This window comes from Drosophila melanogaster, chromosome 3L, assembly GCF_000001215.4.
Source record: "Drosophila melanogaster chromosome 3L".
Taxonomy (NCBI): Eukaryota; Metazoa; Arthropoda; class Insecta; order Diptera; family Drosophilidae; genus Drosophila; species Drosophila melanogaster.
Window position 1 is genome coordinate 27,804,958 of NT_037436.4, and position 144,179 is coordinate 27,949,136.

The window sequence follows — 144,179 nt, forward strand, 5'->3', positions numbered from 1 at the left end:
GCTGCCGGTCCCACATTTGGAGATAGAAGTCTTAGTGGCTGCGTCGCCAAGGCGGTCTGTATTGTTTTTCGCCAAACTTTTGACAACGCGTGAAACTTACAGTGGCTTCATCGATCGCAGAAAGATTTACAACTGCTTGCATCAGGAGCACCCACCGCGTGCAGCGGAAAGTTGGGCTTGTCCTCTTCTGCTGCCGACAGATCGCAGGTCAACACCACCCCACCCCCCCCCCCCCTACCACCGGAGTTGGTGTTCTTTTTTTTCTACTCTTCATCGCCGCACGCAGGAAGCAGATCGCCGTGCATCCATTTTATGCACAAGTCAACTTGGTGTCTTCTCCATCCGTGCGCATTCCAAGAATATTTGTGCACAACACCAGCCCCAGGCTGCTGGCCTTGTCGCTGCGTATGCTGCGAACCTGAAGCAGCCGCAACACGAATGATATTCATATTTCATATTTCGTGTCCAGTCTTAAGTATCTTTACAATAGTTTTTCATATTTGTGTTAAATTTACCTAAAAATATTTACTTATAAATTTCTACGATTCTAATTTAGCTTAACTTGTGGGAGATCTGACAAGTATATATATGTGATTTTCCCGATTTATATTAATACCTACAGCAAATCATCAACAGTCATCAGGCCTGCTGACATCGATGGAAAGTGCGTGAGTACGGAACAAAAATAATAAAAACAGACAAGCATACATATAAAAAGTCAGATAATCCTCAATAGTGTGCTTAAAATACCTTGCCTTAATTAATCATATATCTAGATCTCTTAATTTAAAGAAGTTTAAAGTTTAAATATACATTAATCATACATAATTCTAACGTAAAGTAAGCCAAACAAACAAAAGCATTAATGTAAACTTAAATACCAGTATTTGCATTCCTATCTTGATTATTTTTCCTTTATTTTATCGTTGGTAAGCAAAATTACTCAATAAGAGATTACCTTAACGTAAATAACGTAATTTTCAGTTTAAGGATTAGGTTTAGGAAAATGTATCGGAATATTATCTTTATCTTCAATTATATGGGGTCCAAAATGAACTAATCTGATGTCTTGTTGGGCACCAAAGGGTATGTAAAGCAGTGGTTGTATTAGGGTGGAGTCCGAATGGATTTCACAGGTAGGGTGGGTATAGAATAAGGCCAATAACATCTGGGCCTCATCTTCAATAGGTACACTTTCTTGTCCGCTTCTTAACCGTTTGGTTATCGTTTTTTTTAATATACCGTATCTCTGTCTACAGTATTGTAGCTGTGACACTCTTGTTCATCTCAACACAAAACCCACGCCCAATTTCCCTGAGCATGCCGGTAAAAATAGTAGACAGAGTGTGTTGGGGTGGACAACGCTCTATGAGTGTGTTCGTTACAGTTATAATTGGCGCCCAAACGTTGGACAGCCCGATGCCTGATTAGGCACTTGTCGTTTGACAACCGAGCTTCCCGTTAATAAACAATCCATCCACTCTTAGTTTCAGTTAGGTATTTCATATTCCGTCCTGGAATTTATGATCTCGGGAGAGTTCCGGAGCCATACCGGAGGAAATGTTATGCTTTTATATGTTTTTTTTCTATCAGTTCGGTAATAATCGGACATTATTGTTAAAAAAAAGAACATTCTAATTTGAGTAATTGGTTCTTAGGAATTATAGTTCTGATTTAAAGTCGGTTCTATACCAGGATTTCACTATTCAAAAATTACCTCCTTATCATTTAGGATCGAGATTTTTCTAGCTGGATAGATTCGGCTAGTTACTCTTCTAAGTGGTAAGAGTTCATAAATAAATGAATGACATTTATCTTACAACTCTGTATACACACCCCGTTAGCTTTTCGTACCTGTTAAATTATACAACCTACTGCTTTGCTACTCAGGGTAAGACCCGCAGGTATTATTTATAATTTATAATATATAATTTGTTTATTGAAATCGATACTTTTGTTTTTCGGGATTGCGGGTCCGAGCTTTGAACGTGGGAACGTGACGATGAGGGCTTAAGCAAGGAATTGTTTAAATTAGGGGACGGATGTTTAGTCTACCAGTGGGTAACTTATCTAGAATTGGGGTTTTTTCCATTCTCGAGGATCATATAACAATCTTATTCTTATCTGGTATCTGTTGGGTACATCCGGAGTAGTGTATGTTGTATTGGTATTAGTGTATTAGTGTATTAGTATGTAGGCATGTGCTTAAGTCTTAGGGACTTGTGGATATGTCTCTATATATATGTATGTATTAGGTCACTTAGTCAAAGATAAGATATAAATATATGCTATTGTTAGGACTTATTGGTTTCCGAATATGAAAGAAAAAGTTGTTAGCATCGCACAGGGAAACGTGCCGTTTGAGATAATACACATCGATCATTATGGACCGGTAGATAACGGTAGAACAAAGAAATATATGTTTGTAATAATAGACGGATTCACTAAATATGTTAGTTTATAGGCAACAAAGACAACGAACACAAACGAAGTGATTCTAGCTTTAAAGGACTATTTTATATTATTTAGCAGGCCGAGCAGGTCAGATATTTAATATTAAACATATAAAGATATCGACAGGTTCACCACAGGCCAATGGACAGGTAGAAAGAGTCAATAGAATATTAGGCCTATGATAGCTGAATGGACAGATATTGAAAAGGGATTGCATTGTGATGTAGTAGAAGTGAAGTGAAGACGTAGAATTTTCTCTAACTAATACTGTGAGGAGTCTAAATACTCCCCACAAATCTCGTGCAGGGGAGTGGCTTAGCAACAGCGACGATGCAGGAAAAGTCAAGGGCAGTCACGGCAAAAGGTGATTTTTGGACCGTGGACCCCGTCAAAGCGGAGACCGTGAATTAACGGTAACGCGTTTGACCTTGGACTTGTGGGAGTCGAGCCAAATGGCAACCTTATATGTGCTACCGCACTTATTTGGTAACGAACCATTTTAGCCAAATTCAAATCCTGGCAAAATTGAATATTGCCCTATAAAAATACCACAAATTTCCCGAGTAGGATTATAGCAAGCTACGGTCACATATGATTTGCATACTTCCGTTCTCTTTTCGTGAAGGCGTGATCGAGTGCAGTTTAACTTTATGCAAAATCCATGATTAAAAATCCACGAGCATCGTGTGGTTTGGATAATAGTTTTTCAAGGCAAATACTGCCAAGTGATAGTTTCCTTTAACTGTGTCGCTGCCGGTCCCACATTTGGAGATAGAAGTCTTAGTGGCTGCGTCGCCAAGGCGGTCTGTATTGTTTTTCGCCAAACTTTTGACAACGCGTGAAACTTACTGTGGCTTCATCGATCGCAGAAAGATTTACAACTGCTTGCATCAGGAGCACCCACCGCGTGCAGCGGAAAGCTGGGCTTGTCCTCTTCTGCTGCCGACAGATCGCAGGTCAAACCCCCCCCCCCCCCCCACAGAGTTGGCGTTCTTTTTTTTCTACTCTTCATCGCCGCACGCAGGAAGCAGATCGCCGTGCATCCATTTTATGCACAAGTCAACTTGGTGTCTTCTCCATCCGTGCGCATTCCAAGAATATTTGTGCACAACACCAGCCCCAGGCTGCTGGCCTTGTCGCTGCGTATGCTGCGAACCTGAAGCAGCCGCAACACGAATGATATTCATATTTCATATTTCGTGTCCAGTCTTAAGTATCTTTACAATAGTTTTTCATATTTGTGTTAAATTTACCTAAAAATATTTACTTACAAATTTCTACGATTCTAATTTAGCTTAACTTGTGGGAGATCTGACAAGTATATATATGTGATTTTCCCGATTTATATTAATACCTACAGCAAATCATCAACAGTCATCAGGCCTGCTGACATCGATGGAAAGTGCGTGAGTACGGAACAAAAATAATAAAAACAGACAAGCATACATATAAAAAGTCAGATAATCCTCAATAGTGTGCTTAAAATACCTTGCCTTAATTAATCATATATCTAGATCTCTTAATTTAAAGAAGTTTAAAGTTTAAATATACATTAATCATACATAATTCTAACGTAAAGTAAGCCAAACAAACAAAAGCATTAATGTAAACTTAAATACCAGTATTTGCATTCCTATCTTGATTATTTTTCCTTTATTTTATCGTTGATAAGCAAAATTACTCAATAAGAGATTACCTTAACGTAAATAACGTAATTTTCAGTTTAAGGATTAGGTTTAGGAAAATGTATCGGAATATTATCTTTATCTTCAATTATATGGGGTCCAAAATGAACTAATCTGATGTCTTGTTGGGCACCAAAGGGTATGTAAAGCAGTGGTTGTATTAGGGTGGAGTCCGAATGGATTTCACAGGTAGGGTGGGTATAGAATAAGGCCAATAACATCTGGGCCTCATCTTCAATAGGTACACTTTCTTGTCCGCTTCTTAACCGTTTGGTTATCGTTTTTTTTAATATACCGTATCTCTGTCTACAGTATTGTAGCTGTGACACTCTTGTTCATCTCAACACAAAACCCACGCCCATTTTCCCTGAGCATGCCGGTAAAAATAGTAGACAGAGTGTGTTGGGGTGGACAACGCTCTATGAGTGTGTTCGTTACAGTTATAATTGGCGCCCAAACGTTGGACAGCCCGATGCCTGATTAGGCACTTGTCGTTTGACAACCGAGCTTCCCGTTAATAAACAATCCATCCACTCTTAGTTTCAGTTAGGTATTTCATATTCCGTCCTGGAATTTATGATCTCGGGAGAGTTCCGGAGCCATACCGGAGGAAATGTTATGCTTTTATATGTTTTTTTTCTATCAGTTCGGTAATAATCGGACATTATTGTTAAAAAAAAGAACATTCTAATTTGAGTAATTGGTTCTTAGGAATTATAGTTCTGATTTAAAGTCGGTTCTATACCAGGATTTCACTATTCAAAAATTACCTCCTTATCATTTAGGATCGAGATTTTTCTAGCTGGATAGATTCGGCTAGTTACTCTTCTAAGTGGTAAGAGTTCATAAATAAATGAATGACATTTATCTTACAACTCTGTATACACACCCCGTTAGCTTTTCGTACCTGTTAAATTATACAACCTACTGCTTTGCTACTCAGGGTAAGACCCGCAGGTATTATTTATAATTTATAATATATAATTTGTTTATTGAAATCGATACTTTTGTTTTTCGGGATTGCGGGTCCGAGCTTTGAACGTGGGAACGTGACGATGAGGGCTTAAGCAAGGAATTGTTTAAATTAGGGGACGGATGTTTAGTCTACCAGTGGGTAACTTATCTAGAATTGGGGTTTTTTCCATTCTCGAGGATCATATAACAATCTTATTCTTATCTGGTATCTGTTGGGTACATCCGGAGTAGTGTATGTTGTATTGGTATTAGTGTATTAGTGTATTAGTATGTAGGCATGTGCTTAAGTCTTAGGGACTTGTGGATATGTCACTATATATATGTATGTATTAGGTCACTTAGTCAAAGATAAGATATAAATATATGCTATTGTTAGGACTTATTGGTTTCCGAATATGAAAGAAAAAGTTGTTAGCATCGCACAGGGAAACGTGCCGTTTGAGATAATACACATCGATCATTATGGACCGGTAGATAACGGTAGAACAAAGAAATATATGTTTGTAATAATAGACGGATTCACTAAATATGTTAGTTTATAGGCAACAAAGACAACGAACACAAACGAAGTGATTCTAGCTTTAAAGGACTATTTTATATTATTTAGCAGGCCGAGCAGGTCAGATATTTAATATTAAACATATAAAGATATCGACAGGTTCACCACAGGCCAATGGACAGGTAGAAAGAGTCAATAGAATATTAGGCCTATGATAGCTGAATGGACAGATATTGAAAAGGGATTGCATTGTGATGTAGTAGAAGTGAAGTGAAGACGTAGAATTTTCTCTAACTAATACTGTGAGGAGTCTAAATACTCCCCACAAATCTCGTGCAGGGGAGTGGCTTAGCAACAGCGACGATGCAGGAAAAGTCAAGGGCAGTCACGGCAAAAGGTGATTTTTGGACCGTGGACCCCGTCAAAGCGGAGACCGTGAATTAATGGTAACGCGTTTGACCTTGGACTTGTGGGAGTCGAGCCAAATGGCACCCTTATATGTGCTACCGCACTTATTTGGTAACGAACCATTTTAGCCAAATTCAAATCCTGGCAAAATTGAATATTGCCCTATAAAAATACCACAAAATTCCCGAGTAGGATTATAGCAAGCTACGGTCACATATGATTTGCATACTTCCGTTCTCTTTTCGTGAAGGCGTGATCGAGTGCAGTTTAACTTTATGCAAAATCCATGATTAAAAATCCACGAGCATCGTGTGGTTTGGATAATAGTTTTTCAAGGCAAATACTGCCAAGTGATAGTTTCCTTTAACTGCGTCGCTGCCGGTCCCACATTTGGAGATAGAAGTCTTAGTGGCTGCGTCGCCAAGGCGGTCTGTATTGTTTTTCGCCAAACTTTTGACAACGCGTGAAACTTACAGTGGCTTCATCGATCGCAGAAAGATTTACAACTGCTTGCATCAGGAGCACCCACCGCGTGCAGCGGAAAGTTGGGCTTGTCCTCTTCTGCTGCCGACAGATCGCAGGTCAACACCACCCCACCCCCCCCCCCCCTACCACCGGAGTTGGTGTTCTTTTTTTTCTACTCTTCATCGCCGCACGCAGGAAGCAGATCGCCGTGCATCCATTTTATGCACAAGTCAACTTGGTGTCTTCTCCATCCGTGCGCATTCCAAGAATATTTGTGCACAACACCAGCCCCAGGCTGCTGGCCTTGTCGCTGCGTATGCTGCGAACCTGAAGCAGCCGCAACACGAATGATATTCATATTTCATATTTCGTGTCCAGTCTTAAGTATCTTTACAATAGTTTTTCATATTTGTGTTAAATTTACCTAAAAATATTTACTTATAAATTTCTACGATTCTAATTTAGCTTAACTTGTGGGAGATCTGACAAGTATATATATGTGATTTTCCCGATTTATATTAATACCTACAGCAAATCATCAACAGTCATCAGGCCTGCTGACATCGATGGAAAGTGCGTGAGTACGGAACAAAAATAATAAAAACAGACAAGCATACATATAAAAAGTCAGATAATCCTCAATAGTGTGCTTAAAATACCTTGCCTTAATTAATCATATATCTAGATCTCTTAATTTAAAGAAGTTTAAAGTTTAAATATACATTAATCATACATAATTCTAACGTAAAGTAAGCCAAACAAACAAAAGCATTAATGTAAACTTAAATACCAGTATTTGCATTCCTATCTTGATTATTTTTCCTTTATTTTATCGTTGGTAAGCAAAATTACTCAATAAGAGATTACCTTAACGTAAATAACGTAATTTTCAGTTTAAGGATTAGGTTTAGGAAAATGTATCGGAATATTATCTTTATCTTCAATTATATGGGGTCCAAAATGAACTAATCTGATGTCTTGTTGGGCACCAAAGGGTATGTAAAGCAGTGGTTGTATTAGGGTGGAGTCCGAATGGATTTCACAGGTAGGGTGGGTATAGAATAAGGCCAATAACATCTGGGCCTCATCTTCAATAGGTACACTTTCTTGTCCGCTTCTTAACCGTTTGGTTATCGTTTTTTTTAATATACCGTATCTCTGTCTACAGTATTGTAGCTGTGACACTCTTGTTCATCTCAACACAAAACCCACGCCCAATTTCCCTGAGCATGCCGGTAAAAATAGTAGACAGAGTGTGTTGGGGTGGACAACGCTCTATGAGTGTGTTCGTTACAGTTATAATTGGCGCCCAAACGTTGGACAGCCCGATGCCTGATTAGGCACTTGTCGTTTGACAACCGAGCTTCCCGTTAATAAACAATCCATCCACTCTTAGTTTCAGTTAGGTATTTCATATTCCGTCCTGGAATTTATGATCTCGGGAGAGTTCCGGAGCCATACCGGAGGAAATGTTATGCTTTTATATGTTTTTTTTCTATCAGTTCGGTAATAATCGGACATTATTGTTAAAAAAAAGAACATTCTAATTTGAGTAATTGGTTCTTAGGAATTATAGTTCTGATTTAAAGTCGGTTCTATACCAGGATTTCACTATTCAAAAATTACCTCCTTATCATTTAGGATCGAGATTTTTCTAGCTGGATAGATTCGGCTAGTTACTCTTCTAAGTGGTAAGAGTTCATAAATAAATGAATGACATTTATCTTACAACTCTGTATACAAATTAATATAAGTGTGGGGTGCTGCAGAGGGGATCCCTCGCCGCAGTCACTGGGTCACTGGTGGTCAAGGTAAGTGTGAAGAGCCGTAGAGGGGATCTCTCGCCGCTGTCACTGGTATGTTGTCGGTTGGCTGATTATCTTCAGGTGCTCCTCGTACGGGAGTAGGAGGTAGTAAGTTCACTTGAAGAGTTACGCTGATTATGTTGGGAAGATGACTGTCTTCCTTTTGGCTTCTGGCCTAGGGACTCAGATAGCTATGGTAATTTATAATGATAACGACAGTTGCCGGAGTAAGCTTTATGAGCGATTGCTCTTTATTCTTTGAATATCCAAAACGAACTGACTATAAGCTAACAAAGGGAAAAACATCATAGCGGCCTCTGCCAATGCGCAGAGCTTCTGCCGGCTATGCATGAGCTTCCGGCCAAATGCTTGGTCAGCAATTTGACCGGTGCTGGTGTGCGGACGATCAGTCCGGTTAACTTAGTTAACTATTCCCTCCTCAAGATTAAGGCCGCCCTCGGCTGACCCTATTTGGGCGAGAACTTCCTTCAGTTGGGCTGTAGATTTCTTGGCCCTAGTGGTTCGCTGCCAGGTTAAACCGATGCAGATAAGAGCGCAGAAAATTGCTCCCGCAACTAGCGCTATCTGACTTAGTCGGTATCCGTCGACGTCCTTCTCGAAGTTCCTGATTTGCTCCAAGTTCTTTTCACTTAAACGGTGAAGGTATGGGAGGCTCAGGACCTCGTGTTTCATCGAGATATTAAGGACTGGGGAATTAGCCACTCCCGGCGCCCTATTCTGGACCATGTCATGATTAAAGAAGACGGTCTCGTTGACCATGGCACTCTCAATGAATGTTATGAGGTGCGTGCCTCTAATGTGGATGGCCGTTCCATTGTCCACACGCACGAGTGCTGGTCTATCATTGATGACGATTATTCCTTCGTCGACGTAGGTGATCGGATGTAGATCACTCTGCTGTGCGTCGCAATGTGCTACGACCCCAGCGTGGAGCTCCTGCGCACACGAGCTCACTGAAGATAACTGGCAAAATGTTGCCCCTGGTGTTATGGAGCAATTCTTTACTGTGCGTATTTCTCTGTTGCACTCTGCTACCACATTATCTTTCAGCCTTAACACCGTATCGTGGTGTACCACTGGAAGGATAGTGACTTTGTTGCACGCCATGATAATCTTGGGGAATTTAATAATAAAGTGTAAGATGTTAAGGGATTGTAGGACTTTTACAGACGCAACGGACAAAATCTCCCTTATGGGGGTGTTGGTGGGCTCCTCGCCCCAAACACTCTCCAGATCTGCGTGGTCCAAGAAGTTTGGACTCACTACGTTAATTTTAGCGAGGGTTATAGTGAGCATTAAGTTTTGCAATTCCATTACAATGATTCTGTTGCGAGTAGAAAGCGTTTCATACAGGTGACCTGTATCAATCTGAGCGCTTTTGGAAATTTTTAAAAGTTTATTTATGGTATCAGTGAGTTCGTTAATTCGAATTTGTGTTTTGGTGTTTATTTCGATTTGGCTATTGTGTGCATCAACAAGCCGCGCTTCAGTGAACTTGACTTTCTCGAAGTCTTCCGCGTCAGGTGTCCCTGCGACAACCTTTAACGCAGTTCCCAAGAAGTCTAGGCTCCTTGCCACTCTGTGATGGATGCTCAAAGAATCAAGCATGTCACGGAGGTGAGCGATATCAACGCTCAGGAGCTTCTTCATATGGGACTGGGGGAACATATCGAGCATGCTGTCGGTTTCGTCAATTACCCGCCTATACTCGGAGAGGTTAGCCGAGTGTCTGACATAGGCGAATTCCTCCCAGACTAAGACTTTACCGTCAATGACGGGTGTTCACACATGAACACGAATATATTTAAAGACTTACAATTTTGGGCTCCGTTCATATCTTATGTAAATGAATCGAGAGCGATAAATTATATTTAGGATTTTGTTATCTAAGGCGACATGGGTGCATTGCTCAAAAACATGTAATTTAAGTGCACACTACATGAGTCAGTCACTTGAGATCGTTCCCCGCCTCCTAAAATAGTCCCTTAGTGGGAGACCACAGATAAGGTCCTCGCCGCTCAAGATAGGCAGATGTGCCCGAGCGTGGGACCTCGATAAGGCGGGGACTATTTACTTAGGCCTCTGCGTAGGCCATTTACTTTAAGATGCGATTCTCATGTCACCTATTTAAACCGAAGATATTTCCAAATAAAATCAGTTTTCTTACAAAAACTCAACGAGTAAAGTCTTCTTATTTGGGATTTTACATTTGGTCAATCGAGCCTTTAATCGACTCTGCAGTTTCCCCCTACCAAAGGTAAGGAACTCAGAGAAAGGCCAGCTCCTTTAAGCATCTTACAGCTAAAGGTAGCAAAAATAAGTGACTCTTGTTTCCCCCTACCAAAGGTAAGGAACAGAGTATAAATATAAAAAGCAAAAGATACAAAAGAATCTTTTATGTTTTAAAACAAGCACCTTATAGTCTATAGCTAAAGGTTGCTTTGTGTACCATTATAAATTGTGGTAAGGCGTGCTTGAGGCCATACATCAGCAATTGTGAAATTAAAAAGTGCATAACAAAAGTGCCTTATAAATGCTCTAATAGCATTAAATCAGCTCATAAATAGAGTGCAGTGTATATGCCATAAGAGCATAAATTAAATAAAAAGTGCCTGAAAACAGTGCCTTATAAATGCTCTAATAGCATTAAATCAGCTCATAAATAGAGTGCAGTGTATATGCCAAAAGAGCATAAATGCCGAAATAAATGGCTAAAAAACAAAAAATCTGACTGGACTACAAAAATAATAAAACGTGCCAAAAAAAAAAAAAAAAAAAAAAAAATCATCTTTAAACATCGACGGAGCCTTAAAGAAGAGAAGGAAGTCAAATTCAAAGGAGCCTCTACCAGCAGCAGAAGCAGCAACAACAGCAACAGCAGCAGCAACAACAACGACATCAGCTAAGTCAAAACAAGAATTTTCTGTTTATCCAAACACACATATATATATAAATACATATAAAATACATATACACGTACTATATATATTAAGAAATTACAAAAAATTTTCAAAATGATGTCAGAAAAGACTATTCAATTCCTTAAGAAGCAGTCCGAAATTATTTTGGAAATTAGAAAGTTGGAAGTAAAACCAACATTAACAGATGTAGAAATTCTAAAATTAAATGAGCTTCAAAAATGTTTCATTGCTAATCATAGCAATTTGTTAAAGATCGGCGTTGTCGATCATGAATATTTTAACGCGAAGCAGTATGATTTAATAATGATGGTGTTAGAAAAAATTAAAAATAAAAATGAAAAAATTAAGGGCGAGTCGGTAGAAAACACTTTCCCTAAATCAAACACTGTCCCTAAATCAAACCCTCCCCCTACATTAAACCTTGAAATGCGTGGTCACCCTGAAAAAGAGGGTATAGCACAAAACAACGCTTTAAAAGTAGAGCAGGCATTTCGTAATAATGTTGGCCAATTTCGAGTATATCTAGAAGATACGTCTAAACTAATAGACAGTAGTCCAGATTTCCTTAAAATAAGGAAAAATAAAATTGAATTTTTATGGCATAAAATAGATAACCTGATTGAACAGGTGAATAGTCATTTTGAGAGTTCGCTATTCGAAGAAGAAATTAGCGAACTTGAATTTGACAAACAAAATATTCTTACAGCCATTAATAGTCGACTCAGTGGCACAATAAATAAAGCTGAAATGTCGACGGTTGTTAAGGCGGAGGAGTTACCAACCCTGCCTAAAATACAGATTCCCACCTTCTTTGGTGATTCCAAAGAATGGGATCTTTTTAATGAACTCTTTACAGAGCTCATACATGTGAGAGAGGATCTCAGTCCTTCTCTCAAATTTAATTATCTAAAGTCAGCATTAAAAGGAGAAGCCAGAAATGTGGTTACTCATTTACTGCTCGGCTCTGGAGAAAATTATGAAGCCACTTGGGAGTTTTTGACCAAGCGATATGAGAATAAAAGAAACATATTCTCAGATCATATGAATAGGCTTATGGATATGCCAAATTTAAATTTAGAATCCAATAAGCAAATAAAGACATTTATTGACACGATTAACGAGTCAATTTATATTATAAAATTAAAGGCACAATTACCAGAAGATGTGGATGCAATTTTCGCTCACATAATTCTTCGGAAATTCAATAAAGAATCACTCAATTTATATGAAAGCCATGTTAAAAAGACAAAAGAAATACAGGCACTTTCTGATGTCATGGACTTTTTAGAGCAAAGGCTCAATTCTATATCATCATTCTCACAGGAAGTAAAACCTGTAAAGAAAATGATTAATAATAACAAGAATAAAAATTATAGTGACAATTGTGCATATTGCAAACTACCAGGGCATTATTTAATTCAATGCCATAAATTTAAAATAATGAATCCAGCAGAACGGTCTGACTGGGTAAGAAAAAATGGGATTTGCCTAAGATGTCTGAGGCATCCGTTTGGTAAAAAATGTATAAGCGAGCAGCTTTGTTCGACTTGTCGTAAACCTCACCACACGTTACTTCACTTTGCAGGTCATAATCCAGAAAAAGTGAATACGTGTAGAACAACAGGTCAAGCCTTGTTGGCCACGGCCTTGATTCAAGTAAAGTCGAGGTATGGAGGCTTTGAACAATTAAGAGCATTGATTGATAGTGGCTCTCAAAGCACAATTATTTCAGAAGAGTCTGCACAGATTCTAAAATTGAAAAAATTTCGGTCTCATACTGAAATAAGTGGAGTATCTTCCACAGGAACGTGCATCTCCAAGCACAAAGCGGTTATTTCGATAAGAAATTCTCCGAAAAATTTAGAAATTGAAGCAATTATTCTCCCAAAACTTATGAAGGCACTTCCAGTCAACACGATTAATGTTGATCAGAAAAAATGGAAGAACTTTAAATTAGCCGACCCCGATTTTAATAAACCGGGTCGCATTGATTTAATCATTGGAGCAGACGTATATACTCACATTCTGCAAAATGGAGTTATAAAAATAGACGGTCTCCTTGGGCAAAAAACTGATTTCGGGTGGATAGTTTCTGGATGTAAAAAATCCAAAGGAAAAGAAACCATTGTAGCCACAACAATAGAAATAAAAGAGTTAGATCGCTACTGGGAAGTGGAAGAAGAAGAAAAAGATGATATCGAGTCTGAAATCTGTGAAAATAAATTTATCAAAACGACAAAAAAAGATTCAGATGGGCGATACATTGTGTCAATTCCATTCAAGGAGGATGTCACCTTAGGAGATTCAAAGAAACAAGCGATAGCTCGTTACATGAATCTGGAGAAAAAACTAAAAAGAAATGAAAAACTTAAGGTTGACTACACTAAATTCATGAATGAATACATGGATTTAGGACACATGATTGAAGTGAGTGATGAAGGCAAATATTTTTTACCGCACCAGGCAGTGATTAGAGATTCAAGCCTTACGACCAAATTGAGAGTAGTTTTTGATGCTTCAGCAAAAACTACGAATAACAAAAGTTTGAACGACATAATGTGGGTTGGGCCACGAGTTCAAAAAGATATTTTTGACATTATTATTAAATGGAGAAAATGGGAATTTGTTGTTTCGGCAGACATTGAAAAGATGTACCGACAAATTAAAATAGATAATAATGATCAAAAATATCAATATATTTTATGGAGAAATTCTCCAAAAGAAAAAATTAAAACATATAAATTAACCACAGTCACTTACGGAACTGCATCTGCACCATATTTGGCTACCAGGGTTCTGGTAGATATTGCAGATAAATGTAAAAACCAAGTTATTAGTGCAATAATTAGGAATGATTTCTATATGGATGACCTAATGACTGGAGCTGATTCGGTAGAAGAAGCTAATAAATTAATAACATTAATTCCCCATGAATTGCAGAAAGTTGGATTCAACTTAAGGAAATGGATTTCCAACAATTCCAAAATATTAACCACTGTGGAGGACACAGGGGACAATAAGGTTCTCAATATTATCGAAAATGAATGTGTTAAAACTTTAGGACTAAAATGGGAACCTCAAAAGGATTTATTTAAGTTCAGCGTAAATTGTAATGATGAATCAAAAAATATAAATAAGCGCGTTGTGTTATCAACGCTAGCAAAAATATTTGATCCGTTAGGATGGTTGGCACCAGTCACGGTTTCAGGAAAACTTTTTATTCAAAAACTTTGGATAAATAAAAGTGAATGGGATCAGGAATTATCCATAAAAGATAAAAATTATTGGGAAAAATATAAAGAAAATTTATTATTGTTAGAGAATATTCGAATCCCAAGGTGGATTAATTCAAACAGTTCTTCAGTCATTCAGATTCACGGATTTGCGGACGCCTCCGAAAAAGCATATGCTGCAGTAGTCTATGCTAAAGTAGGACCTCATGTTAATATAATAGCTAGCAAAAGTAGAGTCAACCCTATAAAAAATAGGAAGACAATTCCCAAACTCGAGCTGTGTGCAGCTCACCTGCTTAGTGAATTAATCCAAAGACTAAAAGGATCAATTGACAATATAATGGAGATCTATGCTTGGAGTGATTCCACGATTACCTTAGCATGGATTAACAGTGGTCAAAGTAAGATCAAATTTATAAAAAGAAGAACGGATGACATTCGGAAATTAAAAAATACTGAATGGAATCATGTTAAGTCAGAGGATAATCCAGCAGATTTAGCATCCAGGGGAGTGGATTCTAACCAGTTGATCAACTGTGATTTTTGGTGGAAAGGTCCGAAATGGCTAGCAGACCCAAAAGAACTTTGGCCTCGGCAGCAGTCTGTAGAAGAACCTGTCTTAATAAATACGGTATTAAATGACAAAATAGATGATCCTATTTACGAATTAATAGAAAGGTATTCCAGTATAGAAAAACTTATACGTATAATAGCATACATAAATAGATTCGTGCAGATGAAAACAAGAAATAAAGCCTATTCATCAATTATTTCAGTAAAGGAGATAAGAATAGCGGAAACAGTTGTTATTAAGAAACAACAAGAATACCAGTTTAGGCAAGAGATAAAGTGCCTTAAAATCAAAAAGGAAATCAAGACAAATAATAAAATATTGTCATTGAATCCATTTTTGGACAAGGATGGGGTTCTAAGAGTTGGAGGAAGATTGCAAAATTCCAATGCAGAATTTAATGTTAAACATCCAATCATTTTAGAAAAATGCCACCTAACAAGCTTATTAATAAAAAATGCTCATAAGGAAACATTGCATGGAGGGATAAACCTAATGCGAAACTATATCCAAAGAAAGTATTGGATTTTCGGGTTGAAAAATTCGTTGAAAAAGTATTTAAGAGAATGTGTAACGTGTGCAAGGTATAAACAAAATACAGCTCAGCAAATAATGGGTAACTTGCCAAAATATAGAGTGACGATGACATTCCCGTTTCTTAATACTGGAATAGATTACGCAGGTCCTTATTATGTTAAATGTTCAAAAAATCGTGGCCAAAAAACATTTAAAGGATACGTTGCTGTATTCGTTTGCATGGCCACCAAAGCCATACACTTAGAAATGGTAAGCGATCTAACTTCAGACGCATTTTTAGCAGCACTCAGAAGATTTATTGCTAGACGGGGAAAATGTTCCAATATCTATTCAGACAACGGAACAAATTTTGTAGGAGCTGCAAGAAAATTAGATCAAGAGTTATTTAATGCAATACAAGAAAATATAACGATTGCAGCGCAGCTTGAAAAGGACAGGATTGATTGGCATTTTATTCCCCCGGCAGGACCTCACTTCGGAGGTATTTGGGAAGCTGGAGTTAAGTCAATGAAATACCATTTAAAGCGTATAATCGGCGACACTATTTTGACTTACGAAGAAATGTCAACTCTTTTATGTCAAATAGAAGCATGCTTAAATTCAAGGCCATTATACACTATAGTTAGTGAGAAGGACCAACAAGAAGTTTTAACACCAGGTCATTTTTTAATTGGAAGACCACCTTTAGAAATAGTCGAACCAATGGAAGATGAAAAAATCGGAAATTTGGATAGGTGGAGACTTATCCAAAAAATGAAGAAAGATTTCTGGGTTAAGTGGAAAAGTGAATATTTGCATACGCTCCAGCAAAGGAATAAATGGAAAAAGGAAATTCCTAATATAGAAGAAGGGCAAATAGTTTTATTAAAGGATGAGAATTGTCATCCTGCAAGATGGCCTTTAGGAAAGGTGGAAAAGGTGCATAAGGGGAATGATGATAAGGTCCGAGTGGCTAAAGTAAAGATGCAGGAAGGATATATCACTAGACCCATTACTAAAATTTGTCCCTTGGAAGGAATAAAGTCTGTTGACAAAAATGAGGCTGACCAAGAGCCAAAAAGACGAACTAGAGCGACATCGGGAATGTCCAAGATCGGAATCATTATGGCAATGTTGTTGTTTGTGTTAAGTTGTCAAGTTTCTAGCGCATTACCTAAAGATATAGCACCAAGATATTCTATAGACAAAATAAATAAAACCTCAGCAATATATCTAGACCCGCTAGGAGATGTTGAGATTGTGAGTACTTCTTGGAATTTGGTTATCTATTATAAAATGGATCCATATTTTAAAATGTTAACAAAGGGTAATGCGCTTATACAAAGTATGAGGAAAGTTTGCGAAAGACTTCATAGCTTTGAAGAGCAATGTAGTCTAGTCTTAGATAATATGCAAAGTCAGTTATCGGAACTTGAAGAAAACAATAAATTGTTTATGATACAGTCTAGATCTAGAAGCAAGCGTGCTCCTTTCGAATTTATGGGTTCCTTGTATCATATTTTATTTGGTATAATGGATGAAGATGATAGAGAGCAATTAGAAGAAAATATGAAGAATTTGTTAGATAACCAGAACAACCTTGATAAACTAATTCAAAAACAAACATCTGTGGTTGATTCAACTTCTAATCTATTAAAGAGAACAACAGAAGATGTTAACTCCAATTTTAGAAGTATGCAAATAAGAATTGAGAACATGACAGAAGTTCTTAAAGAAAATTATTATGTTTATAAGGAATCAATAAAATTCTTTATGATTACGAAACAGCTACACTCATTGATTGAAGAAGGCGAAAAAATTCAAGCAGGCATTATAAGCCTGTTGATTGATATTAATCACGGTAGGCTAAATACAAATATTCTCAGGCCAAATCAGCTTAAAAAAGAAATTGCCAAAATTCAGCAGAGTCTTTCGGAGAACCTAGTAATTCCAGGAAAACGGTCAGGTACGGAACTTAAGGAGGTGTATACACTGTTAACAGCCAGGGGTTTATTCATCGACGATAAATTGATCATTAGTGCAAAAGTGCCTCTGTTTAGCAGGCATCCATCCAAATTGTTCAGGCTTATTCCGGTGCCAATTCGAAATGAAGATCGGATAATAATGGTGCATACAACGTCCGAATATTTAATTTATAATTTTGAGATAGATTCCTATCACATAATGACGGAAGCCACATTAAATCAATGTCAGAAATGGCAACTAAATAAGAGAATATGCAAAGGAAGTTGGCCCTGGAATTCAGCGAATGATAATGCATGTGAGATTCAGCCTCTAAAGCCAGATAAAGCGGCGAACTGCATCTATAAAACAGTAGTCGACTCTAAAAGTTACTGGGTAGAGTTAGAAAAGAAAAGTAGTTGGTTGTTTAAGGTTCCTGCGAATTCAAAAGTCCGTCTGCAATGTACTGGCTCTCAAATTGAATTGTTTGATTTGCCTCAGCAAGGAGTTTTAAGCATTGCGCCATATTGTACGGCAAGAACCGACGATAAAATTCTAGTTGCCCACCATAACATTCAGTCCGAAAGTGAAGAATTATTATCAACACCTTATATAGGAGAAGTTAGTGAAGCGCCGAAGATTATTTGGGATCCGCTGAAACTATCAATATTAAATCATACTGAGGAATTTGAACGATTGAATAATGAAATTAAATTTATGAAAGAGAACCATCAAAAATTGAAAGATTTACATTTCCATCATATTTCCGGACATGCTGGATTAATTATTGCTTTAATACTAATGATAGTATTAATAATATATTTCATACGGAAATGTGCTGTGCAACAAAGAATGCAAGCAATAACCTTTGCAGGTCCGTTGCCAGTACTATAAATATCAATAGTAAATAAACAATAAAATAATATAACAAATAAAAATATACAGTCCACTATATCGTTGTTTAATAGAAAATGTACTTCTACATAGAAAAAGCAAAATGTTTAAAATAAGTTAATTGAGTACAAATTGTTGAATTAAAAATAATATAAACCATAATTGTAATCCAATAAAATTAAAAGCCAGAAAAACTAGGCCCATTGAAATCTTAGTTGCAAAATAAATGAACATATATCAAATAAATACAGTCCACTACTGTTATAAATGCAACTAATATACTAATGTACATCTCAGCTTGCTGGCCCTTTGGCAGAATGTTCACACATGAACACGAATATATTTAAAGACTTACAATTTTGGGCTCCGTTCATATCTTATGTAAATGAATCGAGAGCGATAAATTATATTTAGGATTTTGTTATCTAAGGCGACATGGGTGCATTGCTCAAAAACATGTAATTTAAGTGCACACTACATGAGTCAGTCACTTGAGATCGTTCCCCGCCTCCTAAAATAGTCCCTTAGTGGGAGACCACAGATAAGGTCCTCGCCGCTCAAGATAGGCAGATGTGCCCGAGCGTGGGACCTCGATAAGGCGGGGACTATTTACTTAGGCCTCTGCGTAGGCCATTTACTTTAAGATGCGATTCTCATGTCACCTATTTAAACCGAAGATATTTCCAAATAAAATCAGTTTTCTTACAAAAACTCAACGAGTAAAGTCTTCTTATTTGGGATTTTACAACGGGAATGTAATTCGCTCGGGAATAGTCAGTAATGTGGGCCGATGTCGTGGCCAGGAAACAAAGAAGAAGGGTTGGGAGCGACCTGTAACGTGTGTGATAAATTATTACTTGTTCGGAATGGAGTTGCCCACCACCAATAATAGCGAAAATATATAAAAAATATGCCAAGTGGCTAAAAATAAAAAACTTATGCCAAGCGGCTATAAAAACAATGAAAAAACTTATGCCGAGTGGCTACAAATTGGAAGAATAAAAGTGTGCCTCCGAGGGAGCCGCGGCTAGGCTCTGCTTGGGTCACTTGAGGTTGTCTTTATGGACCACCCTCCCTTTAATAAGGACTGTGGTCCCCAAGTCTGCCTCGATGGTCTTCTCCTCACATAAAGGAGTAAGTTTGTTGCCTAATCGTCTGTTTGACTTTACTAGGACTTTGTCGCCGACCTGGAACACTCTGTTCTGCCGAGAAGCGTTCTCTCGTTTTCTTGTCAAAATCTGGGCGTTTTTGATTTTTTCTTGGACATCGGTATGTGGATCGTCCGGATCTGCCCGCATGACTTCGGCCGGTTTTTTATTGATGACAGAGTGGATGGACTCGTTATATCTGGCTGTGGCCAGCAAGACCAATTCCACTGTGTCACTTATGCCTTTGTCGATTTTTAGGCATCTGGCGAGCTCAATTAACGTGCTGTGGAATCGTTCCACCTGTCCGTTTGAGACGCTATGTAGGGGCGGTGCATTCGAAATGCTGACGCCAAAATGGTTTTCCAGCATAGCCACTATTGTCTGCGATTTCAATGATGGTTCATTGTCGCAGTAGATGGTTTTGGCTTTGGGGAAAACATTCATAAGTTGTAAAAGGGGTGCTTTCAAATCCTCTATGGTTCTAGACAGAATCGGCTGTACCATGGCGAATTTAGAAAACTTGTCAACACAGGTGAGAAAGTATTTTTTATCCGTTGAGAAAATATCGATGTGCAATATTTCTCCTACGTGGGTCGGGACTGGTGTCTCACCGAGCTCCTGCTTCTTCGGATGTCTGTCATACTTCGCCTTTGCGCAAGTTTTGCAATTGGCTGCTATTTCGCTCGCCAATTTGGTCATTTTCGGGAAGTAGTACTCGGAGAGTACTTGTTTCACGTTTTCTTGGGCCGACCTGTGAGCTCTGTTGTGCTCGACGGTGAGGATTTCTTTTCTCTCCTGCATCGCGAAGATGTCGGTGACCCTATTCTTACAATGCCAGAATTTCGTGGCTGGAAATTGTCGAACTACGTCGTCCTGGATTAGCGCCAGCGTGTGAAGATCACAGTGGAAGGCGTTTACACCATTAGGGATAATGATGTTGGCGAGTTCCTCCAGCAAAGCTTGTTTGCACGAGAAATTGATCGAGTGCCGCCTCTTATTCCCAAATAATATAAAAGTGCGTTTCCAATGGGAGCGCGCCTCTTCCAAAATTATCTGGTTCTGGAAGCAATTCACGGGTTTGTCCGTGGACTCGATCGTGTGCGTAAGCGAAAGTTCGCTGTGAATCGTGGCCGCGCACGACTCCGGTTCTTGCTCTTCAACAACGTTGAGTTGTTGTCTCGAGAGGGCATCTGCAACGAGGTTGTTTTTCCCAGGCTTGTAAAAAATTCGTGCGCCGGACTCGTCGATGCGTGCTTTCCATCTCTTAATTTTGGCGTTCGGATTGGACTCCGATACCGCGAACGTCAGAGGTTGGTGATCGGTAAAGATGTTTATCTCTTTAACCGCATACAGGTAGTGCCGCAACTTAGCCAGTGCCCAGACTATGGCTAACAGCTCCCTTTCGTTGGTAGCATAGTTAACCTCTCTGTCAGACAATGTCCTTGAGATCATTGTAATGGGACGTCCCTCTTGGGACAGCACTGCGCCAATGCCGTAGGCCGAAGCGTCTGTCGTTAGATCAAACGCTTTTTTGTAATCAGGGTATCTCAGGATGACGTCCTCAGACGCCAGGATATTGCGTAGCTTTTCGAAGGCACGTTGTTGCGCTTCGGAAAATTCTACCTGGATACTCCTGGACCTGTGTCGGCTAACACTACCGTTCTCGCCCTTCAATATGTCTGAAATGGGCCTAGCTATTGATGCGAAGTCTTTGATAAAGCAACGATAATAGCTGGCTAAGCCCAAGAATGACCTTACCTCAAATACGTTTTTGGGTTCCGGAAATTCCTTTATGGCCTTAACCTTTTCTGGGTCAGTCGCCGCCCCATTGTTGGTGACGATGAACCCCAGGAAGCTCACGCTTTTCTTAAAAAAACGTGACTTTTCCGCCGATATTCTCATGTTAGCATCGTACAGGCTCTTCAGAACCCAATCTACATGCTTGACATGGGCGTTTTCATCTTCCGAAAAGATGATGACGTCATCGACGTAAACGTAGCAGAACTTTCCGATCTGCTCTCGCAGAATATCGTCAATTGTTCTTTGGAAGATGCTTGCAGCATTCCTGAGTCCGAATGGCAGCCTTCGGAACTCATACTTCCCTCCGTTTACTGCGAACGATGTCTTTTCACGGTCGCGTTCTGCGAGCGTGATTTGGTGGTAGCCAGACTTCAGATCGAGGGTCGTGAAGTATTTGGCCTTGCCGAGATTCCCCAATATCATAGAGATATTTGGCATGGGGTATCTGTCTGGTACCGTCCTTTCGTTAAGTTTTCGAAAGTCCAGCACCAAGCGCATTTTTTTATTGCCCGCATCGTCAGTGCCCTTTTTGTCTACGACCCATATTGGGTTATTGTAGGGGGACTTTGACTTTTGGATTATGCCATTTTTAAGCAGTTCCTGAATTTCGCCGTTGACGAAGTCAGCTGCTCCCATGGGATATGGGTATAACTTGGCATAAATGGGCTCCTCATCAACCGTCCGGATGGTGGCTACCACCGACGTATTGTAAGGAAGAGCCTCATTAGGATCAGCAAAAGCTTTTTTCCTATTCCCGAGCATTTTTAAAAAAGCACCCTTAATTAAGGGCGGTGCGTCCGAGCAATCTACTTTGGTGAAATTGACATCGGGGCAAGTATGAAAGTCAATTTGCTCTGCTCCGGAGCCCCATTTGAGCTTGCCGGAAGCTAGGCAAAGCGACGCGCCGGCCTGTTTTAACAGGTCTAGGCCAACAATCGCGTCAAAGGAGGTCAAGTCTGGTAATAAAAAAAAGGTAGCTTTAAGATTAAAAATGGACACAAAACATTTCTTAGTTATTGTAGTCACACCATGAATCGAATGGATTGTAAATGGGGACTGCACCGGGCGGACGCCTTAAATGGTCGGATAAAATTTTTTGCCGCGCCCGTATCAACCAGTAGTTTCATGTCGATCCCCGCTACTCTTCGTCTGATGACGGGTAGCAGGGACTTTCCCCTAAAAAATTAATGGTATCCGAGTCATACTCTAGGATGGAATCGTCGTCGACTTTAGCTGCTGCACTGGAGGCTGCGGTGTTATAAACCTTGTCCGAATCATCAGAGGCCTGGGCAACATGGTTGACCCTTTGCCTTTTTGGTGGGACCGAACGGCCAGACGCGGCCGGCTTCGATTTCGGGTAAGCCGGGGCGTGAGATGGCTGCATCCTGGACAACGACGGGTCAACGTCCATGGGTTCTGGCGTGTTCTCTCGGGCCATTCGGTCGCTACGTGGAGCGGAGTGCACCTGTGCTCTATGCTGCTTAGTAAAGTGCGGGTTCTTCCCAGCACTTCCCTGCGAGCCGGCTTGTGGGGGGGCCCGTTGGCGCTCCTGCACTTTGGGATATTGCTTGTGGTCCCTATCCTCTTGGCTTCGTGCAAATGAAGTTGCAAAAGTGTACCGCTCATGATTGGACTCTACTTCTTGCGCCAGGGCGAGCGCTGACGGCATGTCCTTAGGCTTTGCCGCGAATAGCACGTCTGTGAGGTTGCGCCTGAGCCCCGAGACAAAAACTCTCAAAGCATCATCTCGGAACTTCTCACACAGCACCGTTGCTGCCGACGCTTCATAAGACATAGTCGCCTTATTGGTGAGTAAGGTGAGTTTTTTCTCGACCTCATCATAATACTGGAGGAGCGTCAGGCTTCCCTGTCTGAGGGTGCCTAGCTCCTGCTCGATAACGTGTATCGGGCGTTTGTCACTATACGTGAAATCGAGGCGACTTATGATCGCATCGAAATTCAGTATAGTCCCAAAGGACGACAGAACTGCATCAGCAGGGCCTTTAACTTTGCTCCTGATGATGACCACAGCTTGATAGTGCCGCGAACTATCCTCATATTTCCTGAACATATGGTAAGCGGCATTTGCCGCTTGCCGCCAGGAGACGTATGTCTCCTGTGTCCCCATAAAGTCTGGAAGACATTTAACGGCATCCAATGTTTCCCCACAAGGGACCAGTCCGGTGATTTCTACTGGTCTGTAAACCTTGATTGGGGGAGCTTCTGCCCGGGCAGGGGCAATCTGTATGGCCGCGACCTGGCCGGCCAGATCTTGAATTGTTTTACGCAAGTCAGCCTCCCTGCGTTGACTCTCTAAGGCTTGCTCTTGTAATGCCCTTATGAGAGCTTTAATTTGTTCCGTTTCGAGAGACATTTTATATGCAGTGAATGCGTTAGTTGGGGTGTTTTTACGTACAGAGTTTTCTGTCGAATCGTCGCTTTCGGACTCTGAGTCGCTAGCGCACTTTTTAGAATTCCTATATTGTCGGAATGACTCGCTCATGGGTAGCTATGTATGTGAATACTCAGGCCGTTGTGCCCGTGGGGCCAAACAGTACGGCAAGGGGGTCGCGGGGGCTGAGTCGCCGCTTTGAAGGCATTGGACGAAGACTCAACGAGCAGAGCCACTGCCTAGCTAAGTAACGATAAGGTGAAGGGCCTGCGGGGAGCGGGTCTCCAATAAGGCAAACAAATATACAAAGACAAAAATTGCCACAGCAAAGACAAAGAGATAAATAAAAGGCACAAAATTGTCACAGCAATGCATGCGCCAGTATCGGGTAGCGAAGTGGAGTGGGTCAAAAACAACAAAGCTTGAAAGGGCTGTGAAGCCAATGTAGCGAATTAAATTTCGAATGAAACGACAGTGTCCCGCGGATGTGCGAAGGCGGAACGAAATGCACACAATATGGATTGCAAAGTCAACCACAAATCAAAATTCGATATTTAAACTTCATAACAGTAACATAATTTTAATTCGCAACACATATAAACGTTTATTGTAGTGGAAATGCCGATTTTCTTAATTTATTTATGTAACTCGCACAAATATTTTAAATATTTTAAAATTCTAGACGCAGTTTGGAGTAGTGTTTAAGTTGAGAATCCCACTTACATGATTCAGGGTAGTGGTGTGGGTTCCTGGAGTTGGGTGCCAATTAATATAAGTGTGGGGTGCTGCAGAGGGGATCCCTCGCCGCAGTCACTGGGTCACTGGTGGTCAAGGTAAGTGTGAAGAGCCGTAGAGGGGATCTCTCGCCGCTGTCACTGGTATGTTGTCGGTTGGCTGATTATCTTCAGGTGCTCCTCGTACGGGAGTAGGAGGTAGTAAGTTCACTTGAAGAGTTACGCTGATTATGTTGGGAAGATGACTGTCTTCCTTTTGGCTTCTGGCCTAGGGACTCAGATAGCTATGGTAATTTATAATGATAACGACAGTTGCCGGAGTAAGCTTTATGAGCGATTGCTCTTTATTCTTTGAATATCCAAAACGAACTGACTATAAGCTAACAAAGGGAAAAACATCATAGCGGCCTCTGCCAATGCGCAGAGCTTCTGCCGGCTATGCATGAGCTTCCGGCCAAATGCTTGGTCAGCAATTTGACCGGTGCTGGTGTGCGGACGATCAGTCCGGTTAACTTAGTTAACTTACACACCCCGTTAGCTTTTCGTACCTGTTAAATTATACAACCTACTGCTTTGCTACTCAGGGTAAGACCCGCAGGTATTATTTTTGGTCGCTTAACTTTTATCTTTTTGTCGCTTAGCGTTGGATCTTAGCGCGTACTCATTATCTTTTTTCGCTTATCTTTGATCGTTGGATCTTACCGCTTATTTTTCTTGTTCTAACGAGAGGAATTGTTAGACTTTATATATTCTTCTAGAAGCTTCGAAAATGATGATGCGAAGTAATGAAAATTTAGTTGACGTAGATACGGATGCGTCGGTGACATGCACCATCTGCAACGGGCCAGTACGTAATCTGGATTTGGTTGAAACCCGTTGTAAACATTCTTTTCACAAACATTGCCTTGACAATTACCTTAAGAACCATGACAAATGCCCCATATGTGTCAGGCCATGATCTCAATCCGAGTTAGGATCTCTTTGTCAACTAAATCTCAAGGTAACAGGATGATGACCCGTTCAGGTTCTTGGAATACAGCCAAACAACATGAGAAGTCTGATCCAAATTCCCAACAGGAAATTTGTAGCGGGGATAGTTCAGATTCCAGAGTTGTGACAGAAGACCGTGTTCAGCAAATAGTCCAAAGTTCAATGCAGGCCTTTCAAGCAAGCATGCTACAATCAGTGACAGAACAAATCACTATGGCGTTCACTCAATTGAATAAATCCACATTTGTAAATAATGGACAGAGTGAGCTGCAGCAAGACATACAAAATAATTTCGGTCGAGAAGCTCCCGAAATAAACTCAGAAAGAAATAACAATTCACATGTTAGGACTTCACCAGACTTTCGTAGCGATCGAAGTGATCTTTCTTTGGATAGACCTGATAGGATTTCCAATATTATATCAAATTGGCGTATTAAATTCAGCGGTTCAGCCAACGACATTGCCATTGAGGATTTTATTTACCGCGTAAATTGTCTCACTTCGCAAAGCCTGAACGGAAACTTCGAACTTTTTTCCCATTTCGCTAATTTACTGTTTGCAGGACCGGCCTTAGCATTTTATTGGCGTGTTCACAGATCGGTGGATAACATGAATTGGAACGTGTTATGCAGGCGTTTAAAGGAAAGATATCAAGATCAGAGATCTGATCGTGAAATTAAAATTGCTATGCGTCGCCGTAAACAGGGTAGCACAGAAAATTTTGATGATTTTTTGGATGCAATGCTTTCCATTGCAGATTCCCTTAGTGAACCAATGCAGGACAGTGAGATTACTGTAGAAGTTCGTCATAATCTCAAACCGGAGATCAAGCACGAATTACTGCACATAGACACCCCAAACTTAGCAACATTGCGTAGGGAATGTCATCGTCACGAAGATTTCTTTCGAAGCACCCGGACAAAGCCAATCCAACGTCCGAACACAAGCAAGCGTTTTGTTAACGCAATCCTGCATGAAGATGATTCCGAAGATCAGTCTGAGGAAGAACAGGATGTCGAGGACGAGATTTGAGTCGTTAGGACTTCTGAGAAAATTAAGTGCTGGAACTGCGATGAATCAGGTCACGGTTACCAGAATTGCCTTAAGACACGCCGTATTTTTTGTTATGGTTGCGGAACACCGGAGGTGTATAAACCCAACTGCGCAAAATGTAAATCGACATCGGAAAACTCTCAGCAGGGCATTCGTTATGCGAATAAAACGAATGTCCGCCGTTAGCCTTGAAAATACAAACTGAACCAAATTCTGTGGCAAATGATGTTCATTCCATTCTGCCCTCAACTCAACCTGACGTAACATTATCCCAAACTTTTAATCCATATCATTTGCAAGTGCTGGAGTATGCAAATCGTAAATTGCAAATATTTGGGGAAAATTCACTTCATAATCGAAAACACCGATCATCACGGCGAATTCGTAAGTTTTGGATTCGTAAACGATCATTCAACCGTTTTACGATTTCATCAATTGTTCAAAATAAGAACGATATTCGACCTTTCACACACATTGACATATTTGGTCAATCGCATTTAGCTCTCCTAGACAGTGGCGCCAACAAAAACGTTATAGGTGGTGAGCTAGCACAACAATTAATATCAAGCAAGCCATTTAATAAATTTAAATCGGTTGTGCGAACTGCTGATGGCCAAACGCAAAATGTTGCAGGCACTATACAAATTCCCTTGATTTACAACTTTGTTGATAATAACTTCGAATTCTTAATAGTCCCTTCCATAAAGCAAAGCGGAATGGATTTCTGGTATACGTTTGGAATTTCTATTAAGCAAACAGTTTTGATCAACGAAATCAACTTTGAACCCGAAGACTCTACTCGCGTACGATTGTCTGATTCACAAAAATTAAAATTGCAGAAAGTAATAGACTTTTTCCCATCGTTCGTGAACGAGGGCTTAGGATTGACTAACCTGATAGAGCACAATATCGATACATCCAATGCGAAACCAATCAAACAACGATTTTATCCACTTTCGCCTGCTAAAGAAAAACTTTTGTGCATAGAAATCGATCGCATGTTTAAGATGGATGTCATTGAAGAGGCACCTTCATGCCTTGGTCATCTCCAGTGGTTACATTGCATATCAAACCAGGCAAGGTGCGATTTTGTCTCGATGCAAGAAAATTAAATGCAGTCACAGTAAAGGACGCTTACCCAATCCCAATTATGGATGGACTGCTAAGTCGTCTTCCATCGGTACATTGCATTTCCAAAATTGACCTCAAAGATGCCTTTTGGCAGATCTGTTTAGATCAAGAATCCCGTGCCAAGACTGCTTTCACCGTTCCAAATAGGCCCCTTTATCAGTTCAAGAGAATGCCTTTTGGATTGTCAAACGCTCCACAAACCATGTGCCGTTTGATGGATTTCGTTATACCCTATCAATTAAAATCGCATGTATTAGTCTACCTCGACGATTTGCTGGTTTTGTCAAACAATTTCGAAGACCATCTTTTGCATTTGTCCGAAGTAGCCACCCAATTGCGTAAAGCTGGATTGACAATTAATGTCCAGAAAAGTCAGTTCTGCCTGAAAACAGTAGACTATCTCGGTTACCTGGTGGGCGAAGGCACACTACAAGTAAATCTGAACAAAATCGCTGCAGTGAGAGAGTTGTTACGTGGCAAATCCTTCAGTTGGAACGATCTTGCTCAAGAAGCTTTTGATGACAAACCATTTATTGCAGCAGTGTGATGCTTCACTACATGGAGTGGGTGCAGTTCTAGCTCAATGTGATGATTCCGGTTGTGAACGTCCGATAGCATTCATGTCTAAGAAGCTGAATAAAGCCCAACATAATTATACAGTTACAGAACTCGAATGCATGGCTGTAGTTCTGGCAATTAAGAAGTTCAGAATGTACATCGACGGTCATAGCTTCAAAGTAGTCACCGACCACTCAAGTCTTCGATGGCTAATGAACCAATCAGATTTAAGCGGGAGATTGGCAAGATGGGCTATCAAACTTCAGGGTTATTCCTTCGAAATCGAGCATCGCAAGAAACAGAACAGAAACTGTGGTTGCGGATGCTTTGTCTCGATCGTTCGAGGATGTTTACGATATTGCTGCAATAGACCTTGAAGTCCATTCCGAAATTGATTTATCTTCCAGTGCATTTCAATCGGAAAAGTACTCTGCTCTCAGAGATAAATTAGTGTCTCAAAAATTACCTGATTTTCAAGTCAGTGATGACTATATTTATCATCGGGCAACATTCCCCAATTGTACTGACGTTTCACCAGACGATTGCTGGAAATTGCTTGTACCTGAGTCGTTGCGTCATAGCGTAATGAGTTCGGCTCATGATCAACCAACATCTGCACATTGTGGAATGGCTAAATGCTTAGAGCGTATTAGACGGCGTTTTTACTGGCCAAACATGGTTATCAACGTTCGTGATTACATTCGAAATTGCGAGACGTGTCAGACCACTAAATATCCCAATCGTTCTTTAAAACCACCAATGGGAGCACAAGTGCAAAGCGATACAATTTTTCAAAGACTTTATCTTGATTTTATCGGCCCATTTCCCAGATCGAAATCCGGCAACATTGGTATACTGATTATTCTGAATCACTTTTCCAAATTTACCTTTTTAAAAGCTGTGAAAAAGTTCAACAATAAAGTGATCATCAGTATATTGCGGGATGAAATATTTTCATGCTTTGGGTGTACCCGAAACAGTCGTGAGTGACAACGGAACTCATTTTAAAAGCCGTGATTTCTCTGACATTCTTTCGAAATATGGCGTTCGTCATATGTTTACTGGTGCATATGCTCCACTATCCAACGGAGCTGAGAGAGTTAACCGTTCTATAAACGCTGCTTTAAGAGCTTACATTCGCTCTGACCATCGCGAATGGGACGTGTTCCTCAGTAGCATCAACTGTTCTCTTCGTAACTCGATTCACCAATCTATTGGTATATCGCCTTATCAGGTTGTTTTCGGTAAACACATGATATCCCACGGTAATGACTACAAACTGTTGCGCAAACTTAATTTACTCACAGAAGGTGACGTAAAATTATCAAGAACTGACGAATTTCAAAGAATTCGCTCCAACATTGCCAAACATTTGAATAAGGCTTATGAGACAAACCAAAAGTCTTACAATCTCCGAGCACGACCTCGATCTTTTGAGGTTGGTCAAGAAGTTGTTAAAAGAAATTTCGTTTTAAGTAATGCAGCGAATAATTTTAACGCGAAACTCGCTCCTGTCGGTGTTAAGGCCCGAGTCAAAGAAAGGATTGGTCAATCAATATATCTCTTAGAGGACATGAACGGCAAGGAAATTGGTAGATTTGGGAGGACATTTGGTAATTGCTTTTGACTCCTTTTTCAGTTTTTATTGTTAGTCACAGGGACTAAAAATCAAATCTGTGGTTGTGGGAGTCGAGCCAAATGGCAACCTTATATGTGCTACCGCACTTATTTGGTAACGAACCATTTTAGCCAAATTCAAATCCTAGCAAAATTGAATATTGCCCTATAAAAATACCACAAATTTCCCGAGTAGGATTATAGCAAGCTACGGTCACATATGATTTGCATACTTCCGTTCTCTTTTCGTGAAGGCGTGATCGAGTGCAGTTTAACTTTATGCAAAATCCATGATTAAAAATCCACGAGCATCGTGTGGTTTGGATAATAGTTTTTCAAGGCAAATACTGCCAAGTGATAGTTTCCTTTAACTGCGTCGCTGCCGGTCCCACATTTGGAGATAGAAGTCTTAGTGGCTGCGTCGCCAAGGCGGTCTGTATTGTTTTTCGCCAAACTTTTGACAACGCGTGAAACTTACAGTGGCTTCATCGATCGCAGAAAGATTTACAACTGCTTGCATCAGGAGCACCCACCGCGTGCAGCGGAAAGCTAGGCTTGTCCTCTTCTGCTGCACAAGTCAACTTGGTGTCTTCTTCATCCGTGCGCATTCCAAGAATATTTTTGCACAACACGAGCCCCAGGCTGCTGGCCTTGTCGCTGCGTATGCTGCGAACCTGAAGCAGACGCAACACGAATGATCGTGTCCAGTCTTAAGTATCTTTAGAATAGTTTTTCATATTTGTGTTAAATTTACCTAAAAATATTTACTTATAAATTTTTACGATTCTAATTTAGCTTAACTTGTGGGAGATCTGACAAGTATATGTCGCAGCGTTGACATTTTCTTGAGCCTGATCTCCCATGTTGGCAATTAAACTATTTGAGTGAAGCAAATTCCAACCGGCGTGCGCGAACGTCTGTATGCAACTGATCGTATTTTCTACGCATCGATCTATCCTTTACACACGCTAGCTGGACTACACTAGGCGACAGCGCGACAACGCCGTCGCCTCACTCGTAACGGTACTAATTCTAAGATTGACCTCTCAATATACCGAACTCATTGCCCAGCTGCGTCTTGCAAGCACAGTGGTCAAACCATGTTAATAATATGACAGACACGTACAGTGGTCAGAATACATCCGTAATGCGACACGGCCTTCCTGACATGATACACGTCCTCGTGTGTTGTCTTAAATCTACCACATAAGTGGTAATGCTTCAGGATTCCAAGGCTCTCTGGATATGTATCCATATCCATAAGAATGTTTTCCATTTATTCTATTTCTGATTCAAATTTTATCCTTATCATAACATGACTCAATTATTTAAATTTTCGTAACATAGCTTAAATTTAATAAATCATACCATTCGTGTAATTCCTTTAACACATTTTTCTCTTAATCTTTTAAATCAAACAAATTTTGTAGTTCCTTTTACAAATAACAAACTTATCTTTAGTGTAGTTCCTTTTACACATAATAAACTTATCTTTAGTGTAGTTCCTTTTACACATAATTAACTTACATTTTGTGTAGTTCCTTTTACACATACTGAACTTATATTTTGTGTAGTTCCTTTTACACAAACTGAACTTATATTTTGTGTAGTTCCTTTTACACAAACTGAACTTATATTTTGTGTAGGTTCTTTTACACAAACTGAATTATATTTTGTGTAGTTCCTTTTGCACAAACTGAACTTATATTTTGTGTAGTTCCTTTTACACAAATGACCCCCGCCATAACAAGTCTCTTCTGCTATGGTGCGGTCTTCAGTTTCTCTATTGGGCAACAGGCACAACTCCCATCGTGCTGTCCCTGTCTTTACATAACTCATCGTGTATCTGATTATTTGGAATTGCTCTTAAACATTCATGAGAATACTTATATGTTCGTTTACATGTTAAAGATTTTAGCGTATATCTATCTCCATCCAATACTTCAATTATCTCAAATGGCCCTTTAAATTTAGGATCGAGTTTAATTTGATGACGTTCTTCGTTTTTGAGCAAAACGTGATCACCCACTTTGAAATGTACTATCTTAGCCTTATTTTTATCAAACCTTTTTTTGTCGTATTCTGCTTGAGTTTTCATGTTCTTTTTAGCCTCCTTTCTCAAATTTTCTTTGTCTACCTCATCATCGTTATCTTCGTTTAGCGGCAACAAGCCAAAAGGTCGAGCTTCTTTACCAATCAATAATTCCAAAGGGCTGAACTTAGTCACACGATTAGTCGTGCAATTCATTGCTAGCTGCACTTCAGCCAACGCATCCTGCCATGATCTCTGACTAGACTCGACAGCCGTTAGCATACCTTTCAGGGTACTCATGACCTGACCGTTTGCTCTACTTGCACCCGTAGCAATTAAATGTAGATTAATTTTTTCAGAGGAGCAAAAATCGCGAAAGCTTTTACTTGCGAAACTACGTCCTTGATCTGCTATAATTCGAGTTTGGTAAACCAAACAAGGACACGGCTGATTTTACAGCCTTAATGCAGCTATCAGAATCTACATTTAGTGTGTGATGAAAATAAACAAACTTGGTGAAGGCATCTATAAGGACGATGACATATTCCTTCAAATCATTTTTGCCACTCAATTTGCCTGTGATGTCAATATGTATATGTATGCACTTTTCCCGCTAGTGGCTTAGAAACTTTACATGTAATGCAATTTTCTACGAATCTACGCACATATGTAGGCATATTTTCCAACCAGTAATAACAATAGACTTTGTCCAGCGTCTTTTCCCATCCAAGATGCATAATGGATTCATGGACGTGATTTATGACGGCCCATCGAAAACCCCTTGGTATTACCGGCAAACATTTGGTCTTACTATTTCGCTGAATTTTTCTATGAAGTATTCCCTTTCGCAATTCATATGTTTTATCCAGATTTCCTGGGAACTCATTATTTTTTAACTTTACAATTATATCTTGTATCTCAGTATCTCGCTGTTGTTCTGAAACCAACCAGTTATCAGATACCTCGGTCAAATTGATTCTTAACTCTGAAATCTTATTCATACCTTTCTGTTGTTCAAGCACTGGATTTCGAGAGAGAAAATCCACATGCGCCATTCGCTCGCCTTTTCTATACTCTATTTCGAAATCAAATGCCTGTAAAAACGCCCACCATCTATGCACCCTCGGTGTTAAATCTTGTTTTGTACGGCTGGCCTTTAAAGAATTACAGTCAGTATATACTACAAATTTACGTCCCTGCAAATAATACCGGAAGTGTTTTATAGCATTTAACACTGCTAACGTCTCCAGTTCGTATGAATGGTATTTAGATTCGGCGGGAGACGTACACTTACTGTAATACTCTACAACATGAGGTTTATTGTCAATTTTATGTAACAGGATCGCTCCATACCCAATACAACTTGCATTAGTATGCAGCTCTATTTGGTATTACGGATCGAATATGATTAAAACTGGCGTCTGGGTCAATATAGTTATTATTTTTATTCGGACCTGTTCATGCACTGGTAACCAAACAAAGTCAGTGTTTTTCTTAGATGTGAGAAGATACAGAGGTTTAAGTGTTTGGGAGAAATTTAACACAAATTGACGAAAGTATGTGGCTAAACCAATGAATTGTCTTAGCTGTGAGACATTTTGGGGTGATGGTAATGCTTTTAAAGCTTGAATTTTTCGTGAATTTGGCCTGACTTCTCCGTTGCTTATTTCAAATCCGAGATACTCTATTTTTGTGGTGAGAAAGGAACACTTAGTGACATTAAATGAAAATCCAGCCTTACTTAATGTCTCCAACACTCTCTGCAATCTAACTAGCGCATCTTCTTTGCTTTCTGCTATTATGAGAACATCATCAATATACACAATTGCATAAGTGTAGGCTAAATCTCCTAGGGCCTTCATTATAGCCCGCTGGAAAACAGATGGTGCGTTTTTCAAACCAAACGGCATTGTCAAGAACTCGTATTGACCCTCTGGCGTTACAAACGCTGTTCGTTCAATTGAGTCCTCATGGACTGGAATTTGATAAAAGCCGCTTGCCATATCTATGCGCGAAAAATATTTAGCACCCCGAAGCCTAGCAATTTGGTCTGAGATGAGGGGCAATGGATACTTGTCAGCCACTGTATTTTCATTTAGCATGCGATAGTCCACACACAGTCGATCGGTGCCATTCTTTTTTTTTTGACTAGCATCATGGGACTAGCGAAAGGTTAACAGCTTGGCCGAATAATCTTAGCTTTTAGTAATTCATCAACTTTACCCCGCACTTTGCTTTTCTCTTCTTCACTAAGCCTATATGGCCGCCGTTGTACTGTCTTTTGCTGATCTATTAATCTAATTTCCAACTGCCCTGTGGTGACCCTAGTCTTTGGTATTCCATCAATAAACCAATCTGAAAAACATTTTAAAATTTTTTTCAAGGCTGTCTTATCAAGATCATGATTTGATTCTATTACTTCTTCATAATTGATAGTTACTAACGATTCTACTCTTTTGGTTGTGTAAATTTGAAATTTGTCAGCGTCCATGGTTACGCCAAAGCCCTGGCCTAAAATTTCACGACCAATTAGTACGTCATATTTCAAATACTTATCCATAATAACATGTAGCAAAATCTCAAAATAACATTGATCAATATTTATATTACATAATAGTTGTTGAGTGCTACATATTGAATCATTACATATGCCGTTCAATTTTGCAATATTATTAATTCTTTTGCCACTAAATTTATCGGCGACGCTTTCCTTAACCAAGGAACATTCAGCGCCAGAGTCGAAGCAAAATGGAACAGACTCACCGGTTGAACTTCTTACTATTCAACACGTTTCTCGGTTACTTGATTTTTTCCTCGTGATCGTCCTTTTGGGCAGGCGGATGCGAAGTGCCCAAGCTCGTCGCATTTGAAACACTTGACTGTTGATTGGTCTTTTGATCCTTGCGTTGAACTTCCGCTGTGACTTCTTCCTTGATTTTGTGACCTCTGCCGAGCACGACATTCAGCATATTTATGTCCAGTCTTCCCACAATAATTGCATTTCACTTGAGAGAGATACTTAGGCTTTTTACGCTCCGGGCCTGTTGTAGATGCGTCGTCATCAAGGTTCCGTTTTTTAAAAGTGTGCGCTTGTAGTTGTTGTTGCATGTCATTTCGAGTTTTAATATTGTTTGTAAAAACCCAGCGCGACAATTTGTCAATTTGTGCCATGTGAGCCAGAGTAAGTGAAACCGCCATTTCCTCCAGATCAATAGATTTAAATTTGGACATAAGTAAGGTGACGATTCGGCTTCCATATTCGGTGTAACTTTCTCCAGACTTTGGTCGCCCGTTCAAAATTTTCATCAGTGTGGCAGCAGACGTTTCGATGCCAACGAAGCGTTGAACGAAGAGTTCTTTAAATTGTGGCCATGTGATGCCAGCAAAGCATATTTGGGACAGCCATTGTGATGCACTTCCCTCTAGCGCCTTACTTAAAGTTATCATCAGGCTGCTACCTTCGGGCGTTTTGTCAGCAAAAATGAGATCCACTGTTGTACACCAAGCTGAGGCATCTGCACCAGCTCCCTCAGGATGAAACTTTGGGAGAATTATATGTTTTCCCTTTTCATCAGTTGCCGATGCCTTTGGTGTCTGCATATTTTTGATGATCTCCATTAGGTTGTTGTTTTGCACTTGTAAAGCTGCCAGGTATGCATCGGTGATATTTGTAGGCAAAGCAGATCCCACTTCTGATGTCGCAGCGTTGACATTTTCTTGAGCCTGATCTCCCATGTTGGCAATTAAACTATTTGAGTGAAGCGAATTCCAACCGGCGTGCGCGAACGTCTGTATGCAACTGATCGTATTTTCTACGCATCGATCTATCCTTTACACACGCTAGCTGGACTACACTAGGCGACAGCGCGACAACGCCGTCGCCTCACTCGTAACGGTACTAATTCTAAGAATGACCTCTCAATATACCGAACTCATTGCCCAGCTGCGTCTTGCAAGCACAGTGGTCAAACCATGTTAATAATATGACAGACACGTACAGTGGTCAGAATACATCCGTAATGCCACATATATATATGTGATTTTCCCGATTTATATTAATACCTACAGCAAATCATCAACAGTCATCAATCCTGCTGACATCGATGGAAAGTGCGTGAGTACGGAACAAAAATAATAAAAACACACAAGCATACATATAAAAAGTCAGATATTCCTCAATAGTGTGCTTAAAATACCTTGCCTTAATTAATCATATATCTAGATCTCTTAATTTAAAGAAGTTTAAAGTTTAAATATACATTAATCATACATAATTCTAACGTAAAGTAAGCCAAACAAACAAAAGCATTAATGTAAACTTAAATACCAGTATTTGCATTCCTATCTTGATTATTTTTCCTTTATTTTATCGTTGATAAGCAAAATTACTCAATAAGAGATTACCTTAACGTAAATAACGTAATTTTCAGTTTAAGGATTAGGTTTAGGAAAATGTATCGGGGTCCAATTATATGGGGTCCATAATGAACTAATCTGATGTCTTGTTGGGCACCAAAGGGTATGTAAAGCAGTGGTTGTATTAGGGTGGAGTCCGAATGGATTTCACAGGTAGGGTGGGTATAGAATAAGGCCAATAACATCTGGGCCTCATCTTCAATAGGTACACTTTCTTGTCCGCTTCTTAACCGTTTGGTTATCGTTTTTTTTTTTTAATCTACCGTATCTCTGTCTACAGTATTGTAGCTGTGACACTCTTGTTCATCTCAACACAAAACCCACGCCCATTTTCCCTGAGCATGCCGGTAAAAATAGTGACAGAGTGTGTTGGGGAGGACAACGCTCTATGAGTGTGTTCGTTACAGTTATAGACTCAAGCGGGCCAAAGGCACAGAGGTTGATCGGTAACGGTGCGTGCACACAGAGATCGCACCGTGAACTAATGGTACAACTGTTGGACTTTGTAACCGAGCGGGCCGTGTGCAGTCAGTGGTCGGTAAAAGTGGTCCCAGGGCTAGCGTTGCCTCGCCCGTGGACGATACACCCTGCCCCATAACATCCTTATCCCGGTCGGACCGGCACGTCGTCCGTTGTCAAGGAGTACACAGGACAACGAAGGCAAGGCGTTGCAGGAGAAACGCCGCAGGAGCAGCGCGATCACCGGGGGAGTCAGTCGTGAAACAATATAATAGACCCACTATAATTAGAACCATCTTCTCTTCCTTGGTCGGGCAAACACAAAAATCGTAAATTTGGTGGGGCGAACGCACAAACTCTCTGAGCTAGCCGTTGCAATTCGTAGCGAGCAGAGATAGAAAAATCAATTCGTTACAATACCAAACAAAGAAGTGTAGCGCATTCTCCCAGCAAGCTGATGTTTGGAATTGAACAAAATGATAAAGTTGTTGATGAATTAACCCAAAAATTAGAAGAGTTAAATTGTGTTTACAGAGTTAAAAGAAATTATGAGAAAAGGATCGGAATCGCAATTAAAAGCACAGAGGGATAATAAAAAAAAATAATAATAAGAAATAAGAAAGTAGGTAGTACAAAGTATGAGATTATATTATGGTTAAGAATTTCGATAGTACAGGAGGAGTTGCTGGAAAGCTAATTCCTAAACATAAGGGTTCATAAGTAATAGAGAAGGTTAAATTATAGGCTTTTAATTAAAGATGTTAAAGGTTTTCAATTGGCACGAAATCCATATCATGGTGTCTGGAGTAGTCAAAATATTGAACATTGGATAGGGAGTAGAAAATGAATTTGTATAATTAAGGATAAGAAAATAGTAGAAATTAAACAAATAGGCACTAAGAAGTGCTAAAGTCGAACGCTAAAGCTGAACAATTATTATTATATTTTATACAAAAGTTGGTTGTAAAATTTGTCATAGATTTATATATTTTCTTTATTTTTATTTATTTTTAAGAAACACAAATATATTATTCCGATCCTTCATTGTCGAGTCCTGAATATTTATTAGATGATTGCAAAACCTAAAATAAAATTAAACAAACAATTAGGAAAACATATTATTAAAGTTCAAAAGTAAATTTTATTTCTTTATTTGTCAGGAAATAACCATTTCCGCAAGATTAATTACTAAGAAAGTTGTTTTCTGTGTCAAAGGCTGTCTTTTAAACGCATATTGTAAGCGTCTGCTGAAAATTTTGCCTTCTTCGAAAAGAAATGTTAATTAAAGGATTGAATATTTTTATTGGAAATGGAAGATACAATCACCGTTATTAGGGTGCTCTGTAAATCGTTTCTTGACTGATTTGTATCAGGCTGCTTTATTATTTAGATTTAAGAACTAGCCCGCCTCCGAAGGTATCATATTGTTTGAATTTTCGAACTGAGAGTAAGAGATGCACCCTTATTAGTTTTTAATTATATTCATGCCAACATTTTAAACATTCTTTATTTATAAAGCCTTAAAATCACAATTTAATAACAAAACGAGAGAGAATGCTATTGTCGAGTGCCCCGACTATCAGATACCCGTTACTCAGCTAGGGTGAATGCGAAGGCAAAATGTCATAATTTTTGTGGGATATCGATAGATATCGGGGAATAAAATGAGAAAAAATTTAAAAATTGTTTTAAAGTGTAGGCGTGACTGGTTTGGCGGCTTTGGGGCGTTAGAGTGTGGAAAATTTTTTTTTGGCAAATCTATAGACATTTTTAAGACTAATTAAAATATGAAAACAATCTCCAAAAATTACTCGAAAACGTGGTTGTGGCAGTTATGCGGTTTGTGGTCGTGGCAACATGGGTCAGCAAACTTGCGCCCCGTCTATGTCTCTAGAATCTATATGCTGAATTGCAACCTTTTAGCTTTTATAGTTCCTGAGATCTCGACGTTCATACGGACAGACGGACATGGCTAGATCGACTCGGCTATTAATTCTGATCAAGAATATATTTACTTTATGTGGTCGATAACTCTTTCTTCTGCCTGCTTCATACATTCCAACGAATATAGTCCAGCCCCTCTCGAATTTTTGTTCATTAGACCCTTTGTTCATATGCCCTTCACTTTACAAGTTCATAGACTTTAAATCTAGTTATTTTTGATCAATTGGCACCATGTAAAAAATTCTTGTTTTGCATTGCCCTAACGATATAATTAGTTAAATATATTCTATAGAAATAGTAATAGCCGAATCTCTATGTACATATCACAAAATAAATTTCAAAAATGACGTTATATTGGAAAAATTGTCATTTGAGTATTCAGCTTGCGACGTGTAATTGTCTGACATTGTCAAGTAGACATCGATTCGTAGGTGCTTTTGAGCGCACGTCGTCCTCTAAGAAATCAAATTTGCATTAAACAGGTCGCATATTTGTATTTATTTTATAAATATTAACTTTTAGCTATGTATGTTTGTATTATTTTTATGAAATATATTTTTTAAATGTATTTTCTGTTTAAGAACATACATTTTCCTAAAAAAGACAATAAATAAAAAAAAATAACTTAACAAAGTAATGATAACAATTCCAGATCCAGATTTATTTTAATTATAAGTTGAAATATTGATGAACTGTTCAAGTTTTGCAGTCACCAAAAAAAGTAGCTGCATTGTGCAAAACCAATGCTTGTATGGCCGTTACACATCTTGGTATTCTAATGTCTTTGGTCTGACAGTATGTTATATTTATGATCAAAAAGGGTTATGTTTAAAACACAACAAAATAAGAACATATTTTACTTACAAGATCATTCTGGGAAGTTTTCTTCGACACAGAACGGTCATTGCGACAATCTCGTTTGCTCTCTCCGTTCGCATTAGGTTTTTCTCTCAAAAGTTCCGGCCTATAAGAAAAAGTTATAACAGTTATTAAGTAATTACTTCTCAACAAATAGAAACATCTTCTTCAATTGGGGGACAAAAATAAGAAAGAATTCTATAGTCGAGTTCCCTGACTATCGGATACCCTTTAGTTAGTGTGAATGCGAAGGCAAAATTTCTTCATTTTTCTGGGATATCGATAGATTTTGGGAAATAAAATGAGAAAAGGTTCGAAAATTCTTCCCAAGTGTGGGAGTGTGGCCAGTTCGGCGGCTTTAGGGCGTTAGAGTGGGCGTTGCAAAACGTTTTTTGGCAAATCGATAAAAATTACAAGTTTAATAAAATTGTAAAAAATGCAAATCGATTGCAAATATACAGAAATTTACAAGAATAATTAAATTATCAAAGAATATCCAAAAATTGTTCCACAATTATGTGTCAGTTTTAAGCGGTTTTAGAGCGTTAGAGTAGGCGTGGCAAAAAGCTTTTTTTTTTGCAAATCGATAAAAAGTTTACAAAACTAAAAAAAAATGTGTCAAAATTCAACACATTTATAAAAAGCATTGGCAGTTTTTCCCGGTTTGTGAGTGTGTGGGTGGCAACATGGGTCAGCAAACTTGCGCTGCGTCTTTGTTTCTAGAATCCGTATGCTGAATCTCAAGCTTCTAGCTTTTATAGTTCCTGAGATCTCGACGTTCATACGGAAACGCTTCCTTCTGCCTGTTACATACTTTTAAACGAATATACTCTACCCTTTCACTGTTACCCTGTTACTCTACGAGTAACGCCCCCAAACCCTCCAAAACTGCCGCGCCCATTTTTTTGAAAAATGTTTTCATAATTTTTCATATTTTTATGTTTTTCATATTTGTAACGATTTGCCACACCCACACTTATAAAATTTTTTATATTATTCTTTTTTTAATCCCTAATGTCTATCGATAAGCCAGAAAAATTATGACATTTCGCGTTGTCATTTGCACAAACTGAATAACGAGTATCTCTCTCTTGCTTTTTCTTATAAATATGTATTTTTTAAACTTGTTATTAAATGTATTTTATTACTATTTGTGACTATTATATAGAGTTCTACCAAAGACATTAGAACAACAAGATGCGTAACGGCTATACTTTGGTTTTGCACTTTTTTGGTGAAAAATTGCCTTTTCACCGCTCGCGTAAAACTGTGAGCGTAAGATATCTAAAAATAGAGTTTGCTTGCATCTGTGAGCAAAAACAATAAACGAAAACGTGTATATATGTGCGAACTTGTGCGAGAAGATTTTCGGACAAAAATTAATTTTGATCCAAGAAACGAATTTACATATTTGAAGTTTTACCCAATTTCGTTGCAAACGTTACTGTGAGCAGTACCTTTTACAGCATTAATATCAAGTTAACCAATATATCAACTTATAAATAAAATTAAGTTGTGATCTGTAATTTTTGTTAAAAGCTAATATATATACATATTAATATGTTTAAAGCAAAATTGATTTCTTAAGACACATGTAAGACATGTCTACTCTAATTTTTTTCATGTCGCAATCCTAATACTCAAATGACAATTATTCAAATTATTCAATTATTCAAACATATTTGAAATTTATTTTGTGATATTATGTACATAGTTTCGGCTATTACTATTTCCAAGCTGTATTCAAATAATAATATCGTTAAGGCAATGCAAAACAACAATTTTTTACATAGAACATTCGAGAGAGCCTGGATCAACCTCTATAGGCAGCTTTTATAAAATCGTGTGCAAAAAAATCGTATGGCGTTACGCATCTTGTGTCTTTGGTTGCTTTGCTAATATTTTCTCAAAATAATTTATTTGTCATATCAAAATTGATTTTGGCTTAAAAATCTCCTTGCACAAGTATGCGCACATTCACACTTTTATGACTATGTTCTTAACTAACTTAAGCAGCTGCGTTCAAATTTTAGATATTTATGTTTTCTTCTTTGCGTGAGCGGAGAGGGCAAGCCATTTTTACCGCCGCCAAATGCCGTTATGCATCTTGTTACACGAATGTCTTTGCTTCGGCTGCCTTCCGGAGGCCGATGTTCAGACTGCGAGGCATTTGTTCATTTCGACCCAATAGCGTGGAGCCCGATTTTTAGTCCAAACATGTCGGAGCGGCACGACGATCCGAACGACGCCGAACCCTAAGCCTGGGACATCTTCTAAATAGGCCTTCTCCCATTCGAATATTGTCGGTGCTCTCGGACCAAGTTAACTAACTTTAAATCACTGGTGACAATGATTAATTTTATAGTGTATACTATTATTATTGCTATTTTTCTTTTTTCATTATTGCATCATTTTGTGCGGCCGCGCTCCTCATTTGGTTAAAAAAGGGTGTTTGTATGCGAAAAAGTGTATAGGGGGCGAAAAATTTGATATCAGAACTTTAATATGTTAAAGGTGCGATCGTCACTAGTATTTTCTTCACTTTGCTCCCGCTTTCTCGCTTTATCGCAACTAGCTTCGCTCTCACTCTCACTAAAAATGCGTGCAGTGGTTTATCGCTCGTTCTCGCCCAATATAATCGCTTCGATAATATAATAAAAGCGAAGTCTCGCGCACACTCTGCCGTCTGCCTAAAATATATTTGCAGCAGTAAGAGCAAAAGAAAAAGTCGATAGAATCCACTGGAATAGTCCCTACATACAAATCAAATAAAATTTTTTTAATATGTGCACTTTTTAAGCTTTTTTTCAAGACTACAATGTTTTGATTCAAACTAAATGCTTAAAATAATTTGTTTTGATATTCTTTCCTCATAATTTTTGTTTGTAGTAAATAACAACATTTATGTATATATATATATTTATACCTGTTAAACTGGCCTCGGGCATGATTCAATCTATGGATTTCCTCGTCCCGCTGTTTTTCACCTGAAAAAAAACTGACAATGTTACTCCTTGTTCTTATTTTTTTTGGCAATGTGATTAAATAAATGTTAAAAATTCCAAACATTAATAACATTCCATAAATCTTTTTGTATACACGTTACTTGTGAGTAAAAGGGCACACTAGATTTATTGAAATGTAAGGTAGATATGTATAAACTATACACATGTCTACATGTTTACATATTTAAACGCTTCCCTACACATGTATAAACTATATACATAAATAAATATATAAAAAAGCTAACACACAGCACTTGCTTTCCCCTCCCAACCACGATCGATACCACCTCTGAGGCTGCGGTCATTGACAGGTTATAGACAGCTCAACGACTCCGGAGATCTGCAGCGTAGCGCTGACGAAGTAGCGAGCGAGACAGGCAGTCGAATTTCGGCAGCGGACCGGAGCTAACATTTAAATCGAAACCTTTGTATTTAATTATAGGAAATAAAACTCGCTGAGAATCTGACCCAGTCGAAGCATTCATTTTTAATACAATCAAATCTCAAAGAATGCAGGTAGTAGCTTAGTTCATAAAAATAGCAGTGCTTGGGACCTGCGAGTTTAAGATAAAAAAAATCCTATGATTTTAAGTTTTAATGGTTTAAGTTTTTTTATATCATTAGGTATTTAATTTCAAACATTTCATAAAATGTTTCAATTTTATTTCTTCAATAGTTTTGAAAATATAGATTAAAACAACAAAAACAAAGCCAGCACAACCTTACACCTACGCAGCATGAAGTCCACAAGGTCCTGGCAACGTTTGGGGGAATTTTCGCCCATGCATCCTGCACAACTTGCCAAAGCTGAACCTTGGACGTCGGGGAATTCTTAAATCGGAAGATGGTGCTGGCCACTGTATTGCATCTATTCTATTTTGGGTGAACCTATTCTTAGCCGATTGGCTATTCTGCGTTTCGGATCATTATCCTGTTGGAATGTCTATTTTATGCCCTTATTATTATTATATTCAAAATGTGACAGTAAGGCATCACTAAGAATATTTACATATGCGTTTTGCTCTATAATACCATAAATCAAAGGTCATCAGTGGGTGTTTTGGGTGGTACTCCGTGTTTGGAAGTCGGCAGATATACTGCAGTGAACTAGTTCCACCAAATAGCACTATTTTTGACCCATCAGTCCAAAGGATATTACGGCATTTGGAGACTGGCCAGTTGCGACGCCTTGGGCTAATTAGGGCCACCTTTCGTGGACTCCTCGCACTTAAATTTTGATTAAGTAGTCGTCTCCGAATTGTAACGTCACTGATTCCCAAGTTTAGCTCAGACTTTATGTCCCTAGAAGATGCAAAAGGATAGACTTTGCTGTAACGAACTATGCGTCGATCCTCTATATCTGTGGTTTTACGTTTGGTACCACGGTTTTCGGGTTTCCATTTATATTTAATGGCATTGGATACCATGGCAGAACATTTAAGGGTTTTTTAATGTCCTTATATGTTTTTCCTTCGTTTCTTAGCATACGAATTAACATTCTGTTCTCCTCGGAGCAGTGCTGTCCTCTACCCACTAAAATATGAGTTTTTTTAACTTTTTTTTAATTTATTGCCCTTTTAAATATACGAATTCACTTTACCACGAAACCGCTCGAAAGTAACCGGTTACTGAAAATACTTGAAAGTTTCCACACTCCTTTGCCATTTTTCCGCGCGGCGCTTGGAAATTCGTAAAGATAACGCGGCGGAGTGTTTGGGGAAAATGGCGCAACCGCCGCTGGATCAAAACTTTTACCATCATCCGCTGCCCCACACGCACACACATCCGCATCCGCACTCCCATCCGCATCCGCACTCGCATCCGCACCCACATCACCAACATCCGCAGCTTCAGTTGCCGCCACAATTCCGAAATCCCTTCGATCTGGTGAGTTCCCATCGCAGCAGAGAAGGGCTCTTGTCCCAGGAAAGCTACAGTACAGATTCCCTATGGTGAACAAACAACCAGTGCGATCACTGATGACCATAAACATTTATTGAGCCGCAGCAAATGTGTTTCTAGAACATAAGGCGAAATCTTCCATTATCTTGTTTGTGACTTTAAAAGTATCGTAGCAGAATCTAAATAACAATTGATATTATTAATCGTTACAGTTAGTATAGTATATAATTGTATATGAATTGTGGGGCAACATGTTATTAGTGATTTGCCGAAATGTTCTAAAAGGTGTTTCATTGAAATGGACGAATGTTAAACCTGTTGCACTCACACCGACAATCAGTAATGTCTATTTTTCAAAAGCCACATCTATGGCCACTGGGTATACATTATTGACTTTATACACTTCATACAATATATTTTCAAAAACTAGCATTGTTGTCCTGCATGATGATTAGTGAAAGTAATATTGCAAGCTTCGGTCCCCGAAACGAATCGTCCTTTCACGTTTTTATATAAAGACAGTGTACCCCTTGATTCTTTGAAGCTTTTCGATGAGCGAACGGGAGCGATAAACTACAACTACATACGTCCGTATCTGCCCAACCAGATGCCCAAGCCAGGTGAGCTCAAAGCGAACAAAGTCAGCCATCGCCTTATCAGATGTCTTTCCCTCAGAGGAGCTGCCCGACTCTCTGGTGATGCGGCGACCACGTCGCACCCGCACCACTTTTACCAGCTCTCAAATAGCAGAGCTGGAGCAGCACTTTCTGCAGGGACGATACCTCATAGCCCCCCGACTTGCGGATCTGTCAGCGAAACTAGCCCTGGGCACAGCCCAGGTGAAGATATGGTTTAAGAACCGTCGGCGTCGTCACAAGATCCAATCGGATCAGCACAAGGACCAGTCCTACGAGGGGATGCCTCTCTCGCCGGGTATGAAACAGAGCGATGGCGATCCCCCCAGCTTGCAGACTCTTAGCTTGGGTGGAGGAGCCACGCCCAACGCTTTGACTCCGTCACCCACGCCCTCAACGCCCACTGCACACATGACGGAGCACTACAGCGAGTCATTCAACGCCTACTACAACTACAATGGAGGCCACAATCACGCCCAGGCCAATCGTCACATGCACATGCAGTATCCTTCCGGAGGGGGCCCAGGACCTGGGTCGACCAATGTCAATGGCGGCCAGTTCTTCCAGCAGCAGCAGGTCCATCATCACCAGCAGCAACTGCACCACCAGGGCAACCAGGTGCCGCACCAGATGCAGCAGCAGCAACAGCAGGCTCAGCAGCAGCAATACCATCACTTTGACTTCCAGCAAAAGCAAAAAAAATTAAAATGAAATGAAATAAAATGAAATGTACGTTGGTCAAAACCAGACACTACTATTCTTATGAACAGCCTAAAAGTTGTGATTTTACTCAAGAATGTAAATAAAAAAGTAAAGTAAATAAAAAAGTATCAAAAAAAAAAAAAAACATCGCGAAAGCCCTTTGACTTGGATTATAACTCCAATTCCCTCAAAATTCTGTCAAACTCAAAACGAGGAACTAGAAAACTAAATACAAATACAAAACATTAAGTCCAAAGGCAACTAGCATTTAAAACCAACATATAAAATTCTGCAAAAGTTAAGTTAAACAAACGTAGTATAAACGTATATAAAAAGGTGAAAATAAAATTATAACATTAAAAAAATATATAATTTCTAAGACAATAAAAATCTACAATAACAATGGCACAACCAATTATTGCCGCGCTCCAAATCGTGGCGCTGAACGAAGCCATCAGCAGCTAAAAGACATAATGTAATTTAAGGGTGCTCTGGAAACCCTCTAGATCTTCATAAGCAGAGTGGACTACGTGATTTTACTCTACCAAACTAACGATTTGCGACAACAGAGTATTATCAAAAGCAACTTGTCCGGATACGTAACACTATCCTTGGGACTTCCGATCCACATCTAAGAATACTAACTTCTCGATTAGAAAACGACTAAGACCGTTGGACAGTGGACAAACCAAAATCTCTATTGACGAATTGAGATTTCAAGACGCACACGATTGCGAAGAATTTCCACCCAGTTATTATAAACAACAGGTACAACCCGTCCAAATGGACGACGAGTTTTTCTAATAATTACCCAATAATATATACATTAAAAAAATAACACAGTTACCCTTTTTGACAGAACATTCAAGTTAATTACTTCAGAACCAGGATCCGAAATTTGTATATTGAAATGAAACCAGAACCAATTAAAAACTCAGTCCAGGATTATATAGAAAAAATAGTTTTTTTTTTTTTTCGATTAGATCGCCTAGATAAGGAGGACTTTTTAAAGTTTAAAGGTTCATTAAATAAATTTTAAAATCTTCAATATAAGGAAGGAGATAACTCCCCAATTTATTAAAGACAGCACCCACGAGCTCAAACGCACGAAATTGAAATGGAATTAGGGAAAGTTATTCGCTATACAACAGTGATACCTGGCTAGGACCAAAAATGATGCTTCTGGAAAAATTAAGTATAGAGTAGTAATTAATTATAGAAAACTAAATAAAATAACTACCCCTGGCAGATATCCAATACCAAACATGCAGGAAATACTTGAAAAATTAGGAAAAGTCAATATTTTACAACTCTTGATTTGGCAAAAGAACTTTATCAAATAGAAATGGACCCGCTATCGTCCAAAGGTTCATGTTGGATGTTCATTCATTCATAACATCCTTCGAACTTTGCCTAACAAACACTGTTTAGTGTATTTGGATGATATAATTTATTCCACATCCCTTACTGAACATTTAAATTCATTACAGCTAAATTTTTGGGATATCGATAGGTATTGGGGAATAAAATTAGAAAATATTTAAAAATTGTTTAAAAGTGTGTGACCGTTTTCAACATTTTTTAAGTGAAATTAGGGAAGGGTAAAAATTGGCAAGACAAACAATAAAACGAAGAAATATCTAAACACTTTTCAAAAGTTGGTTGGCGGGTTAACGGTTAACAGTTTTATGGCAACTCGATAGGCTAATAAAATTATTAATAAATATCAAAACATTTTGCAAAATTGTGGGCGCGGCAGTTTTGGGCGGTTTGATGGCGTTAGAGTAGGCGTGGCAAAAAGTTTTTTGACAAATCGATAGAAATTTACAAGACTAATAAAAATGTGAAAAAATATCAACACGTTTTTGAAGTGTGGGCGTGGCCGTTTTGTGCGGTTTGTGGGCGGTAAAGTGGCAACATGGGTCAAAAAACTTGCGCTGCGTCTTTGTCTCTACAATCTGTATGCTGAATCTCAACCTTCTAGCTTTTATAGTTCCTGATATCTCGAAGTTCATACGGACATGGCTAGATCGTTTTGGCTATGGATCCTGATCAGGAATATATATACTTCATATATAGTCGGAAACGCTTCATTCTGCCTGTTACATACTTTTCAACAAATCTAGTAAACGCTTTTACTCTACCAGTAACGGGCATAAAATTACTGCTTTTCAGTCTATCCTTTCTAAATATTTTAGTGCACGTTAAATTGTACCATGCTTAATGCTGTGATACAAGAGATATTTAACCGTTCTCACAGAATCCGAAACAGTTTTATAATTTTGTTTACACTAATCGGAAAACAATTTCATACCCTTCCTCGCTATTTTTTGAAAATAATCAGACAATAGCCGATATATTTGCCAAGTTAAGTGCAAATGGAATTACATTCCATACCGAAAGTCTCCATACACGCAGTGCATATAGATATAAGCTTGAAATTAAGTGGTATAATGGCATCAAAAGAATATGTGATAGTTCAAATTGACGCTTTCACTAAGCATGTTTATTTGCATCATATTGAGCCTGACACTAACAGCTTCATTAAGGCATTAAAATTTTCTATTTGCATTTTTCATTTTTTATTTAAAAAAAATGACTTACATTTAATCGCAACAAAGTCCAGCAGGCTATGAAGGCTATCCTAACAACTCTAGCGACGAGGAAGAGATCATGGCAGGAAGCTTTATGATAGGAAACTTAATATGATAAACAAAGGTTGGATGAAAACAAAGCTAAAGTCGTACGATTTCATGTAGACCACGATGTCCTGCCAAGAGTGAAAAACGGCAGCAAACATAGCTGGACCCAAAGTTTAAGGGCCCGTTTGTGGGGATCGATATATGTATATATGTTGAGATCTTTGACAAGAGAACGTATAATTATGACCGCGAACAGTTACAGTCGATGCCTCTTGAGCTAGACGCGGCCCAATGCGAGAGATCGCTCTCTTGTAAATGCCATAGACTCTGGTTAAATCATTTACAGAGCTATTATAGCTTAGCCATATCGTTATTTGCGCAGTGACTATATGGTGGGGACTATGCGGGTCCTGAGGGACTATGACGCATGAAGATGCGTGAGAGCATTGCAAGATACACTAAAAGACAGAGTAATGGTGGAATACTGTTCGATTTAATCAGAAAAAATTAGGAAGATGTAAAATTAAAAGAGCTTGAGCAAGGCAAGGGATGCCGATGATATTGTTTACAGAAAATTGAATAGAAACATGAAATATTATGGTAAGTTAAAAACTGAATGATAAAAAAATAAAATGTTATCTTAAGTGTATGACATGTATGTCGTGTCGGAGAACATGTAGGTCTAACATATTATTTTGAATGTAACTGAAACTACATATGTTATTGTTATTAAGATTAAAGAGCGATTATTGATTAGGGAGAGTTTACAGTTATTAAGAGGGCATTTGTGGGTATACTCAAATGAGCATGGCGCCTAGTGTCGTTTGGCAGAGTTTAATGGTGACAAAAATGACGACGAAATATGAAAAAAAGTGACAGAGCAATTCTCACGTAAGTTAGTCTAGTGAGAACGATTGAACAGACAACGCGCAAGCTACTTGCTGTGCCACTTAACATAGACAGTGAAGACGAAGAAGCAAATATCCGTCAAATTATAATACATTTATATTATATTTATACATACATACCAAACACCAAACTAACAGAACAAAACTAAACAAATTTTGCAACGTTTTAAAATTTTTGTTTTTAAATTATCAGTGAAACTTAAGTAATAAAAGATGGTATTAATAAAAAAAAAACGGTTAGGATAGTTCATTTGCTTATTTAAAGAAAAATGATTAAAAATATAAATGTGAAATAGGAAAAAAAAATTACCCGGTCATAAAGTAATAGTAAATAATAGTAGTTAATATTTTAAAAATTATTACAGCCAGAATATAGTTTCAGGACTGAATGAATGATTAAATAAGGGCATATTTATGGTTATTGTAGTATTTTGTTCCATATCCTTAGTTTTTATTTAAGGTCGCACAGCTCCATTACATCCGGGCTCCAGATTTACATCTTGCAAAATTTAAAAGTTATCACTTGCTTTTATGACCGAGACTTCTCCCAGCGCAACACATTAGGCCACTCCATGACATAGACTGGATTAGCTACGAAGCACTATTTGGGAAGTGTACTTGTATATTTTTGGTCATTGTATTGTTAAAACGTCCTCTAATGCATATGGGAGCATCACCTTCTTAAATGTTTCGACGTATAGATAACGATCAGTGATGGTTTTGATCCTATAAGTCACCTAAAATACTAACTTGAGTCACTGCCGTCAAAACAAAAATATTTTCGCCTTAACCGACCCCAAGATTTTACTCCTCTGCACCAATTCAAGCGATCTCACGCAAACCTAAATCATTAGGCTTCATGTTTTTTTCTGAGTAATGCCGCTTTTTTTTTTTGGCCTCTTGAAATGAGGATCTGGATCGAGTCGTCTTCTAATTACTAATAAACTTACATTTTTCGAAGAAACAGACCCGAAAGTCGGAATCCTAGATTGTCCTCCTAAGCAACGATCTCACCTTTTGGTCAATAACTGCTAAGTTACTAAAGTGAAAAAATTTAATTAATTAAGTAAAGGAATGGAGAAAATAATGAGAAATAACTTTTTGCTTGACCGGCTTTAGTATTATTTAGACCGCACCCGTGCATACATATTGTATATACAGGGTGCGGCAGCAAAACTTCCTTTTTTAAATGCGCGCCATTCAGTTAGTTGATGTCATAGCGGAGCACTAATGGCCCCGTTCAAGAGGGGCTACTGCAAAGCTTTGTCCCGACACGGTTCAGTCGCCATCTTGCGTTGGAATAGTGAGGAGCGCGCCTTTGCCGTTGTGGCCTACTTTTCAAGCGGATGTTCGGTTATTAAAACACAGCGTGCATTTCGGTATCGCTTTAATTTAGCACTGTTGGCTCCTGTCCCTGAACGCAAATCAATTGTTACATGGGTCACTACATTCAGGCAAACTGCAAGCGCGACAAAACGAAGAACTGGAGTCCCTCGACCCGTTAGATCACCTGAGAACATTGAAGCAGTGAGAGCGCCAATATTGCGATCTCCACAGCGTTCTGCGCTCAAACACGCGTCTGACCTTTGACTATGACTATCCGATCGTTCTGGGAGAAGAATTCTTTATGATGACCTTAAATTCCATCGGTATGAGATGGCGATAGTGCAGGAATTTCACAACGTGTTTATGTGAACCGTCCAAGAACGCTAAAAGAGTTGAAAACCATCATCATCATAACACCTGCTATGCTAACAAGAGTCACGACAAACGCCAGAAATCGGTTTACGCAATGTATGGAGAATGGGGGACGTCACCTATCAGATTTCATCTTCAAAAAAATATAAATAAAAACTTTGGAACTACATTTACATTTACCTAAATTATAAAAATAAATAATTATTTTCCGATGCCCACAATAGTTTATATTGAGTTCTGAAAGAAGGAAATTATGCTGCCTGTAGCATATCAAAAATTTAATATGGAGAACACACATTATATACAATACATATGTATCTGAAGTGCACATTACTAATATTAAGTATTATATATGAAAATACCAACTATTTGAATAATTTTGTGCAACTCGAATTTTATTAATAGAATAATACAAGTTAATTATGATTTTTTTTTAAATAAAATATTTCCAGCTTGAAAATCGTGTTCTCGCATAAGTAAGCCCGCATACAGTATTTTTTGTGGTTTGGGTTTTAAGCAATGGTATAATTTACAGACATCGCATTTTTTGTCGGCACCCAAAAAGTAGGTGCACGGTGAAAACCAAATATATAGGAGATACGTTATTGATTATTTGCCAAATTACGGCTTCTCCCACATTTTCGAAAAATGTTAATTTGTTGTATTTTATGTGGCGTTGTATATTTCCTCCTCCTCTGATTATTTATTATTATTATGCTTTTTGATTAGATTAAAAACTCAAGTCAGATAAAATTCACTTCTACATTCAGACAAATATTTAGATTTTAGTTACCTGGACACTTATTAATTTTGTCGCTTTCCTTGTAGTCCTGATTCGTGCGCCAACTAACTGTTGCACTTAGACTTTCATTATCATTTTTATCCACCTGGAGCTCGGCAAGTTTTTCATTTAAACCCTGTTCTCTGCGCCCCTTATCCTGTTTTCGAGCGAGAGCCAATCTTTGCTCAATCTCCAACTCCCTTGCTGCTGTATCTACCGGTTTTGCAGACCCAAACACGTTTAATGATGAAGTTCCGCCTTGTTTATCCAAATTAAATTCATCAACGTCACATTTTTCGAATTCAATTGTCTTTACATCTGGCAATGGTAAAGTTCTTGGTTTTAAATTCAATTTTGGCCTTTCTTCTTCAACTTTGGATGTCTCTTCTCGGGAATATCTGTCTGCTATTTTGACTCGACCTTCGCGATATTTTTCAGATACTTGTTCAACTTCTCTGCGTGTAGGGGAAGTATCAATAGATTGCGGCCTTGCGCTCGTGCGCCAAGATCCAGGAGTGTTCACATCATCTCTATCTGGTAAAGATTTTCTCTCTCTATTAAAGCTTCTTTCAAAATTGGAAGAATAACCAAAGTTACTGCCGTTGTTTTGGCTGTCTCGCCTCCAATTTCCGGAATCCCTATTATCTCCATTATTTCCAAAACCATCAAACCGCCTATTACTTTTTTGGCGGCTTTGCTGGTCGTTTTCATTCGATAGCTCAATGCGAATGCGGCGACCTTTAATAGAGGGGTCTGGCAAGCTAAGTACATGAATTAAATCCTCTCGATTTTCCAACTCCACATAGCCAAAGCCTCTGGAACGACCATTTTCGCCATCTTCTCTTGGTAGTCTCAGAGATATTAAATTAATACCTTCAAAGAACTCGTAGAGGTCATCTTCATTTGCGTCAAATGGTAAATTATTGATATAAGCAATAAATGGGGCTTTATGAGGAATAGAATTATCGTCGAATATCCGATTTGCCCTCGGAGCGGTTGGAAGCTGATAAACCAACGGCAATGTACCACTTCCATCATCGCTATCATCGCCATCTAAATTTCGTATTTTTTTTGAGACTTGGGTTGTTCCGACTGGAGCGTCAGAATTACATAGAAATGATTGCAAGGAGATAACTGTTCCTTTATTCTTTTTGCCCTTCTTTCCTGAAAAATAAAATAAAATATTAAATTGAAATACATACTTAAGTAGAAATGATGACCAACCAATATATACAATAAAATATTATGTTAAGCAAGATTACACATATGCATGCAGGTGGACATGTGTTCCTTTTACATTACGTGTCAAGAAAAAATCCATGCGGAACCACACAATCTCACAATTAAATTACTACCTTTTTACAATTAATAAAAAAAATTTAAACTTTAAACTTAGATATTATAAAAAAAATTTCTAACCTGCGGACGCCATTTCAACCAATGTTTCCAATCTTTAATTTTGATAATTTACCGAATTCACAAAAATAGAGAAATCAATTTTCCTATATCGTTATCGATATTTATTTCGGGCTTAACTGCACTATTTTGACAACTGGTAATACCCAAAACCCAAAGAGCACATCCTAAAGAAACAGTTGGAAATTTTGACATATGTGAAAATCCGATACTTAGAATAAAATTGAATATTCCAGTAAAGTTTGATGACTTTTCTGTTTTTATTTTAAGCTCAAATATTAAGACACAATTTACTATGTATGTATATGTTTTAATCAAAGTTACTTGTCGCTCTCTTTCAAATTCGTTCATTTTTGTATGCTTTTTATGGCTAACATTGACTATGTACCGTAGTACGGAAATGTTTTCTAAATATGAATAGTAAAAAAATTTGTTTATTTGAACCTTAGTGTTAATATTTTTTTTCTAAATATGAAACAAATTTTAATACATACAATATAAAATAAAATTGTATCATGTAAATTCTTAGCACGATAAATTACTTAGTTTTGTTTTCAAATATAGTTAATAATAGCCTACTCGCTGCACAAGGCAGCTTTGTTGGAATGTAGGAATATAGAGTTCTTTAACAAAAAGCCAAAATTAATTTCCATGATTATGTGGAGCAATTAGTTCGTTTCAACAATTGTAGTACAGCTTACAATGATTTTCTTTTAATAGGGCCTGAGTGGTGTAAACTCCTGCATTTGACAATATATTATGAGCCTAATCATAATCTAACTTGCAGTCTAAGCTGGCGATGTTCCTTATTCCACTTTCCATTTTTTGCGACCCAGTGGAAAGTTCGGAAGAGTTTGTGAGAAATAATTGTTGTGTAGTGATATTTTATCCACATAACAAGAAAAAAGGTTGTTTCCATAACATAAACGCGTGCATGGTTTTCAATAAATTACAATGTACTATATGTATATACCCGTTACTCCTAGAGTAAAATGGTGTATTAGATTTGTTGAAAAGTAAGAAAAAACGTATCTTACGATTTCGATTTGCAATCGAAAAATCGGTGCTGAGGTTTTTGAAATGATAACAATTTTTCGATTTGTAAAACCGGCACTTTTGTCTGGCCGAAATGAAAAGTAAATATCTTTTTTATATCAAAAAATATAAAAATAGTTTACTCAGTAGTCTTTTGATGTTTATTCCACATCACCATAATATCATTCTCCCACTTAGTTATGTTATTAAAAATTTATTTCTGACCCCACCTCAAATTTTACAAACAAAATTTAGTAGCCTGTATATTCTTAATCAGGATCAATAGCCGAGTCGATCTGGCCATGTCCGTCTGTCTGTCTGTCCACTGTATCAACAACGGGATCTCTCAACTATAGAAGCTAAAGAGTTGAGATAAAGTATACAGGTTCCACAGACATAGAGCCCACTCTAACGCCCACTAACGTCCCAAAACTGACACGCTCTCACTTTTAAGCAATATACATATATAACAATAATATATCGAAATTCCAGAAAAATTATGACATTTCGCGTTCGCAGTCCCAGTACATAAGTAACGGGTATCTGATACTCGGAGAACTCGACTATTGAATTCTCTCTTCTTTTATATTATTAATTTAATTAATTAATTAATTAATTTATATTAATTAATTGTATTAATTATTCCCAATACAGATTTTTGTCTTTCGTCTATCATAGTATAAATAAGCAAAATAAACCAACACGGCTACTGATCAATTTATATACTTCTAGTTGAATAAAATATAAAAAGAGAATGCTTACAGAAGCATTTATGGGAATGCATCCAGAATTCCGGAATAATTCCACTTCCAATGTATTACAACAAGTTACCTTTAATGATTGCTTCTATATTGTTGATTGTAAAATGAATTCATTTCCTGAAAATTATACTCGAAAATAAAGTATCTTAAAGTACGTTCGTTGAAAGTATGTAACAGGCAGAAGTACGCGTTTCCGACCATATAAAGTACATTTGTACATTCTTGATGAGGATCAATAGCCGAGTCGATATGGCCATGTCCGACTGTCCGTAGAACGTCGAGATCTCAGGAACTATAAAAGCTAGAAAGTTTGCGATTCAGCATACAGTTTCTGGAGATATAAACGAAGCGAAAGTTTGTCGACACATTTTGCCACGCCCACTCTAACAACCGCACAAACCGCCCAAAACTGCCACACCTACATTTTTGAAATTTTTTTTTGATATTTTTTTCATAATTTTATTAGCTGTGTAAATTTTTATCGACCTGCCAAAAAACTTTACCGCGCCCACATTTTTGAACCATTTTTGGATATTTTTCATAGTTTTATAAGTCGTGTAAATTTCTATCGATTTTTAATTTTTTCTCATTTTATACCCCATATCGATATCCCAGAAAAATTATGAAATTTTGCTTTCGCATTCACACCAGCTAAGTAGCGAGTTGGGAAAGTCGGGGAACTCGACTATAGCATTCTTTCTTGTTCTGACTCAGTACTTACGATAAGCAAATGGTAAAGCGAAAACAAGCAGAAAAACTAGCGCAAGCATTTTTGTTGTTGCGTTTCTCTTACCTGCATTTTCAATTTTGAATCGTTAGGTTCGTCAGTATTTTCTTGTGTCTCCAAAATATTTTCTGAGTGCTTTTAAATTTGTCTTTTTATTATGGAAGTAAGTATCGTTTTATTAATAAACTGTACAAATATTACATTTTATTTTTTTTATTTTCTACTTTATTGTTATACCCGTTATTCGTAGAATAAAGTGGTACACTAGGTTCGTTGAAATGTATGAAAAAGGTAGAAGGAAGCGTTCCCGACCTTATAAAGAATATATATTTCTGATCGGGATCAATAGCCGAGTCGATCTGACCCTGTCCGTCTGTCTGTCCGTTCATATGAACGTCGAGATCTCATAAACTATAATCAAAGCTAGAAGAAAGCTGAGAATAAGCATACAGATTCTAGTGACAAAGTCACACTACCGCTCTTGTTAATTTCCACTCTAACGCCCACAAACTGCCCAAAATTGCCACGCCCACATTTTTGCAAAATTTGAAATTCTTTCATATACATATTAGACTTAAAAGTTTCTATCGATCTGCCAAAAAACGTTTTGCTGCATTCACTTTAACGCCTACAAGCCCCCCAAGCCATGCCCACACTTTTGAACAATTTTTGTTTATTTGACTTGGGAAAACTTTAGAAACACTCAATATAATTTTATGTTAGCCGGATTTCAGATCGAGGGTCGTAAAGTATTTGGTCTTGCCAATATGGGCATCCTCATCAATTGAAAAGCTGATTACATCATTAACATAGACGTAACTGAAATGGAAGTCAACGGAACTCATACTTGTGTCGCGTTCGCAATCGTCGATCGAGATATTATGGTAGCCGGACTTCAGATTGAGCGTCGTAAAGTGTTTGGTCTTGACCAGATCGACCAAAATCATTGAGATATTTGGCATGGTGTACCTGTCGGATTCCGTCCGTATCTTTTGAAAGTCTGATAGCAAACGCATTTTCCTTTTTCCCTATTCGTAAGTGTGCTTTTTAACCGTAGTATGTGTCGTAACACATACTGGGTTATTGTAGGGGGGCTTCAAATTTTGGAAAGTGCCGTTTCTAAGCACTACCTGAATCTCGCCGTTGACGAACTCTTCGATACGGTCAATCGTTTTTTTCCTGTTTTCGAGCACCTTGAATAAGCGCCTTTAACCAAAGCCCGAGCCATCTACGTAAATTAAATTGACATCGGGGCAGGTGTGGTAGTCATTTTGAACTATTTCGGTGTCCCATTTGAGCTGACCGGAAGCTAGGTAAAGTAATGCGCCGGACTGTGACTCTTTGCTATTGTGAGGGACCGAGCGGCTAGGCCAGGTTCGTCAAATTTTTAGGGGTAAGCGGCCACTAGGGGTGTTCAGCCCGTGGATAATGGCAGCGTGCGGCGTGATGGCTAGATACAACATAGGAACTTAATCTGGCCAATTTTTTGTTTTTCTTCCTGTGTCCAGAGATAACCAAAACTGTACAGAATCCACATACCAATTTCAGTTGAATATAAGTATCACCATATTCTGTCAGAATCGATGATCCAGACTTTTACATGGTTCTTTTTCCAGAGCAGTATAGCAAGAGTCTGAACTGTTGTCGGAAATAATGGCGGTAAGCTCCTAACAGCAGCAGAGTTGCATTTCGGGTGATCTCAGGTTAGGAAATGTTAAATATGCAGAGGTTTCTAAGAACCGTATATTCCTTTTCATTAGTGACCATTTCTTCTCCATACACTACCATACCGGGGACCGGCCAATCGATTGGTGTATGCAAGCCACAGTTTATGCTGCTTATATATTGGTCCCAATCCTGTTGGTCGGATGTACGTACCGCGATTTCGGATCAATTGACTCGCTTGGAGGGGTCACTTTGCTGCGAATAAACTCAAGTAAACACATGGTTCATAAGTGATTAGGAATGAAACGAACTAATGGCTTTTAAATTGAGTGGCTTTGTCGCTTTCTAATTTTTCCGGTACTCCTATGCAAACAAAATCAATCAAAAAGCAATCTCGTGATGGGCAGATACTGGTTGACAGTGCGCAGATTCCAAAACGGATTGTTATTCTGAACAAATAACTTCCAACTTCTAAATACGGGGGAGAGTCTAATTCGATTTCAGGGACGTTTTCGATCTCGATTGGTGAGATATCGGTTTCTACTTCGTGTACTTGTGGGGACGCATCTGCCACGATATTTTGTGATCCTTTCCTATGATCTATACAAATATTGTAACCCTGAAACTTGATGGCCCATCGCAGTAGACGCCCACTAAGATCCTTTTGGTTCATTAATCTCTTAAGACTGGTGTAGTCTGTAAATGTATTAAACGGGTGTACATCGATGGGTACATCCGAAAATTCTATATCGCCTGTACCACTGCCAAACATTCCAACTCAGTCACGGTGTAGTTTCGCTGGGCTAGGCTAAGTTTTTTTGACATATCGGCAGCTCATTTCCCTCCTCGAACGAATAACATACGAAGACGTATCGCATTGGGTGATGGATGGTCCGTGGTATTTGGGACGCGAAGAAAGGCCAAACACAGTTTGGATTTAATCGCCTCAAAATATTTTTGGGCAGCTTCAGTTTATTCAAAGACTGTTCCTTTCCAGGTCAGAGAAAGCCTCAGTCACTGCTAAGTTTGGAATAATTCTCTCGTACCAGCCAGTCATTCCGAAGAAGCGACGTAACTGACGCTTTGTATGGGGTCTCAAAAATTCCGATAGCCGATGAGGACCTTGCGGAACTTGGAGCTTCTTCGATTACCCTTAGACTTAACATTCGATCGACCTCCGTACGTAACCGCTTGGGTTTGGCTGGCGATATCGATATTAATGTAGTCATTCCCACCCCATCGCGCTGAAACGAGGGAAATAAATCAGTCACAGCTTGTAAATCCTGTGTTGGGCAGCCGTTGTTGGCCCGCTGAGCTTACAAGCGGCCGGCAAAACTCTGGCCGCTGGTCAAATTTCAGCACCGGAGCGGAGCTTAGAAAAAACAAAACTTTGTAATTAATTTCATTTGAATAAACTTGACTGAATGATCTGAAGAGTCGAAGCTTTTTCTTGATACCAATTAATCTCAAGAATGCAGGGAGTTATTTGGAAGTTGTATTCGTATCTTCCTTATATATATAACTATATATATAGTAGCATATGTGCCATAGTATAACACTTGACTACATATACTTACACATACGTTACCACATAGCAACAGCCATAAACAAAATCATAGAATGCCTTAGGATATAAGTCATAAATTCAGATATAACATAAGAACCCCAATTCTGGTGACAATAAATTTGTTATTGCCTGCCCTCATGTAAACATTAACATCCGCTGCCGAATCCGTTATTCCCACCAAAAAGTCAAAACCGCTTACGCAGCTCAAATTCTCGGCTGATCTGTACCCATGAGCGATCCACTCACGAGGGCACCCAATCCAACAGAAATAAACATCCGCAGCCGCATTCGCGACTTCCACCAGAGGGTCAAAATCGCTTACTTAGTAAAATCCTTGGCTTATCAAGGGAGCGCTCAATTCATAGAAATACATAGGAGAGCCTCTTTTAGCTCAACACATAAAGAAGTAAATAAGTCTCAGCCAAAGGCTTGCTAAGCGTAATTGTAATTTTATTTGCATTGTATATGTTCTAATATAACATATTTTTATTTTTAAATTAGAAGCAGCATTTCTTGGTTATATTGTTTCTCACAATGTAATTAAAACAGATCCTGAAAAAATTTCGAATATGATATGCCAGAAAATGTAGTAGGAATATTAAGAGAATATCTACTATCAATTCATTGCACTTTAGAAGATCTTTATATTATATTCAATTTATATTGAATTACCTTAAAAAATAATTTTACTAACTAATTTCATTTTACTAAAATATTTCGGCAAGACGTAGAGATTAATTAAGATAAAGCTGTTATAAGAGTCGAGCTCATAAAGGACTGGACGAAAATTACAAACAAATCAATAGATTATATTATTTGCCAAATTTATTTATCAAATTAAAGGAATACATAAAAAATTTTACAATTTGCAACGATAATAAATATAACTGGCATCCAATTAAAACTCCTATTGGGAAGCTAATATTTCAACTAAAGGAAGAGAACATTTACACCTCGATTTACACCTTCTTAATTTGCATTGACGCGTATTCAAAATTCCTAGTAGCAAAAGAAATTCAAAATAAACAAAATATCGAGAATTAAGTAATGGAATTACTTCAACAATTTCTCCACGCCAATTATGACTGATAATGAACCAAGCTCCACCTCTGCTCAATTCTACATTCGCAGACCCCAGACACAGTTCCCTGAACGGACAAGTTGAAAGGGCACAAAGGAAGAATTTAATCTTATTGACTATTCAGTAACATTTATTAGAGCCGCAAGAGATTTCAATCAGAGCATTTATTCTACAACAAACCAAAAACCTTTTGATATTCTCTATAATAAAACTGAACACGAAAACATTTCAAAAATTCTAAAGAACACTCAAAAAAAAATGTTAGAAACACATAATGGAAGTCTTAAGGAAAAATAATATAATGTAGGGCAAGTTGTTTATGAAAAGAAACATGGAGAAAGAAAAAAGTAAGGAAAACTTACATAACAAAATAATAAACAATAGAAGAAACAGAATTATTCACAAAGACAATATTAAGTTTTAGATATATTATATTTCTTTTAAAATTACAGAAAATGAATTTCTCATTACTTCTAACACCATTCGCAATGATAGCCACTTCAGAAAATAATTGATTTCTACAATCACGATTTTTTCCTGTTCTAAGACAAAAAGTATGTTCTTACTTATGAATCATTATCATTATCATGAATCACTAATTTTGTCACAGCTGATATCAACTAGAGCAAAAAGGGGAATACATGAGTTAGGCACTGTTTGGAAATGTTTAGATGGAACTACGGATCACGATGATTTCATTACAATACAAAATAAAATAAATGATTTAATTGAAAGCAATAACCAACAATTTATTATCAATTCCAAATTGTTTAACGAGGTAAAATCACTTTCTAATCATTTAAAAAACATTTCTATTGATCAAGAAATACCATTACGAAAACATCGTTTACGATTGTTAAAATTCGACTTGCTAAAAATAATTGATACCATCACACCGGCAAAAATTGATGTATTTAACACAAAAATGAAATATTGAAGCCATTAAAGAAATATTAAATCACCCTCAAAAGCGTGAAGTTATTGCAGATTTAACGGATATCTCCGTATTCAAAATTGTATTACGTAAAGAACTCTAATTATTTATATAAAATAACCTGAAATAACAAACAGATGCGAAATTTATTATTCCAGATCCATTTTACAAAATGATATAAAATTACTAATAAGTAATCAGGTCGCGAAAATAGTTTTTATGAAATATCTAATTTTAAGAACGAACTTTTTAATTACAATGATATTTTAAGTAAAGATAAAACTTGTTTTATCAGCTTACTAAATGGAGAGAAAACAATTTGCACTAAGATACGAGAAAAAATAACAATATAGATATCATTCAAGAAGGTGCCATTCTAATAAATGGAAATAATAATGTAAACAATTCTCATTTAGACGGGTCATATTTAATAACATTCAACGGCACAACTAGAATAAATAATATTTCATACACCAATTTAGAAAACAAAATACTTGAGTACAAGTTAACACGCGCAGGGCCAAAATCGCTAACTCCACGATAAGACCGGACGCGGCCGCAGTAACGTCAGCGCGACTGCAACTAAGTCGCGGAATATGACTCCTGCATTCCAACATTCTACTGCCCGGAGCGTGTGAAGCGCAATGTCAGCATTCTGCCGTGAGCGCTGCTTCAGAAGACGGGCTACTTCATATTAAGCTTAAGTTTTCTGTCTTTAGTTTAAAAACTCATCAGAACGCGCATAGTCGCATAATAAATCGCAATACCCAAAAGCCTTGTCTGTTAATTGGCGCCCACGGCACTCTTATAGAACTCACAATATTTGTTCACCAGCCAAAGCTGTGACAAATAAACGAAAAAGTGCGAAGCGAACTGTGACAAACAAATTATAAGTGCAAAGGTAATAATAGAACTCAGAATATTTGTTCACCAGCCAAAGATGTGACAAATAAACGAAAAAGTGCAAAGTGAAGTATTTTTTCCGACCAAGAACACAACAAACCAGCAAACAAAGTAAAAACAAGAATAAAAATAAAAAAGCTAAACAAACGGTTAAAACAACATACAAATTAAAAAAAAAAAAACTGTTAAAACGGTTAAAACAACATACAAGTTAAAAAAAATAGAACCCCAACACGAAGTGTTGAGAGAGTAAAGAAAAAATCAACAAGTCAACATGAAATACATGTAAGTGATTTGTTCATTGTCCCATGCAGAAAAGATTTAGCAACAGTAGTTTAGAAGACTATATCCCCTCTTTCCCAAGAATACAAAAACCGCACAATGACGCAACAAGAATCAGTACAGATTGACCTTCACATACGAAATTGTCTGGCAGAGCAAGCACAAATATTTGACCGAAAAATAGCAACTTTAACAGAACAACTAAACGCTTTAAAGGCTTCTGCTCCAGAGGCTTATAAGCCTATAGAAATCATACCAGAAGTTAGATGTGAAGAGCCCCTAGACATATTTAAATCTATTCCTGAGTTTGACAAACAAGAACATTATATCTCTTGGCGCCAAGCGGCCAACGCCGCATATAAAGTCTTCGAAGCTTATGACGGAAGTTCTAGGCATTATCAGGCTGTTGCCATAATACGCAACAAGGTTAGGGGATCTGCAGATGCGATCTTAGCATCATTTAATACAGTTTTAAATTTTCACGCGATAATTGCTAGACTGGATTTCATATATTCAGACAAAACTCCGGTTCACGTAATTCAACAAGATTTAAGTACTTTAAGGCAGGGTGACCAGCCCCTTTTGAAATATTACGATGAGATAGAAAGAAAGCTGACGCTTTTAACTAACAAAACTCTTATGACCCACGACGCAGCTTCGGCAGCTGTGTTAAATGACAAATATAGAAACGATGCACTTCACTTATTTATTTAAGGCCTGAAGAAATCTCTAAAATGGGCAGTTTTTCCAGCCCAACCTCGAGACTTACAGACTGCCCTGGCATTAGCACAAGAGGCAGAATCAAGTAACGAGAGAAGCATTTTTGCCGCAAACTTTGCTCGGCACATTGAGGAAAAAGCGCAAAAATCTGGGAATCAGAGGTCCCAAGGTTCGCGTCAAAACCCCCAGCAAGAGAGCGACGCTCCCACTATCTTTAGGAAAAATCCTTATTACCAGAAAGGTAACGGTCAAAAACCGAACACTTCAGGTAGCGCTAGACAGAGATATTACCAGAAGCCACAAGAATCAACTTCCGAACCCATGGAAGTAGACACGTCATCACGCTTTAGACAGCCCACTTAAGCAACAAATTTTAAAGGTGGTCATTCAGCGAAAAGTCGCCAATCATTGAACCACATGCCCCAAGAACAAAAAACCGAATACGAGGAACAGGCAGAATCCGAGGCAAACGCGGCTGAAGACGATTTGTCTGAGGTCGAAAGCTGTAATTTTTTAGGGGTCACTCCCTGCTTCCGTACATCACACGTAGAGTAGCAGCAAAGACCCTAGAATAAGAAGATGCGTAACGCCATACGATTTTTTGGCACACGATTTTTTCGCCGTGGCTCTAGAGGTGGCTCCAGGCTCTCTCGAATTTTTGTTAGAGAGCGAGAGAGCGGAGAGCGCTACAGCGAACAGCTCTTTTCAACGCACAAAGTGATAGCAGACAACTGTATTTGTGCACACGTATGCTCATGCATTGTAAATTTGACCTTTGCCCTTCACCTTAGAAGTTCTTAGACTTTAAATCTATATTATTTTTGATCAATTGGCACCATGCGAAAAATTCTTGTTTTGCATTGCCTTAACGTTATTATTATTTGAAAATAGATTAGAAATAGCCAAATCTATGTACATATTATCACAAATTAATAATAATAAATTTTAAAAATGACTTTATATAAGAATATTTGTCATTAGAGTATTCATCCTTGCGGCGTGTGAAAAATTAATGAGGCAATGATTGTTGAGTGCTTGTGTCCGCACTTCGTGCCTCAAGATATGAACAAAGCAAAGACCCTAGAATAATTCTAGTGTCTTTGATATGACTTTTGCAATAAACAGTTATCACATTTAATTATTTAGTATATTTATTAAGTCATTTGACTTAATATGATGTAACATTAAAATTAAAAGTGTTTCAAAAAAAATATTTCGTCAGATGAGAGACAAATTAGAATTAAACATAAATATAAATGTGTAAACGGTAGCTAATTCGAGCGGCGATTTTAACAAACAAATTTAAAAAGCTTTAAAATTATAATAGCGAATTTTTAAAAATTATTTTATTTTATCATATTGCTACGAAATTGGCAAAAACTACACTAATATGTACAATGTAAATTCGTTTCTTCGATCAGAATTGATTTCGGCCCGAAAATCGTCTTCTAGCACAACACGCACACATATACGCGTTCTCGTCTCTTGCTTTTACTCACACAAGCAAGCAAATTCTATTTTTAGATTTCTTACGCTTTCAGCGTAAGCGAGCGGAAGAGATCAATTTTGACCGTCACCAAAAAAGTGGCTGCATAGTGCCAAACCAATGTATGGCCGTTACGCATCTTGTTATTCTAGTGTCTTTGGTAGCAGGGCAGACCATAAAACTTCTTATCGATACAGGGACTTCGAAAAATTACATTAAGCCACTTCTAGGGCTGCCACACTTTGTGCCAGTCGACAAGACATTACAGGTAAAATCACTACATGGTCATACAAGAATTGAACGGAAGTGCCAAATTCAACCTTTTAAAACTAAAACATATTTTTTTATTTTAGAAAATCTAAGTGATTTTCATGGCATTATTGGCCTAGACTTACTAAAAAAGATTAACGCCAATGTTGATTTCGAAAAAAATTGTAAAACTTATGATCGCGGTTCAGAGCCAATCAAGTTTACAAAATGCCAGAACGTAAACTTCATTAAAATAGACGATGGCGATGTTCCTGAAGTCATTAAAGATGACTTTAACAAAATGATTAATAAAAGAACAGGGTCATTTGCAGATGTTAATGAGTCCCTGCCCTACAATATCAATACAGTTGCCACAATACGAACTGACGGGGAGCCAGTATATTCTAAACTGTACCCTTACCCAATGGGCGTATCCGAGTTTGTCAACGCAGAGGTTAAACAACTTCTAGCGAATGGCATAATAAGACCGTCCAAATCACCTTACAACAACCCGATCTGGGTTGTCGATAAAAAGGGGGCAGACCAATCGGGCCACAAGCTAAAGCGTATAGTCATCGATTTTCGTAAACTTAACCAAAAAACGACTGATGATAAGTATCCCATCCCAAGTATTTCAACCATATTATCAAATATGGGCGAGGCTCAGTACTTTACTACTCTTGACCTCAAATCGGGATTTCATCAAATCGAATTAGCGGAAAGGGACCGGGAAAAAACCGCTTTCTCCGTAAACAACGGAAAATATGAATTCTGTAGACTCCCTTTTGGTTTGAAAAATGCGCCAAGCATATTTCAAAGAGCCATTGATGATGTCTTAAGAGAGCAGGTAGGGAAAACCTGCTATGTCTACGTCGACGACGTAATTATCTTCTCTAACAACAAAGAAGACCACGTTAAACACATCGATTGGGTGTTAAACAGTCTTCAGACGGCTGGCATGAGGGTGTCTCAAGAAAAATCCAAGTTCTTCAAAAAGAGCGTGGAATATCTGGAATTCACGGTATCCCGCGGCGGGATTCAAACTTCGCCAAGTAAGGTTCAGGCCATAAAAGACTTCAAACCGCCAAAAACCTTGTTTAGTCTCAGATCATTTTTGGGGCTAGCAAGCTATTATAGGTGCTTTATAAAAGGCTTTGCCAACATCGCACGACCCCTAACGGACGTCTTAAAAGGCGAAAATGGTAAAATAAGTGCCAACAATTCAAGGAAAGTAAACCTTGAATTAACACAAGATCAACTAAAGGCTTTTAATAGACTAAAAGACGTATTAGCCTCTGAGGACGTTATTTTAGCATACCCAAACTTTAAAAAACCATTCGATTTAACTACGGATGCCTCAGGGCACGGTCTTAGAGCTGTGTTGTCTCAGGACGGACGTCCAATTACCTTGATTTCTCGAACATTACGAGACAACGAAGTAAACTTTGCAACAAATGAGAGGGAACTCTTGGCCATTGTTTGGGCCCTAAAAAATCTTCGAAATTATTTATATGGCGTAAAGAATTTAAATATCTTCACGGACCATCAACCGTTGACTTTTGCCGTGTCGGATAGGAACCCAAATGCGAAGATAAAACGCTGGAAAGCTTTTATTGACGAGCACAACGCAAATATTTTTTACAAGCCTGGCAAAGAGAATTTCGTGGCAGACGCCCTATCTCGCCAGAATGTAAATGTACTCGAAGATTGCCCAAACTCTGATATTGCCACAATACATAGCGAAGAATCTCTTACCTATACTATCGAAACGACCGAAAAGCCTGTAAATTGCTTTAGGAACCAGATCGTAATTGAAGAATCTATCTAAGAATCTTCAGGGAAAAAACCAAGCACGTTATAAGATTTGTTGACCGTAACACACTTTTGCAAACAGTACAAGACGTCGTAAATGCCAAAGTAGTTAATGCAATACATTGCGACCTACCCATTTTGGCATTCATACAACACAGTCTAGTAAAAGCGTTTCCGTCAACCACATTCCGACACTCCAAAAATATCGTGATAGACATTGTCGATAAAACCGAACAGAGAGAAATAATTATTGCAGAGCATAACCGAGCGCACCGAGCAGCGCAGGAAAATGTGAAGCAAATTCTCCGGGACTAGTTTTTCCCAAAGATGAATTCGCTGGCAACAGAGATTGTCGTAAACTGTAAGGTTTGTTCAATGGGTAAATATAATCGACATCCGGTCAAGCAAGCGATGGGTGAGACCCCAATCCCATCATATGCATGTTGACATTTTTAGTACCGACAAAACATTTTTTTTAACATGCGTCTATAAACTCTCAAAGTTTGCGGTCGTCCAATATATTACTTCACGCGCAATTGTGGACGTAAAGGCACCGATTTTACAGCTGGTAAACCTGTTTCCCAAAATAAGGATCATTTATTGCGACAACGAAAAATCTTTAAATTCCGAAACAATAAAAAATATACTAAACAATTTTGATATTCAGATTTGTAATGCCCCACCACTCCACAGCACCTCTAATGGTCAAGTGGAAAGATTCCACAGTACCCTTACAGAAATAGCCCGTTGTCTAAAAATAGATAAACACCTTAACGAAACCAGGGACATAATCCTTTTGGCGACCATTGAGTAAAATAGGTCAATTCACTCAGTAACAAACAGAAAACCGACAGAATTAGTTTACTCCGCCCCTTCGGATTTATTAAAAAAAAACAGAAACTAGGGATAAAATTGTACTTGCGCAAGAAAAACAACTTGGGTACATGAACCGAGATAGAATCCATAAAAAGTATAAAGTAGGCGAAAAAGTATGGCTAAAATCGAACAAACGATTGGGTAATAAACTGTCACCACTGTGCACGGAAGAAGCCATTAATGCTGACTTAGGTACGACGGTTCTAATAAAAGGGAGGGTGGTCCATAAGGACAACCTTAAGTAAACCGAAGAAAAAAAAAAATTAAAAACAAATATAAATAAATAAAAAATTTCATCGCTTATAGTACTTTTAATTTTAATATTTTTATTACAGGTTAGGATATTTGTGTGTGCTAGCTTCCGCAATCACCTTGACAATGACGACTATGAAACTTAATGACTATTCACACGCAGACTACATACCTATAATAGACGGTGACTTAACGATATGGGACAGATACGGATATCTCGGACACACTTCTAACATAACTTCATATGAAACTTATGTTGAAGATACCAGACGGCAACTGAACTACTTTGGAAAAGACCATATGCGAAATTTAATAACTACTGACTTGGGGCACATAGAATCACTAATAGCTACGATTAGGGTACACTATAGACATGCTCGCAGTATAAATCTACTAGGTACAGCACTCAAGGTAATAGCCGGAACCCCAGACTTCGACGACAGGGAACAGATTAAATTTAAACAAGGGCTATTAATAGATTCAGCAAATAGACAGATCGAAATAAATACGAAACTTCAATCTCGACTAAACGAAATTACAAGGTCAATGAATGCAATAAGTAAAACAGACAACGCGGACTCAGAACTCCTATTTGAAAGTATACTTGCTAAAAATAGAATAATTATTACAAACCTAGAAGACTTGATACTGTCGGTAACTCTAGCTAAAATAAATTTAATAAGCCCCCTTATTTTGGATAGTGTTGACATTCATGAGCTGGCCAATGAACTTCTCACAAATACGAGCTAGCAGATATTTTAAGAGTATCTAGCGTTAAAGCCTTTCAGAACAACGATTTATTATTTTTCTTAATCAAATAACCTAAACCAGAAACAGTTTGTAAAAAAATCTGGATCCGGTGACACTTGTTGAAGAAGGTGTCTTGATTATCAACGACGCAACCTTCAGGGTCGAAGATAGCCTAGGCAGCAGTAAGATGATCTCGCGAACCTACTTAGCCACATATGACGATCATATATCTCTAAACGGCACCCACTACGAAAACCACCAGGGCGTCCTAAAGAAGAAACCCGCTGCGGCAGTGGCCTCTCAGATCAATGTGACTAGCCATCGAGATCAACTAAGCTTGCCGTTCTTACACGAGCTGTCGCTGCAGAACCTCCAACATATTGGTAGTCTTAAATCTGACATCATTTCGAGACCCATTTTAAGCAGCGGCGTCACCATCGCCGTGGTCCTAATTGTTTATGGGATCATCCAAAGCATCCGTTACTGTCGAGTCAAAAGACGACACCCCGACTCCAGCATCGAGATGACGATACCTTCCCGAAAAGCCGAGGACGACTTTAACCTAACGCGGGGAGGAGTTAACACGCGCAGGGCCAAAATCGCTAACGTCAGCGCGACTGCAACTAAGTCGAGAAATATGACTCCTGCATTCCAACATTCCACTGCCCGGAGCGTGTGAAGCGCAATGTCAGCATTCTGCCGTGAGCGCTGCTTCAAAAGACGGGCTACTTCATATTAAGCTTAAGTTTTCTGTCTTTAGTTTAAAAACTCATCAGAACGCGCATAGTCGCATAATAAATCTCAATACCCAAAAGCCTTGTCTGTTAATTTACATAACCACTAACCACTTTATATAAAATCCAACAACTCAGAACTTACTCTAGGCAATATTAATATTTTAAATTTATTAAAATTAGAAATTTACATTTATTGAAATTGACAATTGGAAAATATAAATTTCATTTTTATTATTAATTTTATATTTGATTACTACATTAATAATAAAATTCAGATATTTTATATTTGTAACAAAGCAAAAACGGCCAGAACTAGAAAAAACATATACTGAGAAAGAATTTTTAACAGAATTAAGAGAGCGGAGAGTTATCCAACTCGTAAACATAGCACTCTACCCCAATTGATAAACAAATTTCAAATTCCAATCTCAGCAGAATTTCCTTTGTCCTTGTCCTTTCCTTTTGTCGCCAGCACTTAGCCACCCGATAAATAACCAAACTTAAAGTAAACACCAGTCAGCAAACTTCCATTTCACAATGCAGTGAAATAATTTGAGTATAAAGTTTTTGTCCTAAACATAGTTGAAAGTTCAAGAATTTCTAAAGAAAAGCTTCGGTCCGAAGTTGAGTGGATTGGGATTAAGAATAAGTCTGATTAGGGACAAGATCGTAAACAGTTTCAAATTAAAGTGAAGTATAAGTCTAACACCAAAAAATATTAAATTATAACAAAATAAAAATGATTGTTTTATATAATTAAACAGTTACAATTAAAATTTGCACACACCTTTAAAAATGTATTCCCATTTTACTCCCTAATCTATCGATATCCTAGTAAAATGATGAAAATTCGCGTTCGCATTTCCATTAGCTGGGTAACGGGCATCTCAAAGTCGTGAAACTCGGCTATAGCATTCTCTCTTTATAGCTTAGGAACTAGTTACATACACGATGGTGCCAAATGCATCTTAGAGGACGGTTAATCCAGCTTGGAATACACTCAGAACATTATTTTATGGTTTGTTTACGGCTCGATTCGCGAGAAGATAGACGCGATATAAAAAAAAGAACCGAAACGAGGAAATGATTATAATGTAAAATAACTATATTAAATATAAGTGTTAGTAGGATCTAATTATGTAATAAAAAAGTTAAAATTGATTGCTTTAGGAGCGGCAGATAGTCAAGATAATAGGATAAAGTCTATTATAGTTAGAACATAGTACTCTGTTAGGGTCATTCAACTCATAGTTAGATCTAAAATGATTTAAGATTCTCGTGAATCTACTTGGAAACAAGAAGTTAAGCCGACTAATCAAGTCGGGACTCTCAACATCCCCACGAATAAGCTTACAAATAAAGACTGTTCCAAGCATGATTCTACGATTAGCTAGGGAAGGTAAATTAATTAAAAGTAGTCTACTGGAATAAGGAGGTAATATAAGGTTTCCATACCAATTTAGGCGCGGCAAGGCAAAAAGTAAGAAGTTTTTTGGACCGATTCAATGCGGTCCGAGTGGACTACGTATTCTGGACTCCAAACAGGTGATCCGTACTCGAGAATCGGTCGGACTAACGAAATAAGTAAGGTTTTAGTCAAGTAAGGATCATCAAATTCCTTAGACCACCTTTTTATAAAACCAAGCACACCGCTGGCCTTATTGACAATAGTCGAAATATGGTCAGAATATTTTTGTTTATTCTGTCCAAAGGGTATCCACTTAGAATGTAAGTCGTGCGTATTGGGTTGACACGACTGTTCACACATGAACACGAATATATTTAAAGACTTACAATTTTGGGCTCCGTTCATATCTTATGTAAATATCTTATGTATCTTATGTAATTATCGAGAGCGATAATTTATATTTAGGATTTTGTTATCTAAGGCGACATGGGTGCAGTGCTCAAAAACATGTAATCTAAGTGCACACTACATGAGTCAGTCACTTGAAATCGTTCCCCGTCTCCTAAAATAGTCCCTTAGTGGGAGACCACAGATAAGGTCCTCACCGCTCAAGATAGGCAGATGTGCCGGAGCGTGGGACCTCGATAAGGCGGGGACTATTTACTTAGGCCTCTGCGTAGATGCGATTCTCATGTCACCTATTTAAACCGAAGATATTTCCAAATAAAACCAGTTTCTTACAAAAACTCAACGAGTAAAGTCTTCTCATTTGGGATTTTACATTTGGTCAATCGAGCCTTAAATCGACTCTGCAGTTTCCCCCTATATGGTAAGGGACTCAGAGAAAGACCAGCTCCTTTAAGCATTGCTGAGTTAAACTTGCAGCTAAAGGTAGCAAAAATAATTAACTCTTGTTTCCCCCTATATGGTAAGGAACAGAGTATAAATATAAAAAGCAAAAAGATACAAAAGAATCTTTTATGTTTTAAATAAACAAGCACCTTATAGTCTATAGCTAAAGGTTGCTTTGTGTACCATACATCAGCAATTGTGGAATTAAAAAAAAAAAAAAAAAATCATCTTTAAACATCGACGTCAACGGAGCCTTAAAGAAGAGAAGGAAGTCAAATTCAAAGGAGCCTCTACCAGCAGCAACAACAGCAGCAGCAGAAGCAGCAACAGCAGTAGCAACAGCAGCAGCAACCACGACGACATCAGCTAAGTCAAAACAAGAATTTTCTGTTTCTTAAAACACACATATATATATAAATACATATACAATACATACACACGTACTATATATATTAAGAACTTACAATCAAATCAAGCCCATCTATATAAAAAAAAATTTCAAAATGATGTCAGAAAAGACTATTCAATTCCTTAAGAAGCAGTCCGAAATTATTTTGGAAATTAGAAAGTTGGAAGTAAAACCAACATTAACAGATGTAGAAATTCTAAATTTAAATGAGCTTCAAAAATGTTTCATTGCTAACCATAGCAATTTGTTGAAGATCGGCGTTGTCGATCATGAATATTTTAACACGAAGCAGTATGATTTAATAATGATGGTGTTAGAAAAAAATTAAAAATAAAAATGAAAAAATTAAGGACGAGTCGGTAGAAAACACTGTCCCTAAATCAAACACTGTCCTTAAATCAACCCCCCCCCCCCTACATTAAACCTTGAATTGGGTGATCACCCTGAAAAAGAGGGTATAGCACAAAACAGAAGGGACAACGCTTCAAAAGTAGAGCAGGCACTCCGATTTAATGTTGGCCAATTTCGAGTATATCTAGAAGATACGTCTAAACTAATAGACAGTAGTCCAGATTTCCTTAAAATAAGGAAAAATAAAATTGAATTTTTATGGCATAAAATAGATAACCTGATTGAACAGGTGAATAGTCATTTTGAGAGTTCGCTATTTTAAGAAGAAATTAGCGAACTTGAATTTGACTAACAAAATATTCTAACAGCCATTAATAGTCGACTCAGTGGCACAATAAATAAAGCTGAAATGTCGACGGTTGTTAAGGCGGAGGAGTTACCAATCCTGCCTAAAATACAGATACCCACTTTCTTTGGTGATTCCAAAGAATGGGATCTTTTTAATGAACTCTTTACAGAGCTCATACATGTGAGAGAGGATCTCAGTCCTTATATCAAATTTAATTATCTAAAGTCAGCATTAAAAGGAGAAGCCAGAAATGTGGTTACTCATTTACTGCTCGGCTGTGGAGAAAATTATGAAGCCACTTGGAAGTTTTTGACCAAGCGGTATGAGAATAAAAGAAACATATTCTCAGATCATATGAATAGGCTTATGGATATGCCAAATTTAAATTTGGAATCCAATAAGCAAATAAAGGCATTTTTTGACACGATTAACGAGTCAATTTATATCATAAAATTAAAGGCACAATTACCAGAAGATGTGGATGCAATTTTCGCTCACATAATTCTTCGGAAATTCAATAAAGAATCACTCAATTTATATGAAAGCCATGTTAAAAAGACAAAAGAAATACAGGCACTTTCTGATGTCATGGACTTTTTAGAGCAAAGGCTCAATTCTATATCATCATTTTCACAGGAAGTAAAACCTGTAAAGAAAATGATTAATAATAACAAGAATAAAAGTTATAGTGACAATTGTGCATATTGCAAACTACCAGGGCATTATTTAATTCAATGCCATAAATTTAAAATAATGAATCCAGCAGAACGGTCTAACTGGGTAAGAAAAAATGGGATTTGCCTAAGATGTCTGAGGCATCCCTTTGGTAAAAAATGTATAAGCGAGCAGCTTTGTTCGACTTGTCGTAAACCTCACCATATTTTTTTCACTTCGTAGGTCATAATCCAGAAAAAGTGAATACATGCAGAACAACAGGTCCAGCCTTGTTGGCCACGGCCTTGATTCAAGTAAAGTAGAGGTATGGAGGCTTTGAACAATTAAGAGCATTAATTGATAGTGGCTCTCAAAGCACAATTATTTCAGAAGAGTCTGCACAGATTCTAAAATTGAAAAAATTTCGGTCTCATACTGAAATGGTGGAGTATCTTCCACAGGAACGTGCAAATTAACTTTTTGCGGTATAAATTATTTAAAAAAATAATTTTTTATTTTTTAATATTTTTCTTGGTGTTAAACTTTTCAACTTATCACTTTATTACAAGACACTTATTGTTATCTATTTATACATTTATAAACCGTTCTTTTAATCCTCCCGAATCAGACTGATCTTCAAATTCTGAATCCTAATCCAATCAACCTCGGCCAGAAGCTTTTCTTTGACACTTTCTGAACTTTTGATAAAAGCTTTATGCTGAAATTATTCCACTGCATTGTGAAATTCAATTATGCTGATCGATGCAGTTTTTGATTGAAGCGTAATAAGTTGGCCGTTGTTTGGTTTCCAAGCGGAAGCTGTGTTTACGTTAAGTATGTGTTATTTACTTTAGCGGGTAGCTAAGCGTTGGCAAAGGCAATGACAAAAACAAAGACAAAGGAAATGCCGACGAGATTGAGAATTGAAATTTGTTTATAAACTGTGGAAGGGTGCCATGTTTATGGGTTGGATAACTCGAGATTGAGAATTGAAATTGGTTTATAAACTGTGGAAGGGTGATATGTTTATGGGTTGGATAACTCTCCCCCTTCTAAAATGACGCGTCCCGCTTCATTATTAATTTCGTTTAAACGCTCATTTAATTCTGTTAAAAATTCTACTTCATTATTTGGTTTTTCTAGTTCTGGCCGTTTTTGTTTGGTTACAAATATATAATTTCTGAATTTTAATATTAACATAGTAATGAAGTACAAAATGATTAAAATTAGTAATATAAATGAAATTGAAATTTTCCAATTGTAAATTTCAATAAATGGGTTTAAAATTTTAATGTTGTCAAGAGAAAGTTCTCAATTGTTGGATTTTATATATTCTGATATTTCCAGGTTTTTAAAATGGTTGGTAGTAATGTACTCAAGTATTTTGTTTTCTGAGTTGGTGTATGAAATATTATTTATTGTAGTTGTGCTGTTAAATGTTATTAAATCTGACCCGTTTAAATGAGAATCGTTCACAATATTATTTCCATTTATAAGAATGGCACCTTCTTAAATGATATCTATATTCTTATTTTTTTTCTAGAATTTTAGTGCAAATTGATTTTTCTCCATTTAGTAAACGGGTAAAACAAGTCTTATCTTTACTTATAATACAATAGTTGTTAAAAAGTTCGTTCTTAAAATTAGATATTTCATAAAAGGTATTTTCGCATTTTTTGACCTTATTACTTATTAGTAATTTTCCATCATTATGTGAAATGGATCTGGCATAGTAAATTTCGCATCTGTTTGTTATAACGGGGTATTTTATATAAATAATTAAGAGTTCTTTATGCAATACAATTTTGAATATGGAGATGTCCATTAGGTCTGCAATAATTATAGGTTGTTGTTCGTGATCTAATATTTCTTTAATGTCTTCATTATTTAAAATTTGTGTGTTGAATAAATCAATTTTGGCTAGCGTGATAGTATCAATAAGGTTTTGTAAGTCAAATGTTAATAAACGTAAACGATGTTTTTGTAACGGCAATTCTTGATCAATAAAAATGTTTTTAAAGTGATCGGAAAGTGATTTTATCTCTTTAAACAATTTGGAATTAATAATAAATTGTTGGTTATTGTTTTCAATTAAATCATTTATTTTATTCTGTATTTTAATGAAATCATCGTGATCCGGAGTTCCAGCTAACCATTTCCAAACAGTGCCTAACTCATTTATTCATTCCCCTTTTTGATCTAGTTGGTATCAATTGTGACAGAATTAATTTCAGTATCTGTATTTCGTAAGTAATTTCCTATTTTGTCCGATTATTTGTATCTTTTCTAACATATCCTGATTCTAGATTGATTATTTCTTTATAAAAACTTAAGTTAGTTACGTGGAATAAGTTGGCATATGATTCATAGGTAAGGACATCCTTTTTGTCCTTGAACAGGAAGAATTCGTGATTGGAGTAATCAATTATTTCTGAAGTGCTTATCATTACGAATGGTATTAGAAGTAATAAGAAATGCACGTTCTGTAATTTAATAAAATAAAAAAAAAATATGGTATTTGTTAAAACTTAATGTTGTCTTTGTGAATAGTTCTGTTTCTATTTTTGATTATAACATTGTTAGGTAAGTTTTCCTTAACAATTTGTTTTTTGTATCTAGTTTTTAGCTTATTTATTTCTCCGTGTTTCTTTTCATAAACAACTTGACCTACATGGTATTCTTTTTCTTTGCGACCTTCATTATGTGTTACTAACATTTTTTCTTGTGTGTTCTTTAGAATTCTTGAAATATTTTCGTGATTAATTTTATTATAAAGAATATCAAAAGGTTTTTGGTTTGTTGTTGAATGGATGCTCTGATTGAATTCTTTTGCGGCTCTAATAATTATTTCAGAATAGTCAGTAAGATTAAATTCTTCCTTTATACAACGAGCTAATTCTGTTAATGTTGAATGTGCCCTTTCTACTTGTCCGTTCGAGGTACTGTGTCTGGGGTCTGCGAAATGTAGAGTTAAACCACATCTTTGTGCAAAGGATTTAAATTGGACAGAGGTAAAGCTTGGTTCATTATCAGTCATAATTACTTTGGCGTGGGGAAATTGTTGGAGTAGTTCCATTACTTTATTCTCGATGTTTAGTTCATTTTGTATTTCTTTTACAACCAGGAATTTTGAATACGCATCAATACAAGTTAAGAAAATAAGACTTTGCGCGTAATAAATGTCGATGTGTAAATTCTCTCCTTCTTTAGTTGGAATAGGGGCTTCCCCAATAGGAATTTTAGTATGATGCCTGTTGTATTTATTTTCGTTGCAAATTGTACAATTTTTTATGTATTCTTTTAATTTAATAAATAAATTTGGCCAATAATATAATCTATTGATTTGTTTGTAATTTTCATCTAAACCTCTATAAGCTCGACTATGTGTCTCTTCTATCAGAATAGCTTTATCTTCATTATTTTCCACGTCTTGTAGAAATATTTTAGTATAAAGAAATTTGTTGGTAAAATTATTTGTTAATGGTAATTGAATATGGTAAAGATCTTCTAAAGTGCAATGAATTCCTACCGTTATGTTTGGTTTTAGATACTCCCTTAGTATTTCTATTAAGTTTTCTGGCGTGTCATATTCAATTATATGTCGTGTCTTATCAAAAACGTTCAATGACTCATGTATTGTATACCTCCCCTTTGTTAATAACAGTTGTTGTTGAAACTGATTTAACGGTTTTCGGGTCTCTTGTATTACATTTTCAAAACTACTTTCGGCAGAATGCTGAGTATTTTGATCTGAGCTTGATTGTTCTATATCGCTGTTAGTGATATTATTTATTTTTATTCGAGATAATGCGTCGGCTACGACATTAGATGTTCCGGTTTATATATTTCTATGAAAGAGTACCATCTTTTCATTTCCACGTTCGGGTTTTTATCTGAGATTGTGAATGATAAAGATTGGTGGTCGGTTTGTATTTCTATACCAACAACACCATATAAGTAATTCCTGAGATTTTTAAGAGCCCAAACTATTGCCAACAATTCCTTTTTATTTGTGGCATAAATTTGTTCGGTTTTATTTAATGTTTTGGATATGAAAGTAATTGGTTTATTATCCTGTGATAAAACTGCTCCGATAGCTATATCTGATGCGTCTGTCGTTAAAGTGAATTTTTTGTTATAATCAGGTTGAACTAATTCCACTTGTGCTATTAAATTATCTTTAAGTTCGTTAAAAGCTTTAACAGCTGGGTCATCTAACTGTATTTTAATTTTTGTAGACATTCTCCTAGAAATTTTTCCATTATTTCCTCCTAAGTATTTGGTTAGAGGTTTGGCAATTTTTGCATAATTTCGGACAAATTTACGGTAGTAGCCGGTGAGGCCTAGAAAACTTCGAAGCTCTCTATTGTTTTGTGGAATCGGATACTTCATAATTGTGGAAATTTTCTCAGGATCTGTTTTAATTACATTGTGAGAAACAATATAACCAAGAAATGCTGTTTCTAATTTAAAGAATTTAGATTTTTCTAGAGAAATTTTTTATGTGTGCTTTTTGTAAAATATTAATTATTTGAATTAAATCAGTGTAATGTTGTTCAATTGTATTAGAAAAGATTATTATATCATCCATATAAACATGACAAGTTTTTCCGACTTGTTCTCTCAATATGTCATCCATTGCTCTTTGAAATATTCTAGGGGCGTTTGTTAACCCAAATGGCATTCGTAAGAATTCTAATTTTCCGTTATTTATAGAGATTTATTTTTTCAATATCTGAATTTTTCATTAAAATTTGGTGGAATCCTGATTCCAGATCAATTGTTGAGAAATATTTTGACTTCCCTAAGTTAGATAATATTACAGAGGGTATCAGAGTATCTGTCAGGTATTGTGCTTTCGTTTAATTTTTTATAGTCAATAACTAGTCGATGTTTTGAAGATCCATCTTGGTTTTCACCTTTTTTGGACACTATTAACACTATTAACGAACTATCTTAAGACTGGTGAATTGTAAGGGCTTCTACTTGGTCTTATAATTTGTTCTTTAAGCATTCTATCGATTTCATTATTAACGAAATCTGAGACCGACATAGCATAAGGATATTGTTTGCTATAAATTGCCCTGTCATTGTCAGTATTTATTTCTCCTCGAATATCGGTACGAAAAGGAATTTGCATATTTATTTTAGAATGCTCCTTTTCAATTTTATTAATAACTTTATTTTCAAAATCTTTTATTTGATTTGAAATTATATTTAGGTTATGAATTTTTTCTTTATCGGAAAACTCAACGTGTTCAGGATTTGTTCATCCTAAACTAATCGATTTAAAAATGACGGAATTAACATCGTCGGCTTGTTCAGGATTTTTCGATCCCAAACTGGTATATTGTTTCGGACTGATTTACCCGACGTGCGCTTGTGTTGGGTTTATGCGCTGGGTATTGGTTATAATTATTTCCTTGGAAATTATTTTTAAAATTGGCTCGGTTACTGACTGTTATTATTCGTAGGACGATTATAATTTTTATACGGACCAATATGGACTCTACTTCAATAGGTTCTGGTGGTGGTTGAAATTTGGAATTATTATTAAAATTCCAATTGTTATTCGTTCCCAAGTTCTCGTTTTGCGGCCAATTATTATTTATTCTATTTGGTGTAATAATATTCTGTCTAGACGCAAATCTAAGGTTGTTTCCTTGATTTTTATTTTCATTCCTAAATCCATTATACCTATTTGCAAATTGAGCTCTAAAGTTGTTAGACTCTAGTTCCTGACACTTTGCCAAAGCATTTGGCAAGTCTGGTGGGTTAAGAGAGAAGAGTGTTTCTGATATTGAACCGTTTAATACAGAAATAAAAATTCGAAGAGCATTGCTTCTAATTGTTTTATTTGTTTCCTTGGTTATAACGTTGTCCTTTCCATAAGTCATTATAGTTTTATTTATGAGTAAAGTCATTTTCTTGTTTACTTCGTTGTAAAATTCTGTAATAGTCATACGTCCCTAAGGACGTCTAAGGATGCTTAATTCTGATTCGAGTATATGGATTGGTCTTTTATCGCTATAAATAAAATTCAATCTTGAAAGAATTGCTTGAAAGTTTAAAACGGTACATGGTTGGTACGAGCATCGTGTGCTGCTCTCATGATTTTATTACGTAGTATTGTTAAGGCGAAAATAAAATATTGTTCACTTTCGATTTTATATAGACTCATTGCGGTTTCTGCCGCTTCTCTCCAGCCTACATATTGTGTTATTTCACCTATGAACTTAGGTAAGGATTTAATTACCTCTAATGTAGTTTCGCATTTTATGAAGTACCATCTCTAGTGCGGCAACTTCAGATTGCAGAATGTCTGCCTCATCTTGATCAAAGGCAGTTCTGTCATACTTGTTTTCAAGCAGTTTTAGTGTGTCCGTCAGGTTGGACCAATGACTTTTCATCATTGCCAGCTGCTTGACTAATTCAATCTCACTTGAACTATCTAGGGCTTCGTAGATTAGGCTCATCTGTTGCCTCAACCTGTCCGCTCTTCTATCCACCAGTTGAACCAGATTATCAACTGGACTGGAGCTCTGAGCTGATGCGGTATCAGATAATTTTGATCCGCTTGGTATATTTATCTCTTCAAGTGTTTCTACCTTTAATAGTGACTCCTTGTAGGCCTTGATAGCATCCATAGTTTTAATAAATATTTTATCATTAAAATATTGATGATCGCCAACTCCCACTTGTACCAGCGCATTGTTGTTAGTAGTAAATCGGACTACCAATACTTCTATTGCTGGTATAGATGCCTTTTCCTTGATGGCTTGCAGTATTTTTTTCTTGCATCATTTTCACAGATCATTCCGACAACATCTTGGGAAAACAACCACTGTGACTTTTTTGTGCTTTCTGCTTGTATTCTTTGGCGTAATCCGTTGGAGGATTTTTTGATTGGTCGCCCAGTTGACCGTAGCTGTGCCTCGACTCACAGCTGATTGATCAGCCAAGGAAAAGCAAGAACACAATGTTTCACCTTATAGTACTTTAAGGCGTGGTCTTTTATTCTGTGTTTCTTACCACTTGTGGGGGAAACAACAGAATCATTCGAATAACCTTGCTCTTTTTACTTTGAAGAGCTGTTTTTTTCTTCTGTGTTTCTTACCACTGGTGGGGGAAAACAACAGAATTTCTCGAAGGACCAAAATGTTCACACTATAAACTTGTGCGTACACTTAATGAGCTCAATTCGGGTGTTTGAATCTAACTGACTCGCTGCTGCGAGGGCTTCGCCTTTTATTTATTCTTACATAGGTTCTTATCATCTAATTATATAATGCAGCGCTTGTAAGGCGCCGCAGTCTGCGTTGGTATATGCAGCTAAGTTTTATTCTTAAATCTATGTTTGAGGCCTATGACCGCGCTAATCACCTCCCGCGTGGTCATATCTCTTGACACTTCGGCAATAGGCCGCTGCAATCGTACTTATTTGTAGTTGCCACTTATGCTTATGCTTTATGCAGCCCATAAATAGAACATATTTATAGTTTGCCTACTTATCATGTCTAAACACATATTTAGACACTTGTGTTCCGATGTACTATCCGGCAATCTCTAAACCTCATTGGTTTAATAAAGAGTTGACACACCTAAGAAATGTAAAGTGCAGATTCTATATAAAATTTAAAAGTACCGGTTCTCAGTCCATCCTTTGTAAATATTTAAGCGCTCGGTCAAACTTTACCGTGCTTAATGCAATACAAGAATTATTTAAACCGTTGTAAGTTCTATTTTGCACAGGATCCGAAACGGTTTTATAATTTCGTTAGCACTAAGCGAAAAACAAGTTCCTACCATTCTTCGCTATTTTTTGAAAAAACTACGGTAACATCGGATCAGGCAATAGCCGATCTATTTGCCAAGCTTTTTCAAACAACATATTCAACTTTATCTAATATTTTGCCCCTTTATAAACGAAAGCTCACTTCTCAACGATCTTCAGCGTGTTAAACCGGTCTATTGGCTGGAATCCCAGGTCTCGATGGAATCCCTGGCTGTGTGCTTAGATTCTGTGCGGAAGCCTTGTGCAAGCCTCTACTTAAACTGTTTACCTTATCTCTGGAATCTTTACAGTTCCCTCATATATGGAAGGAGTCCTTTGTGATTCCTCTTCATAAAGAAGGTAGCAAACTGGATGCAAGCAATTACAGAGGAATCTCTAAATTGTCGGCTATCCCAAAACTAATGTTATTATTTTATTAGCTTCTTCTACCGAATCAGCTCCAGTCATTAGGTCATCCATATAGAAATCATTCCTAATTATTGCACTAATAACTTGGTTTTTACATTTATCTGCAATATCTAGCAGAACCCTGGTAGCCAAATATGGTGCAGATGGAGTTCCGTAAGTGACTGTGGTTAATTTATATTTTTTAATTTTTTTTTTTCTTTTGGAGAATTTCTCCATAAAATATATTGATATTTTTGATCATTATTATCTATTTCGATTTGTCGGTACATCTTTTCAATGTCTGCCGAAACCACAAATTCCCATTTTCTCCATTTAATAATAATGTCAAAATATCTTTTTGAACTCGTGGCCCAACCCACTTTATGTCGTTTTTGCTGAAGCATCAAAAACTACTCTCAATTTGGTCGTAAGGCTTAAATCTCTAATCACTGCCTGGTGCGGTAAAAAATATTTGCCTTCATCACTCACTTCAATCATGTGTCCTAAATCCATCTATTCATTCATGAATTTAGTGTAGTCAACCTTAAGTTTTTCATTTCTTTTTAGTTTTTTCTCCAGATTCATGTAACGAGCTATCGCTTGTTTCTTTGAATCTCCTAAGGTGACATCCTCCTTGAATGGAATTGACACAATGTATCGCCCATCTGAATCTTTTTTTGTCGTTTTGATAAATTTATTTTCACAGATTTCAGACTCGATATCATCTTTTTCTTCTTCTTCCGCTTCCCAGTAGTGATCCAAATCTTTTATTTCTATTGTTGTGGCTACAATGGTTTCTTTTCCTTTGGATTTTTTACATCCAGAAACTATCCACCCGAAATCAGTTTTTTGCCCAAGGAGACTATCTATTTTTATGACTCAATTTTGCAGAATGTGAGTATATACGTCTGCTCCAATGATTAGATCAATACGACCCGGTTTATTAAAATGGTCTTATAATTTGTTCTTTAGGCATTCTATCGATTTCATTATTAACGAAATCTGAGACCGACATAGCATAGGGATATTGTTTGCTATAAATTGCCCTGTCATTGTCAGTATTTATTTCTCCTCGAATATCGGTACGAAAAGGAATTTGCATATTTATTTTAGAATGCTCCTTTTCAATTTTATTGATAACTTTATTTTCAAAATCTTTTATTTGATCTGAAAACTCAACGTGTTCAGGATTTGTTCATCCTAAACTAATCGATTTAAAAATGACGGAATTAACATCGTCGGCTTGTTCAGGATTTTTCGATCCCAAACTGGTATATTGTTTGTTAGCGGATAAATCTACACTGGCGTGCTCAGGATTTTCAGATCCCGAACTATATACACTGCCTTCAGCAATAACCGTTTCGATTTTAAATACCTTTTGCTCATTAAAGTATTTTTTGATAATATATTCTTTAAATGGAAGAATATTTTTTTCCTCAATTAAACATAAATCGTTTTTTTCCTCGTCAAAATATTCGAGTTTCTCTTTATTTCCCTTATACACCATGATTCCTTTCTCGATATCTAATTGAATCCGGATTGAATCCAACTAATAGATCAGATTCTAAACCCTCCATTTCATAAAATAAATGTTGTTCCCCAAATATATTCATCAAATGATAATATTTTATGATTGAATATCCATGAACTGTAGATACTCTTTTGTGTATTGATAATTCTCTTTTATTCTCGTAAATACCCTTTTTTATACAGCACGCGGTGGCTCCTGTATCTATTAATATTTTAAGTGGTCTTTTATTCTCTGTAGGGTGCTGATCTAAAAAATGGCCCTCGTTGATATTATTTACCCTCACTGTTTTTTAAGCTGGCTGGTTGACTGTTCCCGTTGATTCCCGTTTTATCGGGGGGGGTGTGTTTCGGACTGATTTACCCGACGTGCGCTTGTGTTGGGTTTATGCGCTGGGTATTGGTTATAATTATTTCCTTGGAAATTATTATTAAAATTGGGTCGGTTACTGACTGTTATTATTCGTAGGACGATTATAATTTTTATACGGACCAATATGGACTCTTATGGAGCTGTCTACTTCAATAGGTTCTGGTGGTGGTTGAAATTTGGAATTATTATTAAAATTCCAATTGTTATTCGTTCCCAAGTTCTCGTTTTGCGGCCAATTATTATTTATTCTATTTGGTGTAATAATATTCTGTCTAGACGCAAATCTAAGGTTGTTTCCTTGATTTTTATTTTCATTCCTAAATCCATTATACCTATTTGCAAATTGAGCTCTAAAGTTGTTAGACTCTAGTTCCTGACACTTTGCCAAAGCATTTGGCAAGTCTGGTGGGTTAAGAGAGAAGAGTGTTTCTGAAATTGAACCGTTTAATACAGAAATAAAAATTCTAAGAGCATTGCTTCTAATTGTTTTATTTGTTTCCTTGGTTATAACGTTGTCCTTTCCATAAGTCATTATAGTTTTATTTATGAGTAAAGTCATTTTCTTGTTTACTTCGTTGTAAAATTCTGTAATGGTCATACGTCCCTAAGGACGTCTAAGGATGCTTAATTCTGATTCGAGTATATGGATTGGTCTTTTATCGCTATAAATAAAATTCAATCTTGAAAGAATTGCTTGAAAGTTTAAAACGGTACATGGTTGGTACGAGCATCGTGTGCTGCTCTCATGATTTTATTACGTAGTATTGTTAAGGCGATAAAATATTGTTCACTTTCAATTTTGTATAGGCTCATTGCGGTTTCTGCCGCTTCTCTCCAGCCTACATATTGTGTTATTTCACCTGTGACCTTAGGTAAGAATTTAATTACCTCTAATGTAGTTTCGCATTTTATGGTTCGGTCAATTGTTTGGATCTTATAGTGTTCCACTTCATTTCTGTTAGCGGTTAACTGCCCTTCTATCCCTTCAATTTTTCTGGTCACTTCACTCAACTGTACATTTATTAATCTATTTATTAATTCCATTGTCAGGTTACTGGCGCTGGATATCCCGCCCGCGGAAAGGGTTGGTACTGAACCTCCGGTTGCCATTATTAATTTTAAATATTCAAAACTATTTATTAAACCTTCCAGATTGTTTTAAAATAAATATTGTAATGTTTAATTTTAAAGCTTGTAGTACTCTCGGTATCTTGATCTTAATTTTTAGATTCTATTTAAAGGCTTAGTGTTATTTTTTATCTGCTCACGATACTTTCTGCTTTACTACTTTAATTGGATTATTGCATTTATTGATTTCCAATTAAGTTTATTCACGATCACTGTCACAGTAGTTAGGTGTCGTTGGATTGTTGTGGATGCTTTAATTTTTCCACTAAAAATATGAGTTGTTGGCGGCGCGAGTTCCGTTTTGTAATTAACTTATTTTCGTTAATATTTATTTAGAACTTTTAAGTACGCCGCCCCACGTTGGGGGCCAATTAACTTTTTGCGGTATAAATTATTTAAAAAAATAATTTTTTATTTTTTAATATTTTTCTTGGTGTTAAACTTTTCAACTTATCACTTTATTACAAGACACTTATTGTTATCTATTTATACATTTATAAACCGTTCTTTTAATCCTCCCGAATCAGACTGATCTTCAAATTCTGAATCCTAATCCAATCAACCTCGGCCAGAAGCTTTTCTTTGACACTTTCTGAACTTTTGATAAAAGCTTTATGCTGAAATTATTCCACTGCATTGTGAAATTCAATTATGCTGATCGATGCAGTTTTTGATTGAAGCGTAATAAGTTGGCCGTTGTTTGGTTTCCAAGCGGAAGCTGTGTTTACGTTAAGTATGTGTTATTTACTTTAGCGGGTAGCTAAGCGTTGGCAAAGGCAATGACAAAAACAAAGACAAAGGAAATGCCGACGAGATTGAGAATTGAAATTTGTTTATAAACTGTGGAAGGGTGCCATGTTTATGGGTTGGATAACTCGAGATTGAGAATTGAAATTTGTTTATAAACTGTGGAAGGGTGCTATGTTTATTGGTTGGATAACTTGCATCTCCAAGCACAAAGCGGTTATTTCGATAAGAAATTCTCCGAAAAATTTAGAAATTGAAGCACTTATTCTCCCAAAGCTTATGAAGGCACTTCCAGTCAACAAAATTAATGTTGATCAGAAAAAATGGAAGAACTTTAAATTAGCCGACCCCGATTTTAATAAACCGGGTTGTATTGATCTAATCATTGGAGCAGACGTATATACTCACATTCTGCAAAATTGAGTCATAAAAATAGATGGTCTCCTTGGGCAAAAAACTGATTTCGGGTGGATAGTTTCTGGATGTAAAAAATCCAAAGGAAAAGAAACCATTGTAGCCACAACAATAGAAATAAAAGATTTGGATCACTACTGGGAAGCGGAAGAAGAAGAAAAAGATGATATCGAGTCTGAAATCTGTGAAAATAAATTTATCAAAACGACAAAAAAAGATTCAGATGGGCGATACATTGTGTCAATTCCATTCAAGGAGGATGTCACCTTAGGAGATTCAAAGAAACAAGCGATAGCTCGTTACATGAATCTGGAGAAAAAACTAAAAAGAAATGAAAAACTTAAGGTTGACTACACTAAATTCATGAATGAATAGATGGATTTAGGACACATGATTGAAGTGAGTGATGAAGGCAAATATTTTTTACCGCACCAGGCAGTGATTAGAGATTTAAGCCTTACGACCAAATTGAGAGTAGTTTTTGATGCTTCAGCAAAAACGACTTAAAGTGGGTTGGGCCACGAGTTCAAAAAGATATTTTGACATTATTATTAAATGGAGAAAATGGGAATTTGTGGTTTCGGCAGACATTGAAAAGATGTACCGACAAATCGAAATAGATAATAATGATCAAAAATATCAATATATTTTATGGAGAAATTCTCCAAAAGAAAAAAAAAAATTAAAAAATATAAATTAACCACAGTCACTTACGGAACTCCATCTGCACCATATTTGGCTACCAGGGTTCTGCTAGATATTGCAGATAAATGTAAAAACCAAGTTATTAGTGCAATAATTAGGAATGATTTCTATATGGATGACCTAATGACTGGAGCTGATTCGGTAGAAGAAGCTAATAAAATAATAACATTAGTTTTGGGATAGCCGACAATTTAGAGATTCCTCTGTAATTGCTTGCATCCAGTTTGCTACCTTCTTTATGAAGAGGAATCACAAAGGACTCCTTCCATATATGAGGGAACTGTAAAGATTCCAGAGATAAGGTAAACAGTTTAAGTAGAGGCTTGCACAAGGCTTCCGCACAGAATCTAAGCACACAGCCAGGGATTCCATCGAGACCTGGGATTCCAGCCAATAGACCGGTTTAACACGCTGAAGATCGTTGAGAAGTGAGCTTTCGTTTATAAAGGGGCAAAATATTAGATAAAGTTGAATATGTTGTTTGAAAAAGCTTGGCAAATAGATCGGCTATTGCCTGATCCGATGTTACCGTAGTTTTTTCAAAAAATAGCGAAGAATGGTAGGAACTTGTTTTTCGCTTAGTGCTAACGAAATTATAAAACCGTTTCGGATCCTGTGCAAAATAGAACTTACAACGGTTTAAATAATTCTTGTATTGCATTAAGCACGGTAAAGTTTGACCGAGCGCTTAAATATTTACAAAGGATGGACTGAGAACCGGTACTTTTAAATTTTATATAGAATCTGCACTTTACATTTCTTAGGTGTGTCAACTCTTTATTAAACCAATGAGGTTTAGAGATTGCCGGATAGTACATCGGAACACAAGTGTCTAAATATGTGTTTAGACATGATAAGTAGGCAAACTATAAATATGTTCTATTTATGGGCTGCATAAAGCATAAGCATAAGTGGCAACTACAGATAAGTACGATTGCAGCGGCCTATTGCCGAAGTGTCAAGAGATATGACCACGCGGGAGGTGATTAGCGCGGTCATAGGCCTCAAACATAGATTTAAGAATAAAACTTAGCTGCATATACCAACGCAGACTGCGGCGCCTTACAAGCGCTGCATTATATAATTAGATGATAAGAACCTATGTAAGAATAAATAAAAGGCGAAGCCCTCGCAGCAGCGAGTCAGTTAGATTCAAACACCCGAATTGAGCTCATTAAGTGTACGCACAAGTTTATAGTGTGAACATTTTGGTCCTTCGAGAAATTCTGTTGTTTTCCCCCACCAGTGGTAAGAAACACAGAAGAAAAAACCAGCTCTTCAAAGTAAAAAGAGCAAGGTTATTCGAATGATTCTGTTGTTTCCCCCACAAGTGGTAAGAAACACAGAATAAAAGACCACGCCTTAAAGTACTATAAGGTGAAACATTGTGTTCTTGCTTTTCCTTGGCTGATCAATCAGCTGTGAGTCGAGGCACAGCTACGGTCAACTGGGCGACCAATCAAAAAATCCTCCAACGGATTACGCCAAAGAATACAAGCAGAAAGCACAAAAAAGTCACAGTGGTTGTTTTCCCAAGATGTTGTCGGAATGATCTGTGAAAATGATGCAAGAAAAAAATACTGCAAGCCATCAAGGAAAAGGCATCTATACCAGCAATAGAAGTATTGGTAGTCCGATTTACTACTAACAACAATGCGCTGGTACAAGTGGGAGTTGGCGATCATCAATATTTTAATGATAAAATATTTATTAAAACTATGGATGCTATCAAGGCCTACAAGGAGTCACTATTAAAGGTAGAAACACTTGAAGAGATAAATATACCAAGCGGATCAAAATTATCTGATACCGCATCAGCTCAGAGCTCCAGTCCAGTTGATAATCTGGTTCAACTGGTGGATAGAAGAGCGGACAGGTTGAGGCAACAGATGAGCCTAATCTACGAAGCCCTAGATAGTTCAAGTGAGATTGAATTAGTCAAGCAGCTGGCAATGATGAAAAGTCATTGGTCCAACCTGACGGACACACTAAAACTGCTTGAAAACAAGTATGACAGAACTGCCTTTGATCAAGATGAGGCAGACATTCTGCAATCTGAAGTTGCCGCACTAGAGATGGTACTTCATAAAATGCGAAACTACATTAGAGGTAATTAAATCCTTACCTAAGTTCATAGGTGAAATAACACAATATGTAGGCTGGAGAGAAGCGGCAGAAACCGCAATGAGTCTATATAAAATCGAAAGTGAACAATATTTTATTTTCGCCTTAACAATTCTACGTAATAAAATCATGGGAACAGCACACTCTAACCAACCATGGTACCGTTTTAAACTTTCAAGCAATTCTTTCAAGATTGTTTTTAATTTATAGCGATAAAAGACCAATCCATTTACTCGAATCAGAATTAAGCATACTTAGACAGGGACGCATGACCATTACAGAATTTTACATCGAAGTAAACAAGAAAATGACATTACTCATAAATAAAACTATAATGACTTATGGAAAGGACAACGTTATAACCAAGGAAACAAATAAATCAATTAGAAGCATTGTTAGAATTTTTATTTCTGTATTAAACGGTTCAATATCAGAAACACTCTTCTCTCTTAACCCACCAGACTTGCCAAATGCTTTGGCAAAGTGTCAGGAACTAGAGTCTAACAACTTTAGAGCTCAATTTGAAAATAGGTATAATGGATTTAGGAATGAAAATAAAAATCAAGGAAACAACCTTAGATTTGCGTCTAGACAGAATATTATTACACCAAATAGAATAAATAATAATTGGCCGCAAAACGAGAACTTGGGAACGAATAACAATTGGAATTTTAATAATAATTCCAAATTTCAACCACCACCAGAACCTATTGAAGTAGACAGCTCCATAAGAGTCCATATTGGTCCGTATAAAAATTATAATCGTCCTACGAATAATAACAGTCAGTAACCGACCCAATTTTAATAATAATTTCCAAGGAAATAATTATAACCAATACCCAGCGCATAAACCCAACACAAGCGCACGTCGGGTAAATCAGTCCGAAACACACCCCCCCGATAAAACGGGAATCAACGGGAACAGTCAACCAGCCAGCTTAAAAAACAGTGAGGGTAAATAATATCAACGAGGGCCATTTTTTAGATCAGCACCCTACAGAGGAATGCCTCATATAACATGGCTAGACACAAAAACTAAAAGACCACTTAAAATATTAATAGATACAGGAGCCACCGCGTGCTGTATAAAAAAGGGTATTTACGAGAATAAAAGAGAATTATCAATACACAAAAGAGTATCTACAGTTCATGGATATTCAATCATAAAATATTATCATTTGATGAATATATTTGGGGAACAACATTTATTTTATGAAATTGAGGGTTTAGAATCTGATCTATTAGTTCCATTGAAAGAATATATTATCAAAAAATACTTTGATGAGCAAAAGGTATTTAAAATCGAAACGGTTATTGCTGAAGGCAGTGTATATAGTTCGGGATCTGAAAATCCTGAGCACGCCAGTGTAGATTTATCCGCTAACAAACAATATACCAGTTTGGGATCGAAAAATACTGAACAAGCCGACGATGTTAATTCCGTCATTTTTAAATCGATTAGTTTAGGATGAACAAATACTGAACACGTTGAGTTTTCCGATAAAGAAAAAATTCATAACCTAAATATAATTTCAAATCAATTAAAAGATTTTGAAAATAAAGTTATTAATAAAATTGAAAAGGAGCATTCTAAAACAAATATGCAAATTCCTTTTCGTACCGATATTCGAGGAGAAATAAATACTGACAATGACAGGGCAATTTATAGCAAACAATATCCTTATGCTATGTCGGTCTCAGATTTCGTTAATAATGAAATCGATAGAATGCTTAAAGAACAAATTATAAGACCAAGTAGAAGCCCTTACAATTCACCAGTCTTAAGATAGTGTGTTAATAGTTAATAGTGTTAATAGTGTCCAAAAAAGGTGAAAACCAAGATGGATCTTCAAAATATCGACTAGTTATTGACTATAAAAAATTAAACGAAAGCACAATACCTGACAGATACCCGATGCAAGATCCGTCTGTAATATTATCTAACTTAGGGAAGTCAATAGGGAATTGAGAATATTTCTCAACAAATGATCTGGAATCAGGATTCCACCAAATTTTAATGAAAAATTCAGATATTGAAAAAACCGCGTTCTCTATAAATAACGGAAAATGCGAATTCCTACGTATGCCATTTGGGTTAACAAACGCCCCTAGAATATTTCAAAGAGCAATGGATGACATATTGAGAGAACAAGTCGGAAAAACTTGTCATGTTTTTATGGATGATATAATAATCTTTTCTAATACAATTGAACAACATTACACTGATTTTGTAGCATATTGGACTAATCTACCCTAAAAATACCATAAATGATTGGGTATAACATAGAATACATTGTGACACTTTGTCATAATAAATATAAATATACAAATATACAAAAAGACCACCAAAACTACGTAAGCACTCCAGCGCCCCAGTAATACGATCTAACGCTTATACATAAGCCGATCGCGGAGCGTGGGAATGCTGAGCATGCACTTTGCAGCTCAAGTGGTCAATGCCTTCTGCATACATATGTATATGTATAAATGTAAGTAAGAATACATAGATATAAGCAATGTATGTGCGGGTTAGCTGAACCCAACTTCAGCACACTTTGATTATTCAAATAAAGAACCTCGAACAGAGCAGAAGCTAAGCTCTTCTTTCATTAAACATCAAAATAGCAACCTTTAAAATAGCACCTTTCACATGGCGACCGTGACAGGACCATTGCAGGACGCACACCAAGTGTTTAAAGTATTGTGCTAATAATTAAAGTCGACTGATCTTAGTTCGACTATAAATTAAATAAATTAATAAATTCAAATGACATTATAAAACATAATAATTGATGGCGGAAGAGCCACAATTCTCAAACGCACAGCCCACGACACAAAGGGACTTGCCAACGTCGGAAGAAGCTCTGCAGCAAAATCCTGCAGATTGACCACGCCCACTCACAATAGCTGAGTACCGGGCAAGGCAGAAAAGGAAGGAACCAAAGAAGCACAAACGCTCCGGAAAAAGGGTAAAGCTACTTAAACAACGCCGACTGGTTAAGGAAATGACCCAGTTGGCCAGAGACGAGGCATCCCGAGAACGCTACAAAGAGCGTCTTGAGGACATCGAAAGCAAGATTTCGCAAGGTGCGAAACAACGCAAACAGGCTGCATAAATAAATGCCAATGCCCCAATTTGCCTTAATTTTAATTTCTAAACCCAAGCCGATGCGGGAAACCGCTGCTTGAAAAACACTAATATCTGTTAGGCTTTTTACTAACAATGCGGTTGGACAATTTTTTTTTTAATTGTAAACAAATATGTGAGCCAACCACATTTATTAACCAACTAATATTTTCACATCTCACATATATATTAAAAAAATTTTGTGAAATGACAAATATATAAGATTTCTTATCTTTATTAAATACAAAAGTTTTTTTTACTATTATTTTTGATTTTCAAGAAGAAAATTCTTTTCCTTTTTTTAAATGAAAAACAAACTAAAAATCTAATTTTTCTTGTATCAATCCGTTTCACTGAATATATATAAAACCACAATATGGGATGGTTTAGCGATTCTAGCGAGGCAAAAGATAATACTGCCAACGTAGTGAATAATGTCAAAATAATAGACCACACGGACGACATAAATTCATTGCGAATCTTATTATTGATCATAACAATAGTGTTCGTTTTACAATTTTTCCTTACAATTTATGTTAAGCACAATAAAATTATTAAAAGGCGATATATGAATACAGCAAACAATTAAGATCACATTAAAAAAAAAAAAATAAAGATGAATAAGAAACTCCAAACTCGAAGAATGGAATGGAGTGAAATAGCGAAACGTATAGACGAATTTCGCTACAAGTTTGATAAGTAGTACAAATGCAAAAATAAAGATGCAGTAATAAAAGCAGAAACGTTAAAAAACCATATAGAGATAGTAGTAGGAGAATATAATAATATAGTTACATTAGTAAACAACTATAAAAATAGATTCATACCTGAGCACTTTAACAAATGTTTAAGGGTAATAAAATCCCTAAACACAAGATTAACTAATGTCAGAAAAAGAAGACATATTCTAAATAACGTGCCAGAAAGTCTAAGTAAATTGGCTTGATCCGGACCAGTTCAAAGGACTAGACGAATCTATTCAATTAAGCGACGCCGAATCCGATAGTGACATTGAAACACTAGAAGGAAGCGATCGAGTTGAATATAAGCCATACAATAAACATTTCTGGACTCGCACAGACAATGACAGAATTTATCAGGCTAGCCACATCTCTGATACCAAACTTACAAAGTTTTTTAAATGCTCTAGGTCTATTAGACACATTAAAGGCACGCACGAGACAATAGCGATAAGCCTTATAAAGGCCATGCAAGGAATCTTATAGGTAATGAGCAGACAATTGCTGCAATCATTACCCAACTCTCACTACAGTAAAAGGAGAATCGGTAGAAGTTATATCTGCCAAGCTTCTCAATCTACAACAAAAAACAAAACGGCTAACTAATACACCAAAGCGGTGGAGTTACTAACAAAGGCTTTTGAGGGCGCCTATATCAGTGAAGGTCTTAGCCAATCCCTTGCAAATAAATACAGCACTACAACAGCTGTAAAAGCCATGACACAAAATGGCTCCATTGATAAGGTAGAACTTATCATGCAAGCAGGCACATTCACAAACATGAATGATGCCATTCCAAATTTGTAAACAATTGCACGGAGATAAGAGGTCAAAGTAACACAGTACTCTATTATCGACGAGGTGCAAATAACAATATTAGAGGAGGCCGAGGTTATAATCGTAGCAGAAGTAGCAACCACAACAATTACAATCGAGGCAGCAATTACAATAGTAACAATAAAATTAACTAACATAACCGTGGAGGAAGACGAGGTCAAAACCACGGAAGAGGCCGAGGTAACTCCAACCAGGGCAACAATAACAACTATGCGAAAATGATACAAAATACGTCGGAAAACTGACAAAACCCTTTAGGAAACAATCAATAAATGCAATGTTCATTCCATCAATTATAGTCTTAATATATTCGTAACTTTCTATAATCACTCAACTGAAAATAAATTTCATTTCACATGCGGAAAATAGACTTTAATACCGTAAATGATTGCTTCCATCAAATAGAAATTGAAGAAAACTCGAGAAATCGAGTCGCTTCACGCGATTTCCATTTGGTCTTAAAATAGCACCAAATTCATTTCAGAGAATGATATCTACATCATTTATTCATGGTAAATGCAGCTGAGTTTTATTCTTAAATCTATGTTTGAGGCCTATGACCGCGCTAATCACCTCCCGCGTGGTCATATCTCTTGACACTTCGGCAATAGGCCGCTGCAATCGTACTTATCTGTAGTTGCCACTTATGCTGTCCAGTGACATATTTATTGCAGCCCATAATTAGAACATATTTATAGTTTGCCTACTTATCATGTCTAAACACATATTTAGACAACTGTAGAATACCTAAAGGGAAAAGATAATTTCGTAGCAGACGCACTCTCACGTATAAATATAAAAGAACTCAAAGACATGCAACATAAAGTCCTGAAAGTCACTACCAGGCAACAAAGTAGACAAGAAAGCTGTACAGTAACAAATAAGGAACTATTGCCTAGGCAAAGTATCCAAAATGTATCTAAGCCCAACGTACACGAAGTCATAACAAATGATGAAGTACGAAAAGTAGTGACCTTGCGAATAACTGAATCTATTTATTTACTAAAACGAGGAAATAAAGTTATTGCAAGAATTGATGTTGACGATTTATATACCAATGAAATTTTTGATTTAGGTCAGTTCTTCCAAAGGCTTGAAATGCAAGCCGGTATACTAAAAATCAGCCAACTCAAATTGGCACCGAGTGAAAAAATCTTTGAAACCATTTCAATAGATAATTTCAAAAATATGGGCAATATAAAATTGAAATCATTAAGAGTAGAGCTACTCCAGCCGGAGACCATTATAAAAACTGAAAAAGAGATACAATCATAGAACATTCAATGAATACATTCGTTCATACATTGCTGCAGACAAAACTGATTGGGACGTTTGGATACAATATTTTACCTATTGCTTCAACACAACACCATCAGTCATGCACGAATACTGTCCATATGAACTAGTTTTTGGAAGATTACCAAGACAGTTCGTCGATTTTAATAAAACAGATAGAATAGAACCACTATACAATGTAGAAGATTACTCTAAGGAAATAAAATTTAGATTAGAAATAGCCTATAAAAGAGCTAGAATTATGTTAGAAAAAGCTAAGTCTTATAGGAAACAACATTACGATAAGAAAACATCAGATTTTGAATTAAAAATAGGAGATAAAGTTACATTAAGAAACGAAGCAGGTCATAAGTTAGATCCAGTATATTTAGGTCCATATACCGTAGAAACCATAGAAGATAGAGATAACATTATAATTAGAGATAAAAAACAAAAGAAACAGAAAGTACATAAGGATAGGTTAAAAATATATAATCAATGAAACGTTTCATTTAAGAAAAGCCCAAAAAAAAAAAACCAAAAACAGATATTCTTCTAAGAAAATTAAACATGAAACAAAACATAACGTAATATAATATAAAAAACATAAACATGTGTCATTATACAAAAATGCTTTGAGACAAAACATTGCTAATAATTAATAAGAAAAATCAATATCAAAAAAATTTTTCCTTTCTAAACACAATATTAATATTGAGAACTCAATGACTACATATATTACGTCATTTCTTTAAAAAGGGAGGTGTAGCATATTGGACTAATCTACCCTAAAAATACCATAAATGATTGGGTATAACATAGAATACATTGTGACACTTTGTCATAATAAATATAAATATACAAATATACAAAAAGACCACCAAAACTACGTAAGCACTCCAGCGCCCCAGTAATACGATCTAACGCTTATACATAAGCCGATCGCGGAGCGTGGGAATGCTGAGCATGCACTTTGCAGCTCAAGTGGTCAATGTAAGTAAGTAAGAATACATCAATAATCATAATAATAATAAATAATCAATCTAGAATCAGGATATGTTAGAAAAGATATAAATATTCGGACAAAATGGGAAATTACTTACGAAATACAGATACTGAAATTAATTCTGTCACAATTGATACCAACTAGATCAAAAAGGGGAATAAATGAGTTAGGCACTGTTTGGAAATGGTTAGCTGGAACTACGGATCACGATGATTTCATTACAATACAAAATAAAATAAATGATTTAATTGAAAACAATAACCAACAATTTATTATCAATTCCAAATTGTTTAAAGAGATAAAATCACTTTCCGATCACTTTAAAAACATTTTTATTGATCAAGAATTGCCGTTACGAAAACATCGTTTACGTTTATTAACATTTGACTTACAAAACCTTATTGATACTATCACGCTAGCCAAAATTGATTTATTCAACACACAAATTTTAAATAATGAAGACATTAAAGAAATATTAGATCACGAACAACAACCTGTTATTATTGCAGACCTAATGGACATCTTCATATTCAAAATTGTATTGCATAAAGAACTCTTAATTATTTATATAAAATACCCCGTTATAACAAACAGATGCGAAATTTACTATGCCAGATCCATTTCACATAATGATGGAAAATTACTAATAAGTAATCAGGTCGCAAAATGCGAAAATACCTTTTATGAAATATCTAATTTTAAGAACGAACTTTTTAACAACTATTGTATTATAAGTAAAGATAAGACTTGTTTTACCCGTTTACTAAATGGAGAAAAATCAATTTGCACTAAAATTCTAGAAAAAAAATAAGAATATAGATATCATTTAAGAAGGTGCCATTCTTATAAATGGAAATAATATTGTGAACGATTCTCATTTAAACGGGTCATATTTAATAACATTTAACAGCACATCTACAATAAATAATATTTCATACACCAACTCAGAAAACAAAATACTTGAGTACATTACTACCAACCATTTTAAAAACCTGGAAATATCAGAATATATAAAATCCAACAATTCAGAACTTTCTCTTGACAACATTAATATTTTAAACCCATTTATTGAAATTTACAATTGGAAAATTTCAATTTCATTTATATTACTAATTTTAATCATTTTGTATTTCATTACTATATTAATATTAAAATTCAGAAATTATATATTTGTAACCAAACAAAAACGGCCAGAACTAGAAAAACCAATAATGAAGTAGAATTTTGTACAAAATTAAATGAGCGTTTAAGCGAAATTAATAATGAAGCGGGACGCGTCATTTTAGAAGGGGGAGAGTTATCCAACCCATAAACATAGCACCCTTCCACAGTTTATAAACAAATTTCAATTCTCATTCTCGTCGTCGTTTCCTTAGTCTTTGTTTTTGTCATTGCCTTTGCCAGCGTTTAGCTAAATTAAACAACCCAAACTTAACGTAAACACAGCTTCCGCTTGGAAACCAAACAACGGCCAACTTATTGCGCTTCAATTAAAAACTGCATCGATCAGCATAATTAAATTTCACAATGCGGTGGAATAATTTCAGCATAAAGCGTTTATCGAAAGTTCACAAAGCTTCAAAGAAAAGCTTCTGGCCGAGGTTGATTGGATTAGGACTCAGAATTTGAAGATCAGTCTGATTCGGGAGGATTAAAAGAACGGTTTACAAATGTATAAATAGATAACAATAAGTGTCTTGTAATAAAGTGATAAGTTGAAAAGTTGAACACCAATAAAAATATTAAAAAATAAAAAATTATTTTTTTAAATAATTTATACCGCAAAAAGTTAATGTCCAGTCAACTGATGGGCAATTTACCAGTTTATCGAGTGACGGCTGATTACTCGTTTCAAAATACTGGAATCGACTACGCCGGACCGTTCCAGATTCGCTGCTCAAAGGGAAGAGGTCAAAAAACGTATAAAGGATACATTTGTGTATTTGTTTGTATGGCAACAAAAGCAATACATCTGGAAGCTGTTAGCGACCTTTCGTCAGACAAATTCCTGGAGGCTCTTCGACGGTTCTTTGCACGAAGAGGCAAGAGTGAGAGCCTATACTCAGATAATGGAACAAACTTCGTGGGAGCCTCAAGAGTATTGGACAAAGAATTATTAGCTTCCATTAAAAACAATAATGAGTTAGCACCTTCACTAGAAAAAGAAGGCATCAAGCACTTTTTTCCCCCGGGAAGCACCCACATGGGAGGTTTATGGGAAGCCGGTGTAGAATCAGTGAAGCATCACGTTAAACGAGTTATTGGTGAAAACAGCTTTACATATGAAGAATTTGCATCGCTGCTATCTCAAATCGAAGCAGTGCTAAACTCGCGTCCATTAGTCACTGTAAGGAGCGAAAACGATGGTGAGGGCATATTAACGTCGGGTCATTTTCTGGTGGGAAGACCTCTAATTGGAGCTCCTGAACATTTTGACGAAAGTAAGACAATCAGCTCTTTGGATAGATGGAAGCTTATTCAACGCATCAGAGGTGATTTTGGAAAGAGGAGTATCTGGTGTCATTGCAACAGCAATGCCGAATCTGAAGGAGGGACAGCTGGTTCTTATAAAACATAAGAACAGTCACCCTGCAAAATGGCCAATAGGAAGAATCATTAGTACGACTAAAGGACAACACGATAAAGTCAGGGTAGTCACGGTTAAAACAAACGACGGGGAAGTAAAAAGATCGCTAACTAAGATTTGTCATCTTCCTGTGAGCGAAGCAAAACCAGCTGGAGCTGCAACGCATAAATAAGAGACGACTACTGGCCGTACACTTTTTCCCCCGGAGAATGTCTAAATATGTGTTTAGACATGATAAGTAGGCAAAAATATGAATATATTTTATTTATGGGCTGCAATAAACATGTCACTGGACAGCATAAGTGGCAACTACAGATAAGTACGATTGCAGCGGCCTATTGCCGAAGTGTCAAGAGATATGACCACGCGGGAGGTGATTAGCGCGGTCATAGGCCTCAAACATAGATTTAAGAATAAAACTCATTATATAATTAGATGATAAGAACTTATGTAAGAATGAATAAAAGGCGAAGCCCTCGAAGCAGTGAGTCAGTTAGAACTCATTAAGTGTACGCACAAGTTTATAGTGTGAACAACAAGAGTAAAAAAATGATTTAATTGCGGTATGAAACATATTAATGGCATCCGTCATTATGTTGCAGGAGTAAAGATCGGACCAATTAAAGCCAGCTATAAAATTGTTTAGCCTCTAAAAATTCGCCTTGCGAAAACAGTGAATTCGCTTTGTTGACCTCTCTGATTTTACTTTTAATACCGTACCTAAGTCGATTGTCACCCCGAAAGTGGGATGATATGGATCTTAAGCTCACCTGGACAGAAACACACGTTTGGTACTTGTTACAAGACATAGATCGAACAGTCGACTAAGAGAGTTTCGAATATAATTAACTTGCGACAACGATAAGACGAGCAAGCCTTCAATAAAGTCATGTTGTGCTAAAGGGAAAAGGATATTCGATTTTTCTTCTGGGGACCACATGGTGCCAGGTATGTTAAAATAACCTAGAACTACCAATTGGTCCATGTCAGACAGTTTATTCAAGATGGACTGGATAGCGGACAGATGATTCTGATTCTGGGAATTCAGAAGATGGCGGAATATACGAGCACGTAATATAAACTGATCTGTAGGAAAAAGACAGCTTTACGCATTCAGAGTTACGGGACTCGTCAAAACGTAACTCCTCCGACGCGAGTGTAGATCTAACCGCAATTAAGACTCCACCTCCCCGTCTGGAGGGACGGTCATACCTATATATAGTGTACATACCTGGGAAGCCTTCGGAGTTAAGTATCTCCTGCTTTAACCAAGTCTCTGGGAACACTATTATATGGGAAAGGAAAGACTATCACAATACAATTTGGTTATTTGCTATGCAAGCCTCTAACATTTTGATAGGAGATATTAAGATTCGTTGTTAGTTTTTTGAAGAGGAGGAAGATGAAGAGGCGGATGGTGCAGTGGTCTGGCCACGTGAGGGAAGTTTAATTCCCACCGGCCCCTTTTTCCTATTTTTTATCTTAGCTTCGAACTCTTTTACCACCATACTATCCGGCCAAAAATCACCCGAACATGTGGTCGAAAAAAGCTCATTTGGGACAGTTATCTTAATAGATGATATGTCCCTAGCGTAAGAAGTTAAATTTTTCATTTTTATATTATCGGCTTTTGTTTTGTCTTGTATAAGTTAACACGCGCAGGGCCAAAATCGCTAACTCCACGATAAGACCGGACGCGGCCGCAGTAACGTCAGCGCGACTGCAACTAAGTCGCGGAATATGACTCCTGCATTCCAACATTCTACTGCCCGGAGCGTGTGAAGCGCAATGTCAGCATTCTGCCGTGAGCGCTGCTTCAGAAGACGGGCTACTTCATATTAAGCTTAAGTTTTCTGTCTTTAGTTTAAAAACTCATCAGAACGCGCATAGTCGCATAATAAATCGCAATACCCAAAAGCCTTGTCTGTTAATTGGCGCCCACGGCACTCTTATAGAACTCACAATATTTGTTCACCAGCCAAAGCTGTGACAAATAAACGAAAAAGTGCGAAGCGAACTGTGACAAACAAATTATAAGTGCAAAGGTAATAATAGAACTCAGAATATTTGTTCACCAGCCAAAGATGTGACAAATAAACGAAAAAGTGCAAAGTGAAGTATTTTTTCCGACCAAGAACACAACAAACCAGCAAACAAAGTAAAAACAAGAATAAAAATAAAAAAGCTAAACAAACGGTTAAAACAACATACAAATTAAAAAGAAAAAAACTGTTAAAACGGTTAAAACAACATACAAGTTAAAAAAAATAGAACCCCAACACGAAGTGTTGAGAGAGTAAAGAAAAAATCAACAAGTCAACATGAAATACATGTAAGTGATTTGTTCATTGTCCCATGCAGAAAAGATTTAGCAACAGTAGTTTAGAAGACTATATCCCCTCTTTCCCAAGAATACAAAAACCGCACAATGACGCAACAAGAATCAGTACAGATTGACCTTCACATACGAAATTGTCTGGCAGAGCAAGCACAAATATTTGACCGAAAAATAGCAACTTTAACAGAACAACTAAACGCTTTCAAGGCTACTGCGCCAGAGGCTTATAAGCCTATAGAAATCATACCAGAAGTTAGATGTGAAGAGCCCCTAGACATAGTTAAATCTATTCCTGAGTTTGACGGCAAACAAGAACATTATATCTCTTGGCGCCAATCGGCCAACGCCGCATATAAAGTCTTCGAAGCTTATGACGGAAGTTCTAGGCATTATCAGGCTGTTGCCATAATACGCAACAAGGTTAGGGGATCTGCAGATGCGATCTTAGCATCATTTAAAACAGTTATAAATTTTCACGCGATAATTGCTAGACTGGATTTCATATATTCAGACAAAACTCCGGTTCACGTAATTCAACAAGATTTAAGTACTTTAAGGCAGGGTGACCAGCCCCTTTTGAAATATTACGATGAGATAGAAAGAAAGCTGACGCTTTTAACTAACAAAACTCTTATGACCCACGACGCAGCTTCGGCAGCTGTGTTAAATGACAAATATAGAAACGATGCACTTCACTTATTTATTTAAGGCCTGAAGAAATCTCTAAAATGGGCAGTTTTTCCAGCCCAACCTCGAGACTTACAGACTGCCCTGGCATTAGCACAAGAGGCAGAATCAAGTAACGAGAGAAGCATTTTTGCCGCAAACTTTGCTCGGCACATTGAGGAAAAAGCGCAAAAATCTGGGAATCAGAGGTCCCAAGGTTCGCGTCAGAACCCCCAGCAAGAGAGCGACGCTCCCACTATCTTTAGGAAAAATCCCCATTACCAGAAAGGTAACGGTCAAAAGCCGAACACTTCAGGTAGCGCTAGACAGAGATATTACCAGAAGCCACAAGAATCAACTTCCGAACCCATGGAAGTAGACACGTCATCACGCTTTAGACAGCCCACTTAAGCAACAAATTTTAAAGGTGGTCATTCAGCGAAAAGTCGCCAATCATTGAACCACATGCCCCAAGAACAAAAAACCGAATACGAGGAACAGGCAGAATCCGAGGCAAATGCGGCTGAAGACGATTTGTCTGAGGTCGAAAGCTGTAATTTTTTAGGAGTCACTCCCTGCTTCTGTACATCACACGTACAGTAGCAGGGCAGACCATAAAACTTCTTATCGATACAGGGACTTCGAAAAATTACATTAGGCCACTTCTAGGGCTGCCACACTTTGTGCCAGTCGACAAGCCATTCCAGGTAAAATCACTACATGGTCATACAAGAATTGAACGGAAGTGCCAAATTCAACTTTTAAATGAATTCTGTAGACTCCCTTTTGGTTTGAAAAATGCGCCAAGTATATTTTAAAGAGCCATTGATGATGTCTTAAGAGAGCAGATAGGGAAAACCTGCTATGTCTACGTCGACGACGTAATTATCTTCTCTAACAACAAAGAAGACCACGTTAAACACATCGATTGGGTGTTAAACAGTCTTCAGACGGCTGGCATGAGGGTGTCTCAAGAAAAATCCAAGTTCTTCAAAAAGAGCGTCTGCTCTCTGCGACGCAAGCATCTACCTCAGAGGAATGATAAAGGGTGCCGAAAACTCCGAGACTGGAAAAAAGTTTCGGAGAAGAACACCCGCGCCCTCGTGCCAGGTTACATTTGCCTGCCACCTGAGCGAGGACAACCGAGTTCGGTTGCCTTTTGCTGCCACGGCAAATCCTAAAGACTTGCCCCATGGATCGTCCTTGTTCTATCCCACGAAGCGCCTCCAGTTATCCTCTTTGACCTTCAGAATGAGCTTCTTGTACTGAGCTGAGCTGACCCTCAACTCAGAGACAAGTTGCTCATCATCGTCGCTTGCGCACGAACGAGCGGTCTAAAGCCGCCGCTTTAGTCTCCTGACCAATTGGTGTTTAGAAGAAAGTTCGGCAGTCCACCAAACTATCTTCCTTGCGGTCTTGGGTCGTCTGCGTCCCAGCACTTGATCGCACATAGAAAGCACTAGCGTGCGCACTGCAGAGACCTGGTCATCCAAAGGCGTGTCAGCGAATTCGTCCGGGAGTTCCCAAGCCAGTCTTGTCAAACTTCCAGTTACGCTCACGCATACTCCAAACTCGGTGACAAGCGGCTCTATCGGCATGCAGATGGAATCCGTGCTGTCCACGAAAGCGATGGAAAGCGCTCCTGTTCGAAAACGCTCGCATCCCGGATGGGACTCCCGTGATTCGTCCAGCGAGGTCCACATAAGGCTCCTGCACCAATGCGAACAAGTGGCCAGAGTCGCGCGGACTCCGAGCTCGAAGGTAGCAGATCGGCCACGACCACAATTTGCCTGAAGGAAACTAAACATTAATGTCTACCGTTCACCATCGCAAGCGCCGCACCGTAGATGGGGCACGTCTCCGACAGCATTGAATGCCTCGAAAGGAGGCCCTTAAAACGACAATTCGGCAGTTCACCGGATTCGTGCATATGGGCCAGCTTGTCCACACTTTCGGCAAATGGTCTCTTTGACCCTACACTGGGAAACTTTGTGGTCAAATCTGAAGCACCTATGGCAAGCGTAGGTGTGGACGAACGACCGGCAACGGTAACTAAAGCACTTGACTATAGACCTATAGACCTGTCAAATTACCTCTTCCGCCATCGGGGACTGACCACGGTTTCGTCCCCAGGTGCACTGCGTTCTTGAAAGCGCTTGGGGAGAACTCCTCCTTGAAATTGTTGGCGTACAATTCCTCCATAAACTCCTCAGGCAGTATTTCAGTATCGACGCCGATGACGAGTAAGAGCTCGTCATATCTCTGCAACGCAGCCTCGGGATCCATGTCTCCGCGCACCACAGCGGCTTTGACTCTGAGCTGGATGCCCGAAATCTCGGCCAGAATCGTGGGTGTGCCGCCAACAGCAATGTTCCATGATGAGCATCTCCTCGCGGCGGCGGCCGCGGCAGGTGTGGGATCAGCAGGCCTGGCTTCCAGGGCCTCTGCAGGGAGGGCGGTGGCAGCGGGTACGGGGGCATCATGGGGGAGTCGGTGGGCGCCAGGGCAAGCCTTTTGGCACCAACGACGAGCTCTTTGGACTTCATTTGGACTTCCAAACAAGAAAAACGTAGTTATTCGCAGTCTGAACACGAGCGTTTCGAAAACACGTCTGTCGTCAATCAATTCATGCACGTCACTGAGTAAAAGGGTATACTAGATTCGTTGAATAGTATGAAGCAGGTAGAAGGAAGAGTTTCCGACAGCCGAGTCGATCTGGTCATGTCCGTATGAACGTCGATATATCAGGAAAGAGAAGGTTAATATTCAGAATACAGATTCTAGAGACAAAGACGCAGTGTAAGTTTGTTGACCCACTATAAAGCCCACATGTGTTAAAATGTAAAAAATTTTATTCACATTTTCATTAGTCTTGTCACGCATACTTTAACGCCCTAAAACCGCCCAAAATTGCCACGCCCACACTTTTAAACCTTTTTTTTTTACATATTTCCTAATTTTATACCCCAATACCTATCGATATCCCAGAAAAACCGGTATGGGTTTTTCGTTTCCACTGAAACTCGACTGTTGCCCCTTATTTGCCGCATGGTTTGAACTGTAAGTTTGGTTTTCAAGTTTTAGGCAATAATGTAAAGCTGAGGGGAGATCAGCTGGCTCTTTTATTGCCAAAAGGCGAGGTAAGTCTCCTCGACGGCCTATTCAAAGCTATCCAAAGCGGAATGCTCTAGGACTCGAGTGCCTCTTCAGCACTTTCGACAATTTTATTTTTTATGTTATGAAGTATACCATAATATTTTGGAGTACCCACACATGGAGTATAAGTCTCCATGATTCTATCAACGCTGTTTTTCCGAGAGACAAATTCTGCTGGATTTCCTTAGAACTTAACTCGAACTCGAACTCGAACTTAACAAAAGTTGTGGGCAGAAAAATGCGGAATGCCTGTGTAAATTAAGTTATTCCTGCGGTCCGGATGTCTTCTGCGTCTCCAGTCGTTGGGAATGTCTCCCTTCTGAGTCCTCGGTGTGTTAGAGCTAGAGCTCGGTGAGCTAGAGAGTGACGACTTTTTACGGATATTAGGATAGAGGGCGCGACTTAACCCCCTTGATCGATCGCCGGCCTGTGGCTCAGTGAGAATATTCAAATGAAACAAATGGTATTTTTATTTTATTTTTCTTTAAAGTGCTAGCTTAAAACTGAATACAAAATAAATTGAGCAAATATGGATGTTCCCTAGCTCCAATGTATAACGCCATAAACCCATGGTCGGCAAGCCGACTCAGCATTTATGCAGCGCAGTACGGTACCCCGGATAATGGGTGATTGCCGCTGCTGACCGGTCTAAGCGCAGAACTCAGTTGAGGCACATCAGCATTGCTCGTGTGAAGCTTCTTAGTTGCTAGGGTATTTTTAACATTACTGATCTCAGGTGGCTGGGCCCTGTTTCATGGAGCGAGCGGGCACTGGTTTCCCGTCGAGACCGCTCGGAGAAGGTGTTGTGCATGGTTTCCGTGCACTCAGTGACCGAAAAGGTGTCTTCTTCACATTAGGATTACTTGATAATGTGATAATGTGATAAAATGTCCTTATATACCCGGTATAAGGACATTTTTACCTCTGACCTAGACTCTAGAGCAGGCTTTTAGTATATGGATAATGTTATCGGACTGGAGAACCCTAATTTTAGCTGCTTTTAATATACAAACTATTGGAGTGTCTTGTTCAATTAGTGATTTCAGATCGGCATGATTAAAGATAGTGGAATTTATTATGTCCGCCTTAGCCAATGTTATGGTTAGAATTAGTTTTGATTCTTTCGGTGCTCATAAGTTAGTGCCGTGCCCTCCAAGGCCATATGTGGCAGCAAAGTTAGTGCGTTCTATGGTAGCCTCGGATTCCCTAGCCAAAGCTAAAGCTGGCAAATCCTTGGGCTGCACTGGCAAGACTATGGCCATCAAGGGTTTCCAAAGACCACCAATAAATGCATGGAAAGCATCCTCTCTAACTTTATTATTAAACAGAATACCACTGTCCGGTTCGTGTGTCATAACAATCTTGTTTGTTATTAACATTAATAGTTTCTGTACGTCGTCGTAGTATTGCATTAGGCTAAGTTCTCCTTTCCAAACTGTTGCAAGTCCCTGCCCAAGACGTCGAGCAATAATGGCATCGAAATTTAAGACTCTGTTATGGGCACTAGTAGCCCTCTTGCCGACCCCCTGATTTTATTTCTGATAATCGAAACGGCCTGATAATGCGCTTCGCTACCATAATACGGTTTGAAAATTTCGTATGCGTCTACGGCTAATTGCCGGCATGACACATAGTCATCTTGTTCTCCCGTGAAATCCGGCATGGTCTTTACAATGTCAAGCTTGACTTCACAGCGGATGTTTGGGTCTACTGTTATTTTCTGGTGAGCTTTCACTTGTGGTGCTTCCACGTGCAAGTTTTGCAGATATTATTGCTTGTAACTTGGCGGAGTCCATGTCCGTGTTACCTGTTAGGTAATTAGGATGAAAACCTTCTGATTCTAAATCCCTCCCGTCGTCACTATCGTACTTGACCTTGATCCCTCTATATGCACCTGCCCAACTCACTTACCATTGGTTGGCACCACACAAATTTAATTCTTTCCGAGCACGGTTGATCGCTATGCGAGGTGCGATATTTACACGCGCAAGAGATAGAATGGGAAGCAAAAAGAAATTTTTTCTAAAAACGAAGGGTCTGCGCAGAAGAATAATTATTAACTGAAGAGATTACATAGATGTAGATGGGTCGGTAGGAGAAGTTTTAGGTTTTCCCTCAGTTTGGACCTTTTCCCCTTTTCCCTGCTTTGGGAGCAGGTCAGCCTGGTGTCGCTTGGAGATCAGGTGAGGGCGGCTTGTGAGCCTGCGATCTAGGGTCAACCCTAAGTATTTCGGGGAACTTGACGATGGGATTGTTTCTCCGTTAAGCACGACTGTGGGCCGTCTCCTCTGCGCAGCGAGAATGTGGTGTGGGAGGACTTCCCTGCATTCACTTCGATGTTTTTTTTGAACTGAACTTCAACCCCGACGGACATGTTTTTAACAGAGCTCCAGTTAATATCGAAAATTTAAGCCCAAGTGCAACCATCATATAAAAGCGAAAAGACACTAACACATATTTATATGTGTTAAAAACCTTATACATCTCTGTGAACAAGATAAACAAAAAACAAGTGAAACAATAAACAAAACAAAAATATGAGCGCATCCGACGCTCAAAATCAGAAGCGAGAGCTTCAACCTAAACAAAACAAAAACCACTCCTACCTCTCATTCACCCACATATCAAACTACACAAACAATTATCAAAGCTTACACCCTTAAAGTGATGGAAGAGCGCGACCTTGCTCTCAAGCATTGGAGAGACCCAACTGTTACTCTCACCACAGGAGCGCAGAATGCTCGCCAAATTCATCTGCGCGTACACCAACAACAACTTCCGATATACCAATAAACACACACTCAACACTCCCGCTCACAGCAGTTACGCTCTCAGCTCTCCAACTCTCAACTTTTCCGCTCTCAGCAACTTAAGAAATCAATACCACAACTGCAGCAACTATAGCAACAACAACTACAGTTTGCTATGCTTCAAAACCGATTTGCTCTTCTTCAGCCAATATTATAACGCCCGCAACCTCAATGCCCGCTCCAACAACAATAAACAAATCTCAATCCTCTCTCCCAAACCAAGAAAACTTAAAACGTCACCGAGACAATCAGTCTCAAAACAGTTCCAAAGATCTCTTAAATAACAACTAGAAACAGAGGAATAAAGCTCAAACCGCTACACAAAAAATACTCAAAGAGTACTGGCCAGCCGAGTCACACTCAAGCAACCGATTTGAGCTATTAGCACAAGATGATGAAGACGAAAACCAAACTGACAATGGGACAAATGCAACTATAAATACGCAAAAGCAAATTGCGCACAAAAAAGCAAAAACCGCCCTCTATATATGTTCAAAATGTTCAAAACATATACGCACTAACTACTGCTTTAAATTCATTGGAAGAAACACGATATGAACTAAAAGCACTATCAACTAATGAAAAAAAATACAGCCACTAGAAACTACTCACTATCACAACATATTAAGACTATTAAAAGATAAATCGACCAAAAGACCAGAGAGGGTTTAAGGTAATTCTTCGTAACGTCCATCATTCTACAGACAACCAAAGCGAACACTTCCTCAATGTACAAACTGCCAAAAATATGGACATATTACTGCACCAAAGACCCTTTTTGCGTAAAGTGCGCTGGCTCATCATCCTGTACTATTAACACAAGATCGGACAGAACAAGCATTAAATGTGCACTATGCAGTGAAAACCACACTGCAAACTATGTATGGTTGTATGGTTTACAAAGGACTGCAAATTCAAAAATACCCAACTATTCGGAAAAAAGAAATACCTGTAACAGAAACAACACATCAAACGACACAACACAGTACAAAAAATAACGTACAAAGCTTAAAGACGCCAGCTTTATCCTATGCCGAAGTCTTAAATAAAAACCAAGTAACTAGCCATCAAACCAACTCAACAACTCAACCTACTATTGACGAGCCTAAACAAATGATGAAACAATTAATAGCTCAAATGACAAATATGATGAACATTTTCACGCTTTAAACATTTAACAATCGCCATTTGGAATGCTTACCGACTTTCACGCCATTTACTTGAACTAAAAACATTCTTAAATGAAAAGTACTGCAGTAATAATTAAAAAAGCATCAAGTGCTTAGAGCTCGATGGATTAAACAAGGACTACATACAGGCTACTACTATATCGACCTCAGACACAACGGGTCCAATAAATATATCTCGCAAGCTGACATCTTCAGCAGAATCACGTTACCATTTATATGAACTGGAGACACTTGATGTCTACAATTGTATAAAACACTTTCGCCATTACTTGCATGGCCGTCATTTTGTTGTGTTTACTGAATGCAATTCGCTTAAAGCCTCTCGTACACAGGTAGAAATGACCCCTAGAGTTCATAGGTGGTGGTAGTACTTGCAATCTTATGAATTTGATATTCAGTATAGACCAGGTGAGCGTATAGCTCATGTTGACTTTCTATCTCGGAATCCGGTTCCAAAAATTGTCAAGAATTCCATAGGCGTAGTCGATAGACATATCAATCTGACAAATATATATGACAACTAGTTGTTGGCTAAACAGCAAAGAGACGAAGAAACTGCTTTTAATTTCTCCAAATTTCGTAACGATGAATTGTCCGGGGATTTCACCAAAACTTACGAAATACGGTCTGAACTCTATACCGAAAAGTTCAAAGAAATGGAAAGACTCGATGTCTGCCCATAATCCCAAAGCAGTTTAGTCCGATGTCAACAACGTACTCGAGTCAACTATGCATCTCGGGTGGGAGAAAACTCTTGAGAAAATGTACGAGTTCTATTGATTCGATAAAATGTCTTAATATGTTCGCCAATTTGTTGACAACTGTATCACTTGCAGCCTCCATCTAGTAAAATACAATCCGAACTCCATCCCATTCCTAAAATCGACATCCCGTGCCATACGGCTCATGTGGATATTACAGGTAAACTTAGCGGAAAAAGTGAGCAGAAGGAGTATATAATTGTGTTGATAGACGCATTTACCAAATTTGTTTATATCTCTTATACCAAAGACACTAGAATAACAAGATGCGTAACGGCCATACATTGGTTTGGCACTATGCGCCCACTTTTTTGGTGACGGTCAAAATTGATCTCTTCCGCTCGCTTACGCTGAGAGCGTAAGAAATCTAAAAATAGAATTTGCTTGCTTGTGCGAGTAAACAGGAGACGAGAACGCGTATATGTGTGCGTGTTGTGCTAGAAGACGATTTTCGGGTCGAAAACAATTCTGATCGAAGAAACGAATTTACATATTTGGGGAGTTTTGGGCAATTTCGTAGCAATATGAAGAAATTGCGTGGTTTTAAAAAATATCAAATTGGATTAAAAATAAAAAATAAAACTGAAAAACAACTGAATGAACAAAATAAAAATTTTATAAAAATAATACGTAGTAGAAAATAAAAATTTATAAAATAAATCAATTCTGATCGAAGAAACGAATTTACATATTTGGTGAGTTTTGGCCAATTTCGTAGCAATATGATGAAATTACGCGCTTTTTAAAAAAATATCGAATTGAAATATTTTTAAAAAACAAAAAAAAAACTGAAACCGAAACCAAAAAACAACTGAATCTAATGTGCATTTTAAATAATATATTAAGTGAAATTACTTAATAAATATACTAAATAATTAAAGCAAATACGAAGGAAATTATTATAACTACTGTAATTTGAAACATAAATTTTCCAAAAAGAAGACATTACATTGAGAAATAAATATTTCATAAAAATAATACGAAGTAGAAAAAACAATTTATAAAATACAAAAAACATGAAAACTGTTTATTGCAAAAGTCATATCAAAAAGAAATATTCTATTGTCTTTGCTTTCGTCATATCTTGAGGCACGAAGTGCGGACACAAGCACTCAACAATCATTTCCTTATTAATTTTTCACACGCCGCAAGATGAATACTTTAATGGCAAATTTTCTAATATAAAGTCATTTTTGAAGTTTATTTTCTGATAATATGTACATAGATTTGGCTATTTTTAATCTATTTTGAAATAATAATAACGTTAAGGCAATGCAAAACAAGAATTTTTCGCATGGTGTTAATCGATCAAAAATAATATAGATTTAAAGTCTAAGAACTTCTAAGGTGAAGGGCAAAGGTCAAATTTACAATGCATGAGCATACGTGTGCAAGTTAACCAAAGCTAACGTCGCTCCCACGGGCGTATGAAATACGACAACATCGGCATACTGCAACGTAAGCATTATGCCGGATGTCGATACGTAGCCGGCAGACACTGCAGATTTGCGTGGCCGCTACGAATATGAGATCGCAACAATGTGTTTCGTTTTCATGCTAGCTCCTAAGTTTGAATTCTTGTATTTTATATTCAGTTCTGATTTTGTCTCCGACGCTACAGCTCCGCTTAGCTCGGTATAATAAAACATTAAAAGTAACTCCTAATCTTTTATTGTCACGGCTCCGCCTGACACTTGGTTAGTAAAAGCCGCTCGCGTTAACCGCCGGCCAACCCTTTTTCTAATTGGCGCCCAACCAGTGGTATTTGACAGTGCGTTAGTCATTACCCACGAACAAAAAAAAAAAAAAAAGTGCAAAACAAACTTAAAGAAAAAAAAAATCTAACTACAAGTGCAAAACAAACAAAAAAAAAAAACCTAACTACAAGTTAATTAGACTCAGCCGCATTAACAGGGCTGTAGCAACAAACAAGTGCTTGTGACCACTGTTGTTTGTAACAGAACTATTTAACAAGTGGCTGCTGCAGTTGAGTGAGTGCAGTTGGCTGAGGTGCGCTATAGCGCAAACTTAATTTCACGTCACACCGAAGCCGCGGGTGCTCTTCGGGCAGCGACTTATCGCCAGATTAGCGCGCAAGCTATCTGGACAGCGGAGACGGCAGCGCGGGAGGCAGAGCCAAGCAGTGTACAAAAAAACAAGAAACCAACTCCAGTGTAGAACACAACACAACACCAAATAAAAATGTAAGTGGTCACCTTTTTTTAAAAACTGCTCTTAAACCTGCGAAATAAAAATAAGCATATAAACACATTTTTGCAAGTGTCTTCTTAAATGAAATGAAATAATAAATAGTTTTAACATACATGAAACTAGTAATGGATTAGGTTGACGGAAAACTATTGGCAGCAAAAATATATATGTAAACATTTGTTGAATAATTACTAAAAGTTATCCAGGACTTTGCATACCGGTTCTCGGAATGGGCAAGACGATGGAATATTGGCATCAATAGCAGTAAATCCAACAACGTCTGCTTCACTTTAAAGCGGAGAACGCCACCGCCCGTCTACATCGAGGAAGTCCCCGTACCACAGCCGAACGCAGCAAAGTACCTTGGAGTGCTTCTGGATCGCAGACTCACATTTTCCAAGCATGTGACCGACATCAGAACGCGCCTACGTGCTAAGGTGGCGAAGCACTACTGGCTACTTTCTTCGCGCAGTAAATTGTCGCTATCCAACAAGCTGACAATTTACAAACAGATCCTAGCACCAAACTGGAAGTATGGGTGCCAAATCTGGGGCTTAGCCTGCGACAGCCACATCAAAAGGATCCAGGCTATTCAAAATAAGGTAGCAAGACTCATCACCGGCTGCGAGTGGTTTGTTCGAAACACCACCCTGCACAGAGACCTGAAACTCGCAACGGTATTTGACGAAATAAACAAGCACTCGAGCAGATACCATGACAGGCTGGAGCGCCACAGAAATCGGCTGGCCAGCGCTTTAAACAGATCTCGCCCACCAAGGAGGCTCAATAGAAGGCAACCGAGGGATCTCATTACCCGATCTCCTTTGACAAGGGTCCGCAGAAGCTGACGCTTATCTTAAATCCTATTTGTTATATGTGATTGTTATGTAATTGTAGTTAAATTATGTTGTGTTAAATGTAATTGTGTAAATTTGAAAAAGCTAACTATAGTTAGCCGGCGAGCCCAAATGGGCTGAATTAATAGATAAGAAGGACACAAAAGGGGCTTCAAGACTTCCCCGTATGCCTTAATAAATAAATTAAAAAAAAAAAAACTAAAAGCGGCGCATCAAATGCATGCACGCACAATTTTTTTTCCGTCTGCCTTCATCTTGTTCGTTTTGTTTGGTCGTTCAACGTAATACGATCCATGGAATTTTGCAACTTTGTTGCTCCGTCCTCAAGCGTTGTGTTCGAGTTTTCGTTGTTTACATTAGAGGCATATGACTTCACCCTTCCTTTTCTATAGAAACACTCGCCGAAAGTGTAGTGATTCTGACTCTGATTGCGACGACCATCCCATTCGCTGTTCAGTGCCAAGACGCACACCCACACCCCCACCCTCACCAGTTGAAATTCGTAATACAGGCAGCCGTCACCGCTGCCTTAGCTGAGCAAGCCGCCGCAAATAAGGTCTTGCTTGACAAAGTCAACTCAATGTCCCAGCAGCTGGCCGCAGCGCATATTACGCCACCAGAGGTGCAAGCCCATGCACCCATAGAGATAAGAAATGACATCCGCTGCGACGAGCCACTAAATGCCGTCAAATGCTTGCCCGAGTTTGCAGGCGCACATGAATCGTATGTTTCATGGAGACAGGCGGCTCTCGCAGCCTATCATATTTTTATACCGTACGACGGCAGTTCACGCCATTATCAGACGGTCATAATTATAAGAAACAAAATCAGGGGGGCCGCGGACGTTGTTCTAGCCTCTTTCGGCACAGTTCTTAACTTTGACGCGATTATAAGTCGCCTCGACTTCACGTACAGCGACAAACGTCCAGTTCACGTAATCGAGCAAGAGCTGGCCACGCTGAGACAAGGCAACATGTCTCTGCTGCAATACTATTATGAAGTCGGCAAAAAGCTTACATTGTTGACTAATAAAGTCAACATGTCCTGGCAAAGGGCCTCTGCGAAAAGTTCCGCGAAGATGCACTACGTGTGTTTGTTTCGGGACTCAAGCGTAGTCTCACAGATGTGCTGTTCTCAGCAAAGCCAAGGGACTTGCCGTCAGCTCTGGCGCTCGCGCAAGAGGTGGAATCGAACCATGAAAGATATGCGTTCGCTGCCAACTTCGCGAGAAGCATTGAGGAAAAAGAGTACAAGGCAAGTACCCAACAGCGGGTCAAGCCACCCCAACAAGAAGCACAGGCAAGCGGGTCAAAGAACCCACATTTTAGTAGGCAGAACAAGCAGCAAGGCCAATCCGGCCAGCGAAATGCCGAGCTCCAGAACCAATGGAGGTAGACCCCTCGCTGTCAAAATTTAGACAGTCCATCCAAGCCTCCGCTGGCGTCAGCAAGCGGTCGGCCATGTCCGATCGCTCTAACGGAAAGGGCAAGCAACAAAGGGTGAATCATGTAACACAAGATGCTGGGCAGGGGCAGACCTCGTACGCCGAAGCCGCCAACGGCGCTGTGGCGCAGATCGAGGATGATGCCGAAAGTGATTCTGACACCCTCAATTTTTTAGGGGAAAATCCCTGCTACCCGTCATTAGACGAAGAGTAGCAGGGCAGGATATGAGCTTCCTTATTGACACCGGCACGTCAAAGAATTACATCAGACCACACAAGGGGTTGCGTGGCGTCCGTCCGGTTAACTCGCAATTCACCTTGCATTCCATCCATGGCTCAACCACCGTCACACAAAAATGCTTTGTTGCGTTGTTCAACGTGAAAGCAACATTTTTCATTTTACCAGACTTGTCAACCTTCGATGGGATAATCGGTCTCGATTTGTTAGCTCAGGCTGGGGCGTCACTCTGTTTGGCCTCCGGTCAGCTCAAATGGGGTACGGAAGTTGAGAAAATCTCCTTTCACAAATGCACTGATGTCAATTTCACCGATGTGGATTGCTCAGATGCACCCGCTTCAGTGCGGGAGACTTTTCGGAAATTATTAAAGGCCAGAAAAAAGGCCTTTGCAGACCCAAACGAGGCTCTACCGTGCAATACTTTGGTGGTTGCCACCATCAGAAGGGTGAGCGAAGAGCCCATCTATGCTAAGCTGTACCCATATCCCATGGGCGTAGCTGACTTCGTTAATAAGGAAATCCAGGATCTCCTAAGAAACGATATAATTCAGAAATCGGCATCCCCCTACAACAACCCCATATGGGTGGTAGATAAAAAGGGCACCGGTGATGCGGGAAACCGCAAAAAGCGCTTGGTGATAGACTTTCGCAAGCTTAACGAGCACACCATTCCCGATAAATACCCCATGCCAAATATATCAATGATATTAGGCAATTTGGGCAAAGCACGCTATTTTTCGACACTGGATCTTAAATCAGGATACCATCAAGTCGTACTAGCGGAGCGCGATCGCGAAAAAACTTCTTTCTCGGCAAACGGAGGAAAGTATGAGTTTAAGAGATTGCCATTCGGCCTCAGGAACGCCGCCGGCATCTTCCAAAGAACGATCGATGACATCCTACGGGAACAAATAGAAATAAAAATAAATTTTGCTATGTTTATGTTGACGATGTGATCATCTTCTCGCAAGACGAGGAGGCTCACATCAAACATGTAGATTGGGTGTTAAAGAGCTTACAAGAAGCTAACATGAGGGTATCGATCGAGAAATCGCGTTTTTTTAAGAAAAGCGTGAGCTTTCTCGGGTTCATTGTCACCAGTAACGGTGCAACAACGGACCCAGAAAAGGTAAAGGCCATAAAGGAATTTCCAGAGCCTAAGACGGTATTCGAAGTCAGATCGTTTCTGGGCCTCGCAAGCTACTATAGGTGTTTCATCAGAGACTTCGCTGCTATAGCAAGGCCCATTTCAAACATATTAAAGGGCGAAAATGGAACAGTTAGTAGGCATAGATCGAGGAACATTCAGGTGCATTTCTCTGAGTCCCAGCGAGAGGCGTTCCAAAAGCTGCGCAATATATTGGCATCAGAAGATGTCATGCTCAGCTACCCGGACTATAAGAAGCCATTTGATCTAACGACAGATGCTTCAGCCTATGGTATAGGTGCGGTGTTGTCTCAAGAGGGCCGCCCTATAACAATGATTTCAAGAACTCTTAAAGGCAGTGAAGCCAACTACGCGACCAACGAGCGTGAGTTATTGGCCATCGTTTGGGCCCTGGTTAAACTGCGGCATTACTTGTATGGAGTGAAAGATATAAATATCTTCACTGACCATCAGCCGTTAACATTTTCTGTGTCGGAATCAAACCCGAACGCTAAAATTAAGAGGTGGAAGGCCCGCATAGACGAGTTCAATGCTCGTCTATTTTACAAGCCCGGTAAAGAGAACCTGGTAGCGGACGCCTTGTCCAGACAGCAGCTTAATGTGCTGGAACAAGAAGAGCCCGAATCTTGTGCAGCAACGATTCACAGCGAGATGTCTCTCACCCACACAATCGAGTCGACAGGCAAACCGTTGACCTGCTTCCAGAACCAGATAATACTGGAGGAAGCACGTTTCCAGTCTAAGAATACCTTTATTCTGTTCGGGAATAAAAGCCATGTGACCAAGTGGCGTCAACTTCGTCTGCAGGGAGTCTTTATTAGACATAATCGTCCCAAGGGGCGTAAACGCTTTCTATTGCGATTTACACACGCTCGCAATGATACAGGATGAGATAGTGCGGAGGTTCGCAGCCACGAAGTTCTGGCTTTGCAGGAACCGTGTCGTAGACGTACTCAGAATCGAAGAAAGAAGGGAAATCTTAACTGCTGAACATAATAGGGCGCACAGAGCAGCACAAGAAAATGTAAAGCAGGTATTGTCGGAATACTATTTCCCCAAAATGGCCAAGCTGGCCAACGAGATCGTGCAGAATTGCAGGACTTTGCAAGGGCAAAGTATGACAGGCACCCGAAAAAACAAGAACTCGGTGAAACGCCAATACCGTCACATACAGGGGAAATGTTGCACATCGATATTTTCTCTACTGACAAAAAGTTTTTCCTCACTTGCATCGACAAGTTTTCTAAATTTGCCGTCGTACAACCAATCGCTTCGAGAACTATTAAAGACCTGAAGCCAGCGCTGCTTCAGATCATGAACTTTTTCCCAAGGGCAAAGACCATTTATTGCGACAACGAACCGTCGTTGAAGTCGCACACGATCGTGTCCATGCTGTGTAACAACTTTGGTGTAAGCGTTACAAACGCACCACCACTGCACAGCACCTCCAACGGGCAGGTGGAGCGTTTCCATAGCACGTTGCTGGAGCTAGCCAGATGCATAAAGATAGACAAGGGCTTGAGTGATACGGTCGAAATAATAATGTTGGCCACTACCCAGTACAATAGGTCAATTCACTCGGTCATCGACAGGAGACCGGCTGACATCGTCCTAACACACCCCGAGGAGCCACAGCTAGAGATCCACAATAGGATCCAGAAGGCTCAGACCGCGCTGAGGGCCAGAGAAAACGCCTCGCGGCGAGAAAGTGTTGGTAAAATCCAACCGAAGACTCGGCAACAAGCTCACGCCGTTGTGCGAAGAAAAAGCTGTAGAAGCGGACATGGGGACCACGGTCCTTATTGAGGGGAGGGTGGTCCACAAGGACAATTTAAAATGACGCGCTCGGCAGCGTGGTCAGTGTTTCGCTTAATTTTAAATTTTTTCTAGCCACTTGGCCTAATTTTTAATAGATCTAAGCGTAGCGCCATCCGCGCACATTATATTCTTAAGCATTTTTATTATTATTGGTGTTGGGTTCCCCTTGTCGACAAAATAAAAAAATCAACCATTTAAACTTTCACCCACAGGACCAATCTTATCCTTCTCGTGTCTCTATCATTGGCATCGGCTCACATCACCGATTATTCGCGCGCCAAATACATTCCCATAGTCGATGGCCAGATCTTGGTGTGCGAGAATTTCGCCTACGTGAGGCACTCCGCGAATCTTTCGGAGTACGCACGGGTAGTAGAGGAGACGGTCGGTCTGCTTAGCCACTTCCCGCAGTCACACATGAGAAATTTGCTGAATGTAGATTCAGCACACCTCCGGGACTTGCTGGATGCGCTGGGCGCGCACCATCGAGTGGCCAGAAGCTTGGACTTCCTGGGCTCCATACTAAAGGTTGTAGCCGGTACACCTGATGCCAGCGATTTGCAAAACAGTAGGGTCATAGAGGCGCGATTGATAGACGCGAACAATAGGCAGATAGAAATCAATACAAAAATCCAGAGTCAAATTAATAAATTAACTGCCACCACTTAATCCTCAAAACAGCAAAAGCGTCGCAAATTGACTCCGGTCATTTGTATGAAACGTTGCTCGCGAGAAATAGAATGCTCATGATGGAGCTTCAAAATTGAATGTTGGCCGTGACACTTGCAAAAATGAACATTGTTAGCCCAAATATTCTTGATCACGCAGATTTGAGTTCAGTTTGGCTAGAGGAGCCCACCAACACCCCCATAGGGGACCTCATGTCCGTATCGTCCGTAAAGGTTCTGCAGTCCAATAACGCATTACACTTTATCATCAAATTTCCGATAATTAAGTTCGCCTGTAAGAAAATTACTATTTTCCCCGTCAGTCACGAAGGAGCCATGCTACGTTTAGATGATGGCATTATCGCAGAATGCGACAACGAGATCCACACCGTCAAAGCTCGCACCGCATCAACTAGCGCCACCTTCTGCCAGCTATCATCAGGCAGCTCTTGTGCGAAAGAACTCCATGCAGGCGGCGAGGCACACTGCGAAATACAACCCAGCAGCCTGGACCCCATCACCTATGTAGATGAGGGGATCGTCATCATCAACGACAGGGCCGCCAAGGTACAAGTGGACAACGGCTCTGAAATCTAGGTGCATGGTACGCATCTTGTTACCTTCGCCCGACGTGCCGTCATTAACGGAACCCTGTACGTCAACCAGAACGGGATCCAGAAAAGAGTACCAGGGGTACCAAAATTCCCTCTGCTGAACATCACCTCCCACCAAAGCGTGCTCAGTCTCCCGTACCTTCGTCGTCTAAATGAAGGTAACTTAGAGACAATCCGGAGGTTCAGAGAAGAATTCGACGCCGAAAGACCCCAGCGAGTGGCACTGACCGTAGCAGCATCATGTTGCCTCCTATTATGTGTTGCCATTGTGGGCTGGCGCGCATGGAAGGCCAAGAGGTCCGCAAGACAACTGAACGTGGCGATTGCGGAGTTAAGGTCGGCCGAGGGCGGCCTCCGTCTTGAGGGGGGGGGGGGGGCTAGTTAACCAAAGCTAACGTCGCTCCCACGGGCGTATGAAATACGACAACATCGGCATACTGCAACGTAAGCATTATGCCGGATGTCGATACGTAGCCGGCAGACACTGCAGATTTGCGTGGCCGCTACGAATATGAGATCGCAACAATGTGTTTCGTTTTCATGCTAGCTCCTAAGTTTGAATTCTTGTATTTTATATTCAGTTCTGATTTTGTCTCCGACGGTACAGCTCCGCTTAGCTCGGTATAATAAAACATTAAAAGTAACTCCTAATCTTTTATTGTCACGGCTCCGCCTGACACTTGGTTAGTAAAAGCCGCCCGCGTTAACCGCCGGCCAACCCTTTTTCTAATTTGCACACATACAGTTGTCTGCTATCACGGTATGCGTAGAAAAGAGCTGTTCGCTGTAGCGCTCTCCGCTTTCGCGCTCGCGAACAAAAATTCTTGAGAGCCTGGAGCCACCTCTAGAGCCACGGCGAAAAAATCACATCTTGTTATTCTAGTGTCTTTGCTCATACTATGAAGAGCGTCATCAGACCTAACTATATCCTAATTTAAAAGGTACATTTGTAGTGGCCAAGGTAGACCAGGAGATCGATATAAACTCAAAACATTAAATAATAATCGAACTTATAAATATTCTCATGAATCTTTGTGATATATGCCTGAGAAGAACCACAGTGTTTGAAGATGAAGGCGCAGAAGACGCCAGTGATCAAGCCAGTGAGGGCTGTGATCTTGAGAATGACTAAGAATTCGAAAACCTCCAGACCTATTCCAAATGCGACTTTCTCTACCTAATGGGTGCCCCAGTTATTTGGTTGGCCATTTTGTTGCAGTTAAGTTTAAATTTGGTAACTGTTGGTGGTGTGAGTTCGTTGGCCGGCTTATAGACTGCGTCATCTGGATCCCACGTATGTTGACCGGATTGTCGAGTTGTAAGCTAGGCTAACAAAAGATGGACTGGCGCTTATAGAAAAATGTATTGAAAATCAAGAAGAAGATAAAATTATGAGTGATTGATTGAAAGTTGTTGGTAATCCGCATCTCATGGCTTAAATGTAAAAAGTGAAATATTTTAAATATTTGTATTGGTTTGCTTTGAAAGCATAAAGAATGAAGAACAACTTTATATTTTGAAAAAAAAGAAAAGAGAATAAGCCTTTGAAAAATTCTGTTTAATTTTTCTTTGAAATGAAAAAAAGGGGTTATAATAAATTAATAACGATGACCGATATTAAGGGATTGCTAGCACACGATGATGTGTGATAGGTCAGGAAGGCCGCGTCGCAGGTCATTTACATTTAACATTTCTAGCAATTGCGTGGTTCTGCTTGGCACGCGCCATGCAGGCGCCTTTTCTGTTCTTTTGATGAGCGGCAGAGAACCGTTAGAGTTTCTGCCGAACGCGGGTAGGAGCGGGGGAAGTAGATGTCTGCACGAATAACGGAAGCGTACAGAAAAATGCAGTTTGCATTAGTATTGGTGTATGCGGACTAGAATAGGTCTCCAAAATGTGTTGATATTGCGTGTAGAGTTGAGAACTACGCATAATTCTGATTTTGTGAAAAGAGATTTTCGATCATTGCGCAGAACAGACATGCTTCGCTTACACGCCAGAAAACGTTGCACAGACAATAACGAGAGTAATGAAGAGGAAGAAGGGCATCCTGATGACTCTTCGACATGTACTTTTCAAGGCTCTTGCTGAGTCGTTGCAAGAGTCGTCGACGTCTTCTTCATCTTTTTCCGTTTAGCGGCTGCTGTTGTTTTTTTAATTGGCCGCGCTTTGGCTCACGCAGCCGTTCTACACCGCTCGTGGTCTTTACTTTTCAGATTTTACCTGATAAACTTTTTAGCGCGTTTTTGTCGTACGTGTGTGCGTTGTACTGGAAACTGCTATCCGTGCTGCGCTTCTCTAGATCCGTTAGTTCTTTGCGTTCTACTTCTACTTTTTTTTACTGCGCATTTTCGGCGAAATTGCTGTTCTACGTTTTGCTTTTGTGTGGTCACTCCTCCTGCCTGGGTGAATGTCCTTTTTGCCTCTGCTACTGGGGAATCCACGTCAGCACTCCAAAGGTTTTCTACGGGCTGACAGAAAATGTGATCACCGATGGGCAATGCTTTTGCATTTTCCTCTTTCGGAAAATCCATTTTTTTCAAACAGTTTTACTATATTGCCGACCGTGATTTTTTTTTGTTTTTTATTAACTCACGGGAATTTCTTGGGCACAATTTAACCAACGGATTTTTTTTTTACCAAAATTTTGATTTTGCTCTGCGACTTTTGTCTGTCGTTCGCGTTTATTTGTTGGTCCCTGTTCGGGCGCCGAACAGTTACAGTTATTTTCCTTTAGTTTTGTAGATCGCAAGCGACCGTTTATTGTAACTGATCATTTGAAACTGAAACTAACATACCAAATATATTCCAAAGTCCCTAGCAATCATGTGGAGGCGTCAGCAGCGTCGCAGCGGAGAAGTGCTGATGTCGCACTTTAACCGTTCGTTGGCGTTAATGGCAGCGGAGACTATGCAGACCTCTGGTCAGCATTTTGAGCACTTGTGTTTACCCAGAAACAATGCTGAAACACTAGATGTGGGGCAATCACTTGAAGGGCAATAACTTATATATACCATGTCATCACAGTTTTAACAACCACTAACCTTTTGGAGCTTACTTTCTTCGTAAGTTAGGGCTTCAGAAATAATCTTCAAACTGATGTCATCTAGACTGCCTTTAGTAAAGCATTTGACTCTGTTAATCATTCTCTTCTAGTTTCCCTGATAATCTTTTAAATTGGATTTTAAGTATCCGAATTGCAGGATGAAACGGGTTTTAAAAGTTATTTGGCACTATGCGCCCACTTTTTTGGTGACGGTCCAAATTGATCTCTTCCGCTCGCTTACGCTGAGAGCGTAAGAAATCTAAAAATAGAATTTGCTTGATTGTGTGAGTAAAAACAGGAGACGAGAACGCGTATATGTGTGCGTGTTGTGCTAGAAGACGAAGAAGATTTTCGGGTCGAAATCAATTCTGATCGAAGAAACGAATTTACATATTTGGGGAGTTTTGGGCAATTTCGTAGCAATATGAAGAAATTGCGTGGTTTTAAAAAATATCAAATTGGATTAAAAATAAAAAATAAAACTGAAAAACAACTGAATGAACAAAATAAAAATTTTATAAAAATAATACGTAGTAGAAAATAAAAATTTATAAAATAAATCAATTCTGATCGAAGAAACGAATTTACATATTTGGTGAGTTTTGGCCAATTTCGTAGCAATATGATGAAATTGCGCGCTTTTTAAAAATATCGAATTGAAATATTTCTAAAAAACAAAAAAAAAAACTGAAACCGAAACCGAAAAACAACTGAATCTAATGTGCATTTTAAATAATATATTAAGTGAAATTACTTAATAAATATACTAAATAATTAAAGCAAATACGAAGGAAATTATTATAACTACTGTAATTTGAAACATAAATTTTCCAAAAAGAAGACATTACATTGAGAAATAAATATTTCATAAAAATAATACGAAGTAGAAAAAAAAATTTATAAAATACAAAAAACATGAAAACTGTTTATTGCAAAAGTCATATCAAAAAGAAATATTCTATTGTCTTTGCTTTCGTCATTTCTTGAGGCACAAAGAGCGGACACAAGAACTCAACAATCATTTCCTTATTAATTTTTCACACGCCGCAAGATGAATACTTTAATGGCAAATTTTCTAATATAAAGTCATTTTTGAAGTTTATTTTCTGATAATATGTACATAGATTTGGCTATTTTTAATCTATTTTGAAATAATAATAACGTTAAGGCAATGCAAAACAAGAATTTTTCGCATGGTGTTAATCGATCAAAAATAATATAGATTTAAAGTCTAAGAACTTCTAAGGTGAAGGGCAAAGGTCAAATTTACAATGCATGAGCATACGTGTGCACACATACAGTTGTCTGCTATCACGGTATGCGTAGAAAAGAGCTGTTCGCTGTAGCGCTCTCCGCTTTCGCGCTCTCGAACAAAAATTCTTGAGAGCCTGGAGCTACCTCTAGAGCCACGGCGAAAAAATCACATCTTGTTATTCTAGTGTCTTTGCTCATACTATGAACTTAGACACTGATAGTTCAATTAAGGCAGTGAGGTCTGTTATATCGTAATTCCACTCCCGACTTATCGCTGACCAAGGTCGTAGTTTTCGGCATTCCGTGATTTCTGCTCAGCACAGAAAATGGATATACATTTAATTGCCACAGTCATGTCAATGGCCAGGTGGAGCGAGTCATAAGTACTCTGAAGTCCATGCTGACCGTAGTTAAAACTGGCCCGGGATCTTGTCAGGATTCTTTAGATGAGATTCCGCTGGCCCTTAATAGCACACCCAATGAATTACTAAAGTCAGTCCATTAGAGATACTTATTTGCAAAGAAGCAACGCCCTTTAATCTTACACCTGTTGTAAATGAAGAAAATATTGTCGATGTTGGCTTAGTTAGAGGAATGGCAAAACGTAACACGGTAAACGATGCCAAAATTGATAAAGATTCGATAAAAATAAAGCTTCTATTTTAAGAAGCATGTTTTGCTTAAAATGAAGAGCGTCATCAGACCTAACTATATCCTAATTTAAAAGGTACATTTGTAGCGGCCAAGGTAGACCAGGAGATCGATATAAACTCAAAACATTAAATAATAATCGAACTTATAAATATTCTCATGAATCTTTGTGATATATGCCTGAGAAGAACCACAGTGTTTGAAGATGAAGGCGCAGAAGACGCCAGTGATCAAGCCAGTGAGGGCTGTGATCTTGAGAATGACTAAGAATTCGAAAACCTCCAGACCTATTCCAAATGCGACTTTCTCTACCTAATGGGTGCCCCAGTTATTTGGTTCGCCATTTTGTTGCAGTTAAGTTTAAATTTGGTAACTGTTGGTGGTGTGAGTTCGTTGGCCGGCTTATAGACTGCGTCATCTGGATCCCACGTATGTTGACCGGATTGTCGAGTTGTAAGCTAGGCTAACAAAAGATGGACTGGCGCTTATAGAAAAATGTATTGAAAATCAAGAAGAAGATAAAATTATGAGTGATTGATTGAAAGTTGTTGGTAATCCGCATCTCATGGCTTAAATGTAAAAAGTGAAATATTTTAAATATTTGTATTGGTTTGCTTTGAAAGCATAAAGAATGAAGAACAACTTTATATTTTGAAAAAAAAGAAAAGAGAATAAGCCTTTGAAAAATTCTGTTTAATTTTTCTTTGAAATGAAAAAAAGGGGTTATAATAAATTAATAACGATGACCGATATTAAGGGATTGCTAGCACACGATGATGTGTGATAGGTCAGGAAGGCCGCGTCGCAGGTCATTTACATTTAACATTTCTAGCAATTGCGTGGTTCTGCTTGGCACGCGCCATGCAGGCGCCTTTTCTGTTCTTTTGATGAGCGGCAGAGAACCGTTAGAGTTTCTGCCGAACGTAGTCTGTTCGCGGGTAGGAGCGGGGGAAGTAGATGTCTGCACGAATAACGGAAGCGTACAGAAAAATGCAGTTTGCATTAGTATTGGTGTATGCGGACTAGAATAGGTCTCCAAAATGTGTTGATATTGCGTGTAGAGTTGAGAACTACGCATAATTCTGATTTTGTGAAAAGAGATTTTCGATCATTGCGCAGAACAGACATGCTTCGCTTACACGCCAGAAAACGTTGCACAGACAATAACGAGAGTAGTGAAGAGGAAGAAGGGCATCCTGATGACTCTTCGACATGTACTTTTGAAGGCTCTTGCTGAGTCGTTGCAAGAGTCGTCGACGTCTTCTTCATCTTTTTCCGTTTAGCGGCTGCTGTTGTTTTTTTAATTGGCCGCGCTTTGGCTCACGCAGCCGTTCTACACCGCTCGTGGTCTTTACTTTTCAGATTTTACCTGATAAACTTTTTAGCGCGTTTTTGTCGTACGTGTGTGCGTTGTACTGGAAACTGCTATCCGTGCTGCGCTTCTCTAGTTCCGTTAGTTCTTTGCGTTCTACTTCTACTTTTTTTACTGCGCCTTTTCGGTGAAATTGCTGTTCTACGTTTTGCTTTTGTGTGGTCACTCCTCCTGCCTGGGTGAATGTCCTTTTTGCCTCTGCTACTGGGGAATCCACGTCAGCACTCCAAAGGTTTTCTACGGGCTGACAGAAAATGTGATCACCGATGGGCAATGCTTTTGCATTTTCCTCTTTCGGAAAATCCATTTTTTTCAAACAGTTTTACTATATTGCCGACCGTGATTTTTTTTTGTTTTTTATTAACTCACGGGAATTTCTTGGGCACAATTTAACCAACGGATTTTTTTTACCAAAATTTTGATTTTGCTCTGCGACTTTTGTCTGTCGTTCGCGTTTATTTGTTGGTCCCTGTTCGGGCGCCGAACAGTTACAGTTATTTTCCTTTAGTTTTGTAGATCGCAAGCGACCGTTTATTGTAACTGATCATTTGAAACTGAAACTAACATACCAAATATATTCCAAAGTCCCTAGCAATCATGTGGAGGCGTCAGCAGCGTCGCAGCGGAGAAGTGCTGATGTCGCACTTTAACCGTTCGTTGGCGTTAATGGCAGCGGAGACTATGCAGACCTCTGGTCAGCATTTTGAGCACTTGTGTTTACCCAGAAACAATGCTGAATCACTAGATGTGGGGCAATCACTTGAAGGGCAATAACTTATATATACCATGTCATCACAGTTTTAACAACCACTAACCTTTTGGAGCTTACTTTCTTCGTAAGTTAGGGCTTCAGAAATAATCTTCAAACTGATGTCATCTAGACTGCCTTTAGTAAAGCATTTGACTCTGTTAATCATTCTCTTCTAGTTTCCCTGATAATCTTTTAAATTGGATTTTAAGTATCCGAATTGCAGGATGAAACGGGTTTTAAAAGTTATTTGGCACTATGCGCCCACTTTTTTGGTGACGGTCAAAATTGATCTCTTCCGCTCGCTTACGCTGAGAGCGTAAGGAATCTAAAAATAGAATTTGCTTGATTGTGTGAGTAAAAACAGGAGACGAGAACGCGTATATGTGTGCGTGTTGTGCTAGAAGACGATTTTCGGGTCGAAATCAATTCTGATCGAAGAAACGAATTTACATATTTGGGGAGTTTTGGGCAATTTCGTAGCAATATGAAGAAATTGCGTGGTTTTAAAAAATATCAAATTGGATTAAAAATAAAAAATAAAACTGAAAAACAACTGAATGAACAAAATAAAAATTTTATAAAAATAATACGTAGTAGAAAATAAAAATTTATAAAATAAATCAATTCTGATCGAAGAAACGAATTTACATATTTGGTGAGTTTTGGCCAATTTCGTAGCAATATGATGAAATTGCGCGCTTTTTAAAAATATCGAATTGAAATATTTCTAAAAAACAAAAAAAAAACTGAAACCGAAACCGAAAAACAACTGAATCTAATGTGCATTTTAAATAATATATTAAGTGAAATTACTTAATAAATATAGTAAATAATTAAAGCAAATACGAAGGAAATTATTATAACTACTGTAATTTGAAACATAAATTTTCCAAAAAGAAGACATTACATTGAGAAATAAATATTTCATAAAAATAATACGAAGTAGAAAAAAAAATTTATAAAATACAAAAAACATGAAAACTGTTTATTGCAAAAGTCATATCAAAAAGAAATATTCTATTGTCTTTGCTTTCGTCATTTCTTGAGGCACGAAGAGCGGACACAAGCACTCAACAATCATTTCCTTATTAATTTTTCACACGCCGCAAGATGAATACTTTAATGGCAAATTTTCTAATATAAAGTCATTTTTGAAGTTTATTTTCTGATAATATGTACATAGATTTGGCTATTTTTAATCTATTTTGAAATAATAATAACGTTAAGGCAATGCAAAACAAGAATTTTTCGCATGGTGTTAATCGATCAAAAATAATATAGATTTAAAGTCTAAGAACTTCTAAGGTGAAGGGCAAAGGTCAAATTTACAATGCATGAGCATACGTGTGCACACATACAGTTGTCTGCTATCACGGTATGCGTAGAAAAGAGCTGTTCACTGTAGCGCTCTCCGCTTTCGCGCTCTCGAACAAAAATTCTTGAGAGCCTGGAGCTACCTCTAGAGCCACGGCGAAAAAATCACATCTTGTTATTCTAGTGTCTTTGCTCATACTATGAACTTAGACACTGATAGTTCCATTAAGGCAGTGAGGTCTGTTATATCGTAATTCCACTCCCGACTTATCGCTGACCAAGGTCGTAGTTTTCGGCATTCCGTGATTTCTGCTCAGCACAGAAAATTTTTTTTTTTTTTTATTTTACTTTGCTTTTATTTATTGAATCTTCTTGTATAAGAACTAACAATAAGTTTAAAAATCTTAACTATAACAAGTATTTTTTGAACAGTTGTATTATTTTTCCAACTGTTCTATGTTTAAACGGCCCTAATAATTTATTCGCTGGGTTGGTAGGTCCTTTCGCCGGAGACGGGAACGGCTGCTGAGCTGGATTAGACCTCGCGCTAGGTGGTTGGGGTGCGTGTGAAGCTTGCTATGGTATTTTTCCTTAAGTTCCGTGATTGCGTTGGTAACTGATGGGATATTTAAGTCTCTTTGGATGTTTTCACTCCGAACGTACCACGGTGCCCCAGTGATGGTTCTCAGAATCTTTGATTGTGCTCGCTGAATGATGTCAATATTGCTGTTGCTGGCATTGCCCCATAACTGTGAGCCATAGGTCCAGATTGGTTTCAATATAGAATTGTAGAGCAAGACCTTGTGATCTAGGCTGAGCGGAGAACCAGAGTTGATGAGCCAGTGTAAGTTGTTGGCTTTGAGTTTAAGTTGGGTTTTTTTGGCTTCAATGTGCCTGCGCCATGTGAGTCTTCTGTCTAGGTGTACTCCTAGGTACGTTACCTCGTCTGCTTTCGGGAGTGGTATGCTGTTCAACAAGAGCGGAGGACAGTCTTGTCTGTTTAGCGTAAACGTCACGTGCTTGCATTTTTGCTCGTTTACTTTTATTCGCCAGTCAGAGAGCCACTTCTCAATGTCGATGAGGTACAGTGCCAACTGTGCTGTAGCTTGGATAGGGGACCTTGAACGGCTAAGGATAGCTGTATCGTCGGCAAATGTGGATACCGTTAAGCGACTATTTGTAGGGATGTCGGCTGTATAGATGAGGTATAAGGTTGGCCCAAGAACGCTGCCTTGGGGGACTCCAGCCTCAATTGTATGAACAGTGGAAGTGGCAGTGTTGCACCGCACTGCAAACTTTCTGTCATAGAGGTAAGACTTTAGAAGTTTGTGTGTGCTTTCGGGTAGGGATGTTTTAATTTTAAACATTAGGCCGTCGAGCCAGACTTTGTCGAATGCTTGGGATACGTCTAAAAATACTGCTGTACAGTATTCGCGATATTCAAATGCAGTTCTTATTTCCGTTGTAATACGATTCACCTGTTCAATGGTTCCGTGGCTTTCGCGAAATCCAAATTGGTGGGCTGGGATTATATTGTGGTATATCAGATGTTGATTAAGTCGGATCAGCAGGCATTTTTCGAATAGTTTCGAAATGCATGAGAGTAGACTTATTGGTCTGTAAGATGAAGCGACTGTGTGGTTCTTACCAGGCTTTGGAATCATTATGATCTTCATCATCTTCCATCGTTGTGGAAAGTAACCAAGTTTGGTGATGGCATTAAAGAGCTTGGTTATGTAGCGAACTGCAGAATGTGGCAGCTGGATGATCATTTCCGGTGTTATAAGGTCGTAGCCGGGGGATTTTTTCGGGCTGAGATTGTCTTTGATTATTTTAGTTATTTCTTTAGGACGAAACACAATTGGGGTGTGTTGCTGATGGCGGTTTACGGGATAGGACGGTAGCGCGAATGTGCTAGTAGCCTGGTTTGGCGTGAACACATTTTGTAGGTGAGCGGCAAATGTGTTGGCTCTGTCTTCATCACTACGGGCCCAGCCACCTGATGAATTCCTTATCGGCAAAACGGTTTCAGTCGGTGGGCGAAGAGTTGAGTGGGCTCGCCACAGTGACTTTTGTTTTGTGCCTGTTGGTGTGAGTTGCTCTATGTATCGGCGCTGATCGTCGTCCTCTTCTTGTTTCAGAGCGTTGGCCAGTTTCCGTGTGGCTACTTTTAGCTTTTGTTTTGCAGTTGGGGATCTGGAAGATTGCCATTCTCTGCGTAAGCGACGTTTTACGTGGACGAGTTGCTCGATTTGTACGTTGGTCTTTTTTGAATTAATTGTATTATTTGTTATTTTGGGTGTTGCAGTAAGAGCTGCTGCAGTAAGGATGGATTGCAATGCACACGTGCAGCTCTCTATATCAGATTCAGTATTGAGTTTTGGGCTTAGCTCAATATGTGAACTTATATATTTTTTATACCTGAGCCAGTTTGTTTTGCTAGAGGTCAATCTGGTTGGTGGTTTCACGTTTTCTGCGTATCGGCGGAGGTGAATTAGTACAGGCGAGTGATCAGATGAGAGATCCGGCAGACATTCAGCTTTAACCAAACTGCGGGAAATATTTTTCGTAACTGCGAAGTCGATCAGGTCTGGCAGCTTATTGAGGTCTGATGGCCAGTATGTAGGACTCCCGGGGGAAACATGGTCAAGTTTATTAGTGGCTTTTATTATCGTCTTATAAAGCTGTTTTCCTTTTGGGTTCACAAGTCGCGATCCCCAGTGAGTATGTTTAGCGTTGTAGTCGCCTGCTGCAATGAAGTGTGGCCCTAGTGCTTGGAAGAAATCCAGGAATTGAGCTTCTAATACTGTGAAACGGGGGGGGCAGTATACGGCCGCTAGTGTAAGGAGAGTGTTGTCATCCAGCTGAATGTTGATAGATGTGGCCTGAAGATGATTTTCCGCAAATTCTTTGTAAAAGTGGTGCTTCATACGGTTCCTTATGAGTATGGCGGTGCCACCGTGTGCTTTTCCGTCGGGATGATTTGTACCGTAGAAATGGTAGTCTCTTATTTGAAAATTGTATTTGCTTGTGAGATGAGTTTCCGAAAGAAGCATTACGTCGATATGCTTCTCATGTAGGAATTGAGCTAGCTCAAGTTTGCGCTGTGAGACGCCATTGGCGTTCCACGTAGCTATGCGTAAGGTAGCCATTATTTATTTGATTGTTGGGCTACAAGCATTTGTATCAAAAGGTTTTGATTACGCATCATGTCTTGAATGGTGGTCTTCATAAATGTCATAAATTCCATCATGCTCTGTTGTAAGGCTTGCATCATAGCTTCAGTTTTTGTTTCCTGCTGCGCAGCTGGGTGATAGTTTTGTTGTGTGTCTAATTTTGTGTGCACTTCATGTGGAGTTCGGGAGTTTTGGGTTGGAGGCGTCATACCTGATTTTAAAACGTTAGCAAATGTTGTCTTGTTAGTGTTGAATGTAGGCCAGGGAGCGAAACTAGCTGCTTTCGAGAAAATTACTTCAGGATTTGTCTCTGATGGTATCAGGGTAGCTGATCCTTGGTGTGCCCGCGCCGTGTTCATTCTTTTGTGAAGACGGATTTTCAGCTCTTTGTAGATTGGACAGCCTCTGTAGTTTGCTGTGTGATTGCCCCCGCAGTTATTACATTTTTTCTCGCATGCATTTTCTTTGTTAATTTGACACTGTTTGGAGTCGTGGAGATCTCCACAGACTACGCACACCGGGCGAAGTGTACAATATGACCTCGTGTGGCCATACTCTTGGCAGTTTGTACATTGTACAGGAGCGTTGCGTTTGTGCGGCTCTTCTACCGTGATCCTACGGTGCAAAAGGAGCTGGAGTTTGTAAATTGGGTGAACCTCGTTTTTTCTAGGAGGCTTGTTTTCTGGTTCAAGCTCAATCTTGAAGAGTGGTTGGGGCTGCCTGTTTCTGTTTTTGATATTGAACACGTTTTTGGCGTAAAATCCCTTTTCCTTTAGCGCCTCAGTTATCTCTTCGGGCGTAACATCAGACTCAATGCCCTTCAGGACTACTTGCAGGCCCTTGCTGCTTTTAAGCTGGTAGGTGTAGAAGCCTATTTTTTGTGCGGTAAAATAGTTTGTGACTTTTCTGTAGTCGTCCTCCGTTTTCGTCTGAAGTTTGATTTCGTTGATAGTACCTCTTACGAGGGGAGTTATATGAAAGCTATCTTTCCCAATAAGGCCAATCAAAGTATTTACAAGACGGCTTGTGCTCTTCTCGCGGATGTATATTGGCGGAGGCTTTGTTTTCTTCGGTTCGATATCAACGGATCCCAGCGGCACGTCCTCAGCGGTATCTACCAGCAAGGCAAATCTGTTGGTATTTGCAGGGGCTACATTTTTGATCAAGGTAGAGTTATCGCGTGTATTTTTCGGCTTGTTTCCCAAATCTGAATTTTCCGGGCTGAGCTTTCGCTTTATTGTAATGTAGCGGTCCATTCCAGTCTGCCTGGTCGACCCAGCTTTTTTGTTTACGTTTTCGTTTTGTTTTGCTGGCAGTGCAGCAGTACCGTTTATTGCTAGCGGTTTTGCTTTCGCTGACTTAGTCAGACCGTGAGCGGGTGCAGCCGATGACGAGGCAGAGCGGGCTGCCGGTCCCTCTCCAGCTGTTGTTGTTGGAGGTAGCGGGGCTTCTGTCGGAGCCAATAGAGCGGGAGAGCAGGAGCGCGCTCTTTCTTGATTTGTTGGTAGAAGAAGGTTTCCTGGGCTATGGGTTATTGACCGCTCGATGTCTGCGTTTGGGATTGTCGGTGAGACGTAGGAGAAGTACGCGTTGTTGCGCTGAATTGAGAGTCGGCGTTCGTCATGCTCGCGCTGACGCTGGGCGCGAGTGTCATTCTGACTCATAGTTTTATTATTTAAGATAACAATTCACTATGTATTTAAGCGATCTTGCATCGCATAGAGCGTCTCTTTCGCTTTCAGATTTTTTATTTAGTTTATTTTATTTGGCGTTCACTTCACTCAAAACAACCGATTTTGTGCGGAGCACGATAAAAACGTCTTCACACGTCGGCGATCGAACAGAAAATGGATATACATTTAATTGCCACAGTCATGTCAATGGCCAGGTGGAGCGAGTCATAAGTACTCTGAAGTCCATGCTGACCGTAGTTAAAACTGGCCCGGGATCTTGTCAGGATTCTTTAGATGAGATTCCGCTGGCCCTTAATAGCACACCCAATGAATTACTAAAGTCAGTCCATTAGAGATACTTATTTGCAAAGAAGCAACGCCCTTTAATCTTACACCTGTTGTAAATGAAGAAAATATTGTCGATGTTGGCTTAGTTAGAGGAATGGCAAAACGTAACACGGTAAACGATGCCAAAATTGATAAAGATTCGATAAAAATAAAGCTTCTATTTTAAGAAGCATGTTTTGCTTAAAATGAAGAGCGTCATCAGACCTAACTATATCCTAATTTAAAAGGTACATTTGTAGCGGCCAAGGTAGACCAGGAGATCGATATAAACTCAAAACATTAAATAATAATCGAACTTATAAATATTCTCATGAATCTTTGTGATATATGCCTGAGAAGAACCACAGTGTTTGAAGATGAAGGCGCAGAAGACGCCAGTGATCAAGCCAGTGAGGGCTGTGATCTTGAGAATGACTAAGAATTCGAAAACCTCCAGACCTATTCCAAATGCGACTTTCTCTACCTAATGGGTGCCCCAGTTATTTGGTTCGCCATTTTGTTGCAGTTAAGTTTAAATTTGGTAACTGTTGGTGGTGTGAGTTCGTTGGCCGGCTTATAGACTGCGTCATCTGGATCCCACGTATGTTGACCGGATTGTCGAGTTGTAAGCTAGGCTAACAAAAGATGGACTGGCGCTTATAGAAAAATGTATTGAAAATCAAGAAGAAGATAAAATTATGAGTGATTGATTGAAAGTTGTTGGTAATCCGCATCTCATGGCTTAAATGTAAAAAGTGAAATATTTTAAATATTTGTATTGGTTTGCTTTGAAAGCATAAAGAATGAAGAACAACTTTATATTTTGAAAAAAAAGAAAAGAGAATAAGCCTTTGAAAAATTCTGTTTAATTTTTCTTTGAAATGAAAAAAAGGGGTTATAATAAATTAATAACGATGACCGATATTAAGGGATTGCTAGCACACGATGATGTGTGATAGGTCAGGAAGGCCGCGTCGCAGGTCATTTACATTTAACATTTCTAGCAATTGCGTGGTTCTGCTTGGCACGCGCCATGCAGGCGCCTTTTCTGTTCTTTTGATGAGCGGCAGAGAACCGTTAGAGTTTCTGCCGAACGTAGTCTGTTCGCGGGTAGGAGCGGGGGAAGTAGATGTCTGCACGAATAACGGAAGCGTACAGAAAAATGCAGTTTGCATTAGTATTGGTGTATGCGGACTAGAATAGGTCTCCAAAATGTGTTGATATTGCGTGTAGAGTTGAGAACTACGCATAATTCTGATTTTGTGAAAAGAGATTTTCGATCATTGCGCAGAACAGACATGCTTCGCTTACACGCCAGAAAACGTTGCACAGACAATAACGAGAGTAGTGAAGAGGAAGAAGGGCATCCTGATGACTCTTCGACATGTACTTTTGAAGGCTCTTGCTGAGTCGTTGCAAGAGTCGTCGACGTCTTCTTCATCTTTTTCCGTTTAGCGGCTGCTGTTGTTTTTTTAATTGGCCGCGCTTTGGCTCACGCAGCCGTTCTACACCGCTCGTGGTCTTTACTTTTCAGATTTTACCTGATAAACTTTTTAGCGCGTTTTTGTCGTACGTGTGTGCGTTGTACTGGAAACTGCTATCCGTGCTGCGCTTCTCTAGTTCCGTTAGTTCTTTGCGTTCTACTTCTACTTTTTTTTACTGCGCCTTTTCGGCGAAATTGCTGTTCTACGTTTTGCTTTTGTGTGGTCACTCCTCCTGCCTGGGTGAATGTCCTTTTTGCCTCTGCTACTGGGGAATCCACGTCAGCACTCCAAAGGTTTTCTACGGGCTGACAGAAAATGTGATCACCGATGGGCAATGCTTTTGCATTTTCCTCTTTCGGAAAATCCATTTTTTTCAAACAGTTTTACTATATTGCCGACCGTGATTTTTTTTTTGTTTTTTATTAACTCACGGGAATTTCTTGGGCACAATTTAACCAACGAATTTTTTTTACCAAAATTTTGATTTTGCTCTGCGACTTTTGTCTGTCGTTCGCGTTTATTTGTTGGTCCCTGTTCGGGCGCCGAACAGTTACAGTTATTTTCCTTTAGTTTTGTAGATCGCAAGCGACCGTTTATTGTAACTGATCATTTGAAACTGAAACTAACATACCAAATATATTCCAAAGTCCCTAGCAATCATGTGGAGGCGTCAGCAGCGTCGCAGCGGAGAAGTGCTGATGTCGCACTTTAACCGTTCGTTGGCGTTAATGGCAGCGGAGACTATGCAGACCTCTGGTCAGCATTTTGAGCACTTGTGTTTACCCAGAAACAATGCTGAAACACTAGATGTGGGGCAATCACTTGAAGGGCAATAACTTATATATACCATGTCATCACAGTTTTAACAACCACTAACCTTTTGGAGCTTACTTTCTTCGTAAGTTAGGGCTTCAGAAATAATCTTCAAACTGATGTCATCTAGACTGCATTTAGTAAAGCATTTGACTCTGTTAATCATTCTCTTCTAGTTTCCCTGATAATCTTTTAAATTGGATTTTAAGTATCCGAATTGCAGGATGAAACGGGTTTTAAAAGTTATTTGGCACTATGCGCCCACTTTTTTGGTGACGGTCAAAATTGATCTCTTCCGCTCGCTTACGCTGAGAGCGTAAGAAATCTAAAAATATAATTTGCTTGATTGTGTGAGTAAAAACAGGAGACGAGAACGCGTATATGTGTGCGTGTTGTGCTAGAAGACGATTTTCGGGTCGAAATCAATTCTGATCGAAGAAACGAATTTACATATTTGGGGAGTTTTGGGCAATTTCGTAGCAATATGAAGAAATTGCGTGGTTTTAAAAAATATCAAATTGGATTAAAAATAAAAAATAAAACTGAAAAACAACTGAATGAACAAAATAAAAATTTTATAAAAATAATACGTAGTAGAAAATAAAAATTTATAAAATAAATCAATTCTGATCGAAGAAACGAATTTACATATTTGGTGAGTTTTGGCCAATTTCGTAGCAATATGATGAAATTGCGCGCTTTTTAAAAATATCGAATTGAAATATTTCTAAAAAACAAAAAAAAACTGAAACCGAAACCGAAAAACAACTGAATCTAATGTGCATTTTAAATAATATATTAAGTGAAATTACTTAATAAATATACTAAATAATTAAAGCAAATACGAAGGAAATTATTATAACTACTGTAATTTGAAACATAAATTTTCCAAAAAGAAGACATTACATTGAGAAATAAATATTTCATAAAAATAATACGAAGTAGAAAAAAAAATTTATAAAATACAAAAAACATGAAAACTGTTTATTGCAAAAGTCATATCAAAAAGAAATATTCTATTGTCTTTGCTTTCGTCATTTCTTGAGGCACGAAGAGCGGACACAAGCACTCAACAATCATTTCCTTATTAATTTTTCACACGCCGCAAGATGAATACTTTAATGGCAAATTTTCTAATATAAAGTCATTTTTGAAGTTTATTTTCTGATAATATGTACATAGATTTGGCTATTTTTAATCTATTTTGAAATAATAATAACGTTAAGGCAATGCAAAACAAGAATTTTTCGCATGGTGTTAATCGATCAAAAATAATATAGATTTAAAGTCTAAGAACTTCTAAGGTGAAGGGCAAAGGTCAAATTTACAATGCATGAGCATACGTGTGCACACATACAGTTGTCTGCTATCACGGTATGCGTAGAAAAGAGCTGTTCGCTGTAGCGCTCTCCGCTTTCGCGCTCTCGAACAAAAATTCTTGAGAGCCTGGAGCTACCTCTAGAGCCACGGCGAAAAAATCACATCTTGTTATTCTAGTGTCTTTGCTCATACTATGAACTTAGACACTGATAGTTCCATTAAGGCAGTGAGGTCTGTTATATCGTAATTCCACTCCCGACTTATCGCTGACCAAGGTCGTAGTTTTCGGCATTCCGTGATTTCTGCTCAGCACAGAAAATGGATATACATTTAATTGCCACAGTCATGTCAATGGCCAGGTGGAGCGAGTCATAAGTACTCTGAAGTCCATGCTGACCGTAGTTAAAACTGGCCCGAGATCTTGTCAGGATTCTTTAGATGAGATTCCGCTGGCCCTTAATAGCACACCCAATGAATTACTAAAGTCAGTCCATTAGAGATACTTATTTGCAAAGAAGCAACGCCCTTTAATCTTACACCTGTTGTAAATGAAGAAAATATTGTCGATGTTGGCTTAGTTAGAGGAATGGCAAAACGTAACACGGTAAACGATGCCAAAATTGATAAAGATTCGATAAAAATAAAGCTTCTATTTTAAGAAGCATGTTTTGCTTAAAATGAAGAGCGTCATCAGACCTAACTATATCCTAATTTAAAAGGTACATTTGTAGCGGCCAAGGTAGACCAGGAGATCGATATAAACTCAAAACATTAAATAATAATCGAACTTATAAATATTCTCATGAATCTTTGTGATATATGCCTGAGAAGAACCACAGTGTTTGAAGATGAAGGCGCAGAAGACGCCAGTGATCAAGCCAGTGAGGGCTGTGATCTTGAGAATGACTAAGAATTCGAAAACCTCCAGACCTATTCCAAATGCGACTTTCTCTACCTAATGGGTGCCCCAGTTATTTGGTTCGCCATTTTGTTGCAGTTAAGTTTAAATTTGGTAACTGTTGGTGGTGTGAGTTCGTTGGCCGGCTTATAGACTGCGTCATCTGGATCCCACGTATGTTGACCGGATTGTCGAGTTGTAAGCTAGGCTAACAAAAGATGGACTGGCGCTTATAGAAAAATGTATTGAAAATCAAGAAGAAGATAAAATTATGAGTGATTGATTGAAAGTTGTTGGTAATCCGCATCTCATGGCTTAAATGTAAAAAGTGAAATATTTTAAATATTTGTATTGGTTTGCTTTGAAAGCATAAAGAATGAAGAACAACTTTATATTTTGAAAAAAAAGAAAAGAGAATAAGCCTTTGAAAAATTCTGTTTAATTTTTCTTTGAAATGAAAAAAAGGGGTTATAATAAATTAATAACGATGACCGATATTAAGGGATTGCTAGCACACGATGATGTGTGATAGGTCAGGAAGGCCGCGTCGCAGGTCATTTACATTTAACATTTCTAGCAATTGCGTGGTTCTGCTTGGCACGCGCCATGCAGGCGCCTTTTCTGTTCTTTTGATGAGCGGCAGAGAACCGTTAGAGTTTCTGCCGAACGTAGTCTGTTCGCGGGTAGGAGCGGGGGAAGTAGATGTCTGCACGAATAACGGAAGCGTACAGAAAAATGCAGTTTGCATTAGTATTGGTGTATGCGGACTAGAATAGGTCTCCAAAATGTGTTGATATTGCGTGTAGAGTTGAGAACTACGCATAATTCTGATTTTGTGAAAAGAGATTTTCGATCATTGCGCAGAACAGACATGCTTCGCTTACACGCCAGAAAACGTTGCACAGACAATAACGAGAGTAGTGAAGAGGAAGAAGGGCATCCTGATGACTCTTCGACATGTACTTTTGAAGGCTCTTGCTGAGTCGTTGCAAGAGTCGTCGACGTCTTCTTCATCTTTTTCCGTTTAGCGGCTGCTGTTGTTTTTTTAATTGGCCGCGCTTTGGCTCACGCTGCCGTTCTACACCGCTCGTGGTCTTTACTTTTCAGATTTTACCTGATAAACTTTTTAGCGCGTTTTTGTCGTACGTGTGTGCGTTGTACTGGAAACTGCTATCCGTGCTGCGCTTCTCTAGTTCCGTTAGTTCTTTGCGTTCTACTTCTACTTTTTTTTACTGCGCCTTTTCGGCGAAATTGCTGTTCTACGTTTTGCTTTTGTGTGGTCACTCCTCCTGCCTGGGTGAATGTCCTTTTTGCCTCTGTTACTGGGGAATCCACGTCAGCACTCCAAAGGTTTTCTACGGGCTGACAGAAAATGTGATCACCGATGGGCAATGCTTTTGCATTTTCCTCTTTCGGAAAATCCATTTTTTTCAAACAGTTTTACTATATTGCCGACCGTGATTTTTTTTTGTTTTTTATTAACTCACGGGAATTTCTTGGGCACAATTTAACCAACGGATTTTTTTTACCAAAATTTTGATTTTGCTCTGCGACTTTTGTCTGTCGTTCGCGTTTATTTGTTGGTCCCTGTTCGGGCGCCGAACAGTTACAGTTATTTTCCTTTAGTTTTGTAGATCGCAAGCGACCGTTTATTGTAACTGATCATTTGAAACTGAAACTAACATACCAAATATATACCAAAGTCCCTAGCAATCATGTGGAGGCGTCAGCAGCGTCGCAGCGGAGAAGTGCTGATGTCGCACTTTAACCGTTCGTTGGCGTTAATGGCAGCGGAGACTATGCAGACCTCTGGTCAGCATTTTGAGCACTTGTGTTTACCCAGAAACAATGCTGAAACACTAGATGTGGGGCAATCACTTGAAGGGCAATAACTTATATATACCATGTCATCACAGTTTTAACAACCACTAACCTTTTGGAGCTTACTTTCTTCGTAAGTTAGGGCTTCAGAAATAATCTTCAAACTGATGTCATCTAGACTGCCTTTAGTAAAGCATTTGACTCTGTTAATCATTCTCTTCTAGTTTCCCTGATAATCTTTTAAATTGGATTTTAAGTATCCGAATTGCAGGATGAAACGGGTTTTAAAAGTTATTTGGCACTATGCGCCCACTTTTTTGGTGACGGTCAAAATTGATCTCTTCCGCTCGCTTACGCTGAGAGCGTAAGAAATCTAAAAATAGAATTTGCTTGATTGTGTGAGTAAAAACAGGAGACGAGAACGCGTATATGTGTGCGTGTTGTGCTAGAAGACGATTTTCGGGTCGAAATCAATTCTGATCGAAGAAACGAATTTACATATTTGGGGAGTTTTGGGCAATTTCGTAGCAATATGAAGAAATTGCGTGGTTTTAAAAAATATCAAATTGGATTAAAAATAAAAAATAAAACTGAAAAACAACTGAATGAACAAAATAAAAATTTTATAAAAATAATACGTAGTAGAAAATAAAAATTTATAAAATAAATCAATTCTGATCGAAGAAACGAATTTACATATTTGGTGAGTTTTGGCCAATTTCGTAGCAATATGATGAAATTGCGCGCTTTTTAAAAATATCGAATTGAAATATTTCTAAAAAACAAAAAAAAAACTGAAACCGAAACCGAAAAACAACTGAATCTAATGTGCATTTTAAATAATATATTAAGTGAAATTACTTAATAAATATACTAAATAATTAAAGCAAATACGAAGGAAATTATTATAACTACTGTAATTTGAAACATAAATTTTCCAAAAAGAAGACATTACATTGAGAAATAAATATTTCATAAAAATAATACGAAGTAGAAAAAAAAATTTATAAAATACAAAAAACATGAAAACTGTTTATTGCAAAAGTCATATCAAAAAGAAATATTCTATTGTCTTTGCTTTCGTCATTTCTTGAGGCACGAAGAGCGGACACAAGCACTCAACAATCATTTCCTTATTAATTTTTCACACGCCGCAAGATGAATACTTTAATGGCAAATTTTCTAATATAAAGTCATTTTTGAAGTTTATTTTCTGATAATATGTACATAGATTTGGCTATTTTTAATCTATTTTGAAATAATAATAACGTTAAGGCAATGCAAAACAAGAATTTTTCGCATGGTGTTAATCGATCAAAAATAATATAGATTTAAAGTCTAAGAACTTCTAAGGTGAAGGGCAAAGGTCAAATTTACAATGCATGAGCATACGTGTGCACACATACAGTTGTCTGCTATCACGGTATGCGTAGAAAAGAGCTGTTCGCTGTAGCGCTCTCCGCTTTCGCGCTCTCGAACAAAAATTCTTGAGAGCCTGGAGCTACCTCTAGAGCCACGGCGAAAAAATCACATCTTGTTATTCTAGTGTCTTTGCTCATACTATGAACTTAGACACTGATAGTTCCATTAAGGCAGTGAGGTCTGTTATATCGTAATTCCACTCCCGACTTATCGCTGACCAAGGTCGTAGTTTTCGGCATTCCGTGATTTCTGCTCAGCACAGAAAATGGATATACATTTAATTGCCACAGTCATGTCAATGGCCAGGTGGAGCGAGTCATAAGTACTCTGAAGTCCATGCTGACCGTAGTTAAAACTGGCCCGGGATCTTGTCAGGATTCTTTAGATGAGATTCCGCTGGCGCTTAATAGCACACCCAATGAATTACTAAAGTCAGTCCATTAGAGATACTTATTTGCAAAGAAGCAACGCCCTTTAATCTTACACCTGTTGTAAATGAAGAAAATATTGTCGATGTTGGCTTAGTTAGAGGAATGGCAAAACGTAACACGGTAAACGATGCCAAAATTGATAAAGATTCGATAAAAATAAAGCTTCTATTTTAAGAAGCATGTTTTGCTTAAAATGAAGAGCGTCATCAGACCTAACTATATCCTAATTTAAAAGGTACATTTGTAGCGGCCAAGGTAGACCAGGAGATCGATATAAACTCAAAACATTAAATAATAATCGAACTTATAAATATTCTCATGAATCTTTGTGATATATGCCTGAGAAGAACCACAGTGTTTGAAGATGAAGGCGCAGAAGACGCCAGTGATCAAGCCAGTGAGGGCTGTGATCTTGAGAATGACTAAGAATTCGAAAACCTCCAGACCTATTCCAAATGCGACTTTCTCTACCTAATGGGTGCCCCAGTTATTTGGTTCGCCATTTTGTTGCAGTTAAGTTTAAATTTGGTAACTGTTGGTGGTGTGAGTTCGTTGGCCGGCTTATAGACTGCGTCATCTGGATACCACGTATGTTGACCGGATTGTCGAGTTGTAAGCTAGGCTAACAAAAGATGGACTGGCGCTTATAGAAAAATGTATTGAAAATCAAGAAGAAGATAAAATTATGAGTGATTGATTGAAAGTTGTTGGTAATCCGCATCTCATGGCTTAAATGTAAAAAGTGAAATATTTTAAATATTTGTATTGGTTTGCTTTGAAAGCATAAAGAATGAAGAACAACTTTATATTTTGAAAAAAAAAGAAAAGAGAATAAGCCTTTGAAAAATTCTGTTTAATTTTTCTTTGAAATGAAAAAAAGGGGTTATAATAAATTAATAACGATGACCGATATTAAGGGATTGCTAGCACACGATGATGTGTGATAGGTCAGGAAGGCCGCGTCGCAGGTCATTTACATTTAACATTTCTAGCAATTGCGTGGTTCTGCTTGGCACGCGCCATGCAGGCGCCTTTTCTGTTCTTTTGATGAGCGGCAGAGAACCGTTAGAGTTTCTGCCGAACGTAGTCTGTTCGCGGGTAGGAGCGGGGGAAGTAGATGTCTGCACGAATAACGGAAGCGTACAGAAAAATGCAGTTTGCATTAGTATTGGTGTATGCGGACTAGAATAGGTCTCCAAAATGTGTTGATATTGCGTGTAGAGTTGAGAACTACGCATAATTCTGATTTTGTGAAAAGAGATTTTCGATCATTGCGCAGAACAGACATGCTTCGCTTACACGCCAGAAAACGTTGCACAGACAATAACGAGAGTAGTGAAGAGGAAGAAGGGCATCCTGATGACTCTTCGACATGTACTTTTGAAGGCTCTTGCTGAGTCGTTGCAAGAGTCGTCGACGTCTTCTTCATCTTTTTCCGTTTAGCGGCTGCTGTTGTTTTTTTAATTGGCCGCGCTTTGGCTCACGCAGCCGTTCTACACCGCTCGTGGTCTTTACTTTTCAGATTTTACCTGATAAACTTTTTAGCGCGTTTTTGTCGTACGTGTGTGCGTTGTACTGGAAACTGCTATCCGTGCTGCGCTTCTCTAGTTCCGTTAGTTCTTTGCGTTCTACTTCTACTTTTTTTTACTGCGCCTTTTCGGCGAAATTGCTGTTCTACGTTTTGCTTTTGTGTGGTCACTCCTCCTGCCTGGGTGAATGTCCTTTTTGCCTCTGCTACTGGGGAATCCACGTCAGCACTCCAAAGGTTTTCTACGGGCTGACAGAAAATGTGATCACCGATGGGCAATGCTTTTGCATTTTCCTCTTTCGGAAAATCCATTTTTTTCAAACAGTTTTACTATATTGCCGACCGTGATTTTTTTTTGTTTTTTATTAACTCACGGGAATTTCTTGGGCACAATTTAACCAACGAATTTTTTTTACCAAAATTTTGATTTTGCTCTGCGACTTTTGTCTGTCGTTCGCGTTTATTTGTTGGTCCCTGTTCGGGCGCCGAACAGTTACAGTTATTTTCCTTTAGTTTTGTAGATCGCAAGCGACCGTTTATTGTAACTGATCATTTGAAACTGAAACTAACATACCAAATATATTCCAAAGTCCCTAGCAATCATGTGGAGGCGTCAGCAGCGTCGCAGCGGAGAAGTGCTGATGTCGCACTTTAACCGTTCGTTGGCGTTAATGGCAGCGGAGACTATGCAGACCTCTGGTCAGCATTTTGAGCACTTGTGTTTACCCAGAAACAATGCTGAAACACTAGATGTGGGGCAATCACTTGAAGGGCAATAACTTATATATACCATGTCATCACAGTTTTAACAACCACTAACCTTTTGGAGCTTACTTTCTTCGTAAGTTAGGGCTTCAGAAATAATCTTCAAACTGATGTCATCTAGACTGCCTTTAGTAAAGCATTTGACTCTGTTAATCATTCTCTTCTAGTTTCCCTGATAATCTTTTAAATTGGATTTTAAGTATCCGAATTGCAGGATGAAACGGGTTTTAAAAGTTATTTGGCACTATGCGCCCACTTTTTTGGTGACGGTCCAAATTGATCTCTTCCGCTCGCTTACGCTGAGAGCGTAAGAAATCTAAAAATAGAATTTGCTTGATTGTGTGAGTAAAAACAGGAGACGAGAACGCGTATATGTGTGCGTGTTGTGCTAGAAGACGATTTTCGGGTCGAAATCAATTCTGATCGAAGAAACGAATTTACATATTTGGGGAGTTTTGGGCAATTTCGTAGCAATATGAAGAAATTGCGTGGTTTTAAAAAATATCAAATTGGATTAAAAATAAAAAATAAAACTGAAAAACAACTGAATGAACAAAATAAAAATTTTATAAAAATAATACGTAGTAGAAAATAAAAATTTATAAAATAAATCAATTCTGATCGAAGAAACGAATTTACATATTTGGTGAGTTTTGGCCAATTTCGTAGCAATATGATGAAATTGCGCGCTTTTTAAAAATATCGAATTGAAATATTTCTAAAAAACAAAAAAAAAAACTGAAACCGAAACCGAAAAACAACTGAATCTAATGTGCATTTTAAATAATATATTAAGTGAAATTATTATAACTACTGTAATTTGAAACATAAATTTTCCAAAAAGAAGACATTACATTGAGAAATAAATATTTCATAAAAATAATACGAAGTAGAAAAAAAATTTATAAAATACAAAAAACATGAAAACTGTTTATTGCAAAAGTCATATCAAAAAGAAATATTCTATTGTCTTTGCTTTCGTCATTTCTTGAGGCACGAAGAGCGGACACAAGCACTCAACAATCATTTCCTTATTAATTTTTCACACGCCGCAAGATGAATACTTTAATGGCAAATTTTCTAATATAAAGTCATTTTTGAAGTTTATTTTCTGATAATATGTACATAGATTTGGCTATTTTTAATCTATTTTGAAATAATAATAACGTTAAGGCAATGCAAAACAAGAATTTTTCGCATGGTGTTAATCGATCAATAATAATATAGATTTAAAGTCTAAGAACTTCTAAGGTGAAGGGCAAAGGTCAAATTTACAATGCATGAGCATACGTGTGCACACATACAGTTGTCAGCTATCACGGTATGCGTAGAAAAGAGCTGTTCGCTGTAGCGCTCTCCGCTTTCGCGCTCTCGAACAAAAATTCTTGAGAGCCTGGAGCTACCTCTAGAGCCACGGCGAAAAAATCACATCTTGTTATTCTAGTGTCTTTGCTCATACTATGAACTTAGACACTGATAGTTCCATTAAGGCAGTGAGGTCTGTTATATCGTAATTCCACTCCCGACTTATCGCTGACCAAGGTCGTAGTTTTCGGCATTCCGTGATTTCTGCTCAGCACAGAAAATGGATATACATTTAATTGCCACAGTCATGTCAATGGCCAGGTGGAGCGAGTCATAAGTACTCTGAAGTCCATGCTGACCGTAGTTAAAACTGGCCCGGGATCTTGTCAGGATTCTTTAGATGAGATTCCGCTGGCCCTTAATAGCACACCCAATGAATTACTAAAGTCAGTCCATTAGAGATACTTATTTGCAAAGAAGCAACGCCCTTTAATCTTACACCTGTTGTAAATGAAGAAAATATTGTCGATGTTGGCTTAGTTAGAGGAATGGCAAAACGTAACACGGTAAACGATGCCAAAATTGATAAAGATTCGATAAAAATAAAGCTTCTATTTTAAGAAGCATGTTTTGCTTAAAATGAAGAGCGTCATCAGACCTAACTATATCCTAATTTAAAAGGTACATTTGTAGCGGCCAAGGTAGACCAGGAGATCGATATAAACTCAAAACATTAAATAATAATCGAACTTATAAATATTCTCATGAATCTTTGTGATATATGCCTGAGAAGAACCACAGTGTTTGAAGATGAAGGCGCAGAAGACGCCAGTGATCAAGCCAGTGAGGGCTGTGATCTTGAGAATGACTAAGAATTCGAAAACCTCCAGACCTATTCCAAATGCGACTTTCTCTACCTAATGGGTGCCCCAGTTATTTGGTTCGCCATTTTGTTGCAGTTAAGTTTAAATTTGGTAACTGTTGGTGGTGTGAGTTCGTTGGCCGGCTTATAGACTGCGTCATCTGG

At 38.3% G+C, this 144,179-nt stretch overlaps 1 protein-coding gene, 1 long non-coding RNA gene and 1 pseudogene across 5 annotated transcripts, besides 2 other annotated features; 1 reads left to right on the plus strand and 2 right to left on the minus strand.

The window, feature by feature from the left end:
• Positions 1-16,375: 16,375 nt before the first annotated feature.
• On the minus strand, positions 16,376-76,455 carry lncRNA:CR46482 (long non-coding RNA:CR46482). Its single transcript, NR_167870.1, has 2 exons — positions 71,174-76,455; positions 16,376-19,071 (listed from the first exon to the last, which is right to left on the minus strand). It is a non-coding gene; the product is annotated as a long non-coding RNA:CR46482 (long non-coding RNA).
• Positions 37,712-53,314, minus strand: eIF4B (eukaryotic translation initiation factor 4B). Of its 4 annotated transcripts, NM_001015319.2 has the most exons (5): positions 53,234-53,314; positions 51,827-52,978; positions 42,468-42,528; positions 39,548-39,647; positions 37,712-37,821 (listed from the first exon to the last, which is right to left on the minus strand). In NM_001015319.2, the coding sequence occupies exons 1-5, from the start codon at positions 53,244-53,246 to the stop codon at positions 37,768-37,770; spliced, it is 1,380 nt and encodes a 459-aa protein (NP_001015319.1). In that variant the 5' UTR covers positions 53,247-53,314; the 3' UTR covers positions 37,712-37,767. The 4 variants fall into 4 exon arrangements, with proteins under 4 accessions (NP_001015319.1, NP_001263161.1, NP_001015320.1 ...); NM_001276232.1 differs by lacking the exon at positions 42,468-42,528; NM_001015320.2 differs by lacking the exons at positions 37,712-37,821; positions 39,548-39,647; positions 42,468-42,528 and adding an exon at positions 51,409-51,750.
• Positions 44,269-45,794, plus strand: CR14578 (annotated as a pseudogene).
• Positions 63,464-64,551: a mobile genetic element.
• Positions 76,456-110,176: 33,721 nt separating the features above from the next.
• Positions 110,177-118,533: a mobile genetic element.
• The last annotated feature ends 25,646 nt before the right edge of the window (positions 118,534-144,179 follow it).

What these genes read in the sequence shown, in the direction of transcription:
- eIF4B (NM_001015319.2), bottom strand. An exon ending in GCCCGAGGCCAGTTTAACAG is followed by an intron (nt 39,648 to 42,467) that starts GTATAAATATAT and finishes TTTTTCTTATAG; the next exon opens with GCCGGAACTTTTGAGAGAAA. An exon ending in AAACTTCCCAGAATGATCTT is followed by an intron (nt 37,822 to 39,547) that starts GTAAGTAAAATA and finishes ATTTTATTTTAG; the next exon opens with GTTTTGCAATCATCTAATAA.